The 144179-nt window shown below is 41.1% G+C and overlaps 3 protein-coding genes across 3 annotated transcripts; 1 reads left to right on the top strand and 2 right to left on the bottom strand.

The window, feature by feature from the left end:
* Positions 1–58562: 58562 nt before the first annotated feature.
* Positions 58563–71352, bottom strand: nmi (N-myc (and STAT) interactor). Its single transcript, XM_063005881.1, has 9 exons — positions 71235–71352; positions 71020–71085; positions 66376–66534; positions 65362–65478; positions 64347–64515; positions 63250–63356; positions 62386–62572; positions 60143–60246; positions 58563–59934 (listed from the first exon to the last, which is right to left on the bottom strand). The coding sequence occupies exons 1-9, from the start codon at positions 71265–71267 to the stop codon at positions 59731–59733; spliced, it is 1146 nt and encodes a 381-aa protein (XP_062861951.1). The 5' UTR covers positions 71268–71352; the 3' UTR covers positions 58563–59730.
* A 2161-nt stretch (positions 71353–73513) lies between these two features.
* parp14rs3 (poly(ADP-ribose) polymerase family member 14-related sequence 3) lies at positions 73514–117602 on the top strand. Its single transcript, XM_063005793.1, has 28 exons — positions 73514–73691; positions 78653–78846; positions 79124–79175; positions 80236–80322; positions 80516–80689; positions 81936–82172; positions 85249–85491; positions 90006–92047; positions 95856–95952; positions 96057–96161; positions 98097–98158; position 99424; positions 99741–99917; positions 100013–100179; positions 100281–100332; positions 103516–103620; positions 103805–103867; positions 104379–104555; positions 104637–104809; positions 105468–105564; positions 105699–105818; positions 109424–109486; positions 110821–110997; positions 111088–111270; positions 112658–113272; positions 115516–115670; positions 116998–117172; positions 117257–117602. The coding sequence occupies exons 1-28, from the start codon at positions 73520–73522 to the stop codon at positions 117553–117555; spliced, it is 6264 nt and encodes a 2087-aa protein (XP_062861863.1). The 5' UTR covers positions 73514–73519; the 3' UTR covers positions 117556–117602.
* Positions 117603–121554: 3952 nt separating this feature from the next.
* On the bottom strand, positions 121555–139809 carry ubxn4 (UBX domain protein 4). Its single transcript, XM_063005625.1, has 13 exons — positions 139653–139809; positions 137324–137426; positions 137125–137153; positions 136767–136885; positions 133900–134071; positions 133579–133711; positions 133386–133440; positions 133123–133287; positions 131154–131281; positions 128343–128445; positions 124465–124596; positions 124152–124366; positions 121555–122217 (listed from the first exon to the last, which is right to left on the bottom strand). Exons 1-13 carry the CDS (start codon positions 139732–139734, stop codon positions 122079–122081), a joined length of 1575 nt encoding a protein of 524 aa, XP_062861695.1. The 5' UTR covers positions 139735–139809; the 3' UTR covers positions 121555–122078.
* Between the last annotated feature and the right edge of the window lie 4370 nt (positions 139810–144179).

The raw sequence follows: 144179 nt of genomic DNA, 5'->3' as shown, positions 1-144179 counted from the left end.
TTGCATATTCTCCCTGAGTCTGTGTTGGTTTACACCGGGTACTCAGGTTTCCTCCCCGGTCATGCAGTCAGGTTAATTGGAGATACAAAAATTGCCCTAGGTGTGAATGTGTGTGTGTTTGTCTTGTAATGGACTGGCAACCTGGACAAGGCATCTCCTACCTTCTCCTACCTGGTGAATTGTACCCATTGTGTCTCTGAGTAGGATAAGGCGGTGGTAATACAGCCAATTAATAACTGAATAAATGTTTCCTGAAATCAATTTTAAAAGCTCTAATTGAATTCAACCCATAGAATGTACAAAGGCTAAAATATAAAACAATGAATAGCTCCGTTTATCTGATCCCAGGCATGATAAAAAAAAGATTTTGATCCATTTTTTTGAGAACCAATCTGTGGTTTCAAGTGCAGTAAGAATTTTCTCACAAGCTTTTGGAGTAAAAATGAGTGATATAGAATTAAGCCTGTGAATTTCTAGATGATTATAATAGCCATGAAACCGTTTAAACACTGATTGTAAAGACATGGCAGAGCCAGATGGGTGGGTGTAGAAATGGCTTATTTACTCAGTAACACCTGGGAACACAGGAACACAATTGGTCATGATTTCCTTCAGCCACCTGCTCCCAACACTGAGAATTTAGCAGCTGAGAAGGAGGTAGTTGTTGCACTACAATGGAACATATCAGGATAAGGAAGAATGTGCTTTTTTCACTTTATTACATACATATACTGGCATTCTTTCTGACTGGCTGGCAGGTTCTGTAACAGAACAGCAGGCTCAAAAACTGAACCAGACAGTTCTTAGTCAGTTTGTAGAATGGAACATAACCAACTTGTGGTACATTTACATTTTTACATTACATTTTCAGCATTTAGCAGATGCCTTTATCCAAAGCGACTTACAGTACATTTACAGTATGCAATCTGAGCAATTGAGGGTTAAGGGCCTTGCTCAAGGGCCCAACAGCAGCAACCAGGCAGTGGTGAGGCTTGAACCATCAACCTTTTGATTACTAGTCCAGTACCCAAACCACTAGGCTATGGCTTGCCCTAGAACCACTACATAAATTTATAAAACAGTGATGATAATTATTGCTTTAATATGATTTTCTATAAATCAAATGTTTTTAACACTTCTACATTTTACTATACATTTTATTTCTGTAGCTGAATAAAAAGTGTACGGAGGCACATATGGGCTACAGTCAGTACTGTAGTGAACAAAAATGTTATAATTGCTGCTCAGGTGGCGCAGTAGTGCCATCTGGCTGGGCTGGGCAGCCACATGAACAACGATTGGCTGTTGTTCAAGGATGGGATGAGCCAGACCAGGGTTCCTCATAGCTGGCTGATTGATGGTGCCTGGTCAGAGTTGGGGAATAATGCTGATCAGGGTGTGTCTCTCCATACACAAGGCTGATCCGCATATGAACTCGCCTCGTGCAGGTGTTAAAGAGGCAGTCGGTACTGCTCACGTGTCGGAGGGTGTGTGTGTCAGTTGCAAAGCTCCTCAGTCAGCAGTGGAGGGTTGTATTGGTAGAGGTGAAACGCAACGCAACCAGGGTAATCGAATATGACTAGATTAGGGGAGAAAATCGGGAAAAAAAGAGAAAAAAATTATAATTAATATTTGTCCTTCACTTTTCTAAAGTAGGATTGTTGGAACCTGTACCCATTCAGCCAAATAAACATTTGTTAGGGGTTTTCGGTCTATTGGTTCCGGATGCTGTAAAGTTGCTTTGAGACAATGCCTATTGTAAAAAACGCTATACAAATAAATTTGACTTGACTTGTTAGGTCAGGCATTGATCTCGGATGAAAAGGTCTGGTTTCCAATCAATGTTTCAATCCAGTTGGGGAGCTCTGTGCAGGCCATGGTTTAAAACTCATAAGATCATGCCTTTAAAGACTATGTGTACAGAGGCACAGTCATGCTAGAACTGAAACTGAAAAGGGGATTTTCCAAAAGTTAAATATATTTAATATATATTTTTAAAGCTGAACTCAAAAACAGGAAAGTGTAGATCTGTCAGTCAGTCAGCAGTTTTTAAATAATCTAATTCCCAGTCTGTTGCCTGCAGTGTAAATTTAGCACAGTGAAAATTGCTAAACTAGATCCCCTTAACCTAAAAACACTGAACACCACCTGTGTTTGTCTGAAGGTCACAGCTGTTCATGGGCCACAAAAAAACAAGGATAAAAACCTTGCTTGACGACAGCCTGGCAACACAGGAAATAATTAAATACTTGTGTGTGCTGGAGAAACTGGCTACAAATAATAGTACAATTATGTATCTTAGAGAGGCTAGTCTAGTTGGAATCAGATCTCCTACACCCTTGAATGCCAAAGGTTCATCAAAATCTCATTGCAAGACTGTGAGCTACAGTGTGATTGCATTTCTCTATGATTAGATTTCTGACTTGTTGTGAATGCCCATTTGAGTTCACTGTAATTTTTTTCTTCTTACCTTGCCCTTATTGTATCCTAAGATGCTAGCTATTGAGCAAGGAAGTCTGCCATGTTTATATTTGTGAATTTTACCCATCGTGACCCTGAGTAGTATAAGGAAATCATTTTAAAAGCTGTAATTGAATCCAACCATTAGAATGTACAAAGGCCCAGAACTGACATTTTAAACTCGTCGGTTCGAAACTCGTCGGTTTGACAGGCTGGCTGCTGCAATGATTGGCTGTTGTTCATACAGGGTGGGGAGCCGGAGCTGGGACCTCATAACTGATGCAGTTATTACCTCTGCTGGCTGGTTGATGGCGCCTGCACAGAGTCGAGGAATAATACATTGATCAGGGTGTGTCTCTCCGTACACAAAGCTGATCCGCATATGAACTCGCCTCGTGCAGACGTGTCGGAGTCCTGTCAATCATGAGTGGACATCAGCATCGGTAGAGAAGAAGAGTAATGCAGTCGGGTAAAGAGCTCTTATGGCCTTTTGCTTCTCCAGCATGACTGTACCCATGTACACAGGAAGGATAAACTCTAGTGGCTTGCAAAAACCTGACCTCAACCAAACTGAAACCTTGATTATGAGCGAGGACTTCTCATCCAACATCAGTGCCTGAGCTTTTAATTGAATGGGCACAAAATCTCCCAGATGCACTTTAAAATCTTGTAGAGAGGCATCCCCAAAAGTGGAGGCTATCATCCATAAGCAGAAACACCTAAAGGTAATAGGTCCATGCGGGATATTCCGCTAGCACACCAGAGCTGAGATTCTGAACTCCTCGGTTTGAATCTCGGCTCTGCCTGCAGCCGACGATAATTGGCCACCGTGTCTGCTGGGTGAGGTGACGGGCTAAGTGGGTGGGGTCTTCAAACACTGTGTAAAAACCCTGATTAGCAGATGAAGGCACCTGTGCAGAAAGCAAGAGTGAAAAGAAGGGGTCTGCTAGGACTTCGCAGGTGGTGCAGCGAGATATTCTGCCATCGGTCGGGTGGGCGCCATCTAGCGGGCACAATTGGCAGTGCCTGCAGCAGACAATAATTGGCCACCGTGTCTGTTGGGTGGGATGACCGGACTATGTGGGTGGGGTCTTCAAACACTGTGTAAAGACCCTGATTAGCAGATAGAGGCACCTGTGCAGAAAGCATGGGCAAAAAGAAGGGGTCTGCTAGGACTTCGTTCAGGTGGTGCAGCGGGATATTCCGCTAGCACACCGGCACCGAGATTCTAAACACATCTGTCCAATCTCGGCTCTGCCACCGGTCGGCTGGGCGCCATCTAACGAGCATAATTGGCAGTGTCTGCTGGGTGGGATGACCGGACTATGTGGGAGGGGTCTTCAAAAACTGTGTAAGGACCCTCGTTAGCAGACAAAGGCACCTGTGCAGAAAGCATGGGCGAAAAGAAGGGGGCCGCTAGGGTTGTGCACGGGTCACAAGGAGGCGTGAGCAGCAATATACCCTCCTTGAATGCAATCAGGGATCCCCAGCAGTGGAAGACAAATTGACTATGCTACATTGGGAGAAAATGGGAGAAAATGCATAAGTAGTAGCCATATAGTGCATCTTTTTTGGACTGATGTCCATTCCACACAATTGTAGATACAACTTACACTGTCTTGTTTTTTTTTCCTCTATTGCACTATATGGGAGCTATAAATAGAAACACTCCTACTACTACAGAGAAGTAAAAATGAATAATAAATGATAATATTTGAGTAAATGAGATTATACCATGGTTTCAGCACCAGCCTGCAAGCTTGAGAGAATCCTTTATAATATGCCGAGTACATGAGGAGAAAAGTTCTAAGTTAACCAGTTACTTGTCATGTGTCATACTGTTAAAAACCCTGCTGACAGATCTGGCACCATCACTAAGGACAACCCACATTTTGTCCCCCCTCCTAAAAATGTGTCAGGGACAAAATTGTGTCCGTGTAATTACTAGCAATCACTAGCAAACACCCCATTTCCAGAAGGCCAAACACAGTGTCATACTATTTTTCTCAGTCCATCTGGTGCCAGAGGTTCTGGATGAGCTGTGATTTTCACCTCCTCCTCCAGCTAGCTGTATGATAATCACATGCATTCTGATGCGGCTTGTTGGCGCAGGGCTACAATTACCCCCTGCCTCTACACTGCACTTAGCGCTGACAGCTCCAGCACAGCAAATGGTGGCTGCAGCCACAGCGACGCGTTACATATACCGAAGCGTTAAGTCAAAATAATGGAAGCGTTTACTGGGTTGTTGTATCTGGACGTCATGCATGAGTCTTGTTTTGTGAAGGTGAATTATGTGAGAATAAACAATGGGTTTTTATAGCTTTTTTCTTGTGGTACTCCATGGTACCGTCTTCATTCATAATAGAATGCAAAGCCAAACTCATAATACTGATGTTTCACACCAAAAATGGTGAAATAATGTAAACAAGAGCATGGACTAGACAAGATCATACTAAACCAAATCAAAATAACATGACCTAGGAACCAAAATCATGACAGTCAAAGCCAAACCAACATGAAGAAAACCAAAAGCATAACCAGACCAGACCAGATTAACATGAGCTAGGAACCAAAATAGTATCCAATGACTGATCCACAGCTGCTTTCTTAAATCCTCTGAGCATTATACCTAAACAAGGTGCAGCTGTGGATAATTGGTAGTAAACCAATCATGATAAGGGGGCGTTGACGACGCTTGAAAAACACCACATGCTCTTGGAGAGAGGGGCGTGGAACATATACAAACTCCAGGAGCATAGAGACTTGATTCGTGACAGTCAGGCAGTAGGAGCTAGGAACGAATCCCTATCTCATTTTTCAGACAAAGCCAATTGTGTATGTTAAGCAGGCAGACAGTCCTTGCTGAAATTGAAAGTCAAGAATCTGGTCTTGTTGGTCATGGGCTAGCATTTTTATTCTATTCTTGGCATTTAATACAAAGTCAGATGTTTGTGGTTTAGCCAAACCCAAGCAATTTTGCTTTATGGTAACAGTTTGTAGCAATGGTATGATGTTCTTTGTGCAGCAGCAGTAAAGAGGTAATACCCCATTCTGTCTTTCCTTCTATAGAGTCTATAGTCTGTTGTGTGTCAGACTAAGACAGTAGCACCACTAAGACTTATTGGTTGTAGTGATAGTAGACCTATGTGGATTGCATTATCATGGGCTAGTGGTAACACAAGACAGACGGCATTGGAGAAAGCTGACCCATCTGTGCAGCCAACCATCAAAATGCGATGGCTGCATAGTGACGTGACATATACAAGAATGCTTCCTCCGGCAGCTAAATGTCAGTTATTGTGGTTGGAGTATAGGTGATAGTAGGAATAGATGTAGGTTCAGTGTATTTACATTTCGTTTACTATTTTGCTTTCAAAATATATTGTTTGGCTAAATATTATTACACGTACCATACACTGTTGTTGGACATAATGACCTGGTCTCTAGGCAGGAGTTAAATCTATTTAAGTTATGCAAAGTCTGTCACATCCTGAGGAGAATGAGCCACTATTAAAACAGCACCAAATGAAGAAGGTGGGCTCACCTGGGCCTCCACTTTAATTGGCTTTTTAAATAAACCATGGGGAAATTTTGCATCTGGAGAGATGCTGTCTCCGAGGGAGACCGTCACCATCCCAAAATTATCTATTGTGAGAAGAGCCACAGATGCTACACTTGAGTATAATCACCTGCTAATGCAAAAAAGCTATTTGTTTCTAATAAACTACTTTTTGCACTATCGTCACTTTAAACCCGAGAACTTTGTGCAGATATTAATTCTCAGCTTTAAAAAAAACCTTCAAGATTTAATAGGTAATGACTTTCTTTCCTGCCATCATGATGAATGAACTAATAAATGCAAATGAACAGACAGAACAAAGTGGCATGGCTCTTCAGATACTGCAGATATCTTCTCTCATTTCCTTTAGCTAAGTTTCTCATTAAAGCAATTAAGAGTAATGACAGTTACTGTAGTGACAGTGTCAGGTCTTTACATGATGAAGTAGTTAAATGTCAACATATTGCTTGATTATTATGATCTATGCAGGAGCTTGTAATAATGCGAACAGCAATACAGTCTCATTTGGAGCCATAATGGAGTCACAGCAGTGCAACACCAGTGAAAGTACTAAACTCTTAACAAAACAAGATTGCAAACATCATGATCTCTTATTTGGATCTTGAGTAAATGCTCCAATTATATTCAAGTCACATGCTGTCAGGAGTGAATTTGGCTACGCAGCCAGCAGGGATTGTCTGTTCCGCACAGAGTTGGAAGTCAAATAAATGTTTTTTTTCTGTTCAGTGCTTGGATTGAGTTGTCGAACAGTTCACACATAGCGATCAAGAGCCGATTTCCTTGCCTCCGAGCTTCCACATCTAGCGGTGACCTCTCGGCGAGCAAAAATCAAGTAAAAAATCATGTAGTGTGAACTAGGCACTCCAAACGCTCCAAAATGGTTTCTGTACCCTCAGGATTAACTGTGCCTTTATTGATGTGCAAATACCAATGCCATTGGCACTAACAGTTAGAATACTCTGTCTCCTCTTGGGCTGTGAGATCATGATGTTTAACATTATTACTTCCAAAAACAATTTGAAAGGTTGATATATATATATAGTTTTATATTTAACACAATATTAAGTGATTATGCAAAATATACACAGATCAGGCATAACATTAAAACCACCTCCTTGTTTCTACACTCACTGTCCATTTTATCAGCTCCACTTACCATATAGAAGCACTTTGTAGTCTCTGCATGCTTTGTTAGCCTCCTTTTCACCCTGTTCTTCAATGGTAAGGACCCCCACTTATTTAGGTGGTGGATCATTCCCAGCACTGCAGTGACACTGACATGATGGTGGTGTGTTAGTGTGTGTTGTGCTGGTATGAGTGGATCAGACACAGCAGCGCTGCTGGAGTTTTTAAAATACCGTGTCCACTCACTGTCGACTCTATTAGACACTCCTACATAGTTGGTCCACTTTGTAGATGTAAAGTCAGAGACGATCGCTCATCTATTGCTGCTGTTTGAGTTGGTCATCTTCTAGACCTTAATCAGTGGTCACAGGACGCTGCCCACGGGGCGCTGTTGGCTGGATATTTTTGGTTGGTGGACTATTCTCAGTCCAGCAGTGACAGTGAGGTGTTTAAAAACTCCAGCAGCGCTGCTGTGTCTTATCCACTCATACCAGCACAACACACACTAACACACAGCAGTGCTGAGAATGATCCACCACCCAAATAATACCTGCTCTGTAGTGGTTCTGTGGGGGTCCTGACCATTGAAGAACAGGGTGAAAGCAGGTTAAAAAGGTATGTAGAGAAATAGATGGACTACAGTCATTAATTAAACTTTAAAGTGCTTCTATATGGTAAGTGGAGCTGATAAAATGGACAGTGAGTCCATTGAGTGAGTGACACAGTGAGTCCAGTGAGTCAAACAAGGAGGTGGTTTTAATGTTATGGCTGATCAGTGTATATAAACATACTTGTTAATAAGTGTAAAACATGCAATTATGAGATGTGTATTGTACCTTGGATAGACAGATTCACCATGTAACCTACTAGGTTTTTATACCACTGAACAAACTGCAGTTAGAACCAACAAATAACTGATCACATTTAGACAAGACTTTACATTACATTCACTAACAAGTTTCCTTTAAATTAGTTTGATGCTCCCGGCAATGGGAAATGAATCATTAATCATGCTGTCATGTCATAATTAAACCTCAAGTCTCCCAGAGGGACCTCCCACATGTGAAATAACACATGACCTAAACTCCAGCTCAGATCCTGCTCTCCACACTCCAGCTGGTGATTGATAGACTGAGGTATATTGCTAATGGCCCACAAAGCACAACAAAAGTGTGTTAAACCGAATTCCGCACCGACACACTCCAGCACGCTTAGTCCCAACGAAATGGATCTGTGATGAATTTAGCTGAGAGGATGGTAATCCTTTCTAGGTGTCTAGACAACCAGCCCGCAAAAATATCTTCATCACAAAGAACAGAAGAGAACTGAACAATTTGAGAAATTTGAAATTACCATATGTGTGGTTCTTTTTCCAGTTCAAGCATCTTGCAGTGTATTAACCTAGTAGAAATGCATCCTTATTCATGAATGTTGCTTCATTACCTTTCATAATATTCAGACAAAGATGAAGCTTTAAATAAAGGTGAAAATTTTCTCAAATTATTACAAAAAAGCAGACAGGATGAACCTGAGATATTTCATTCCAACACATTCCAAAAAAAGTTGGGACACTAAAGCATTTACCACTTTGTAGCGTTGCCATTCATTTTCACCACACTTAAAACACGTTTTGGTACTGAGGATACCAAGTGATTTAGTGTTTCAGCTTTTATTTTGTCCCATTCTTCCTGCAAACACGTCTTAAGATGTGCAACAGTACGGGGTCATCAGTGTCGTATTTTTTATTTCAAAATTCTCCACTCATTCTCTGCAGACAGGCCAGTCCAGTACCTGTACCCTCTTCTTCCACAGCCATGCCTTTGTAATGTGTGCAGCATGTGGTTTTGCATTGTCTTGTTGAAAAATTCATTAATGTACCTTTCTGCATTAATGTTGCCATCACAGAAGTGTAAATGACCATTGTCAAGGGCACTGACACAGCCCCATACCATGACAGACCCTGGCTTTTAGACTTGTTGCTGATAACAGTCTGGATGGTCCTTTTCGTCTTTGGTCAGTAGCATACGGCGTCCATTTTTTCCTAAAAAGACCTGGAATGCTGATTCATCTGACCACTATACACGTTTCCACTGTGTGATGGTCAATCCTTGATGCCTTTGAGCCCAGAGAAGTCGACACCGCTTCTGGACATGGGTAACATAAGGCTTCTTTTTTGCACAGTAAAGTTTTAAGTGGCATTTGTGCATGTAACTCTGTATTGTAGTGCTTGACAAAGGTTTGCCAAAGTAATCCCTCACCCATGTGGTTTTTATGCACTGAAATTCATTCCACTTCCTTGAATGGTTTAATGATATTATGCACTGTAGAGGGAGAAATATGCAAATCCCTTCCAATCTTTCTTTGAGGTTCATTGTTTTTAAAAATTTCAGTCATTTTCTCACACATTTGTTGACAAACTGGAGATCATCTGATCATCTTTGCTCATCAAACACTCAGCCTTTCCTGGATGCTTCTTTTGTACCAAACCATGATTACAATCACCTGCTGACATCACCTGTTTGGAATCACATCATTATTTACTTTTTCCACCTCATTACAAGCACTAAATTTCCCCCGTTCCAACTTTATTTGGAATGTGTTACAGGCCTGAAATGCAGGAATGGATGTTTATTAACAAATGAAATGAAGTTGAGCAGACAAAACATGAAATATCTCGGGTTTAAACTGTCTGCAATCAAATAAAAGTCAAATTAATTGTAAGGAACACTGCATTTTTATTTTATTTGCATTTTCCATACTGTCCCAACTTTTTCTGATCTGGGGTTGTAGTATGCAGTGGCTTTTAAATTACAAAAAGGACATACTGCTCTAGTCAGTAAACATAAAATGTATTTCCAAATGGTGTTTGAATAAACTTAAAAGTATTTCTGACAGATTTCAGTCTACCTTTGCTTTGATACTGTTCACCTCTATTTTCCACGCAGCTTGCTTGTTTGTCCAACCTCCACCATCATAAATAAGCTAATGTCATTAATAAGCTACAGTCAGCAGGTATTTTAAATCATACAGTACCCTTGTCATAAATGTACTAGTGCCAGACGAAATTAATAATACCAGCAAATTGCTTGCAACAAAAGCCATTAGGGTTAAATTCCCTCTGACCTTTAGAAAGGAAGTTGTCCTTGAGGGCAGGTGTGATTTAACATGTGCATGGTTTGCCTGACTTGAGACATCATTCATTGTATATGATTTAAAATAAATCATAACTGGCTTACAAACACCCCTTAACATGAAATAAATGGTGCTTGACTTGAAGTTAAGCATATTGTACACTGCGGACGTCGGACCTGAAGTTGAGTGATGAATGCAATATGGCACAATTGGTGCCTGCCAGAATAATAAATCATATTTGACGAGAACCAAGGCAGTTTAGCTTAAGGTCTGGAAATGCACAAAACTCTAAATAGCTGAGCATGATCCAAGCTTATTATCAAGTACAAGGACGTAATGAATTAATGAACCTGCATTATGCTGTCAGGAAAATCTTCTGCACTTTTGATGAAAAATTTGATGCGTTCCTAAGTGCATCTTTGAGCCTGTGACCCAGAAATGGATCAAAATCACTCAGATTTAAATATGTCCTATCTCTAAATGCGCTCTGAGGAATAATGGAACAAAGAGGTAGGAGGCTTCTAAAGTGAGAATACGTTATTGTACTACATGCAGAAGTCATTTACATCCTAATGTATAGTGTAGACTAGGGTGTAATAAATTCTACGCTCCACTCTGACATATAGAGCAATTCGCAAGTGATGTTGGGGCCATACTTAGTGTTTTTGAATATTTTTACATTTTATGTAATACAACCCCGATTCAGAAAACGTTGGGACAGCATGGAAAATGCAAATAATAATAAAAAAAACACACAGTTTCTTACATTTACTTTGACTTTTATTTGATTGCAGACAGGATGAACCTGATATATTTCATGTTTTGTCTTGTCAACTTCATTTCATTTATTAATAAACATCCATTCCTGCATTTCAGGCCTGCAACACATTCCAAAAAAAGTTGGGACAGTAAAGCATTTACCACTTTCTAATGTTGCCATTCCTTTTCACCATACTTAAAAGACCGAGGATACCAAGTGATTTAATGTTTCAGGTTTTATTTTGTCCCATTCTTCCTGACCACAACACACATTTCCACTGTGTAATGGTCCATCCCAGATGCCTCCGAACCCAGAGAAGTTGACGCCACTTCTGGACATGGTTAAAATAATAATACTTCTTTTTTAAAGTTTTTTAGTTTTTAGTGGCATTTGTGCATGTAACTCTGTATTGTAGTGCTTGACAAAAGTTTGCCAAAGTAATCCCTCATCCATGTGGTTATATCAGCTATTGTTGAGTGATGGTTCTTGATGCAGTGCCGTCTGAGGGATCGAAGATCACAGGTGTTCAGCTTAAGCTTGCGCCCTTGGCCTTTACACACTGAAGTTCCTCCCGATTCCTTGAATTGTTTAATGATATTATGCACTGTAGAAGGAGAAATATGCAAATCCCTTCCAATCTTTCTTTGAGGTACAGTGTTTTTAAACATTTCAAAAATTTTCTCACACATTTGTTGACAAACTGTAATCATGGTTTGGTACAAAAGCAGCATCCAGGAAAGGCTGAGTCTGAGTCATGATGACCAGAGGATCTCCAATCACCTGTTTGGAATCACATCATTATTTAGTTTTTACACCTCATTACTAGTTTTGAATTGCCACTGTCCCAACTTTATTTGGAATGTGTTGCAGGCCTGAAATGCAGGAATGGAGGTATATTAACAAATGAAATGAAGTTGAGCAGATAAAACATGAAATATCTTAGGTTCAAACTGTCTGCAATTAAATAAAAGTCAAAGTAAATATAAGGAACACTGCATTTTTATTTTATTTGCATTTTCCATTCTGTCCCAACTTTTTCTGATTTGGGGTTGTATTTATTTATGTTAATTTAACAATTAGCATCTTTTAATCAATGCCAGTGATGCAACACTGGTAAAAACCTAAGAATGTCTCATGTAAAAAATATGTTTAGCCATGATTCCCTAATCTTTATTTCCTTTCGCACTCCCTTTTATGAACGAGAAAGCATGTGTTTGGTTTGGTAAGAGCCAAAACAGAAACAGAAAGGGTTTTGTTTTTTCTACATTTCCTGCTTTCCTAGGGTAGAAAAACCACTTCTAATTTTGTCAAAATTTCATACCACTGGTTTTTGCCAACTTTGACACATGTTGTTTTAATTATAATGAAACAAACACAGCATTCCAGCTTTAGAAGATAGCTACACAGGAAAAGGAATGAAGGATTAATAATGGATTTGTCTGCATTGGCAGACGCAGCATTGGATCACGGATTTCAGCGAGTCACAGAGTCTTGTTACGAAATCCACATTTACATGGAAAACAGGATGTTGTGTTATCAGTTTTTTTTTACCAGAAGACCTTGGCCTACTACAACCCCAAATCAGAAAAAGTTGAGACAATATGGAAAATGTACTTTGACTTTTATTTGATTGCAGACAGTTTGAACCTGAGATATTTCATGTTTTGTCTGGTCAACTTCATTTCATTTATTAATAAACATCCATTCATGCATTTCAGGCCTGCAGCACATTGCAAAAAAAAAGTTGGGACGGGAGCAATTTAAGGCTAATAATGAGGTGAAAAAACTAAATAATTATGTGATTTCAAACAGGTGATTGTAATCATGGTTTGGTACAAAAGCAGCATCCAGGAAAGGCTGAGTCTTTGATGAGCAAAGATGACAAGAGGATCTCCAGTTCATCAACAAATGTGTGAAAAAATGATTAAAATGTTTAAAAACAATGTACCTCAAAGAAAGATTGGAAGGGATTTGCATATTTCTCCCTCTACAGTGCGTAATATCATCAAACCATTTAACACTCAACCACTCAACAATAGCTGATATAACCACATGGGCAAGGAATTACTTTGGCAAACCTTTGTCAAGAACTACAATACAGAGTTACATGCACAAATGCCACTTAAGGCTTCTGTTTAGCACAGTAAAGTTTTATGTTTACTATGTCCAGAAGCGGCGTCGACTTCTCTGGGCTCAAAGGCATCTAGGATGGACCATCACACAGTGGAAATGTGTATTGTGGTCAGATAAATCAGCATTCCAGGTCTTTTTTGGAAAAAATGGAAGACGTGTGCTCCGGAACAAAGACAAAAAGGACCATCCAGACTGTTATCAGGAACAAGTCCAAAAGCCAGGGTCTGTCATGGTACACGGCTGTGTCAGTGCCCTTGGCAAAGGTCATTTACTCATCTGTGATGGCAGCATTAATGCAGAAAAGTACACTGAGATCTTAGAGCAACATGTGCTGCCTTCAAGACGTCATCTTTTCCAGGGACGTCCATGCATTTTTCAACAAGACGATGCAAAACCACATGCTGCACACATTACAAAGACATGACTGTGGAAGAAGAGGGTACGAGTACTGGACTGGCCTGCCTGCAGTTCTGACCTGTCCCCAATAGAGAATGTGTGGAGAATTTGAAAATGGAAAATGTGACAGCGACAACCCCGTACTGCTGCACATCTTAAGACGTGTTTGCAGGAAGAATGAGACAAAATAAAAGCTGAAAACACTAAATCACTTGGTCTCCTCGGTGCCAAAACGTCTTTGCTACCACATGTCATTACATAACTAATGCGCTCTAAATGATTCACTGCTCACACTCCACCCTACATACTTTTACTCATATAGTCCATATTCTGCAACGCACTGCATACGTTTATTTTATTTCTGCAAGCTGGAGTAAAATTGGTTCTACTCTGCTGGTCCTGTGGGGCCCCTGCTAGCAAAACAGGGGTGCACTCATCTGCATGAAGTCAATTTGCAGCAAGCTGTTGTGCAGATGCATACACTTAGCTCGTTATGTTAGTTTTTACAATAATCCTGGAATGCTTTGATCCAGGAGTTATTAGCTGGGTGGTGAACACTGACATTTAGTGATGGAACTGTAACCAGAATGCTTGGATGGCAGAACAAGAATTTCCTCCTGTGACCTTTTGCAAATAAACGAGGAATCTTCGACTCGGGCGCATTCGCTGTTTATTAATCCTGGTTGTGCTATGCAGATGGATCATGTCTGCAAATATCTGTTAATGCCATCAGCTGTCTGGATTTCCCAGAGGTCTAAAATCCCTATTCCACACATTGGATTTGGTACATGTAGGTTTGGGTAAATATTTGACTGAACATGTGGTTAATCCAAAGCTGCTTTTGGTTAGCAGTTATGAATAAATAAAAAATCAAACAAACAATTCTTTCATTTCTAAAAGCAAAATTCCCCCAGTGCTACACCAGAAGGAAAGATAACCACACATATGGACATTTTGGGTTGAGTGGGTTGGATTGGTAATGTCATGTAATTGGTGGCACCATGGCAATGTGTATAAATTAGGGGGTTAAATATTTGACAAGTACAGTGTATCACAAAAGTGAGTACACCCCTCACATTTCTGCAGATATTTAAGTATATCTTTTCATGGGACAACACTGACAAAATGACACTTTGACACAACGAAAAGTAGTCTGTGTGCAGCTTATATAACAGTGTAAATTTATTCTTCCCTCAAAATAACTCAATATACAGCCATTAATGTCTAAACCACCGGCAACAAAAGTGAGTACACCCCTTAGTGAAAGTTCCTGAAGTGTCAATATTTTGTGTGGCCACCATTATTTCCCAGAACTGCCTTAACTCTCCTGGGCATGGAGTTTACCAGAGCTTCACAGGTTGCCACTGGAATGCTTTTCCACTCCTCCATGACGACATCACGGAGCTGGCGGATATTCGAGACTTTGCACTCCTCCACCTTCCGCTTGAGGATGCCCCAAAGATGTTCTATTGGGTTTAGGTCTGGAGACATGCTTGGCCAGTCCATCACCTTTACCCTCAGCCTCTTCAATAAAGCAGTGGTCGTCTTAGAGGTGTGTTTGGGGTCATTATCATGCTGGAACACTGCCCTGCGACCCAGTTTCCGGAGGGAGGGGATCATGCTCTGCTTCAGTATTTCACAGTACATATTGGAGTTCATGTGTCCCTCAATGAAATGTAACTCCCCAACACCTGCTGCACTCATGCAGCCCCAGACCATGGCATTCCCACCACCATGCTTGACTGTAGGCATGACACACGTATCTTTGTACTCCTCACCTGATTGCCGCCACACATGCTTGAGACCATCTAAACCAAACAAATTAATCTTGGTCTCATCAAACCATAGGACATGGTTCCAGTAATCCATGTCCTTTGTTGACATGTCTTCAGCAAACTGTTTGGGGGCTTTCTTGTGTAGAGACTTCAGAAGAGGCTTCCTTCTGGGGTGACAGCCATGCAGACCAATTTGATGTAGTGTGCGGCATATGGTCTGAGCACTGACAGGCTGACCCCCCACCTTTTCAATCTCTGCAGCAATGCTGACAGCACTCCTGCGCCTATCTTTCAAAGACAGCAGTTGGATGTGACGCTGAGCACGTGCACTCAGCTTCTTTGGATGACCAACGCGAGGTCTGTTCTGAGTAGACCCTGCTCTTTTAAAACGCTGGATGATCTTGGCCACTGTGCTGCAGCTCAGTTTCAGGGTGTTGGCAATCTTCTTGTAGCCTTGGCCATCTTCATGTAGCGCAACAATTTCGTCTTTTAAGATCCTCAGAGAGTTCTTTGCCATGAGGTGCCATGTTGGAACTTTCAGTGACCAGTATGAGAGAGTGTGAGAGCTGTACTACTAAATTGAACACACCTGCTCCCTATGCACACCTGAGACCTAGTAACACTAACAAATCACATGACATTTTGGAGGGAAAATGACAAGCAGTGCTCAATTTGGACATTTAGGGGTGTAGTCTCTTAGGGGTGTACTCACTTTTGTTGCCGGTGGTTTAGACATTAATGGCTGTATATTGAGTTATTTTGAGGGAAGAATAAATTTACACTGTTATATAAGCTGCACACAGACTACTTTTCGTTGTGTCAAAGTGTCATTTTGTCAGTGTTGTCCCATGAAAAGATATACTTAAATATCTGCAGAAATGTGAGGGGTGTACTCACTTTTGTGATACACTGTACATAATAACCATGCAACTAAGTTATTAAACCTAAATAAATAAACAGCTGCATTTTAACAAGACAACTAACAAATGCATTTATGGTCAGATAATCTTTCTACTCAGCGTTTAGCCCTAAACAATAATAATAACAAGTCAGTAGAGATATTTCGACAGAATGTGGTGCTATCATGGCATTGACGATAGATAGATAGATAGATAGATAGATAGATAGATAGATAGATAGATAGATAGATAGATAGATAGATAGATAGATAGATAGATAGATAGATAGATAGATAGATAGATAGATAGATAGATAGATAGATAGATAGATAGATAGATAGATAGATAGATAGATAGATAGATAGATAGATAGATAGATAGATAGATAGATAGACACTCACTGTCCATTTTATCAGCTCCACTTACCATATAGAAGCACTTTGTAGTTCTACAATTACTGACTGTAGTCCATCTGTTTCTCTGCATACTTTGGTAGCCCCCCTTCAATCCCCACAGGGCCACCACAGAGCAGGTATTATTTAGGTGGTGGATCATTCTCAGCACTGCAGTGACACTGACATGGTGGTGGTGTGTTAGTGTGTGTTGTGCTGGTATGAGTGGATCAAACACAGCAGCGCTGATGGAGTTTTTAAATACCGTGTCCACTTACTGTCCACTCTATTAGACACTCCTACCTAGTTGGTCCACCTTGTAGATGTAAAGTCAGAGACGAACTCTCATCTATTGCTGCTGTTTGAGTTGGTCATCTTCTAGACCTTCATCAGTGGTCACAGGACACTGCCCATGGGGCGCTGTTGGCTGGATGATTTTGGTTGGTGGACTGTTCTCAGTCCAGCAGTGACAGTGAGGTGTTTAAAAACTCCAGCAGTTCTGCTGTGTCTGATCCACTCCATGTCAGTGTCACTGCAGTGCTGAGACTGATTCACCACCCAAATAATACCTGCTCTGTGTTGGTCCTGTGGGGGTCCTGACCATTGAAGAACAGGGTGAAAGGCGGCTAACAATGAATGCAGAGAAACACATGGACTACATTCAGTAATTGTAGAACTACAAAGGACCTCTATATGGTAAGTGGAGCTGAAAAAATTGACAGGTTTTAATGTTATGGCTGATCAGTGTATATATACTGTACATATGCACATGCATGTGCATACAAGTACGTACACACATGGCTACGTTAGGACCCTCAGTCTTTAGCTACAGCCAGCCGTCCCTTCCTAGTGGAGGTGTAGAGTCTAATGGCTCGGGGTACGAAGGACCTTTTAAACCTGTCCGTGGAGCAGCTCTGTGACAGCAGCCTGTCACTGAACATGCTCCTCTGTTTAATGATAACTGTATGTAGTGGGTGACTGAACTGGAACCACTGGTAACAGTGGCAGAAAGTAGGACGCTGTGTCTCTCTATTCCACTCTATTCCATCATGGACAATGTCAATGCTGACCACTGCACCAGCTCGCCTAAATAACCTTAGTATGCATATTTGGAAATGTTTACACTGTTTCAGGGAATCAGGGAAAGACTTTTTAACAAGGCAGACATGTAGTCCATTAATCTGTAGCTGTTGTGATGCTTTGTTGTGTGAAATGCAAAAACTCCCTGTGCAGCAGTAACAGCATCTTCTGTGTTACCTGGCCTTTACCTGACAAGCTCTCTCATTCAGCTGCAGTTGTGTGTTTTGCTGAACTGCAGTGGCGGCTGCTGGTCTTTCAAACAGGGGAAGCTCATTGTCGGCTTGCATCATAAAATTTGTCAATTTATTTATATATAAATTGTGCCCTCTGTTCCTTTTCAAGAAAATGGCCTGAAATGGGATGCAGTTTGTCTTTCGACTTTACTCGCAAAATCCGCGATGGGACTGAAGCTCCCAGTGATAGCTGTCAATCAAAACGGGATTCAGCCTTTCGACTGATCCTCCAATCATCTTGCAGAAGCTCAGCGTCCAGACCCGCCCACAGCTCCATTCACCCCCAGAGACGCTCAGCGTCCGGGGGCGGGACAAAATCATGGCATTTATCCAATGACCGACGAGTTTCGAAGCAATGAAAAAAAAAACTCCCATGCAGCCCCATAGAAGTGAAGAGACGCTCAGCTTCTGCGGGCAAATGCATTGACGCTCCGGGAATGTATGAGAAGTTCGAGTCAGTCGATTTGTGATAAGTAGCTGATTCTGAACGAACTCGTCTTCGAGATGAACGTGTTCTAACGCATTTGTCAATGAAATGTTAACACAACTGTACATATTTGACCATTTAATTTTTGACATTTTAGGGGAAGCTGAGCTTCCCTTGCAGTCTTAGAGAAATCGCCACTGCTGAACTGGCACATTTATTTAGCTTTGTAGGTCATGCATTCTGCTTCCCAAGGACCCCGACCAAGACAAAAACACGAATTTGTTCTGTAATTCATTTGTAAATTTCATTTGCGCTTGAGAAGTGTGAGAAGTCAGGATCTATAGAGAAGCAAAAACACACAAAGAATAGTGCACATGGACTACAAAAGGGATTTAGAAATACCAACCAGATGCATTTTTTGGGTCCAAACTGGGAAAAAGAGGACGTATGGTCACCCTACGCAACGCACAACCAACTTCAAGTTTGTTTGTTTGTTTTATTAGGATTTTAACATCATGTTTTACACACTTTGGTTACATTCATGACAGGAACGGTAGTTCATTACACAAGGTTTATCAGTTCACAAGGTTATATCGAACACAGTCATGGACAATTTAGTATCTCCAGTTCATCTGTGTGAGGAAACCAACATATGCAAACTCCACACAGAAAGAACCCTGGACCTTCTTGCTGTGAGGCAACAGTGCTACCCACTTAGCCACCTGCCGTCCCCAACTTCAATGTTTGGATCCCTTTGCTTTGTGTACATGACATATGTCCCTGAAAGTGTCCTTAAATCTTTCACTTAGCACCTTATTTCAATCTTTAATTAAATGGACAGTTTCCCCCCTCTCCACCAAACAGTCATCAGCTTTTATAAAGGTCCGGATATTAATTGCTGGCTGCCTTTCTGGAAAATATTCTCCTAGCCTCTGGAGTCACTGACACATGAACAGTTTGCAGAGAACAAGTAGAGTGGATGAGAGAAATGCCAAAACATAAAAAACCTTGATGAAAACATTGAAACATTTGTTCTCTACTGAAGGGTCTCCAAGAGCTTGACTGTACGCCCAAACCAATGCTAAAGTGGTTATGGAGAAATATAATTAAACCACTGCCAATGATCTGATGTGGTGAATGGCTATGATTTTTCCCATCATAAAATCCAAACCAGTCAGGATGGTCACAAAAGCAAGCCAGACATCCAGGGTCCAGTTACCAGAATATGTTGCAATAAGGTCTGTGTGCAAAGTTACAGACTCACAAGTCTCCCTAAAGCTGTAAACAGATAAGGCCTGTCTGGAGGAGTCTAACTGATTAGCAGGGAAATGATGACCTTTTAATCCTGTTTTTTCTGGCTTTGCAAGAGAGCAGTTCCCAAAAAAAAAATCAGTGATAAAAAGGTAACATAAATTTGTAATCCAGCCTGGGTTCAAAGCCAGTTATGACTCTGATATATGAGAATTATCCTGTTTGCATAGTATATGATCTAACTTGTATTTATGTAAAAGTACAGTAGCAATATTGTTTTAAATAATTAACAAAAATAGCATATAAAATTGTTACCCCTAATATTATGTAGCACAGACTTTAAATACTAGGGATGTAACGATACACTCTACCCACAATGTGATGCGATGCACGATACTGGGTTCACAATACGATTTTTTAAGCAAAATTAAAGACAAATGACGTTTCCTTTCATTATTTCTCTTTAAAAAAGAAATTAAATTAAACTGTATTTCTGCTGATCTTTTATTTATCTAAATAATGAATGCCCTTTTATTTCTGAGTGAGGTACAAACTATGCAAAACAATGCTGCATAAATCCCACATTAAATAAATAAATGAATCATACAAATAAAGAAAGTATTCTCACATAAATACATTTGACTGGAAAATTCCAAACCTGGCAACCCTGTAGTGACATCAACCAGGCGAGGTAAATAGCGGCAGTACATTCTGCAGTTTTTTTTTTTTTACCCCTTTTTCTCCCACTTTAGCACTTCCAATTTCAACCCATCAATCATCCTCTCACTAATACTGGTCCCTGCTCCTGATTTGGGAGGACTAGGCTGCTCCACGCCCCCTCCGACACGTGCACAACAATCAAACATCGTATCACCTACAGTTGACGAGCGCTGTGCATGGAGGGCTACACCCCCTACCACACTCCTTCCCCATCTACGTGCTGGCGCCATCATCCAGCCAGCAAAGGTCGTAATCGCACTAGTCTGAGAGAGAGTCCCCATCCGGCTTAGTCCCGCCCCTTATCTGAACAACAGGCCAATCGTTGTTCATGTAGCCACCCAGCCGGCAAGGCAGAGCCGAGATTCGATACGATGTATTCGAGATCTCTGGTGAACAGAAATTCTGCAGTTTAAAGTGAATATGGATTCATTACACATGTAAACCGATTTGAATCGTTACACATGTGAATCAATTTTTAACTGTGTTGTGGTGCATCATTACATCCATATTAAATACAGTAACAGTAATCAAGCTTTTGCACTGGGCGGCATAGTGGTTAAGTGGGTAGCACTGTCGCCTCACAGCAAGAAGGTCCTGGGTTCGATCCCCAGGTGGGGCGGTCCGGGTCCTTTCTGTGCGGAGTTTGCATGTTCTCCCCATGTCTGCGTGGGTTTCCTCCCACAGTCCAAAAACATGCAGCCAGGCTAATTGGAGACACTGAATTGTCCTATAGGTACCTATCCACTAGGATGCATAAACCAGTGCATTGTAGTGCCGGTCCCAAGCCCGGATAAATAGGCAGGGTTGTGTCAGGAAGGGCATCTGGTGTAAAAACTGTGCCAAATCAGTAATGCGGATCACGATCCGCCGGTGACCCCTAAAGGGAGCAGCCGAGGAAATAGAGATAGAATCAAGCTTTTGCACTCTGCTATTAGTTTGACCAATTTTTTGTATCGTTTGGAAATGCAGGATGGATGGACTGAGGCAGACACAAGCACAGATATGTTAAGTATATTTATTTACAATGTGCAACAACAAGACAACCACAAATCAAGACAGAGCAAAAACTGACAAGATTATAGACAAAAACAAAGGTAAACAGAGACTAAGCTAATGAGCTACAGCTAAAGGACACTGAACCAAAGCTCTAGTCTAAGACACTAAACAAGGACAAGGACATGGAAAGCTAACCCCTATGCTAAACTAATCTTTTTAATCAATACTTAATGCTAATCTAACACTAACCAAACAAGAAGAAGGACATGGACAGGAAACCAGAGCAAGAACAGGAGCACAGACAGACAAGAGTCAAGACAGGGGTCAAGAGCACACATGATAGCACAAACCAGAAACAGAATGACCAACAAGAACAAACGCACACAAGGGGTAATATATACACAGGGTAATCATGAAGACAAGAGGAACAGCTGCGGGTGATTAACACTAGGACGAATCAGACAAAGGAGGTGAAGACAAGGCGGGTGTGTATACAACACAAACATTAAGTCCATGTTCTCTAGGAGCTAAGCAAGGCTGGAATCATTAGACGTTTGACTGGAACAGAGACCAGAGACCTGTTCCAGCTTTCCTATGTTTGAGCATTTCTGTTTTCCAACTGCAAGTTCCAGCTCTTTCCACAAATATTCAATATAATTCAGATCAGGACTTCACAATGTTCCAGTGTTTTCCTCTCAACCATTTGTGGGTGTTTTTTGATCTGTATTTCTGGTCATTATACAGTTGCAAGACCCATAATCGTTGACAAAGACACATATTTCTGACCCAGGGCTCCTCTTCAAATTGCTTTGATGGTATTCTGACTTAAGTGTGCACTACACAGATACAATGCATCCAGGTTTGAAACAGCAAATCATCCCCAAAACATCATCAAGCTTCCTTAATGTTTTACAGTAGGGCATGACGTTCTTTTCTTTGAAAGTTCCTGTTAACCGACACTATAATTTTTAACATTTTAATTTTTTTGTGTGTGTATGTGTGTGTAATGCTGGCAAATCAATATAATAAACTACCCCTCCAGCATGAAGAGTGGTACTACTATGTGATTTACGCTTGTTCTGTAACTGTTGTGATACTTTGTGGTGTGAAATGCAAAAACTCCCTCTGCAGCAGTAACATTTACCTGAAGAAATCTCTCCTTTGTTTTGTGTTTTGCTGAACTGGCACCTTTATTTAACACTGACATGTACATATCAGCTACATGTCCAAACTGCCTTGATGGTATTCTGACTTAAGTGTGCACTACACAGATACAATGCATCCAGGTTTGAAACAGCAAGTCAACCCCAAAACATCACTGAGCTTCCTCCATTTTTCACAATAGGCATGGCGTTCTTTTCTTTGAAAGTTCCTGTTAACAGACACTATAATTTTTAAACATTTTTTTTGTGTGTGTGTAATGTAGGCAAAGCAATATAATACACTACCCCACCACCATGAAGAGTTCAATCTCTCTAGCACAAATCTGAGTGGTACTACTGAGTGGTTTTACGCCGTTTCAGAATCAAGGAAAGACTTTTTTAACAAGGCAGACCCAGAGTCTGAGGCAGCAAAGCATGCTGTTTCTCCATGTTTCTACATGTTCTTGTCTTTGAAAGCTACTGTTAACAGATGTCATCATTTTTAAATGTTTTATTGTGTGTGTGTGTGTAATGTTGGCAAAGCATACGATACACTACCCTACCACCATGAAGGTTTACATTTCTCCAGTACAAATCTGAGTGGTACTACCAGCCTGTTCAAAAGACAGTTGTGTTGTGTCTGATAGAGTTTCAAGCATAACTCTTTGGCTGATTTAAAGAAGCAATGCTGATTTAAAGAATGCTGGTCTGCTGCTTTCCTTGGCCAGTGTGGAGGTGGTGCAAGCGGCGCTTTATTAGGGAATTAAAAATTATTTCAGATCCCTAAAAATATTTAGTATAGTAAAAGTGAGTGTGACTAAAACACTTGAATTTGATAATTAAATTCAGAGCTGTCCGCATACTTTTAGTGCCATTTAGTGTAATACAGGTTTCCACCTAAATTAAATGGACTGAACTTTGAACCTTTTAAAAACACAGAACAGAATCAAGGTTACCAAAAGCAAGCAGCCAGTGTTTGGTACATTGATTGTAACTCATTTTTCTTAGTGTTTAATCTGCGGAAACCTTTATTTTGACTGAGTTTAACTTATGATATCCATGTCTTTGCTCCTTCTTTATCATGTATACCTCATGTTATGAGGAATGCAGTTGCCCGTGGGATTGTCTGGAGTCTGAGTTGAGTTTCTGTGTGGATTTATTATAGAGCTGTCCTGTGTAAACATGACTTGTGTCAGAGTTCAGCAAATTTTACTTTGCCCTATGTGCACACAATCTCTCTAGAGAGAAAATAGCTTTAGATCTTATTCACAGACACTAGGAAACTGCAGTTAATAAGGAAACTGTCCTTAATGGCACATACCTCTCAGACCTGAGGGAATGTCATTGTTCTCAATGTACCGCACAGACAGTGGATGCTGTTCTATTTTGGATTTTTCTTGATTTTCTTTGGTCAATTTTCAGTATTGCAATTCAGCTTTAGTTAGCACTCTATATATGTTTTACAACCCCAAATCAGAAAAAAAGTTGGGACAGTTTGGAAAATGCAAATAAAATAAAAATACAGTGTTCCTTACATTTACTTTGACTTTTATTGATTGCAGACAGTTTGAACCCAAAATATTTCATGTTTTATCTGCTCAACTTAATTTCATTTATTAATAAACATTCATTCCTGCATTTCAGGCCTGCAACACATTAAAAAAAAATTGGGTCAGGGGCAATTTAGGCTAGTAATGAGGTGAAAAAACTAAATAATGACGTGATGTCAACAGGTGATTGTAATCACGGTTTGGTACAAAAGCAGCATCCAGGAAAGGCTGACTCTCTGATGAGCAAAGATGATCAGAGGATCTCCAGTTTGTCAACAAATGTGTGAAAAAATGATTAAAATGTTTAATGTACCTCAAACAATGATTAAAAAAGATTTGCATATTTCTCTCTCTACAGTGCATAATATCATTAAACGATTCAAGGAATCAGGAGGAATTTCAGTGCGTAAAGCCCAAGGGTGCAAGCTTAAGCTGAATGCCTGTGATCTTCGATCCCTCAGACGGCACTGCATCAAGAATTGCCACTCAACAATAGCTGATATAACCACATGGGTGAGGGATTACTTTGGCAAACCTTTGTCAAGCTCTACAATACAGAGTTACACAGTTGCACAAATGCCACTTAAAACTTCACTGTGCAAAAAAGAAGCCTTATGTTAACCATGTCCAGAAGCGGTGTCGACTTCTCTGGGCATCCAGGATGGACCATCACACAATCAAATAAAAGTCAAAGTAAATGTAAGAAACTTTGTATTATTATTTGCATTATCCATGCTGTCCCAACTTTTCCTGACTTGGGGTTGTATAAGGCTCACACCCCCCCCCTCCCAATTTCTCTTCTGCATGCTTAAAACCCGCTGGCCTAAGGAGGCCCACAGCACGGATCACCCCACATCAGAACGCGTTCTCAATTGCGGCTACCTTAAGATAACAAGGTGGATAGCTTCAAGACATGGAGGAAAACATGGGGTGTGAAATGACTTGTTCCTCCGAGATGCCTCATTTCCAATTTCTGGAATATATTACTCTCTGCTGAATAGTAAATCTACTAAGGGAATTTCTTGCTCCTTGACCAGGCAAATGTTTACAAGTAAGTCATAAATCTCAAGCTTATGTCGACATGCCCAACTACCCAGTACATTCTCAACTGTTCTTTTTCCATCACCCAGAGAAAGAAACAACAAACACGTTGCATTAGGATTTATTATTCTGGGAAGATGTAAGTCAAACTTAACAAAAATATGCAAGAACATCAGCGTGAATGCCAGGATCACTGTCAGTAATAGATTTCTACACACTAATTTAATAAAAGGATAAAACAGTGCTACAGCAGGGAACTTTGCTGCCTCACAGCATCATGGTTCTGTAGACAGGCCTACAGTTACTGTATATAATGAATTTGGAATCTTCTCCCATTGCCTCTGTGTGTTCTTACCACCCAAAATCAACTGAACGTAGAACTGACTTGCTTTACATTGTTCATAAATGTGGGTGGGTAAATTAGTGGTACAATGTGATGTGCCTTGGAATAACTATTGCCCTGTTCAAAAACTGTTTTTTGCTTTGTGACATGTTTCAGGGTGGTCCACTGCAATAGTTTAGTCTTCTGTCCAGGGTTTATTAGTGCCTGGCACCCAGTGTTTCCAGGTGTTGCCAAACCCAATGCAGCCCTGACCAGAATACTGAGGATACACAGCAATTCAGAAATGTGTGAGGGAATTTTTTTATGTATTTATTTTGTCCAAACTCAAATCATGCAGCCTAAATATTATATAAGCAAAAATATAATCTGAAAATCCAGTTTAATGAAAATGTAACTAAAATGTAGTTAATTTGCTATTACGGCGACCAGACAGCTCGCCATCATAATAGGCGAGGGGAAAGGGGTTTCCCCTGCATGCACATTGGCCAGAATGCTGTCCGGCCACAGCTGAACCATTTTTAGGGGATTAAAAGTGGGTTTTGTGGTTAGGTTGACGTTTTGCTTACATGAACATAGTTATTTTGTTATAATGTGATTGTACTGTAGATGTATTTGGTGTTCATGTTTATGTAAGTTTGTAAAGTTATTGCTCATGTTGAGTGTGTTATGTTTAGTGACCCTACTGTGCTGTTGGCCTGTTAAAGCATAGTGGGAGTGGTCTGTGTATTGCAGATTGATCAGATTAAACAAAGAGTGCTGCCTCCCACGCCACAATCTACTCAATCCCTGCTTACATTCTGGTGACCTCTGCCTTATGCATCACACTCAGGTTGGCAGAGGAGGACCACAGACTAGCACATGCTTCCAACTGACCACTTTGTACACCTACCAAAGGCAGATTATTACAGAGCTTTACATGAATGGCACTTTTCCCCTTTTATTTGTCTGCCACTTGTGCTGCCACCTCATCCACAGTAGTAGCCACTGTTGCCGTGACCACAAGGCATTTCTGCGTCTAGCATTTTCCTCCCTCAGACATGACCAACTGGGGTTGTTGAGCAACCCTCCAGATTGGTAGATCAGCCAACACATGGGTCTTGGTGGTGGACTAACATATTAGACTGCTGTGCCATCCAACCACTTCAAATATAAAATTAGGATATTATACAATACTTTGTCATTTAGTTATTTATTTTAGACTAGTTATACTGAAGTTATACCGAAATCCTGTCACAGCAACAGAACATGTACTTATGAAACATTATGTCAATAAAAGTCTCATTCTGAGACCTTTAAATTTACAGGCCTGTAAATTTATAATGTTATTTAATATCAGTTCTCATGAAAAGTAGGCATCATGTGATGAAGTAATTCAAGTAATTCATAATAAAACGATATAACTAAATCCAAAGTCTGATAATATCAAATTTTCTTCACTAAAGCACAGCAGGTTAAAAAGGAACCTTTCTTCTCCGTCTGGAAGAGAAATTTCCCCTTAAAACTTAGCGTCTGCAGTTTCTCAGACTTAGCCCCCACTCTCTCCTAGGCCAAATGCCAGCCAAGGTGGCTGGGAAGGTAGCCACAGACCACCAAGGAGAACAGAGCATTTTTACAGAAGAAGGCAAAGGAAATGTGGACCGAGCTCCTCGTGCATTTTTCGCCTGACGCCCAGAAGCAGTCGATTTGATTGTTTACAGCTTGAGCCTCATGCTGCATAAAACGTTGAGATCATAGCATTCTTCGTGGGCTGTGTTTTAATCCACTTTAGAACAGGGTTTAGTTTATCTGGAAACATCTAAAAGATGCCAAAGCATTAGAGCCTTTTCCAAAGGCATGTTTATTTAGTCAGTTCTTCAAAGTGATGTAACCTATTGCTATTAAACTCTTATGAATGTGACATTGCCAAAATAGAATGTAAACTTCATGACCAAAAGTATGTGAACACCTAAGCTTGTTGGACATCCCATTTCAAATCCATGGCCAGTTGCTCCTTTTTGTGGCTATAAGGAAAATTTGTGTAGAGATTTGTGCACATTCAGGCCCGGGCTCCCAGTCAACATTCCAATTCATCCCAAAGGTGTTCAGTGGGTTTGATGTCAGAGGTCTGTCCTGTTCAGTGCTGTTGTATGACACCAAGCTCGTCAAACCATGTCTTAATGGACCTTGCTGAAACAGGAAAAAACCTTCCCCAAACTGTTGCCACTATTGCATTTGGCAATGGGTGTGAATGAAACACCTGAACTTAATAATTACTAAAAAAAAAATACGAGTGATTTCCACGTACTTTAGGACATATAGGGTGTGTTCGAAAACCTAGGGAGCTTGCCTTGCTGTCTTACTGTCTACATAGGCAGCTGGGCGGCACGGTGGCTAAGTGGGTTTACTCCGGGATCTCCGGTTTCCTCCCAAAGTCCAAAAACATGCAAGTGAGGTGAATTGGAGATACAAAATTGTCCATGACTGTGTTCGATATAACCTTGTGAACTGATGAAACTTGTGTGAAGATAAACTACCGTTCCTGTCATGAATGTAAGTGTAAAACATGACGTTACAATCCTAATAAACAAACAAAAAACAAACATAGGCAGCTGCCTAAGTAGAGAGGATTCTAATAAGTCATCGACTTATAAGTCGGGTTATTCAAACGCACTGCTTAGACAGTGATAACATCTGGTTTCGCTTACTAAGCTAACACAGTTAGCATCATGCCATTCAAACCAATGGGATGAGATGGCACAACACGCTAGCATGTCAAATAACATCTTCCTCCATGTACCAAAAATGGTTAAACTGTCCCTGACAAGCCCGAACTTGCAAATAAATATGATGATTTATTTACATTTAAAAATAAGTCCGTTCTTTGCTTTGCATTGTCCTCCATATTTGTTATTTTTTTGTGAGAAAAGTCATGCCGCACTGAATGCTGGGATTGCCTACACCACTAAGGAAGCATCGGATGCTCCCTCGTTCTCTACTCAAAATACTGTTGAGATTTTAAGATACCTTATTAGGGAGGATATTAAGGCATCTAGGAATTCGAACAGCCTACTTCTCGGGAGCGCTCATAGGATGACATAAGTCTATGTAGACAGCTCTCTAGGTTTTCGAACACACCCATAGTCCATAATGAAAAATTATTATTATGTAATAATGTGCATCTTCATGGATAAAATTTGTGCATTTTCACCACTTATGATACATTGTTTCAAAAAGTGCAGTCTGTTAAAACTTCAATATGACATTTACTGCATAAAGGAGGTCAAAAGTAAAGACCTAATCCGACTAATTATGCGGAAAATGATCTTTGGTGGTCCCAATGACTTTCTATTGACTGTATTTATTGGCATTATAAGGGAAACAGTTCTGATAAAATAATGGAGATGGTCATGAGAATAAAGTCCATCGTTTTGTTGCAAATCAATGAAAGTGTAATCTGTACCTGAAGTACATATACAATGCCATAATAAAACATGTAACTTTGTTCTTGTGTTACTGTGACCATTTAGAATACCTTTATTTGTCATATATACATATACAGATGTACAGTACAACAACATTCTTCCTTCGCTAATCCCACCTTGTTTGGAGGCTGGGGTCAGAGAACAGGGGCAGCCATCGTACAACGTCCCTGGAGCAGTGAGGGTTAAGGGCCTTGCACAAGGGCCCTACAATGACTGCATGGCAGAGCCCAAAGCCCTACCCACTAGGCTACCACTGTCCCTGTGCATCAAGACATTATTTGATAAGTGGTCTGTACAGAATCCTCACTACAACCTCTCTGGGCTGAACTGGAATGTCGATCGTGAGTGAGTGAATGGCATACATTTCAGGGCATTGTTAGTTCAGCGGTTAAGATACTGGACTATTGATTGGAATGTCACTGGGTCAAGACCTACCACAGGCAGGTTGTCACAACTGGGCCCTTAACTTTCAAGTACTTGCATTGTATTCTGCCACAATTATCAGTCACTTTAGATTACATTGTTTAAATGTTACTCCCTCAAAGACACTTCAAAGTTTTGTAGATGGCTTCCCAGTTTAACTGAGTCTAAAATGTATTTGAGAGCATGGTCTAGATAAATCCTTCACCCCGCTGCCCCCCTAATCTTCTGCCTGCACCATTTAAAGCCTTATTGATTCTTCAATAATGACACTTTCGTTTATCTCAAAGCCAGACTCAATCACGACAATGACCTCAACCACGACCCAGTCCATAATGGAAATCCGGCACCCATGATGGATGGATATTTTTTTTTCTTGTCATGCAACCAGTCTCTAATCTTACTTGGCTCTGTTTTTCCATCCAGTGATTAGTGTCACCTGAGGCAACACGTCAGACGCCGAATCAGAAGGCTGATCTCACCAAACTAAACAAGAGACCATTATGGTTATTAATTCGCCCCCCTACCCACCGCATGGTGCTGCAGCACTTGGATTTTATCAACCTGGTCACCCTGCAAGCCCTCAGTCCAGCTTGTATTAAAGACGACACATTGGTTTTACACAGTCATTTCAGTTAACTACACTATGAAGCCAAAAGTACGTGGACATCCCATCTTATTATTGAGTTTAGGTGCTTCAGACACATCCATTGCTAACAGGTGTAGTGGTCTGCATCGAGTGGACTGCACAGAGCCCTGACATCAACCCTATTGAACACCCTTGGGATGAATTGAAATGCTAATTGCAAGCCTGGCCTTCTCATCTAACATCAGTTCAAGACCTGCTGTTTTGAATTGGTATGCCATTCCAGGTGTTTCCTAGTTGATTTGATAAATGTAATGGAATGAAAGTACTTTCTAGGTTTTTAGGGACAATTTTACCTCACCCAAATGTATGAATATTCCTTGAATACGCCTGTCAGCATTGGGGAGTCGGTTGGTGAGTAAACATGACAAACATAACAATTCTGAGAAATCATTTGACCATGAAAATGGTTTTACACTAATGCTCCTACAATCCATTTACCACTAAATCAGCAGCTTTACTATTCTCCTACTCACCTGGCCCTAACAGCTCTAGCTAATGAAGCCCGAAGCTGGAGATTTGGCATTGATAGACCATCATGCTGTTGGGCAGTTAAACTATACTTGTACAGCACACCACCTTCATTACTTTCCTCGTTCCACAGCCATCACTCCCCCACACCAGAGTTGTGTGCTTAAAGGGATTACATTTTGTTTTTCCCCCTCCAGAAACCCACCTCATCTCCAGCCAGACAATATCATGTCTGGTCCAAGAATATATTTAGAGAATGCAAACAACAAAAATCCTAGAATGCAATGCGCTTTTCTAGCAAGACACTATGTAATGCTTTATGTTTTGTAGGGAAAAGACATCTTGGTTTGGACTCTGCATCAGACAATGGAACATCGATGAAGTTTTTCTATTTTTTAAGCTGGGTATGTAGGGATGACCAGTATCAGTATCTGTTTTATGCCAAGTTCACACCACATGACTTTGACTGCATTTCTTGTAATCATGAGTCTTTTAAGTCGTTGTGGTTTTCACAGTACACGACTGATCGGCGATAGGGGGTCACACACTACCAGTGACGTAACTAGGAGCTTATGGGCCCCAGTGCAAAAATATATATATTGTCAAGCCAAACAGGAAATATATAGCAAGCACTGATATACAGTATATGGAATAAAACTCGATATATATGGAATGAAAACTAATATATATGGAATGAAAATGATATATATGGAATAAAAAAGATATATATGTAATGAAATGAAAACTGATATATATATATATATAATTAAACTCGATATATATGTAATGAAAACTGATATACTGTATATGTAATGAAAGTCGATATATATAAAATGAAAGTCGATATATATGGAATGCAAACTGATACATATATATATATATATATATATATATATATATATATACAGTATATATATATATATATATATATACATACAGTATATACTGGTGCTGGTCATAAAATTAGAATATCATGAAAAAGTTGATTTATTTTAGTAATTCCATTCAAAAAGTGAAACTTGTATATTATATTCATTCATTATACACAGACTAATATGTTTCAAATGTTTATTTCTTTTAATGTTGATGATTATAACTGACAACTAATGAAAACCCCAAATTCAGTATCTCAGAAAAATAGAATTTTGTGACAAGGTACAATATTGAAGACACCTGGTGCCACACTCTAATCAGCTAATTAACTCAAAACACCTGCAAAGGCCTTTAAATGGTCTCTCAGTCTAGTTCTGTAGGCTACACAATCATGGGGAAGACTGCTGACTTGACAGTTGTCCAAAAGACGACCATTGACACCTTGCACAAGGAGGGCAAGACACATTGCTAAAGAGGCTGGCTGTTCACAGAGCTCTGTGTCCAAGCACATTAATAGAGAGGCGAAGGGAAGGAAAAGATGTGGTAGAAAAAAGTGTACAAGCAATAGGGATAACCGCACCCTGGAGAGGATTGTGAAACAAAACCCATTCAAAAATGTGGGGGAGATTCACAAAGAGTGAACTGCAGCTGGAGTCAGTGCTTCAAGAACCACCACGCACAGACGTATGCAAGACATGGGTTTCAGCTGTCGCATTCCTTGTGTCAAGCCACTCTTGAACAAGAGACAGCGTCAGAAGCGTCTCGCCTGGGCTAAAGACAAAAAGGACTGCTGAGTGGTCCAAAGTTATGTTCTCTGATGAAAGTAAATTTTGCATCACCTTTGGAAATCAAGGTCCCAGAGTCTGGAGGAAGAAAGGAGAGGCACAGAATCCACGTTGCTTGAGGTCCAGTGTAAAGTTTCCACAGTCAGTGATGGTTTGGAGTGCCATGTCATCTGCTGGTGTTGGTCCACTGTGTTTTCTGAGGTCCAAGGTCAATGCAGCTGTCTACCAGGAAGTTTTAGAGCACTTCATGCTTCCTGCTGCTGACCAACTTTATGGAGATGCAGATTTCATTTTCCAACAGGACTTGGCACCTGCACACAGTGCCAAAGCTACCAGTACCTGGTTTAAGGACCATGGTATCCCTGTTCTTAATTGGCCAGCAAACTCGCCTGACCTTAACCCCATAGAAAATCTATGGGGTATTGTGAAGAGGAAGATGCGATACGCCAGACCCAACAATTCAGAAGAGCTGAAGGCCACTATCAGAGCAACCTGGGCTCTCATAACACCTGAGCAGTGCCACAGACTGATGGACTCCATGCCACGCCGCATTGCTGCAGTAATCCAGGCAAAAGGAGCCCCAACTAAGTATTGAGTGCTGTACATGCTCATACTTTTCATGTTCATACTTTTCAGTTGGCCAACATTTCTAAAAATCCCTTTTTTTGTATTGGTCTTAAGTAATATTCTAATTTTCTGAGATACTGAATTTGGGGTTTTCATTAGTTGTCAGTTATAATCATCAACATTAAAAGAAATAAACATTTGAAATATATCAGTCTGTGTGTAATGAATGAATATAATATACAAGTTTCACTTTTTGAATGGAATTACTGAAATAAATCAACTTTTTCATGATATTAAAATTTTATGACCAGCACCAGTATATATACAGTGTATCACAAAAGTGAGTACACCCCTCACATTTCTGCAGATATTTAAGTATATCTTTTCATGGGACAACACTGACAAAATGACACTTTGACACAATGAAAAGTAGTCTGTGTGCAGCTTATATAACAGTGTAAATTTATTCTTCCCTCAAAATAACTCAATATACAGCCATTAATGTCAAAACCACCGGCAACAAAAGTGAGTACACCCCTTAGTGAAAGTTCCTGAAGTGTCAATATTTTGTGTGGCCACCATTATTTCCCAGAACTGCCTTAACTCTCCTGGGCATGGAGTTTACCAGAGCTTCACAGGTTGCCACTGGAATGCTTTTCCACTCCTCCATGACGACATCACGGAGCTGGCGGATATTCGAGACTTTGCGCTCCTCCACCTTCCGCTTGAGGATGCCCCAAAGATGTTCTATTGGGTTTAGGTCTGGAGACATGCTTGGCCAGTCCATCACCTTTACCCTCAGCCTCTTCAATAAAGCAGTGGTCATCTTAGAGGCGTGTTTGGGGTCATTATCATGCTGGAACACTGCCCTGCGACCCAGTTTCCGGAGGGAGGGGATCATGCTCTGCTTCAGTATTTCACAGTACATATTGGAGTTCATGTGTCCCTCAATGAAATGTAACTCCCCAACACCTGCTGCACTCACGCAGCCCCAGACCATGGCATTCCCACCACCATGCTTGACTGTAGGCATGACACACTTATCTTTGTACACCTCACCTGATTGCCGCCACACATGCTTGAGACCGTCTGAACCAAACAAATTGATCTTGGTCTCATCAGACCATAGGACATGGTTCCAGTAATCCATGTCCTTTGTTGACATGTCTTCAGCAAACTGTTTGCGGGCTTTCTTGTGTAGAGACTTCAGAAGAGGCTTCCTTCTGGGGTGACAGCCATGCAGACCAATTTGATGTAGTGTGCGGCGTATGGTCTGAGCACTGACAGGCTGACCCCCCACCTTTTCAATCTCTGCAGCAATGCTGACAGCACTCCTACGCCTATCTTTCAAAGACAGCAGTTGGATGTGACGCTGAGCACGTGCACTCAGCTTCTTTGGACGACCAACGCGAGGTCTGTTCTGAGTGGACCCTGCTCTTTTAAAACGCTGGATGATCTTGGCCACTGTGCTGCAGCTCAGTTTCAGGGTGTTGGCAATCTTCTTGTAGCCTTGGCCATCTTCATGTAGCGCAACAATTCTTCTTTTAAGATCCTCAGAGAGTTCTTTGCCATGAGGTGCCATGTTGGAACTTTTAGTGACCAGTATGAGAGAGTGTGAGAGCTGTACTACTAAATTGAACACACCTACTCCCTATGCACACCTGAGACCTAGTAACACTAACAAATCACATGACATTTTGGAGGGAAAATGACAAGCAGTGCTCAATTTGGACATTTAGGGGTGTAGTCTCTTAGGGGTGTACTCACTTTTGTTGCCGATGGTTTAGACATTAATGGCTGTATATTGAGTTATTTTGAGGGAAGAATAAATTTACACTGTTATATAAGCTGCACACAGACTACTTTTCATTGTGTCAAAGTGTCATTTTGTCAGTGTTGTCCCATGAAAAGATATACTTAAATATCTGCAGAAATGTGAGGGGTGTACTCACTTTTGTGATACACTGTATATATACTGTATATACAGTGTATCACGAAAGTGAGTACACCCCTCACATTTCTGCAAATATTTCATTATATCTTTTCATGGGACAACACTATAGACATGAAACTTGGATATAACTTAGAGTAGTCAGTGTACAGCTTGTATAGCAGTGTAGATTTACTGTCTTCTGAAAATAACTCAACACACAGCCATTAATGTCTAAATAGCTGGCAACATAAGTGAGTACACCCCACAGTGAACATGTCCAAATTGTGCCCAAATGTGTCGTTGTCCCTCCCTGGTGTCATGTGTCAAGGTCCCAGGTGTAAATGGGGAGCAGGGCTGTTAAATTTGGTGTTTTGGGTACAATTCTCTCATACTGGCCACTGGATATTCAACATGGCACCTCTTGGCAAAGAACTCTCTGAGGATGTGAGAAATAGAATTGTTGCTCCCCACAAAGATGGCCTGGGCTATAAGAAGATTGCTAACACCCTGAAACTGAGCTACAGCATGGTGGCCAAGGTCATACTGCGGTTTTCCAGGACAGGTTCCACTCGGAACAGGCTTCGCCAGGGTCGACCAAAGAAGTTGAGTCCACGTGTTCGGCGTCATATCCAGAGGTTGGCTTTTAAAAATAGACACATGAGTGCTGCCAGCATTGCTGCAGAGGTTGAAGACGTGGGAGGTCAGCCTGTCAGTGCTCAGACCATACGCCGCACACTGCATCAACTCGGTCTGCATGGTCGTCATCCCAGAAGGAAGCTGACGCACAAGAAAGCCCGCAAACAGTTCGCTGAAGACAAGCAGTCCAAGAACATGGATTACTGGAATGTCCTGTGGTCTGACGAGACCAAGATAAACTTGTTTGGCTCAGATGGTGTCCAGCATGTGTGGCGGCGCCCTGGTGAGAAGTACCAAGACAACTGTATCTTGCCTACAGTCAAGCATGGTGGTGGTAGCATCATGGTCTTGGGCTGCATGAGTGTTGCTGGCACTGGGGAGCTGCAGTTCATTGAGGGAAACATGAATTCCAACATATACTGTGACATTCTGAAACAGAGCATGATCCCCTCCCTTCGAAAACTGGGCCTCATGGCAGTTTTCCAACAGGATAACGACCCCAAACACAACCTCCAAGATGACAACTGCCTTGCTGAGGAAGCTGAAGGTAAAGGTGATGGACTAAACCCAATTGAGCACCTGTGGCGCATCCTCAAGTGGAAGGTGGAGGAGTTCAAGGTGTCTAACATCCACCAGCTCTGTGATGTCATCATGGAGGAGTGGAAGAGGATTCCAGTAGCAACCTGTGCAGCTCTGGTGAATTCCATGCCCAGGAGGGTTAAGGCAGTGATAATAATGGTGGTCACACAAAATATTGACACTTTGGGCACAATTTGGACATGTTCACTGTGGGGTGTACTCACTTATGTTGCCAGCTATTTAGACATTAATGGCTGTGTGTTGAGTTATTTTCAGAAGACAGTAAATCTACACTGCTATACAAGCTGTACACTGACTACTCTAAGTTATATCCAAGTTTCATGTCTATAGTGTTGTCCCATGAAAAGATATAATGAAATATTTGCAGAAATGTGAGGGGTGTACTCACTTTTGTGATACACTGTATATATATATACAGTGTATCACAAAAGTGAGTACACCCCTCACATTTCTGCAGATATTTAAGTATATCTTTTCATGGGACAACACTGGCAAAATGACACTTTGACACAATGAAAAGTAGTCTGTGTGCAGCTTATATAACAGTGTAAATTTATTCTTCCCTCAAAATAACTCAATATACAGCCATTAATGTCTAAACCACCGGCAACAAAAGTGAGTACACCCCTAAGAGACTACACCCCTAAATGTCCAAATTGAGCACTGCTTGTCATTTTCCCTCCAAAATGTCATGTGATTTGTTAGTGTTACTAGGTCTCAGGTGTGCATAGGGAGCAGGTGTGTTCAATTTAGTAGTACAGCTCTCACACTCTCTCATACTGGTCACTGAAAGTTCCAACATGGCACCTCATGGCAAAGAACTCTCTGAGGATCTTAAAAGACGAATTGTTGCGCTACATGAAGATGGCCAAGGCTACAAGAAGATTGCCAACACCCTGAAACTGAGCTGCAGCACAGTGGCCAAGATCATCCAGCGTTTTAAAAGAGCAGGGTCCACTCAGAACAGACCTCGCGTTGGTCGTCCAAAGAAGCTGAGTGCACGTGCTCAGCGTCACATCCAACTGCTGTCTTTGAAAGATAGGCGCAGGAGTGCTGTCAGCATTGCTGCAGAGATTGAAAAGGTGGGGGGTCAGCCTGTCAGTGCTCAGACCATACGCCGCACACTACATCAAATTGGTCTGCATGGCTGTCACCCCAGAAGGAAGCCTCTTCTAAAGTCTCTACACAAGAAAGCCCGCAAACAGTTTGCTGAAGACATGTCAACAAAGGACATGGATTACTGGAACCATGTCCTATGGTCTGATGAGACCAAGATTAATTTGTTTGGTTCAGATGGTCTCAAGCATGTGTGGCGGCAATCAGGTGAGGAGTACAAAGATAAGTGTGTCATGCCTACAGTCAAGCATGGTGGTGGGAATGCCATGGTCTGGGGCTGCGTGAGTGCAGCAGGTGTTGGGGAGTTACATTTCATTGAGGGACACACGAACTCCAATATGTACTGTGAAATACTGAAGCAGAGCATGTTCCCTTCCCTCCGGAAACTGGGTCGCAGGGCAGTGTTCCAGCATGATAATGAGCCCAAACACACCTCTAAGACGACCACTGCTGTATTGAAGAGGCTGAGGGTAAAGGTGATGGACTGGCCAAGCATGTCTCCAGACCTAAACCCAATAGAACATCTTTGGGGCATCCTCAAGCGGAAGGTGGAGGAGCGCAAAGTCTCGAATATCCGCCAGCTCCGTGATGTCGTCATGGAGGAGTGGAAAAGCATTCCAGTGGCAACCTGTGAAGCTCTGGTAAACTCCATGCCCAGGAGAGTTGAGGCAGTTCTGGGAAATAATGGTGGCCACACAAAATATTGACACTTCAGGAACTTTCACTAAGGGGTGCACTCACTTTTGTTGCCGGTGGTTTAGACATTAATGGCTATATATTGAGTTATTTTGAGGGAAGAATAAATTTACACTGTTATATAAGCTGCACACAGACTACTTTTCATTGTGTCAAAGTGTCATTTTGTCAGTGTTGTCCCATGAAAAGATATACTTAAATATCTGCAGAAATGTGAGGGGTGTACTCACTTTTGTGATACACTGTAAGTGTGTCATGCCTACAGTCAAGCATGGTGGTGGGAATGCCATGGTCTGGGGCTGCATGAGTGCAGCAGGTGTTGGGGAGTTACATTTCATTGAGGGACACATGAACTCCAATATGTACTGTGAAATACTGAAGCAGAGCATGATCCCCTCCCTCCGGAAACTGGGTCGCAGGGCAGTGTTCCAGCATGATAATGACCCCAAACACACCTCTAAGACAACCACTGCTTTATTGAAGAGGCTGAGGGTAAAGGTGATGGACTGGCCAAGCATGTATCCAGACCTAAACCCAATAGAACATCTTTGGGGCATCCTCAAGCGGAAGGTGGAGGAGCGCAAAGTCTCGAATATCCGCCAGCTCCGTGATGTCGTCATGGAGGAGTGGAAAAGCATTCCAGTGGCAACCTGTGAAGCTCTGGTAAACTCCATGCCCAGGAGAGTTAAGGCAGTTCTGGGAAATAATGGTGGCCACACAAAATATTGACACTTCAGGAACTTTCACTAAGGGGTGTACTCACTTTTGTTGCCGGTGGTTTAGACATTAATGGCTGTATATTGAGTTATTTTGAGGGAAGAATAAATTTACACTGTTATATAAGCTGCACACAGACTACTTTTCCTTGCGTCAAAGTGTCATTTTGTCAGTGTTGTCCCATGAAAAGATATACTTAAATATCTGCAGAAATGTGAGGGGTGTACTCACTTTTGTGATACACTGTATATATGAAATGAAACTCGATATAAATGGAATGAAACTAGGGGGTCACACATTTTTCATTCCATATACAGTGGGGCCAAAAAGTATTTAGTTAGCCACTGATTGTGCAGGTTCTCCTACTTAGAAAGATGAGAGAGGTCTGTAATTTTCATCATAGGTACACTTCAACTATGAGAGACAAAATGAGAAAAAAAAATTCAGGAAATCACATTGTAGGATTTTTAAAGAATTTATTTGTAAATTATGGTGGAAAATAAGTATTTGGTCAATAACAAAAGTTCAACTCAATACTTAAAAACATAACCTTTGTTGGCAATGACAGAGGTCAAACGTTTCCTCTAAGTCTTCACCAGGTTTGCACACACTGTAGCTGGTATTTTGGCCCATTCCTCCATGCAGATCTCCTCTAGAGCAGTGATGTTTTGGGGCTGTCGCTGGGCAACACGGATTCCACAAATTTTCTATGGGGTTGAGGTCTGGAGATTGGCTAGGCCACTCCAGGACCTTGAAATGCTTTTTACGGAGCCACTCCTTCGTTGCACGAGCGGTGCGTTTGGGATCATTGTCATGCTGGAAGACCCAGCCACGTTCCATCTTAAATGCTCTCACTGATGGAAGGAGGTTTTGGCTTAAAATCTCACGATACATGGCCCCGTTCATTCTTCCCTTAACACGGATCAGTCGTCCTGTCCCCTTTGCAGAAAAACAGCCCAAAAGTATGATGTTTCCACCCCCATGCTTCACAGTAGGTATGGTGTTCTTGGGTTCTTCTTCTTCCTCCAAACACGACGAGTTGAGTTTTTACCAAAAAGTTCCATTTTGGTTTCATCTGACCACATGATATTCTCCCAATCCTCTTCTGGATCATCCATATGCTCTCTGGCAAACTTCAGACGGGCCTGGACATGTACTGGCTTAAGCAGGGGGACACACCTGGCATTGCAGGATTTGAGTCCCTCTCGGCGTAGTGTGTTACTGATGGTAGCCTTTGTTACTTTGGTCCCAGCTCTCTGCAGGTCATTCATCAGGTCCCTCCGTGTAGTTCTGGGATTTTTGCTCACCGTTCTCATGATCATTTTGACCCCACGGGATGAGATCTTGACCCCAAGGGAGATTATCAATGGTCTTGTATGTCTTCCATTTTCTTACAATTGCTCCCACAGTTGATTTATTCACACCAACCTGCTTGCCTATTGTAGATTCACTCTTCCCAGCATGGTGCAGGTCTACAATTTTCTTCCTGGTGTCCTTCGACAGCTCTTTGGTCTTGGCCATGGTTGAGTTTGGAGTCTGACTGTTTGAGGCTGTGGACAGGTGTCTTTTATACAGATAACAAGGTCAAACAGGTGCCATTAATACAGGTAACGAGTGGAGGACAGAAGAACTTCTTAAAGAAGAAGTTACAGGTCTGTGAGAGCAAGAAATCTTGCTTGTTTGTTATTGACCAAATACTTATTTTCCACCATAATTTACAAATAAATTCTTTAAAAATCCTACAATGTGATTTCTTGGATTTTTTTTTTCTCATTTTGTCTCTCATAGTTAAAGTGTACCTATCATGAAAATTACAGACCTCTCTCATCTTTCTAAGTAGGAGAACCTGCACAATCAGTGGTTGACTAAATACTTTTTGACCCCACTGTATATAATTTTCATTCCAAATATATTGTTTTTTATTCCATATATATCATTTATTCCATATATATCATTTTCATTTTCATATATATATTGTATATATACGTATATATATACTGTATATATATATGTATATATATATATATATATATATATATATATACACAGTATATACAGGGGTTGGACAAAATAACTGAAACACCTGTCATTTTAGTGTGGGAGGTTTCATGGCTAAATTGGACCAGTCTGGTGGCTAATCTTCATTAATTGCACATCGCACCAGTAAGAGCAGAGTGTGAAGGTTCAATTAGCAGGGTAAGAGCACAGTTTTGCTCAAAATATTGCAATGCACACAACATTATGGGTGACATACCAGAGTTCAAAAGAGGACAAATTGTTGGTGCACGTCTTGCTGGCGCATCTGTGACCAAGACAGCAAGTCTTTGTGATCTATCAAGAGCCACGGTATCCAGGGTAATGTCAGCATACCACCAAGAAGGACAAACCACATCCAACAGGATTAACTGTGGACGCAATAGGAAGCTGTCTGAAAAGGATGTTCGGGTGCTAACCCGGATTGTATCCAAAAAACATAAAACCACGGCTGCCCAAATCACGACAGAATTAAATGTGCACCTCAACTCTCCTGTTTCCACCAGAACTGTCCGTCGGGAGCTCCACAGGGTCAATATACACGGCCGGGCTGCTATAGCCAAACCTTTGGTCACTCTTGCCAATGCCAAACGTCGGTTTCAATGGTGCAAGGAGCGCAAATCTTGGGCTGTGGACAATGTGAAACATGTATTGTTCTCTGATGAGTCCACCTTTACTGTTTTCCCCACATCTGGGAGAGTTACGGTGTGGAGAAGCCCCAAAGAAGCGTACCACCCAGACTGTTGCATGCCCAGAGTGAAGCATGGGGGTGGATCAGTGATGGTTTGGGCTGCCATATCATGGCATTCCCTTGGCCCAATACTTGTGCTAGATGGGCGCGTCACTGCCAAGGACTACCGAACCATTCTGGAGGACCATGTGCATCCAATGGCGGTGCCGTGTATCAGGATGACAATGCACCAATACACACAGCAAGACTGGTGAAAGATTGGTTTGATGAACATGAAAGTGAAGTTGAACATCTCCCATGGCCTGCACAGTCACCAGATCTAAATATTATTGAGCCACTTTGGGGTGTTTTGGAGAAGCGAGTCAGGAAACGTTTTCCTCCACCAGCATCACGTAGTGACCTGGCCACTATCCTGCAAGAAGAATGGCTTAAAATCCCTCTGACCACTGTGCAGGACTTGTATATGTCATTTCCAAGACGAATTGACGCTGTATTGGCCGCAAAAGGAGGCCCTACACCATACTAATAAATTATTGTGGTCTAAAACCAGGTCTTTCAGTTATTTTGTCCAACCCCTGTATATATATATATATATATATATATATACATATATATATATATATATATATATATATATAGGTAGTAACGTTAAGCAGGTTACACAGATTCCCATAATCCCTTGCTGTGCACTCACTGTATATTTTAATTACATGTATTCTGATATTTCATTGTCTTTTAGTTATTTTAATATTTTAATTAACGAAAATATTGTCGTGTTTTTACTTTCGTTATCGCTGCACTTTACCGCTAGCATTAGCTACCTCTTGCTACTGCAGAGGATCGATTTACCTAGCTGCTGCGAGTGCTGCTCATCCGGCAGGGATGCTACGGGTCTTTTGCTGTGTGCCGTGGTGGAGGTGTGGGAATAAAGGCACACGACAGGGTAGAGTTCACTTTAACTGTTTAGTCATGACTTCAATGAGCGTTACAACACTGTAGACTGCCTAGCTCCAGGACCTGAACTACTTATTGGGTTCAATGCTGAGGAGTCTCATATTCAAAACTAACTGGCTGAATGTCACTCACATATCGCCGCTTCAATATTGTAATATAATAATAATGACCTGGCGAGTGCAGCCAATGGGGTTGATTTCATATCGTGGAGGGCTATTATGGTTTGGCGTGGAAGTCACAAATACTGTAAAGTTTGTATTGCAATGTATTCTGATAGAAACTATAGTATGCCCCTGTTCCACATATTTACAACTGATCGCAAAACCTTTTACACTACATGATTGTGAGTCACCGACAGGTCCAGATATATAACATGCTAGATTTTTTTCTTGAGTCTGAGCAGCGAATGAGCAGCGAGTGCTCGGCGAGCCGCTCAGATCGAGTTGTTGAACAGTTCACACGAGTTGTTTCCGAGCTGCAACATCTAGCGGGGACCAGTCTGCGAGTGAAAATCAGGGCAAAAATTGTGGTGTGAACTAGGCATAAGTAACACAGATGTATGGTTTAAATAAACAAATGCAATCTTTCCAGTTGTTCCTTTTACATACAAAACAGCCAATGCCTGGTGGCCCCATTAATGCCAAGGGTCAGGGCAAAGTCTTCAAGTAAACAAAAGTAATGGCATGGTTAGGCTCACATCAACTGTAAAGGAATGGTGTCAAAGCCAGCATGTGGATTGCATTATGGCACAGAGAGGAAATGTGGAGTGTGCATATGTGTGTTGAGGGTGTGTTGTGGGACTTCACTCAGGAAGCTGGAAGAGAGTTATACCCCACGTGCTAACGATTACCCCGGGCTTTATGATAACGCTCTCAAAACAAAGCCAAAAAGGCTCAACAATCAGGCAGAACGTATTTACACATCTTGGCTCACGTGTATTTCTTTGAGACCTGGTGAACTTTAATGGCACACAAAGCAAACTCTGCTTTTTCCATTCAAGGAAGGCCCCTTCCTGTTCAAGCAAGACTGTATCCCTGTGCACAAACTAAGTTCATAAAAAATATTTGGCAAGTGTAATGTGACAGAGCCCCAGCGGCCTTCACAAAACTCTGACCTCAGCCTCTCTGAACACCTTAAGGGTAAACTGGAACGCCAGCAGGAAGTTAGGTCTTCTTGTACAATATTAGTGTCTGATGTTATTTTTGCAAAGACACACTCTTCTGGAAAGTGTTCCCAGCAAAGTAAAGGCTGTTGTGGCCATCAAATACCCCTTTTCCACCAACGTGGAACGGTTCCGGTTCACGAACCTGATTTTGAACCGGTTCCACGTGTTTCCATCGAAAAAGAGAGCTTCCAGACAGCGAACTTGCATTCTAATCTGGCACTTGGTTTTTCAGCACAAACCGTGGCATCACCTGTGGGCGTGTCTAAGTGTGGAGTTTTGGGGTGCTTTCACATGAGAAGCTGTAAAACCGCTGCTGTGTTTTCTATGGAGCTTGAAGCTGCACTTCCACTTAAAGTTCACCTGATTGAATTTTGAGCCAGTTTGTCGCTGACATTTTCAAAGCGCCTCAAATGAGATGAACTGTGTGATATGACTTGGTAAAAGTGACCCAGAAAGTACGAAAAGCGCTTAACGCAGACCTGGGCATTGTACAGCAACACTGAGTCATCCCCAATCGGCCCGCATGATTAAAAATCAGACGGAAATAAAAATCATACATGCAATACAACAGGACTGATTTTGACGGGACCTTTATGTCTTTAAATTTCCGTAAGTTTCAATTTATGTGTGTGCGAGTGTATCCAGCTTCACCGTAATGTGTCGGCGAACAGAACCGAGTGTGATTGACGGTGGAGTTTTTAACAAGACGTGAACTTCTGAAGTCAGGTGTAAAGCTGTTTAACGATCACAATTTAGGCTTTAAAATCGCTGTTACGCTACTAAACAGAGAAATACAAGAACATGAACAATGCGGAGCGTCACACCAAGGACTTTTTTATAAAGTTTAACACATCCAGGACTGGAGCAGTCAGGACCAGCTTTGTGATTTTAAAAAGATTATCCAACAATAACAAAGAACTGAAAAACAGCAAATGAGATAATTAGACTCCAAACTAAATAGTGTAAAGTTTAAAAACCTGCACATTTTGTTCACATTAGTTTTTTTTGCATTTGTTTAAATAGTAAAATAATGTTGATGTTTTTACTCTGCCTACTTCTAATTTTGTGATTGTAACATCTAAACATTAACAGATTATCAGAACTGTACAATTTACTGCTTTTAATAGAGAGATAAAATTAATATTGAGCAGAATTAAGTTCACCTTATTGGTCCGGCCCGCCACAACAGTCCCAGTTTCTTATGTGGAAAATTTAATTGCCCACCCCTGGCTTAACGTGAAAAATGAAGCATGACATGGCTTGTTGTACTAAAACAATGACCCGAGGAATTTGGGCAGTACAGAGCACTTATAACTAGTAATAACGGAGAGAAGTTTAGTGTTCCTATGTCGTACTTTTAGTACATTCAGACACGTTACGCTTTATTTTTTACGTTACGCTTTTTTCGACTTTCCCGAGAAGCGGATTCTCAGCACCCCGAGCTGCAGAACCACCACACGTGAACTAAATACAGCTAAACACAGATACATGGATTGTAATTTAGAGTGGGTTTAGATGGCTATTTCACACAAATGAATGTTCTTGACGTGGAACTTTAGTGATGTTTCACCGCACCGCTCAAGCCAGGCTCAACGCACCGCTCAATGGCGACAAACATGAGGTCGCCTTCTACGTTTTCTTATCACCAATAGTTGAGTGATGCTTTTTGCATAACAATGAATATCTGTAACAACAGCACAAATGCTCGCAGGTAATCTGCATGCTCCACCATCATGTTACTACTCTTTACTTTCATTGTGTAAAGCCCACTGTTGATGACGCAGGCTTGGTTCTCAAAAACTGGTGGAAACGTGGGCCAGTTCTCTAAAAAACACCAAGGTTTGAAGAAACCCGTTCAAGAACCAGAGTTCTTTTGGTGGAAAAGGGATACTTTATTCTCTTATTCTCTATGATTTTGGTAATGTCCAGCAAAGCTCTTGGTCAGATGCTTAGATAATTTTGACCATAATTACTATAATATACTCATTACTAGCAGTTCTCCCTCTAACATATGCCCTCTTGATTGACAGCCAGCCTAAGGGTAGCTAAGAGCCCCCTACTAAAAAAAAAAAAAAAAAATGCTCTACATGTAGCTTGTTTTGGGTTGTTCTTACTTCTGAAAAAGCATCAGCCAACTTTCTAAACAGTATGATAATTACAATCTGAGCTTCAGAATATATAGCATTTTAATGGCCTTTTCTTCAGAACTTTCTTCTAACAAGCTAATTGTAACAGAGCTCCACACATATGGCGCCAACCGTATTTTTTCATCCATTAATCCTGATCAAGTTCGAAAGATTTCTCCTGGCAAGGGCCACATTTGTCTGGCCCAGGGAGTGAAGTCACTGTTATTCCAAAATCAACTGGAGAGCGCTCTGAGGCCTCCAGCTTGGAACTAATAGGATGGCGCAGTCACATGCAATAACACTCCAACAACCCGTTCTTAATGAGCGCCCTTCCCAGTGACGGAGCTCTCTCCCAGGAGTTATAAAAGTCTGAAGCAGGGTGTGAGCCAGGTCTCTCTTTTAGTTTTTCATGAGGAGTCTCGTTTCATGTGAACTGTAATCAAAGGGATTTTTTCACTGGCTCCTTGAGAAACCACAGTGTGACGGATATCTACAGGGTGCTGGAGAGAGTCTGGAACCGGAGAATGATGTGTTCATCTTTAGATACAATTACAGAAAAACACTGTTTCCCAGCTGGATTCGAGCACAGCTTCTCAAACTAGCCTGACAACATAGTTATGGACATCATTTGAATGCACATGTAGAAATATACTACGTTTAACATTGGGATGTAGGGTGGGTCGCCTGCAGAGTATACTAAAGGCAGAGAGTATGTGAACACCCATTCTATTTATTGGGTTAGATGTTTTAGACATAACCATTGATTGGAAGTGTAAATAATTTATATGCTCTCAGCTTTGTTGCAACAGTTTGTGGAAGATCAATTTCTATTTCAGGATGACTGCGACCTGTGAACAAACAGGTCCATAAAAACATGGTTTTACTCAAAGTACTCAAACGCAAAGTCCTGACATAAAGCCTACTCAACAAGCTAGTTAGGTACCTTACATTTTATACCACTAAATCTGTACCTGTAAATGTTTGGTTAAAGTAAATCAGCTACCTCTTTAACAACAGACATGTAGAATTAATGAACAACCTAAGCATGCTTACAGTAAAGGGCTTTTAATACAACCCCAAATCAGAAAAAGTTGGGACAGCATGGAAAATGCAAATAAAATAAAAATGCAGTGTTCCTTACATTTACTTTGACTTTTATTTGATTGCAGACAGGACGATCCTGAGATATTTCAACAGGTGATGTCAACAGGTAATTGTAATCCAGCATCCAAGAAAGGTTGAGTCTTTGATGAGCAAAGATGATCAGAGGATCTCCAGTTTATCAACAAATACATGAGAAAATGATTGAAATGTTTAAAAACAATGTACCTCAAAGAAATATTGGAAGGGATTTGCATATTTCTCCCTCTACAATGCATAATATCATTAAACCATTCAAGGAATCACGTGGAATTTCAGTGCAAAAAGGCCAAAGGTGCAAGCTCAAGCTGAATGCCTGTGATCTTCCATCCCTCAGACGGCACTGCATCAAGAACTGCCACTCAACAATAGCTGATATAACCACATGGGTGAGGGATTACTTTGGCAAACCTTGGTCAAGCACTACAATACAGAGTTACATGCACAAATGCCACTTAAAACTTTACTGTGTAAAAAAGAAGTCTTATGTTAACCAAGTTCAGAAGCTTTGTCTACTTCTCTGGGCTTGGAGGCACCTAGGATGGACCATCACACAGTGAAAATGTGTATTGTGGTCAGATGAATCAGCATTCCAGGACACCGTGTCTTCCGGACCAAAGACGAAAAGGACCATCTAGACTTATCAGCAACAAGTCCAAAAGCCAGGGTCTGTCATGGTATGGGGCTGTGTCAGTGCCCTTGGCAAAGGTCATTTATACTTATGTACTGGAAGCATTAATGCAGAAAAGTACACTGAGATCTTAGAGCAACATATGCTGCCTTCAAGACGTCATCTTTTCCAGGGACGTCCATGCATTTTTCAACAAGACAATGCAAAACCACATGCTGCACACATTACAAAGGCATAACTGCAGAAGAAGAGGGTACAGGTACTGGACTGGCCTGCCTGCAGTCCTGATCTGTCCCCAATAGAGAATGTGTGGAGAATTTTGAAATAAAAAATGCGACAACGACGACCCCGTACTGTTGCACATCTTAAGACGTGTTTGCAGGAAGAATGAGACAAAATAAAAGCTGAAACACTAAATCACTTGGTATCCTCGGTGCCAAAACGTCTTTTAAGTGTGGTGAAAAGGAATGGCAACATTACAAAGTGGTAAATGCTTTACTGTGCCAACTTTTTTTGGAATGTGTGGCAGGCCTGTCTCAGGTTCATCCTGTCTGTGTTTTTTTTTTGTTTTTTTTATTTGCATTTTCCATGGCGTCCCAACTTTTTCTGATTTGGGGTTGTAAATAAAGCTAAATTATTCATGCATGTTATTTACACAATACACAAGGGTCCAGAATGCACAAATGATGCTACTGTATCTTTTTGGTGAAGCTAAATTACTGATGTACTGAGGCGCTGGTATGGAGCCTATGTGGCCTATATGATTAACAGAACCATGATCATAATGCTTCCTTTTTAATGGTACTATAGCTAAACCAATACTAGGCTAGTACCTACAATGGTAACGTTTACATCAGCATTACTAAATGACTTTGTTAGCAAGAGTGAAATGTACTTGTGGTTGCAGCAAGCCAAACAATGTCATAAATCTGCATAATGCAGCATAATGTTGTAAAGTGGGAGGTTTTGCATAATGGTGCGTTATTAGAATGTGGTTTTGCATAATGTGTGCAAAACGAGTTTAAAAAGAGGAAGCTTTTGAAGTAAATTAATTCTCAGCAGACTAAGTTTACCCGACATGTGATGAGGAATGTGAATTCTTCAGGCATGTGCTTCATAATGATGATGACTTGCCCAACCAATGAGGTACCATGAGGTTTATTTTAATGATGGAAAAGCTTTATAGCAGATTCTTATCAGTGTTAGACTTTTTACCTTCTACATACTTACGCTATAATAGTGCATTTGCACTGCAGCAAAGCTAAGCGTGTTTTTTTTCACCTTATCTCACATTCAGTTTCTATAGAGACACTCTGCAAAAGATTATGGAGGCAAGAATGTCAATGAGCATTCAAAAAAGAGAGAAAATGATTAACAGTCAAATTGGCTACCTTCTCAAAACCCACTCAAAATTTTCATAAATAAGATTTTAATTAGTAATATTAATTATATGTTGTGACTCTTTCCAGCTTATTTTTTTTAATATAAACAGTTTCATTTTGTAAACAGAATACATCATCATATCCTCCAGCCCTCTAAGTAGTTCAGAAAACCATTGTTACTTAACACAGTCAACCGCTGCATCAAGAAATGCAACCCACAATACAATACAAAATATGATTAAAAAAAACTTACATCACCCATGGGAGAAGGGGAAGGGGTTGCTGGAGCCTATCCTAGCTTTTCAATGGGCACAAGGCACACAGTAACACCCTGGATGGGGCACCAGTCCATCGCAGGGCAGACACACATACACACACTCATTCACCTATAGGGCAATTCAGTGTCTTCAATTAACCTGACTGCATGTTTTTGGACTGTGGGAGGAAACCGGAGCTACCAAAGGAAACCCACGCAGACATGGGGAGAACATGCAAACTCCACACAGAAAGGACCCGGACCGCCCCGCCTGGGGATCTAACCCAGGACCTTCTTGCTGTGAGGCGACAGTGCTACCTACTTAGCCACCGTGCCGCCCCAACTTACATCAATTCTATACACAAAACACCGTCAGGTTATCTGGATCTGAGCTCATCACAGATCTGGACCAAAGGACAATGGAAACATGTGCTGTGATCAGATGAGTCCACATATTAGCTTGTTTTGGTATGGTTCTCCATACCAAAGATAAAAAGGACAATTTAGACTGATATCAGCAAAAGGTGCAAACGCCAACATGGGTGACCTGCATATGTGTAAATGTACCAGTCTCACAGAGATGTAAATTGAGATTTTACAAAGATGCCATCAAGGCAACTCAGCTATTCAGACCATCTAGAAATGTTCGATTCACCTCCTGGGTGCTAGTACAAAAAAAAGGGTGAATCAGGTCAAGCCAGGCTAATGGCCTGAGAGATAAGTAGGTGAAGGTAAGTGTAATAGTTGTTTTCAAATAGGTGGAAGCTGGTCAATATTTGAAGTTGTAGGTCAGCATTATTGGTTTTAATCAGATCAGATGAATCATAAACAAGTGACGTAGCAGTTCACACTTTACCTGCAGTCACTGTCTTAAAGGAGACTGTGCTTGAGTGGATTATGTTTTTGTACACCCACCTGCTGAAAAGATGCAAATGGTGGAGTTTCCACTCTAAAGAGCCCCTAGTTCTATGTGAATAGATACCATAAGGCTAATATTGTTTTTCTATAGCATTTAACTGAATTTGCCTCCTTCAAACTCATAAATTATTTAGTCTCAGGCAGTAATCTTATTGAAATGCCTGTGAAGAAGTTAAATAATTAATGAATTGATTCTTCCTTTCAGTCGCTTCGATTATTTTTTCCACTGGCTGTATTTGATTAACCATTTTCACATTTAAAAAGGAAATGCTTATGTTAAGTGCCGTATCTTATTCTGCCGGGACACTGGCAACCACCCATTACAATTTGTTTTATTTAGCAATGCTTGATGTAAGCTACAGAATCAGCCCAGCCAATCTCATGATTTGTATCCTATTTTAAATCTATAGAGGATTTTGAAATTGCAAGTCCACCATAGAAAGCCTTGTAATAAGCTTTGTATACTAGTGTAAGTTATGGTATTCTGTAATATTTTAATAGCTTATTTTGTAAATACAAAGTGGTGCGATATCACTGCAGCTGGGAGAGATTCTTACCCACAGTCAAGCTTTGATTGGTTAGATTTACATTATTCATATTAAAAAATAAAGATCAATATACACTGGCTGACTTATTAACTAAAATACTAATATGGAAGGTTGTCCTCCCCCCCGACACAGTCAACTGTCACTGTTTAGTGCTATGTGTGTGATATAACCACATGGGCAAGGGAATAGTTTGGCAAACCTTTGTCAAGCACTACAATACAGAGTAACATGCACAAATGCAACTTAGAACTTAACTGTGCAAAAAGAAGCCTTATGTTAACCATGTCTAAAAGTGGCATCAAGTTCTCTGGGCTCAGAGTCATCTGGGATGGGCCATCACACAGTAGAAAAATGTATTCTGGTCAGACAAATCAGTATTTCAGATCTTTTTTGGAAGAAAAAGACGTGTGCTCTAGACTAAAGACATCCAGACTGTTATTAGCAACAGGACAAAAAGCCTGACTTCTTCAAGCATTAATGCATAAAGGTACATTGACATTTTAGAGCAACATATTCTGCCTTCGGGACAACATATTGTCCAGGGACGTCCATGCATTTTTCAACAAGACGATGCAAAACCACATGCTGTACACATTACAAAGGCATGGCTGCAGAAGAAGAGGGTACTGGTACTGGACTGGCCTGCCTGCAGTTCTGACCTGTCCCCAATAGAGAATGAGTGAAAATATTTGAAACAAAAAAATGGCACAATGACATCCCTGTACTGTTTCACATCTTAAGACGTGTTTGCAGGAAGAAATGTGACAACATAACACCTGAAACACTAACACTTAGTATCCTTGGTGCCTTTCTAGTTAAATGTCTTTTTTGTGTGTAGGTAATGCAGTAATGGATGTATATTAACAAATTAAATGAAGTTGACCAGACAAAACATTATCTTGGGTTTATACTGTCTGTAGTAAAATGAAAAGTCAATCTAAATGTAAGAAACACTTTCTATTTGCATTTTTTGTATTTGGGATTGACTCCCAGCCTCTTGATGTAAACCCTCTTGTAAATAGTAATGGTGTAGCAATGCTAGTGCCTAACACTGATCAATATCTGCAGTATATTTAAAATAAAAAAGATAACTAAGATTGTATTACATTTTTAAATGGTGTCTCCAAGGTTGCAAGGTTTGGCAGGTATAGTGTACCCACCCAGCAAGACATTTTTTTCTAAATTAGCATCAATGAAAGGAACTGTGTCAAGCATTAGTTTTGTCTTCTTGTGACGATTTGTTTTGAAAGTATTATACACAAAAACCAAAACCATTTATTTGTTCTCTAACAATGGTACATAAGGTAGTGCTCAGATCCAGGACACATTTAATCCTAAACTCTGGGTTAGCTTTGTATTTGTACTGTTTGGTTATCTCTCATCACCCAGGTGCACTGTCAGATCTAAAATGCCAAAATGCCATAAGGTGTAAAGACAAGTAGGATGTTATTGTGTGTGTGATACCCTATGGTCATCACACACACACATAGTCTAGGATGTCTTCTGTTTTTTGCCCAGTTTTCCCAGAATAGGCCCTAATTTCAGAAGTAAATGAATGATGCAGTTAGCGTTTCTAGTGTAATGAGTTAAATGCCATTTAGGACTCAGACTCAGGCTGGTAATTCAAATGATGTTCCGTGGTAGTAAAGCTCCTGAATATGGCATCATTCATGACTCATATTGCGGGTGGATAAATGTGTCAGTGTGCAAATATCATGTAAATTCATTCAAGCTAATTTAGTTCCAGTTCTTACTACAGTTCACAGATAGTTACAGCTAACCACTGCCATCTAGTGCCAAAATAATATGTTTAAATTAATGTTCTAAATCTTAATACAAACAATAAAAAATAAATAGGTTTTTTTTGTGGAATAAAATGTGTATTTTAGTTAACTGTATGTGTGTGTGTTTGTTAAAAATATATTCTATTTAATACTGCAGCTTAATAAGTGATTTTTGCAGTTAATTAAAAAAAACTATATTTTTAAACTATTTGTTTATTATAAAAAAAAAAAAAAAAACATATACAGTAGACCCTTGACTTACAAATTTAATTGGTTCCGAAGGGCTGTTCTCAAGTCAAAATGTTTTCCCATAAGAAATCATGTAAATACAATGAATCCGTGCCAGACCTAAACCAACCTAACCCTTACCTAACCTTTCTAAAGTCTTAAATGGTCTTTGTTATAAATACAAGTATATTTTCCCTTAAATCTTAAATTATAGAATAGACATTACTGTAATAAACAATAATGAACAATACACAGTAGTACTGTACATAAAAACACACATCACATTTCAGTACAGTACGTGTGCTGTACCATACACCATAACACATTTCCTTTTTTTTTTTTTTTTTATAAAATGTATCTACCAGAAACAATAACTCTTACATTTCTCTATTATTTCCTTCTTTATTTCAGTAGTGTTGTATTTTGTAGGTGTAATTGCACGAAAGAAAGAATACTTTACTCAGCGATTTCCTTCTTCTCTCTCACTCACTGTCCCCTCTGTCTGATACACAGTGACATCTACTGGCAGGAGTAATTATACAACACAACAAATAGTGATTTTTTTTTTTTCATTTTCTTTACAAAATATAAAGAAAACACCAGAAAAACATTGTCCGCTGTCCGCTCACTGTATGTATTTATGTATGTATGTATGTATATATACAGTGTATCACAAAAGTGAGTACACCCCTCACATTTCTGCAGATATTTAAGTATATCTTTTCATGGGACAACACTGACAAAATGACACTTTGACACAATGAAAAGTACTCTGTGTGCAGCTTATATAACAGTGTAAATTTATTCTTCCCTCAAAATAACTCAATATACAGCCATTAATGTCTAAACCACCGGCAACAAAAGTGAGTACACCCCTAAGAGACTACACCCCTAAATGTCCAAATTGAGCACTGCTTGTCATTTTCCTTCCAAAATGTCATGTGATTTGTTAGTGTTACTAGGTCTCAGGTGTGCGTAGGGAGCAGGTGTGTTCAATTTAGTAGTACAGCTCTCACACTCTCTCATACTGGTCACTGAAAGTTCCAACATGGCACCTCATGGCAAAGAACTCTCTGAGGATCTTAAAAGACGAATTGTTGCGCTACATGAAGATGGCCAAGGCTACAAGAAGATTGCCAACACCCTGAAACTGAGCTGCAGCACAGTGGCCAAGATCATCCAGCGTTTTAAAAGAGCAGGGTCCACTCAGAACAGACCTCGCATTATTCGTCCAAAGAAGCTGAGTGCACGTGCTCAGCGTCACATCCAACTGCTGTCTTTGAAAGATAGGCGCAGGAGTGCTGTCAGCATTGCTGCAGAGATTGAAAAGGTGGGGGGTCAGCCTGTCAGTGCTCAGACCATACGCCGCACACTACATCAAATTGGTCTGCATGGCTGTCACCCCAGAAGGAAGCCTCTTCTGAAGTCTCTACACAAGAAAGCCCGCACACAGTTTGCTGAAGACATGTCAACAAAGGACATGAATTACTGGAACCATGTCCTATGGTCTGATGAGACCAAGATTAATTTGTTTGGTTCAGATGGTCTCAAGCATGTGTGGCGGCAATCAGGTGAGGAGTACAAAGATAAGTGTGTCATGCCTACAGTCAAGCATGGTGGTGGGAATGCCATGGTCTGGGACTGCATGAGTGCAGCAGGTGTTGGGGAGTTACATTTCATTGAGGGACACATGAACTCCAATATGTACTGTGAAATACTGAAGCAGAGCATGATCCCCTCCCTCCGGAAACTGGGTCGCAGGGCAGTGTTCCAGCATGATAATGACCCCAAACACACCTCTAAGACAACCACTGCTTTATTGAAGAGGCTGAGCGTAAAGGTGATGGACTGGCCAAGCATGTCTCCAGACCTAAACCCAAAAGAACATCTTTGGGGCATCCTCAAGCGGAAGGTGGAGGAGCGCAAAGTCTCGAATATCCGCCAGCTCCGTGATGTCGTCATGGAGGAGTGGAAAAGCATTCCAGTGGCAACCTGTGAAGCTCTGGTAAACTCCATGCCCAGGAGAGTTAAGGCAGTTCTGGGAAATAATGGTGGCCACACAAAATATTGACACTTCAGGAACTTTCACTAAGGGGTGTACTCACTTTTGTTGCCGGTGGTTTAGACATTAATGGCTGTATATTGAGTTATTTTGAGGGAAGAATAAATTTACACTGTTATATAAGCTGCACACAGACTACTTTTCATTGTGTCAAAGTGTCATTTTGTCAGTGTTGTCCCATGAAAAGATATACTTAAATATCTGCAGAAATGTGAGGGGTGTACTCACTTTTGTGATACACTGTATATATGTGCAATTAATGAAGATTGGCCACCAGACTGGTCCAATTTAGCCATGAAACCTCCCACACTAAAATGACAGGTGTTTCAGTTATTTTGTCCAACCCCTGTATATATATACAGTGTATCACAAAAGTGAGTACACCCCTCACATTTCTGCAGATATTTAAGTATATCTTTTCATGGGACAACACTGACAAAATGACACTTTGACACAATGAAAAGTAGTCTGTGTGCAGCTTATATAACAGTGTAAATTTATTCTTCCCTCAAAATAACTCAATATACAGCCATTAATGTCTAAACCACCGGCAACAAAAGTGAGTACACCCCTAAGAGACTACACCCCTAAATGTCCAAATTGAGCACTGCTTGTCATTTTCCCTCCAAAATGTCATGTGATTTGTTAGTGTTACTAGGTCTCGGGTGTGCATAGGGAGCAGGTGTGTTCAATTTAGTAGTACAGCTCTCACACTCTCTCATACTGGTTACTGAAAGTTCCAACATGGCACCTCATGACAAAGAACTCTCTGAGGATCTTAAAAGACGAATTGTTGCGCTACATGAAGATGGCCAAGGCTACAAGAAGATTGCCAACACCCTGAAACTGAGCTGCAGCACAGTGGCCAAGATCATCCAGCGTTTTAAAAGAGCAGGGTCCACTCAGAACAGACCTCGCGTTGGTCGTCCAAAGAAGCTGAGTGCACGTGCTCAGCGTCACATCCAGCTGCTGTCTTTGAAAGACAGGCGCAGGAGTGCTGTCAGCATTGCTGCAGAGATTGAAAAGGTGGGGGGTCAGCCTGTCAGTGCTCAGACCATACGCCGCACACTACATCAAATTGGTCTGCATGGCTGTCACCCCAGAAGGAAGCCTCTTCTGAAGTCTCTACACAAGAAAGCTCGCAAACAGTTTGCTGAAGACATGTCAACAAAGGACATGGATTACTGGAACCATGTCCTATGGTCTGATGAGACCAAGATTAATTTGTTTGGTTCAGATGGTCTCAAGCATGTGTGGCGGCAATCAGGTGAGGAGTACAAAGATAAGTGTGTCATGCCTACAGTCAAGCATGGTGGTGGGAATGCCATGGTCTGGGGCTGCATGAGTGCAGCAGGTGTTGGGGAGTTACATTTCATTGAGGGACACATGAACTCCAATATGTACTGTGAAATACTGAGAAGAGCATGATCCCCTCCCTCCGGAAACTGGGTCGCAGGGCAGTGTTCCAGCATGATAATGACCCCAAACACACCTCTAAGACGACCACTGCTTTATTGAAGAGGCTGAGGGTAAAGGTGATGGACTGGCCAAGCATGTTTCCAGACCTAAACCCAATAGAACATCTTTGGGGCATCCTCAAGCGGAAGGTGGAGGAACGCAAAGTCTCGAATATCCGCCGGCTCCGTGATGTCGTCATGGAGGAGTGGAAAAGCATTCCAGTGGCAACCTGTGAAGCTCTGGTAAACTCCATGCCCAGGAGAGTTAAGGCAGTTCTGGGAAATAATGGTGGCCACACAAAATATTGACACTTCAGGAACTTTCACTAAGGGGTGTACTCACTTTTGTTGCCGGTGGTTTAGACATTAATGGCTGTATATTGAGTTATTTTGAGAGAAGAATAAATTTACACTGTTATATAAGCTGCACACAGACTACTTTTCATTGTGTCAAAGTGTCATTTTGTCAGTGTTGTCCCATGAAAAGATATACTTAAATATCTGCAAAAATGTGAGAGGTGTACTCACTTTTGTGATACACTGTATATATACCTGTATATATATACACATATACAGAGAGAGAGAGAGAGAGAGAGAGAGAGAGAGAGAGAGAGAGACGGTTGGAGTGAACTTGTTCATGACGTCACATGTTTCGTGAATACAGCAGACATCCCAAGTCTCCCAGAAGTTCCGGTAGTCTCCCGCATATACATAGCGGCTCCCTGATGCCCGCAAGTCAGATAAAATCTCCCGGAATCTAGAACGAGCGGCCAAGAGCGTACACACACACACACACAAACGTGCACGCAGGCGGCACAGACTTTTTTTTCCCCGTTCGCGTATTAAATCCGTTATCTGTTATATAATCTAGCGCACTGTGTAGGGAACATAAATCAATTGTCTAATATACTGTCTAGTGCACTATGTAGGGAACATAAATCCGTTATCTGATATACAATTTAGTGCACTATGTAGGGAACATAATTATGTAATACACTATCTAGTGCACTATGTAAGGAACACAAATCATCATCTAGTTATACTTTCTAGTGCACTATGTAGTGAACATGAATGCGTTATCTAATACACTATCTAGTGCACTATGTAGGGAACATAAATCCGTGATCTGATATACAATCTAGTGCACTGTGTAGGGAACATAAACCAAGTGTCTAAATCACTATCTAGTGCACTACGTAGGGAACATAAATTCATATCTAAAATACTATCTAGTGCACTATGTAGGGAAAATAAATCCGTTAACTAATACACTACCTAAAGCATTATGTAAGAAACATAAGTCTATTATCTAGCACACTATCTAGTGCACTAAGTAAGGAACATAAATTCTTTTCTAATATACAATCTAGTGCACTGTGTAGGGAACATAAATATATTATCTTTCAAACTATCTAGTGCACTATGTAGTACACATTAATGTGTTTGTGACGCGAACAGTTAGCTTAGTAGCTCAGTTAGCAGCTCCTATAAGTTCTGTTATCACCCATATCCTTTGGTGTGTGCGAGAGGTTTTTTAGCTTTTGGGGGGTTTTTTTGGGCTTGGGGGATCAGGGTCGAGGTCCAGGGGTACCTCACTGAAATTAGTTTTTGCAACTTGGGATGTCTGAATACAGTATGTAACTTAAATTGGGGGGGGGGGGGGGGGGGGGGTATAAACACTGGTTCACATTAAAACTCAATAAAGGAACACAAAACTTAAAATGAGAGGTAAATCTCCTCTCTTATTGTTTTATATAATAAGCGAGTCCTTCCTGCTCTCTTTGTTGTATTGTAGTACTTATTTTTCTTTTATCTAATTTGATTATTTATTTGATTTATTTTCTTTTTACTTTCCCTACTAATGAGATTACCTCGGGCAGTGCCCTACAGTCGCCCCGCTATGCGGCTTGACGTTACCGGCTTTCCCTAGCGAGTCGGATTGGAACACCGCCGAGCTAAACGTCACTGCTGACGTATCGCAGTGCACAGAGATCAGACCCGAAAACTGGACCGCTGTTTTACTCTCTCTTCTCTCTCTCGGATGGCGCTTCCGAGGAGAGAAATGTCGCCCCAGAGAATAAACCTATCTTTCCCTAACAGAGGAGATTACCTCGGGCAGTGCCCTACCGTCGCCCCGCTATGCGGCTTGACGTTACCGGCTTTCCCTGACAGAATAAACAAGGTGCGACGGTAAATCCCGCTCTCTCTTCTGTTTAAATACAGGTCAGGGCGGGAGTTCTCCGTCCTCGTTAATGATCCGCAGCTGAACCCTATTGCGTCTGATACGCGCTGGTCTGACTGGGATTTGGAGTTCCCGCAGTCCGCGCACGCATGCCGCGACGGCGCCCTCTGCCGGCAATCTAGTAGTGATGGGTCGTTCACGAACGATCCGATTCTATTGAACGGCTCTTTATAATGAACGAAAAGAACCGAGTCGCGCCTCTGGGAGCCGTTATACAGTAGACCTTTGACTTACGAATTTGATTGGTTCTGAAGGGCTGTTCTTAAGTCAAAATGTTTGTTAGTTAAACCTATTTTTCCCATAAGAAATAATGTAAATAGAATTAATCTGTCCCAAACCACCCCCTTACCTAACCTTTCTAATGTCTTAAAAGGTCTTTTTTGTTATAAATACAACTATATTTTCCCTTAAATCTTAAATTATAGAATGAACATTATTGTAATAAACAATAATAAACAACAATACACAGTAGTACTGTACTGTACATAAACACACATCACTTTTCAGTACAGTACGTGTGCTGTACCATACACCATAATACATTGTATCTACCAGAAACAACAATAACTCTCATATTTCTCTATTATTTTCTTCTTTATTTCAATAATGTTGTATTTTGTAGGTGTAATTGCACAAAAGTATAACTTCCTTCTTCTCTCACTGTCCCCTCTGTCTGATACACAGTGACAGCTACTGGCAGGAGTAATTATACAACAACAAATAGCATTAGATTGTTTTATTTTCTCACCACTACACTTTCTCTGCAAATTCTTTGGGGCCATTTTAACATAGAATTTTACAAAATATAAAGAAAACACCTAAAAAACACTGTCCGCTGTCCGAATGTTCACTCTATATATACAGTATATATATATATATAGAGAGAGAGAGAGAGAGAGACGCTCGGAGTCAACTTGTTCGTGACGTCACATGTTTTGCGAATCAGTTCGTAATCCGAAATTTGTTTGTACGTTAAGTTGAAAAAGATTGTTCGTAACCCGAAATCTTCGTATGGTAAACCGTTCGTAACTCTAACCGGTCTACTGTATCGGGGTACCCAGTAGCGCCTCCCGCTGCCTGAAAAAAAAGAACGAAGAGCCATTTTTTTGAACGGCTCTTTAAAACAAACAGAGCCAAAAGATCCGTCTCTCTTCAAAGAGCCATAATTCCCATCTGGTGTACAGCTGGAACCCTTACAATTACCTTGTTTAAAAGCTTAACACAGTAATGTTAAAGCTGGATCAATCACATTTACAACATTGTTTTGAACACTTGGAAAGCAGAATCACCACCTGTTGAATTACAAAGCTTTTTATTTAATTTTAGCTAATCCTTGATTAATGAATGGTTTTTGCATAGAATAAAACATGCTTATTGTGCTTATATTTTTGGTTCATCATTAAACAGTGTTCATCTCATTACAATCATTTCATTACAGTAGCTACTCAGCCCTGAGTACTATTTTCATAATACTACTACTGTAGACTATTTTAGCACAAGTGGTAAAGGAACGCAGAGAGCATAGGGTGTTCACCACTTGTCAGTGTAAGGAAGCGGCCGAAGACTTCACACGTCAAAGGAGACGTCTGCATCCACATAGATCTTTCATTGACATAAAGGCAATTAAGAGGACAGGCACTTTATCTAAAATCAGTTTTGCAAAGAGCCCTGATTGCTTTAAGAAAGAACCTGATTGTTATTAAGGCATTAATTAAAAAGAAGAGGTTAAATTCAGCATTTGCAGAGAATTTGCTTATTGGGCTTCCATTTGAGCACAGTCCTCACAGAAGAAAGCTCTCAGATCCCTTTTTGACAGATATTTAATGCTCTCCACTTCTCCTCCATAGTTGCTAGGCTTCTGGAAGTGGATCTCCAAATGATCCTGCATATCTTCTTCATCCGATACTTCCGGAATGTCCTTCAGCAGCAAGGTACGCTTCGGGACTCCTGAAAATGACTATAACAAAAAAAAAAAAAAAGCAGAATCAGAGACATGGACTGATTGAGTCAGGTGTGGTGATAGTGTAGAAGGGGCCAAAATGTACAGTTCCTGACCAGGTATCATTAAATAAGATTCATGTTCACATCTCAGGATTACTGAGTATGTTGTGTTGGTCAATATTGACAGGATTGGACAAAACAAGACACTATCAGAGGTCTGTTACCTGAAACTTCTTCAGCTGGTATTCAAACAGTGGTTCCACACTGACCACAATCTCTTTACCAACATCTACGTAGAACTTTCCTTTTAGAGTCAAATTCTCTGCAACTGGAAGTAAATGAGAAAAATATATCTTAGTCAAAATGCATTTTAGATACTAAAGATAAAAGTAAAAAAATGCTCAAGCTGTCACCACTCGAGGAGGAAGCACCGATCAGCCATAACATTAAAACCATCTCCTTGTTTCTACACTTACTGTCCATTTTATCAGCTCCACTTTCCATATAGGAGCACTTTGTAGCTCTACAATTACTGACTGTAGTCCATCTGTTTCTCTGCATGCTTTGTTAGCCCCCTTTCATCCTGTTCTTCAATGGTCAGGACTCTCCCAGGATTACTACAGAGCAGGTATTATTTAAGTGGTGGATCATTCTCAGCACTGCAGTGACACTGACATGGTGGTGTGTTAGTATGAGTGGATCAGACAAAGCAACAATGATTTACACTCAAGTCTAATCATTAAGAGATGTACAGGGTGTCCCAAAATGAACTGACATTTGAAATTTGCCGCCATTTTTTCGCGGCAAAACCACAGTAAGAGATTTTTAAATTGCTGTCATTAGTAAACGTTGAGGTAAAATCATGAAAAGGTACACAATTGAACAACGCATAGAAATTCACTTTAAAAATGTAAATTGGCCACCAAGATCATGTGACTTGACGCCGTTAGACTTCTTTCTTTGGGGTTATCTTAAGGATAAAGTGTACACCAGCAAACCACAATCCATTGAGGACCTCAAAGAAGAAATTTGACACAACATTGCTGAAATTTCTCAGCAATTATGTCAACGTGTCATGGAAAATTTCATCAAAAGAGTGAACATGTGCTGCCACGGTCGAGGCGGTCATTTGTCAGATGTAATAAAAATGTATGTAAATAAAAAATGTGTTTTATTAAAAAATTAAAATGTCAGTTAATTTTGGGACACCCTGTAGTAGGGCGAACGTAAATAAAGAAATGGTTTCTGTGATTGACCTTTAGAACCTAATTAGGGGCGGACCAGTCTTGTGAGGTCAGCCTCTATCTCTTAATGATATTTTGATTCCAGGGAAAGTCCCTGGAACACTTGGCTGTTAATGGCACTGAAACTGAGTGTAGCTACGCCCACACCAAAGTGCCAAAGTCTAGCCCTTAGACTTTTCCTCCTGATAAACCCAACCCAGCTTTCTGTAGTCAAGAGAAGTAGAATCTATTACACAACATCCATGCAAATGTCAGCAAATAAGAGAAACCCATTGCTCACTTTCACAAACTGTCCACATATTTATTCAGTCTAGCTCAGTTTAACTAAAAGTTCTTACCCTGGTAAACGTAATACTTATTTATAAAGCATATAATGTGTTTTCTGCAAACAAAACACAGAGCTATAGCATTAATGAAGTCTTATAAGGCGACCTTTTGGCCATAATATCTTAAGATGCTTGTTCTTGGTCGAACTATTTTTTACACTGTTCTTACTTTAAGCTCCACCTATGCGATGCATGACTGGGTTACAATATTTCAACATAGTTTGTTTATGCACTTATGAGCACTTATGTTCCCACCGTACTTTAAGCCAAAATATCCCAACAGATTCTTTAGACTTGCCCAAGTCTGGTCCTATAACACTAGGAATGGACGAATCAGTAACCCTGGGACCTTGGTCAGATAGATACATCTGGGTTATCTGAATTCACTCACTCACTCACTCACACCGCTTATCCAATCAGGGTCGCGGGGAGGGGGAGGACTGGAACCTATCCCAGCTTTTCAATGGGCACAAGGCACACAGTAACACCCTGGACGGGGTGCCAGTCCATCACAGGGCAGATACACACACATACACACACCCATTCACTTACGCAATTCAGTGTCTCCAATTAACCTGACTGCATGTTTTTGGACTGTGGGAAGAAACCTACACGGACACAGGGAGAACATGCAAACTCCGCACAGAAAGGACCCGGACCGTCCCACCTGGGGATTGAACCCAGGACCTCCTTGCTGTGAGGCGACAGTGCTACCCACTTAGCCACCATGCCGCACTATCTGAATTCATTATTCATAATTATGAAATTGGCCTCCATTCGTTCGGCAAGACTGTTCAACAGATTTTGAAGTGTACCTGTGGGAATTTGTGCCAATGGCATCAAAAAATGAATATTAGGATTGCAAGCTCAATAAGAAGGTTTGTAATGGAAACAGACCTCCAGTATTAACGAAGGTAATGTAGCCTGTTTCTGTCTTCGGGTCATACTCCAGTTTCTCCACCTCCCCTCCACCACGACTCGGCTTCGAGAAGCTCAGCTCCAGCCTGTCCCTCATTCGTTCCACTGGCAGAATAGGAGGAGCATTTGAGAACTTGATGGTCCTCTTTGACACCTTAATATGCACCTGTGGACAAAAAGATGTGATCAGGGTCAACTCTGGTCAAATCTTAAAAAACTACAAGCCGCTCAGGTGGCGCAGCGGTTAAAACACACACGCTGCAACCGGAGCTGGATCTCGAGTACGTCGTATCGAATCCAGCTCTGCCTTACCAGCAGAGGCTGAGCGGCTATATGAACAACGATTGGCCTGTTGTACAGATGGGCGGGACTAAGGTCGAAAGTGGGTCTCTCTCTGTCAGAATGGTGCGGTTACGACCTCTGCTGGCTGATTAGAGGCGCCTACACGGAGATGAGGAAGGAGTGCTCTTAGGGTGTGTCTCTCCGCACGCAACGCTAGGTGGCGCAACACTCGCCAATGTGAGGGTGGCAAGACGTATGCGGCTTGCTGCTCACGTGTCGGAGGGGATGTGGGTTAGCTTCGATCTCCTCGGTCAGGGCAGGGATCGGCATAGACACAGCCAATGACAAAACACAATTAAGAAATGGTTTGAGACACAGACAATGACTGAGACACAGCCAATGACAAAACACCATTAAGAAATGGTTGTAGGAAACCATTTTTGAACTTTAAATATGAACAGATGACCACTAGTTTGATGACAATAAGGTGCTTTTTTCTAAGTTGTGGTAAGAAAGATGAGAAGATATTAGAATATAATCAAACCAAATGATTTACTGCACCTCAAACTTCACAGAAGGCTGGAGAGCTAGGGGGCATGGCTTCACTTCAACCCGGTTTGTGTCGCAGGTCACAGTGCACTTTGACAGCTTGAGAATCTGATCCGTCACTGGAATAAAGAAGGTGCAAATATTTTTGGTTAAATGGGTACAAACTATATCATGAAAAGTATGTAGAAACATGTTTTGATTATTTAGTTTTTATGTTTCAGCCACACCAATAAAACAAGTCTTAAATAAGTTTAATATACACCGATCAAGCATAACATTATGACCACCTTCCTAATATTGTGTTGGTCCCTCTTTTGCTGCCAAAACAGCCCTGTAACTGTGATGCACTGTGTATTCTGACACCTTTCTATCAGAACCAGCATTAACTTCTTCAGCAATATGAGCTACAGTAGCTCGTCTGTTGGATCGGACCATACGGCCAGCCTTCGCTCCCCACGTGCATCAATAAGCCTTGGCCGCCCATGACCCTGTCGCCGGTTTACCACTGTTCCTTCCTTGGACCACTTTTGATAGATACTGACCACTGCAGACCGGGAACACCCCACAAGAGCTGCATCACTATCAACTTTAAAGATAAAATATTCACTTGCTGCCTAATATATCCCACCCACTAACAGGTGTTTGTTTGTTTGTTTGTTTATTTGGATTTTTTACTTTTTGGTTACATTCAGGACAGGTAGTTAACTCCACACAGAAAGGACCCAGACCGCCCCAGCTGGAGATCGAACCCAGGACCTTCTCATTAACAGGTGCCGTGATGAATTTATTCACTTCACCTGTCAGTGGTCATAATGTTATGCCTGGTTGGTGTATAATGCACATTATATGGTATGTAGTTTCTATTTCAGTTGAGTTTATTACATTAAGAATGACATCACTGAAAAAAGCAAATCCTCAAAATGTACTGATTGCAGCACTAAGAGTTTTAGCCTATCCAACCGGCCAAATAACATAGAAGTGTTGAAGTGTCCAGATACTTTTTAGAAAATCCATGAATCAAATGCATTAGTCTAACTGCCTGTTTAAATAGATACTTGTTGAAAACGTACACAAATTATTTATTGTGGAAAGACTGTATCAAACTGTACCTTTCTCTTCCTCAAAGGTGATGAGAGCTTGGCCACCTTTTAACAGGATCGATGGCCTCTGTCTAATGGCGAACACGGCACTGATGTCTTCATTGTTGTCCTCAGAAGATTCCTCTTCTTTTTCTACATGAGTAAACTTCATTTTCTTTTCAGGGATCTGGGCATTGATCTAAGAATGTATGGTAAAGCTGTTTAATATTTTATGTTAACAATGAGTGTTGTTTAAACACTCACACTTAATACCATACAGCATATGTGTCAAACTCAAGGCCCGCGGGCCAAATCCGACAGCTTAAAAGACGTATGATTGTTTTAAAATACAACGTAAAATCGTATATAAACTGCATCTCCCACAATGCATGCCGATTTTGTGACCCACAAAGTGACCGCATCCTGCCACTAGATGGCAGTGTTTATACATCAGCGTTTAACTGAGGCGGTTTTCCAACAAGTGATGTTGAGAAATATTTACAAATAATCCCAAAATGTACAAGAAGAGATAACTGAAGCAGAAGGAGGTAATTTAATGAAAGATGGGAAAGTGAAAACAAGTTTGTGCTTCAAGAAGAAAAACCGGTACGTCTCTTGTCTTATGAGGCCGTGTCTGTGGTAAAGGAGTACAATATTTACTTTAATTTCCTTCAGGATCAATAAAATTTCTATCTATCGATCTATCTATCTATCTATCTATCTATCTATCTATCTATCTATCTATCTATCTATCTATCTGTCTATCTATCTATCTGTCTATCTGTCTATCTATCTATCTATCTAAATGTAGATATACATTATAAATATACAGTGTAAATTTGCCATTTTGACAGCAAACACAGAATTTAGCCTCGAAGAAAAACAAAAAATTGTCCAAGATTTAAAAGGCAGACTGCAATCACAGCAGGATACGTTACAATCGGCCCTTTGAGGGCCACCATAATGCAGACGTGGCCCTCGGTGAAAATGAGTTTGACACCCCTGCCATACAGTGTATCCAGCATATGGATTGTAGAACCAGTACCTTGAATCTTTGTTGCAAAGTGTCTGTTTCATCCTGCTTGGACTTGAGCTCCTCTTTATATCGCTGCAGTTTTTTCACCAGATCCTCGTTAGCTTTTTTAAGGCTAATTATTTCTTTCTGTTACAAAATAAATAAGTCAAACATAATACAATTAATAAGTGAGGTAATAGAAGGCATAAACAGCAAGTATACGAAGACATATTTTATCCTAAACAACATCCTGTCATTCCTCTGGGTTTTTTTTTTTACTTCATAAATGTCTTTTTATTCTCCATTTTTGAAACATGTTATATCATTATTGTTGTTGTTTGCCTGACTTGGTATCCTTTGAAAGTCAGGTTTGGAACTAATGCATATAAAGATATTAATCAGTATGTATGATGTATAAACATATAACCGCGCCTACCAACCTAGAAATTTATACAACAACATGTTATACAACAACTATGTGTTAAAAGTTACTATGTTACTGTGTTTGAAAAGTTGATCTTTATAAAACTTTGCAACTGGTCAGGATCCTGATCATCATTGTGTAATGGTTTATATTATTGCTTTCAAAGAATGGACTTTGATTATTACAGTGGGCAGCACTGTCGCCTCACAGCAAGAAGGTCCTGGGTTCGATCCCCAGGCGGGGCGGTCCGGGTCCTTTCTGTGCGGAGTTTGCATGTTCTCACCGTGTCTGCGTGGGTTTCCTCTGGGAGCTCCGGTTTCCTCCCACAGTACAAAAACATGCAGTCAAGGTTAATTGGAGACACTGAATTGCCCTATAGGTGAATGGGTGTGTGTGTGTGTGTGTGTGTATGTATGTCTGCCCTGCGATAGACTAGCACACCGTCCAGGGTATTACTGTGTGAGAGAGTGAGTGAGTATTTCTTCCTAACTTTTGAGACAAAAATACATATTACAATGGATCTTTGTTATAATTAATAAGCAACACTTTGAAAACAAAAGGTGTTAAAAATAATTAAAGGCTGCATAAATACATGCAAATATTAAGGATAGTAAACATACTTGTAGATCTTGCATTTGTTTGCCATGGCCGACTACAATTTGCTCTTCAGCTTGCAGAAGATCTGCTGTCTCCTGCTGAGCTTTTTTCTTCATCCCATCAGTCTCCATTTTCTCCAAGAATAACCTGGATTTTTCTGTGTCCGCAGCCTCCATCAATTTCTAGAAAATTAAGTATTATAAAATGCAAAAAATACACATTGTTTATTTGAAGCAACATTTGCTGCCCTCAAGACAACATCTATTCCAGGGACATCCATGCATTTTTCATATAACAATGCAAAACTACATGATGCACACTTGATACATATGCATGGCTATGAAAGAGAGGTACAGAGGGTACAGGTACTGACCTGCCCCCTATAGAGAATGAGAAATATTAAGTCAGAGTAAATGTAAGAACCACTATTATTTATTTGCATTTTCCATACCACCTTAAGTTGGGGTTGTAAAGCACAGTACTAATCTAACTGCAAAGTAGCCTGTCATACTAATCACAAACCACATCGAGTTCCATACCTGTTAGACAAAGATAGGAATATGGGGGCGCAGATTTACCAAAACTGGACAGTAAAAGGTTAGAAAATCAGTGCCTGGTGTCATATGTGTTTGATCTCTGTTTTGCACTGTGTTAACAGTGCAGGCTAATAGTAGTGGGGTAATAGTGTGGGGAATAGCACACGTAGATGAATAGAATATAGATAGATAGATAGATGGATAGATGGATAGATGGATAGATAGATAGATAGATAGATAGATAGATAGATAGATAGATAGATAGATAGATAGATAGATAGATAGATAGATAGATAGATAATACAGTAAACCCTTGAGTTATGAACGGTTTACCATATGAACATTTTGGGTTACGAACAATCTTTTTCAAGTTAATGTACGAACAAATTTTGGATTACGAACCGAAATTCGCGAAACATGTGACGTCTCTCTCTATATATACAGTGTATCACAAAAGTGAGTACACCCCTCACATTTCTGCAGATATTTAAGTATATCTTTTCATGGGACAACACTGACAAAATGACACTTTGACACAATGAAAAGTAGTCTGTGTGCAGCTTATATAACAGTGTAAATTTATTCTTCCCTCAAAATAACTCAAAATACAGCCATTAATGTCTAAACCACTGGCAACAAAAGTGAGTACACCCCTAAGAGACTACACCCCTAAATGTCCAAATTGAGCACGGCTTGTCATTTTCCCTCCAAAATGTCATGTGACTCGTTAGTGTTACTAGGTCTCAGGTGTGCATAGGGAGCAGGTGTGTTCAATTTAGTAGTACAGCTCTCACACTCTCTCATACTGGTCACTGAAAGTTCCAACATGGCACCTCATGGCAAAGAACTCTCTGAGGATCTTAAAAGACAAATTGTTGCGCTACATGAAGATGGCCAAGGCTACAAGAAGATTGCCAACACCCTGAAACTGAGCTGCAGCACAGTGGCCAAGATCATCCAGCGTTTTAAAAGAGCAGGGTCCACTCAGAACAGACCTCGCGTTGGTCGTCCAAAGAAGCTGAGTGCACGTGCTCAGCGTCACATCCAACTGCTGTCTTTGAAAGATAGGCGCAGGAGTGCTGTCAGCATTGCTGCAGAGATTGAAAAGGTGGGGGGTCAGCCTGTCAGTGCTCAGACCATACGCCGCACACTACATCAAATTGGTCTGCATGGCCGTCACCCCAGAAGGAAGCCTCTTCTGAAGTCTCTACACAAGAAAGCCCGCAAACAGTTTGCTGAAGACATGTCAACAAAGGACATGGATTACTGGAACCATGTCCTATGGTCTGATGAGACCAAGATTAATTTGTTTGGTTCAGATGGTCTCAAGCATGTGTGGCGGCAATCAGGTGAGGAGTACAAAGATAAGTGTGTCATGCCTACAGTCAAGCATGGTGGTGGGAATGCCATGGTCTGGGGCTGCATGAGTGCAGCAGGTGTTGGGGAGTTACATTTCATTGAGGGACACATGAACTCCAATATGTACTGTGAAATACTGAAGCAGAGCATGATCCCCTCCCTCCGGAAACTGGGTCGCAGGGCAGTGTTCCAGCATGATAATGACCCCAAACACACCTCTAAGACGACCACTGCTTTATTGAAGAGGCTGAGGGTAAAGGTGATGGACTGGCCAAGCATGTCTCCAGACCTAAACCCAATAGAACATCTTTGGGGCATCCTCAAGCGGAAGGTGGAGGAGCGCAAAGTCTCGAATATCCGCCAGCTCCGTGATGACGTCATGGAGGAGTGGAAAAGCATTCCAGTGGCAACCTGTGAAGCTCTGGTAAACTCCATGCCCAGGAGAGTTAAGGCAGTTCTGGGAAATAATGGTGGCCACACAAAATATTGACACTTCAGGAACTTTCACTAAGGGGTGTACTCACTTTTGTTGCTGGTGGTTTAGACATTAATGGCTGTATATTAAGTTATTTTGAGGGAAGAATAAATTTACACTGTTATATAAGCTGCACACAGACTACTTTTCATTGTGTCAAAGTGTCATTTTGTCAGTGTTGTCCCATGAAAAGATATACTTAAATATCTGCAGAAATGTGAGAGGTGTACTCACTTTTGTGATACACTGTATATATACAGTAAGCGAACATTCGGACAGCGGACGGTGTTTTTTCAATGTTTTCTTTATATTTCATAAAATTCTATATTAAAATGGCCGAAAAGAAGCTGCAGAGAAAACGTTGTTGTGTTGTATAATTACTCCTGCCAGTAGGTGTCACTGTGTATCAGACAGAGGGGACAGTTAGTGAGAGAGAAGAAGGAAGTGCGCTGAGTAAAGTATTTCTTTTTTCGTGCAATTGCACCTACAAAATACAACACTAATAATAGAGAAATATAAGAGTTATTATTGTTTCTGGTAGATACATTTTATAAAAAAAAGAAGGAAATGTATTATGGTGTATAGTACAGAACACGTATTGTACTGAAATGTGATGTGTGTTTATGTACAGTACAGTACTACTGTGTATTGTTGTTTATTATTGTTTATTACAGGAATGTATATTCTATTATTTCAAGATTTAAGGGAAAATATACTTGTATTTATAACAATAAAGACCATTTAAGACATTAGAAGGGTTAGGTAAGGGGGTGGTTTGGGAGGTCTGGCACGGATTAATTCTATTTACGTTATTTCTTATGGGAAAAACAGGTTTAACTGCCAAACATTTTGACTTAAGGACAGCCCTTCAGAACCAATTAAATTCGTAAGTCAAGGGTCTACTGTATACTAAACTGCTGTAAAGTGTTCATTGCAGTATATATTAACAGATGTGTAGTATAGTCTTTATAAACAGAGTGCTAGATCTGAGACACATTATGCTGTGTCTCTATATTGCTGCTGACCATGCAGACATGGAAATGACTTTACCGTGTACTTTACCGGCCTCTCTAGGCATTAGATCTGACAAAAAAAACAACTTTGGTATGTGGTAGAACAACAAGATTTGCTGTGTGAATAGCAATTGATTAATATATGGCAATAACATGATGCAGTCTTGTCAACATGGACCACAACCTTAGAGAAATGTTTCCAACTCTTGGTGGACTTTGTTCTACAAAGAACTGAGGCTTGAAAGTAGATGGGTTCTATACCCATTTTGTTCCCAAAGAAGTGACAGCTGGTAATTTGTCCAATGTGAGGATGTTATGGCTTTTATAACAGTGAAACTATGCTCCTAAAGACACAAATATGGTAGATAGGGCAGTTGTAGCCTAATGGTTAAGGTACTGGACTAGTAATCCAAAGGTCGCTGGTTCAAGCCCCACCACTGCCAGGTTGCCACTGTTGGGCCCTTGAGCAAGGCCCTTAACCCTCAATTGCTTAGACAATATACTGTAGCGTCAGTGGGAGGAGCCGTGGTATCCAGGCTTACCGTCAGCGTGTATCCCAGTGTGGGAGACTGGGTGGCTGCGGTGAGAGCTGGATAGGTAGCTTATATGTTTGTCTGTTGTATGGATGTATGTGTGAATGAATGAGTGTACGTCCTAAACCACTGAGAGAACTGCCAAGGGCAGCTCACTCGAGGTCCCGACGCTCGTCTTCCTGCTCGCCGGCGCCACATTGGTGTCAGAAGTGGGATTGCGATGTCTGGGTGGCTTTGGTAGTTCGGTGGGCCAATATGCCCGATCTGTCTGAGTGCGCTGGCCCCGGGGTTGTTGCGAGGGCATGGAAAGCCAGGTGCAGCAGGGGTGTTGAAACAGCGGCTCGGCAGTGTAATGGGGTGAGGTCCGGACATGGAGCCACCCAGTGGTCGCTGGTGAGTAGGTCACCGGGACGGTTGACCTTTAGGGAGGGGGCTATGTAGCGTCAGTGGGAGGAGCCGTGGTATCCAGGCTTACCGTCAGCGTGTATCCCAGTGTGGGAGACTGGGTGGCTGCGGTGAGAGCTGGATAGGTAGCTTATATGTTTGTCTGTTGTATGGATGTATGTGTGAATGAATGAGTGTACGTCCTAAACCACTGAGAGAACTGCCAAGGGCAGCTCACTCGAGGTCCCGACGCTCGTCTTCCTGCTCGCCGGCGCCACAATACTGTCACAGTACTGTAAGTCGCTTTGAATAAAAGCGTCTGATAAATGCCGAAAATGTAAATGTAAATATACTATGGTAAACTTACTCTCAATTTCTCCAACTCATTCTTTGCGTCGGTCAGCTCCTGTTCTGCTAGTGTGTCTGTTTCAAGCTTGGACCATGTAATAAAAAAGACAGCCATTTAAAAATGGTTATATTTTTATAGACTGGTTCTATTTTGGTTATAGACTTTGTTTCGAGACAAACATCCGCCAATAAAGTGGAGAATAATCGAGAACATTTAAGCAGCTGTAAACTCACCTCTCCGTTCGTCTGCCCTTTTAAATCAGACATACTTAAAACCAAACCTATACTCGCTGCTTCCCAGAAACAAGTAAATAAACTAAAATATTTTTAAGCTAATTGTAGCTTTACGCCCTGACAGGACTGCGTAGATACAACAATGCTTTCGATATCGAAAGTTTGTTCGGTGTTTTCCGAGAATCACACACCAGTTGTGTTTCGTTTGCGAACGAGTCAGCTCTTCGAGTCGGCTCTTTTAAATGAATGTTGGGAGCCGACTCGTGGTTAAGAATCAAACAGGTCCCTTCTGTTTTCGCAACAGGAATGAAATAAACAGAACCTAGGCTGAACCAACACCTAGTACTGATGTCAAGTAACCTGTTCTATTAGTTTCTACAACAACAATTACACATAATAATAATAATAAAAATATTTGAACATTTTATTTTATATACTACCTTTTAATTATAATTATTATTATATTTTATTATAATAATTATTACAATTATTTGTATAATTACTATTACCAATTATAATATTTATATAATTATCGTTATTATTTCATACATTACAAACATTTTGTAAATAAAAAATTTAATACATTTTATCGTAACTTTATTTCCTTGACTGCTCCCGTTACATTTACATTTACATTTTCGGCATTTAGCAGACGCTGTTATCCAAAGCGACTTACAGTACTGTGACAGTATACAATCTAAGCAATTGAGGGTTAAGAGTCTTGCTCAAGGGCCCAACAGTGGCAACCTGGCAGTGGTGGGGCTTGAACCGGCAAACTTCTGATTACTGGTCCAGTACCTTAACCACTAGGCTACAACTGCCCTAGTTAGGGGTAGCCGGCAGATCGTGATCATTGGTTTGTCACAGTTTTTACGCCGGATGCCCTTCTTGACACAACCCTCCCTATTTATCCGGGCTTGGGACCGGCACTACAATGCACTGGTTTATGCATCCAAGCGGCAAGGTACCTTTAGGACAATTCAGTGTCTCCAATTATCCCGGCTGCTTGTTTTTGGACTGTGGAGGAAACCCACACAAACATGGTAAGAACATGCAAACTCCGCACAGAAAGGACCCATACCGCCCTACCGGGGGATTGAACCCAGGACCTTTTTTTAATTTATATATTTTTTTCCCTCTTTTTTCCCCAATTTTTATCCCCCAGTCTAGTCGTGTCCAATTACCCTGATTGCGTCCTCAATACTGATTCGACCCTTCACTGCTGACTGAGGACGCCTCTGAACTGACATGCACCCCCTCCGGTACGCACAGTCAGTACAGACTGCATTTTTCACCTGCACAAGTCGAGTTCATACACTTGACGGGCACTGTGTATGGAGGGACACACCCCCATCAGCATTATTCCTCAGCCCTGTGCAGGCGCCATCAGTCAGCCAGCAGGGGCCGCAGTCGCACCAGTTATGAGGACCTATGATCCGACTTTTTTTTTTTTTTACCCTCTAATCCTGAACAACAGCCAATCATTGTTCATGCACCCGCCCAGCCCAGTCAGAAAGGCAAAGCTGAGATTCGATACAATGTATTCTTGCTGTGAGGCGACAGTGCTACCCACTTAGCCACCGTGCTGCCCAAATACATTTTAGCGTAACAAATGCAATTTAAGTCTAAACACCTTGAGTCAAGTTCTTGTAGGCAGTTGTAGCCTTGTGAGTAAGGTACTGGAGTAGTAATAGAAAGGTCGCTGGTTCAAGCCCCACCACTGCCAGGTTGCCACTGTTGGGCCCTTGAGCAAGGCCCTTAACCCTCAATTGCTTAGACTGTATACTGTCACAGTACTGTAAGTCGCTTTGGATAAAAGCGTCAAATGTCAGAATGTCAATGTCAAGTTGAAAATGGTATTTGAAATCTTCCACGTTAGTTCAATTAATTAAAAGTTGGTTCTTATTTATTTGTAGTGATTTATTATTCATTTTATTTTATTGTTATTTAAACCTAACTTAGATCCAGATTTTGATTATAAAATGCGAAGTTTAAAGTCAGCTTTATAACGTACTGCACTTTTTTTCTCTTCATGTGACAGGAATAATAAAGATTATTGTAAACAGTATTATTGTAAACGCCAGTGAGCCGAAAGAACCGACTCTTTCTAGTGAGCTGAGCTGACTGAATTGATTCATTTAAAGAGTTGAAAAGCTCCTTACAGTAAATGAAAGTGAAAGTAACCGTCAGGAAACCCTGTATCATTTAACTCTGATTCACTGGCACAGTGATGACACGTCTCATAGATCATTTCTAGTTTAATTTTAGCAAAAAAAAAGTACGTCATGGACGAGAAAACGTTGATTTTGGAGGGTCTACCAGTGGAGTTAGACATGGTGAGGTCCAAACTTGAGTTGTATTTCAAAAACAGAAGAAAATCAGGAGGAGAGGTCCTGCAGATCCGAGAACATCCTGAAGACAAGCAAAAAGCCCTTCTTGTCTACACCAATGAAAATGGTAAATCTAGTTTTTTTTTTGTTCTATGTACTTGTATGTTCTATGTATATATAATGTATATATACAGTATATACAGGGGGGAAAATAAGTATTTGATCCCCTGCTGATTTTGTAAGTTTACCCCCTTACAAAGACTTGAACAGTCTATAATTTTTATGGAAGGTTTATTTTAACAGAGAGAGACAGAACATCAACAAAAAATCCAGAAAAAAAAATTAAATAAAAGTTATAAATTAATTTGTATTTAATTAAGGGAAATAAGTATTTGATCCCCTACCAACCAGCAAGAATTCTGACCCCCACAGACCGGTTATGTGCACAAAAGGCACACAAATTAGTCCTGTCCCTGTATAAAAGACACCTGTAACAGAATCAGTTTCTTCCATTCAAATCTCTCGACCACCATGGGCAAGACCAAAGAGCTATCAAAGGACGTCAGGGACAAGATTGTAGACCTGCACAAGGCTGGAATGGGCTACAAGACCATCAGCAAGAAGCTTGGTGAGAAAGAGACCACTGTTGGCACGATAATTCGAAAATGGAAGAAATACAAGATCACAGTCAATCGCCCTCACTCTGGAGCTCCATGCAAGATCTCACCTGGTGGGGTAAGAAAGATTCTGAGAAAGGTGAGGTCAGCCCAGAATTACACGGGAGGAGCTTGCCTTCCATAAAAATTATAGACTGTTCAAGTCTTTGTAAGGGGGTAAACTTACAAAATCAGCAGGGGATCAAATACTTATTTTCCTCACTATATATATATATATACTGTATATATATATATATATATATATATATATATATATATATATATATATATATATATATATATATATATATATACTTTCAAGCCTTTATTTGTTTAATTTTTATCAATTAATTTTATAAATTATTTATTATTATGAATTATTTATTATTATGAATTATTTATTTATTATGAATTATTTATTATTATTATAATTGTTAATTATTTGTTATTGTTAATAATTATTAATTATTATAATTTAGAGATAAAAAACAATATTAACAGTCTGAAGTGTTGTATGGAATACTACAACTGGAATGGAATAATAATCATCATCATAATATAATTTTTATTGTCTGTAATACTTTCTATTATTAATTGGTATTTCACAGGCTATTAAAAATACTTGACTATTCAAGTTTGTTACGATATTTAATGCTTATAATTTTTTTTATCAGTTAATATTGGTTATTTTGGTCGCTCAGGTGGTGCAGCGGTAAAGTACGCTAGCACACCAGAGTTGGGGTCTCGGAAACATCGTATCGATTCTCAGCTCTGCCTTTCCGACTAGGCTGGGCGGCTGCATGAACAACTATTGGCTGTTGTTCAGGGTTAGTGGGTAAGAAAGTCAGATCATAGGTCCTCATAACTGGTGCGATTGCGGCCGCTGCTGGCTGACTGATGGCGCCTGCACAGTGTAACGATACAGACTGAGAATAGACGCTCGCAGATTTTAATCAAATAAACTTTAATATATAAGGGCAAACCAAAAACCGTAGTCAAAACACAAACGCGGGTCAAAACCAAATGATAAACAAACCGAAACATCAAACCGAAAACGCAGACATCAGAGGGCACATTATAGGAACAGCAACGCCAGCAACCTCATCTACCCCCAACTGTTGCAACAGTCTCAAACAGTGGTGGTAGGTGGGGTCTGGAACTGTCAATCAGCTGTCCAGAAAGCTGACTTTATCTCAGCTTTTGCACTTTCTCACAGCCTTGACTTCCTGGCACTGACTGAGACATGGATCACCACCGAGAACTCAGCAACACCAGCAGCCTTATCCTCTGCCTACACCTTCTCTCATACACCGAGAGGATCTGGTAGGGGTGGAGGTACAGGTTTGCTCCTGACCAGGAAATGGCAATTCACTACTGTGAATGTTTCTCACCTTAACATTTCATCTTTTGAATTTCATGCTATTACTGTTACTTTTCCGATTACTCTTCATATCATTGTCATTTACAGACCACCTGGCTCATTGGGAGACTTCATAGAAGAGCTGGATGTTCTTCTGAGTTTCTTCCCTTCAGATGGAACTCCTCTGACTCTTCTTGGTGACTTTAATCTCCCTACACTTCAGTCCTCATGTCTTCTTCCTCTTCTTTCATCTTTCGACCTCCTCTTTAATCACAGCCCTCCGACACACAAAGGAGGCAATCTTCTGGACCTTGTCTTCAGTCGTCCAACTTCTGTTCTGGACCTCACTGTCACCCCACTCCACCTCTCTGACCATCACTTTGTGTCCTTCTCTCTCTGTCTCCCAACTCTTCCTACCTCCAACCACACTTTCACCCTTACAACACACCCCAATCTTCACTCTTTATCTTCCTCCCTGTTGATCTCCACCATCCTAACTTCACTACCTAACCCTGACATTCTTGCTACCCTTCCACTCAACTCTGTAACTAATACTCTACTCTCTTCTCTTTCAACATCCCTCGATCAGCTCTGTCCTCCTACCCTCAAACGAGGTAAACCTTCTCACCCTGCTCCTTGGCTTTCAGATGCACTGCGCAGCAACAGAAGAGAATTAAGGGCAGCTGAGAGAAAGTGGAGGAAATCTAAGCTCAGTGTTGATCTCCACTCCTACCACGATCTGCTGTCCAGGTTCTCATCTGACGTGACTGCTGCAAAAACATCTTTTTACAAAGCCAAGCTTGAACAATCTTCTGCTGACCCACGTAAGCTTCATGCTATCTTTTCCTCTCTTCTAAACCCTCCTCCTCCTCCCCCTTCTGCCTCTCTCACTGCTACTGACTTTTCAACATTCTTTCAGGACAAGATCGACAAAATCAATCAATCCTTCTCTCCGACTGACCCACTTTCAACTGACCCTCAACCCACCAACACACTCACCAGCTTCACCCCACTCACCATGGATGAGGTTACACAGCTCCTCTCATCCAGCAATCCCACTACATGCACACTTGACCCTATACCATCCACCATCCTCAAAGACATCTCACAGGACCTAATCCCCTTCATCACACCCATCATCAACAACTCCCTGACATCAGGTGTTGTCCCTACTGCTTTTAAGAAGGCTCAGGTCATTCCCCTTCTTAAGAAACCTACACTAGACACTACAGACATTAACAACTACAGACCTGTCTCACTCCTCTCTTTTCTATCAAAGATTCTTGAACGTGCTGTCTATAACCAACTATCTGCCTTTCTTACTCAGTGAATCACAGCATTCTCCTGACCACTCTCTCCAACCTTGGAGTAACAGGTTCAGCATGGCAATGGATGGCCTCCTACCTAGAAGGGCGCTCCTACCAAGTGACATGGAGGGGATCCATATCTCCCCCATGCACTCTCTCAACCGGTGTTCCTCAGGGCTCTGTACTCGGCCCACTTCTTTTCTCTATCTACACCCGCTCTCTGGGCAAGGTCATAGCCTCCCATGGCTTCTCCTACCACTCCTATGCAGATGACACTCAGCTCGTTCTGTCATTTCCTCCTTCAGACACGCAAGTCTCAGCTCGCATCTCAGCATGTCTGCGAGATATCTCACAATGGATGTCGGCTCATCATCTAAAACTTAATCCCAGCAAGACAGAGATGTTGCTCATTCCTGGAGATCAGTCTCCAACCCAGGACCTAGTCATTTCTCTGGATGACTCCCAGATCAGACCATCTGATAAGGTAAGAAACCTTGGTGTTGTTCTTGATAACTAGCTGACATTCTCTCCTTATATAGCCAACATGACAAGAGCGTGTCGGTTCCTCCTGTACAACATCAGGAAGATTCGTCCATTTCTCTCCAGGGAAGCTACTCAGATTCTGGTGCAATCACTTGTAATCTCACGGTTGGACTACTGCAACTCCCTTCTGGCTGGAGCTCCCATGTCCACGATTAAACCCTTACAGCTCATTCAAAATGCAGCTGCCCGTCTGGTTTTTAACCAACCCAAACACTGCCACATCACCCCACTGCTGCGTTCTCTTCACTGGCTTCCTGTAGCTGCACGCATTCAGTTTAAAACACTGACGCTCGCCTACAAAGCCAAAAAAGGACCAGCCTTAAGCTACCTTTGGGGTCTAATCAAACCCCGCTCTGTACCACGCAACCTCCGAGCCTCTAGTCTCGCTCGACTTGAGCCTCCATCCAGGACTAAAGGAAGACTAGCATCAAGGCTCTTTTCTGTTCTAGCGCCCAAATGGTGGAACGAACTTCCTCTGTCTGTCCGAACATCTGAGTCTCTTGCTGTCTTTAAAAAACGATTAAAAACCCACCTTTTTACTAAACACTTAGGCTGACTTGTACTTATTTACTAACACTTTATTCCAATGTTTTCCATTTCAAAAAAAAAAAAAAAGCCACTTTAGTTCTAACAGGTTTTAGCAGATTTGTGTTCTTCGACTGTTGTTTACCTAAACTTGAGAAATGAAATGTTCACTATAGAAGCACTTCTGTAAGTCGCTCTGGATAAGAGCGTCTGCTAAATGCTGAAAATGAAAATGTAAATGTAAATGGAAAACCGGAAAACAGAAAAATGATCAAAATACCAAAGCCAAATACACGATAACGACGATAAAGTACAAAAGGGATAAGCCACAATCGAAGTCAAACAAGTAAAAAACAGGTCAATACACAATGTAATCAAACAAAAAAACTGCTCGGTACGCTACTGTAAAACAGGGGCAATACTTTGCGATAAGTTTGCTAAACAGGTGGGTATTTATACCGGAAGTACACTAAAACACAGGTGAATCTGATCACGCAATTCCACTTGGATTGGCTGGTGTAGTCACGTGACTAGCTGGTGTATTCTGGGAATTGGAGTCCGTTACAAGGGTTGAGGAAATTAAAAAAATATAAATATATTGGTTATTTTGTCATTATTTTTTTATTACATAGACATTGTTTTGGTATTTGTTTATTTGTGAACTGGTTAAATAGTTTTCCGCTCTCTGAATCCACAGATTTTAAAACCATTCTTAAAAAAGGAACCCACCAAATTGATTTCAAACCTCAAGGAATCGTTGACCTGACAGTAAAACTCCCAGAAGTTTCACAGAAGTCACAGAAGAAGGAAAAAAATAAACCTCGTCTGTTATTTAAACCAAGCCTAAAACCACTGAAATACGTTCAAGCAGCACAACCCACTGTTGCACAGGTGATATTTTGTATTATCTCTCATTTTTTACTGACAGCCCAACAAATATACAGTTTGTGTCTTTTTTGCAACAGGAAAGAAATATATATATACACTTTCTGTTAGACTGTTTTTCTTGTAAGGTTATATTACCCTACAGTAAAACCATTTACAGTATCTACTGATAAACAAGACGAATAAGGAAGTGTTTCAGTATGTTAACTTTTAACATACGATTCATCAATCAAATAAAAAAATTATTTGCCTTTTTTGTTTGTTTTACATTACTGTATGCAAGGGGCTTGGATCAAACCCTGAGGTGAAGGAGCTTGGATCAAACCCCGAGGAAGGTACTGTAACACTGGTTTAATGGTAATGAATATACAGTGTTTTGAGAATCTGTCATGTTTGACACACTGAATTATTTCAAAATGACACATATGTGCATATACACCGACTAGGCATAACATTATGACCACTGACAGGTGAAGTGAATAACACTGATTATCTCTTCATCACGGCACCTGTTAGTGGGTGGGATATATTAGGCAGCAAGTGAACATTTTATCCTGAAAGTTGATGTGTTAGAAGCTGGAAAATGGGCAAGCGTAAGGATTTGAGCAAGTTTGACGAGGGCCAAATAGTAAGGGCCAAGGCTCATTGATGCACGTGGGGAGAGAAGGCTGGCCCGTGTGGTCCGATCCAACAGACGAGCTACTGTAGCTCACATTGCTGAAGAAGTTAATGCTGGTTCTGATAGAAAGGTGTCAGAATACACAGTGCATCACAGTTGCGGGGCTGTTTTGGCAGCAAAAGGGGGGCCAACACAATATTAGGAAGGTGGACATAATGTTATGCCTGATAGGTATATGTAGCAAAGCTAAGTAAAGTTACAGTCAAAAGACTATTGGTTATTTGAGGAAAAACTAATTTACACCTATATCAATGTTGCTTCCTTTACAACCTTAACTTCTAAGTGGGTAGCACTGTCGCTTCACAGCAAGAAGGTCCTGGGTTCGATACCCAGGTCGGGCGGTCCGGTCCTTTCTGTGTGGAGTTTGCTCCCAGTGTCCGCATGGGTTTAGTCCGGGTGCTACGGTTTTCTCACACAGTCCAAAGACGTGCAAGTGGGGTAAATTGGAGATACTAAATTGCCCATGACTGTTTGTTTATTAGGATTTTAACGTCATGTTTTATACACTTTGGTTACATTCATGACAGGAACGATAGTTACTTGTTACACAAGGTTAATCAGTTCACACAAGGTTATATCGAACACAAACAAACAAACCTTCCATTACATGCCACATTGGCTAAGACCCAGGTTAACAACGACTATCTCTAGTACTTTTGGTCATCAAGGTTGAGGTTAGAGTTGAACATTGAATGTGGGCATTATGTCTGGTACAGGGAGAGAGCTAGCTGATATGATGGAGAGGAGAACAGCTGACATACTTCGTGTACAAGAGAACGGGAATAAGGCTAAGAACATTAACGGTGAGTTTAAACTATTCGCTTATGGTGTTTACAGGAGGAGAAATAGGCTAATTATCTTTAATGATTTACTGTGACAAACAGAATCAATCTGAAAAAGTATTCTTTCTTTCTCAACACACTGTAAACGTTTAAATAATGCCAAATTGTAAAAAAGTCAATGTGTTATTGCCAAAATATTATGTCTGTCTCCCAGGAAATAAAGATAACGCAAATGAAGAAAGCGAGATTATAAGGGACCTGATTGTCAGCACCATGGAGGAAATTGATAAAGAAACTCTCACGATGTACTTTGAGCAATTTACAGACCAAGCTGAAATGATAAAACATGGAAAGAACAGCTGGATTCTCAAAGTAGTCAACCAGTCAGGTATGGTCATGGACTGAGTCGTCCAGATTTTTCTGCTATTGCTTTAAATGAATACATGAAAGCACCAAAACACTACATTTGAGATTTATTGGGTTTGTGACTGAATAATTGAACATACTTTCTATACACTGATCAGCCATAACATTAAACCACCTCTTTGTTTCTACACTCACTGTCCATTTTATCAGCTCCACTTACCATAAAAAAGCACTTTGTAGTTCTACAATTACTGACTGTAGTCCATCTGCTTCTCTACATACTTTTTTTTAGCCTGCTTTCACCCTGTTTCTTTATGGTTAGAACCCCCACAGGACCACCACAGAGCAGGTATTATTTGGGTCGTTATTTCAGCAGTGACACTGACATGGTGGTGGTGTGTTAGTGTGTGTTGTGCTGGTATGAGTGGATCAGACACAGCAGCACTGCTGGAGTTTTTAAATACCGTGTCCACTCACTGTCCACTCTATTAGACACTCCTACTTAGTTGGTCCACCTTGTAGATGTAAAGTCAGAGACGATTTCTCATCTATTGCTGCTGTTTGAGTCGGTCATCTTCTAGACCTTCATCAGTGGTCACAGGACGCTGCTCACGGGATGCTGTTGGCTGGATGTTTTTGGTTGGTGGACTATTCTCGGTCGAGCAGTGACAGTGAGGTGTATAAAAACTCCAGCAGCGCTGCTGTGTCTGATCCACTGATACCAGCACAACACACACTAACACACCACCACCATGTCAGTGTCACTGCAGTGCTGAGAATGATCCACCACCTAAATAATACCTGCTCTGTAGTGGTCCTGGGAGAGTCCTGACCATTGAAGAACAGCATGAAAGGGGGGTAACAAAGCACGCAGAGAAACAGATGGACTACAGTCAGTAATTGTCAAACTACAAAGTGCTTCTATATGGTAAGTGGAGCTAATAAAAAGGACAGTGAGTGTAGAAACAAGGAGGTGGTTTTAATGTTATGGCTAATCAGCGTGAAAAAAAAGTTTCATACGTTTGTTTGGACGATCAGATATGATCAAGTAACCACCAAGTCTACCATTCATTAAAAAAAAAAAACCACATTTGGCAAAGTATGTAACAATTTTTCAGTCACAGAAAAACAGCAGGTGCAGAAATCATTTATATCCCAGAACTGTTTGTTCCTTGCAAATGTATGTTAACCTTGGACCTTAAGTATATGCTATAATGACATTATGAACAGAATAATTGTTACTAAAAAAAGGTGATGTGGATTCTAAGATGTATCGAAGATTCTGGCCCAAAAAGAGCATGATTTTGGTGTGTGTGTGGAGGTCTACAAAGAAGCAAGTGGATCAGAGAACTGGGACCCCCGTCGCTTCATCCTAACTGGGTTTAAAGATACATGCAGTTGCAAGGTCATCACCGTATTTATTGGGAGCTGCAGTCAAAAAGCAGAGAACACCTGGGAGATTGTAGACGATGAGAGAATCGTGGTAACCTTCAAAGAAGATATTGGTGAGTTCAAGAGGTGTTTGTGGGTGTTATTTGTATAGTGCTTTTTCAATAGACATTGTCTCAGAGCAACTTCACAGAAATCAGGACCACCACACCCCTTCCATGCTGAACACGCTGAGGGCAACTTGGTAAGAAATACATTATATTGCCAAAAGTATTCACTCACCCATACAAATCATTGAATTCAGGTGTTCCAATCACGTCCATGGCCACAGGTGTATAAAACCAAGCACCTAGGCATGCAGACTGCTTCTACAAACATTAGTGAAAGAATGGGTCGCTCTCAGGAGCTCAGTGAATTCCAGCATGGTACCGTGATAGGATGCCACCTGTGCAACAAGTCCAGTCGTGAAATTTCCTTGCTACCAAATATTCCACAGTCGACTGTCAGTGGTGTTATAACAAAGTGGAAGTGATTGGGAACGACAGCAACTCAGCCACGAAGTGGGAGGCCATGTAAAATGACAGTGCAGGGTCAGCGGATGCTGAGGCGCATAGTGCTCAGAGGTCGCCAACTTTCTGCAGAGTCAATCGCTACAGACCTCCAAACTTCATGTGACCTTCAGATTAGCTCAAGAACAGTATGTAGAGCTTCATGGAATGGGTTTCCATGGCCGAGCAGCTGCATCCAAGCCTTACATCACCAAGCGCAAATCAAAGCTTCGGATGAGGTGGTGTAAAGCACACCACCACTGGACTCTAGAGCAGTGGAGACGTGTTCTCTGGAGTGACGAATCATGCTTCTCCGTCTGGCAATCTGATAAACCAGTCTGGGTTTGGCGGTTGCCAGGAGAACGGTACTTGTCTGACTGCATTGTGCCAAGTGTAAAGTTTGGTGGAGGGGGGATAATGGTGTGGGGTTGTTTTTCAGGAGTTGGGCTCGGCCCCTTAGTTCCAGTGAAAGGAACTCTTAATGCTTCAGCATATCAAGAGATTTTGGACAATTTCATGCTCCCAACTTTGTGGGAACAGTTTGGGGATGGCCCCTTCCTGTTCCAACATGACTGCTCACCAGTGCACAAAGCAAGGTCCAAAAAGACATGGATGAGTGAGTTTGGTGTGGAAGAACTTGACTGGCCTGACCTCAACCCGATAGAACACCTTTGAGATGAATTAGAGTGGAGACTGTGAGCCAGGCCTTCTCATTCAACATCAGCGTCTGACCTCACAAATGCGCTTCTTGAAGAATGGTCAAAAATTCCCATAAACACACTCCTAAACCTTGTGGAAAGCCTTCCCAGAGGAGTTGAAGCTGTTATAGCTGCAAAGGGTGGCCGACATCATATTAAACCCTATGGATTAAGAATGGGATCTCACTCAAGTTCATATGTGTGTGAAGGCAGACGAGCGACTACTTTTGGCAATATAATGTAACTCCCCAAATACTCCTCAAGGGAACCTTGAAAGGAGCCAGATGCAACAGGGACCAGTTCTCCTTATAAATAATTTGAATCTGTGTGTCTGTTGGATTATTTTGTGTAATTTAGTACCCTTAATGTTGGTGGGTCATTATTATTTTTAAAGACTTCTTTAAATCTAGTCAAATCTGCCCTCACTGATAACTTTATTAAGTACACCTATTATATCTGATCTTGTGAACCATACTGGACATTATTATACAGTAGACCCTTGACTTACGAATTTAATTGGTTCCGAAGGGCTGTTCTTAAGTCAAAATGTTCGTTAGTTAGTTAGTTAGACCTCCCAAACCACCCCCTTACCTAACCTTTCTAATGTCTTAAATAGTCTTTTTTGTTATGAATACAAGTACTGTATATTTTCCCTTAAATCTTAAATTATAGAATAGACATTCCTGTAATAAACAATAATAAACAATATTAAATTTTACAAAATATAAAGAAAACACTTGAAAAACACCGTCCGCTGTCCGAATGTTTGCTCACTGTATATATAGAAAGAGAGACGGTTGGAGTCAACTTGTTCATGAAGTCACGAGTTTCGTGAATTTCTGTTCGTAATCTGAAATTTGTTTGTACGTTAAGTTGAAAAAGATCGTTCATAACCCGAAATGTTTGTATAGTAAACGATTCGTAACTCAAGGGTCTACTGTACGTAGAAAAGCCCCTCCATTTGTAGTTGGAACAACCTCCACACTTATTGGAGGTCTATTTAACAATATTATAGTACATGTTTTTAAGAATTGGTGCCCACTTGGGCAAAAGATCATTTGTAAAGTCTAGCACTGATAGTGTTTAAGAAGGTGCAACTTATACTGATCAGCCATAACATTAAAACCACCTCCTTGTTTCTACACTCACTGTCCATTTTATCAGCTCCACTTACCATATAGGAGCACTTTGTAGTTCTACAATTACTGACTGTAGTCCATTTATTTCTCTACATACTTTTTTAGCCTGCTTTCACTCTGTTCTTCAATGGTCAGGACCCCCAGAGGACCAACTCAGAGCAGGTATTATTTAGGTGGTGGATCATTCTCAGCACTGCAGTGACAATGACATGGTGGTGGTGTGTTAGTGTGTGTTGTGCTGGTATGAGTGAATCAGACACAGTCCACTCACTGTCCACTCTATTAGGCACTACTAAGTCAGAGATGATTCCTCATCTATTGCTGCTGTTTGAGTTGGTCATCTTTTAGACCTTCATCAGCGGTCACAGGATGCTGCCCACAGGGCGCTGTTGGCTGGAAAAATTTTGGTTGGTGGGCTATTCTCAGTCCAGCAGTGACAGTGAGGTGTTTAAAAACTCCAGCAGTATTGCTGTGTCTGATCCACTCATACCAGCACAACACACACTAACACACCACCACCATGTCAGTGTCACTGCAGTGCTGGGAATGATCCACCACCCAAATAATACCTGCTCTGTAGTGGTCCTGTGGGGGTCCTGGCCATTGAAGAACAGCATGAAAGGGGGCTAACAAAGCATGCAGAGAAACAGATGGACTACAGTCAGTACTTGTAGAACTACAAAGTGCTTTTATATGGTAAGTGGAGCTGATAAAATGGACAGTGAGTGTAGAAACAAGGAGGTGGTTTTAATGTTATGGTTGATTGGTGTTTTGCCATTTACATAGTTTTTATCATTATGTTTCTAGATGTAAAGGCTTTCCTGAACAAGTGTGCTGCCAAGTCAAACAATCTAAGGGACATGGAGATTGGAGTCTCTCGTTTAGAGCTCACAGATTCCGTTCTGGTTCAGGGGGATATGAGCCAAATTAATAAAGATATGCTCACCCTCTACTTCAGCAACAAGAATAAGAGTGGTGGAGGTGAGATCACCTCCCTAAACTGGGTCACTAAGCCAAAGAGTGTGGTCATATCCTTTCAAGACTGTCAAGGTAAGTTCATAACATTTAGATGTCATAGTCAATTAAACATTGCAAATCTCATAGGCCACAGCGTTAAATCAAGACATTCACTAACTATCTTTTGTTTCTACTCTGGTTAGCACTAACCGTAAAATATTACCAGGCATCAGAATTACTAGGTGAACAATACATACCAATAAAAAATGTAAATGATACCACTGGCCTGGTTGGGCCAGAATTGGCAATGTCTAAGGGAGAAAAGGTTGGATAGACAATCAAATTCATGCTTCTGGCTGAGGCTAGCATACGTTTTGGCTAGCATGGGTGTCGACAGGTCACAAGTGCAATGAGAAATCAGAACTGACTCGCACAGGTGGCACAGCGGTATAGTCCACTAGCACACCAGCTTTAAGATTGTGAGCTCCCGAGTTCGAATATCGACTCTGCTACCGGTCGGCTGGGCGCCCTCTAGCAGGCACAATTGGAGGTATGGGAGGATAATAAGGGATTGGTGGACTGCACACACATCGTAGGGAGTGTGTGTCAGGCGAAAAAACACCCTCCTTGGACTCCATCGGGGTCCCTAGCAGTGGATTGGCTATGCTAAATAGTTTTGCACTTATTTTTTTGTGACAGGAAAACCTTACTTAATAAAAAATTAAAACAGTAGATGAAGACTTTATAATAAATTATTATTTTTATTATTAATAAAACCAGTTTTTGGCCGCTTATGCGGCGCAGTGGTAAAAACACACGCTGGAACACCATAGCTGGCATCTCGAATACATCGTATGGAGTCTCAGCTCTGCCCTTCCGGCTGGGCTGAGCGGCCACATGAACAACGATTGACCTGTTGTTCAGATAGGGGTGGGATATTAAGCCGGTTAGGGACTCTTTCATAACTGCACAGAGACGGGAAAATAGTGCTGTCAGGGTATGTCTCTCCGTACACAGTGCTGACAAAATGCATACGGCTGCTGCCGACGTGTCAGAAGGGGGCGAGGGTTAGCTTTGTTCTTCTCAATCAGAGCGGGGATCGGCATTGGTGGAGAGGATGCATGACGCAATCAGGCAAATGGACCCGCTAAAAGGGAGAAAAAGGGGAGAAAATGCATAAAAACAATATACATATATATATATACAGTGTATATTTATATATATACAGTGTATCACAAAAGTGAGTACACCCCTCACATTTCTGCTGATATTTAAGTATATCTTTTCATGGGACAACACTGACAAAATGACACTTTGGCACAATGAAAAGTAGTCTGTGTGCAGCTTATATAACAGTGTAAATTTATTCTTCCCTCAAAATAACTCAATATACAGCCATTAATGTCTTAACCACCGGCAACAAAAGTGAGTACACCCCTAAGAGACTACACCCCTAAATGTCCAAATTGAGCACTGCTTGTCATTTTCCCTCCAAAATGTCATGTGACTCGTTAGTGTTACTAGGTCTCAGGTGTGCATAGGGAGCAGGTGTGTTCAATTTAGTAGTACAACTCTCACACTCTCTCATACTGGTCACTGAAAGTTCCAACATGGCACCTCATGGCAAAGAACTCTCTGAGGATCTTAAAAGACGAATTGTTGCGCTACATGAAGATGGCCAAGGCTACAAGAAGATTGCCAACACCCTGAAACTGAGCTGCAGCACAGTGGCCAAGATCATCCAGCGTTTTAAAAGAGCAGGGTCCACTCAGAACAGAACTCGCGTTGGTCGTCCAAAGAAGCTGAGTGCACGTGCTCAGCGTCACATCCAACTGCTGTCTTTGAAAGATAGGCGCAGGAGTGCTGTCAGCATTGCTGCAGAGATTGAAAAGGTGGGGGGTCAGCCTGTCAGTGCTCAGACCATACGCCGCACACTACATCAAATTGGTCTGCATGGCTGTCACCCCAGAAGGAAGCCTCTTCTGAAGTCTCTACACAAGAAAGCCCGCAAACAGTTTGCTGAAGACATGTCAACAAAGGACATGGATTACTGGAACCATGTCCTATGGTCTGATGAGACCAAGATTAATTTGTTTGGTTCAGATGGTCTCAAGCATGTGTGGCGGCAATCAGGTGAGGAGTACAAAGATAAGTGTGTCATGCCTACAGTCAAGCATGGTGGTGGGAATGCCATGGTCTGGGGCTGCATGAGTGCAGCAGGTGTTGGGGAGTTACATTTCATTGAGGGACACATGAACTCCAATATGTACTGTGAAATACTGAAGCAGAGCATGATCCCCTCCCTCCGGAAACTGGGTCGCAGGGCAGTGTTCCAGCATGATAATGACCCCAAACACACCTCTAAGACAACCACTGCTTTATTGAAAAGGCTGAGGGTAAAGGTGATGGCCTGGCCAAGCATGTCTCCAGACCTACACCCAATAGAACATCTTTGGGGCATCCTCAAGCGGAAGGTGGAGGAGCGCAAAGTCTCGAATATCCGCCAGCTCCGTGATGTCGTCATGGAGGAGTGGAAAAGCATTCCAGTGGCAACCTGTGAAGCTCTGGTAAACTCCATGCCCAGGAGAGTTAAGGCAGTTCTGGGAAATAATGGTGGCCACACAAAATATTGACACTTCAGGAACTTTCACTAAGGGGTGTACTCACTTTTGTTGCCGGTGGTTTAGACATTAATGGCTGTATATTGAGTTATTTTAAGGGAAGAATAAATTTACACTGTTATATAAGCTGCACACAGACTACTTTTCATTGTGTCAAAGTGTCATTTTGTCAGTGTTGTCCCATGAAAAGATATACTTAAATATCTGCAGAAATGTGAGGGGTGTACTCACTTTTGTGATACACTGTATATATATATACAGTGTATCACAAAAGTGAGTACACCCCTCACATTTCTGCAAATATTTCATTATATCTTTTCATGGGACAACACTATAGACATGAAACTTGGATATAACTTAGAGTAGTCAGTGTACAGCTTGTATAGCAGTGTAGATTTACTGTCTTCTGAAAATATCTCAACACACAGCCATTAATGTCTAAATAGCTGGCAACATAAGTGAGTACACCCCACAGTGAACATGTCCAAATTGTGCCCAAATGTGTCGTTGTCCCTCCCTGGTGTCATGTGTCAAGGTCCCAGGTGTAAATTGGGAGCAGAGCTGTTAAATTTGATGTTTTGGGTACAATTATAATATTAAAACTGGCCACTGGATATTCAACATGGCACCTCATGGCAAAGAACTCTCTGAGGATGTGAGAAATAGAATTGTTGCTCTCCACAAAGATGGCCTGGGCTATAAGAAGATTGCTAACACCCTGAAACTGAGCTACAGCATGGTGGCCAAGGTCATACAGCGGTTTTCCAGGACAGGTTCCACTCGGAACAGGCTTCGCCAGGGTCGACCAAAGAAGTTGAGTCCACGTGTTCGGCGTCATATCCAGAGGTTGGCTTTAAAAAATAGACACATGAGTGCTGCCAGCATTGCTGCAGAGGTTGAAGACGTGGGAGGTCAGCCTGTCAGTGCTCAGACCATATGCCGCACACTGCATCAACTCGGTCTGCATGGTCGTCATCCCAGAAGGAAGCTGACGCACAAGAAAGCCAGCAAACAGTTTGCTGAAAACAAGCAGTCCAAGAACATGGATTACTGGAATGCCCTGTGGTCTGACGAGACCAAGATAAACTTGTTTGGCTCAGATGGTGTCCAGCATGTGTGGCGGCGCCCTGGTGAGAAGTACCAAGACAACTGTATCTTGCCTACAGTCAAGCATGGTGGTGGTAGCATCATGGTCTTGGGCTGCATGAGTGTTGCAGGCACTGGGGAGCTGCAGTTCATTGAGGGAAACATGAATTCCAACATGTACTGTGACATTCTGAAACAGAGCATGATCCCCTCCCTTCGAAAACTGGGCCTCATGGCAGTTTTCCAACAGGATAACGACCCCAAACACAACCTCCAAGATGACAACTGCCTTGCTGAGGAAGCTGAAGGTAAAGGTGATGGACTAAACCCAATTGAGCACCTCTGGCGCATCCTCAAGTGGAAGGTGGAGGAGTTCAAGGTGTCTAACATCCACCAGCTCCGTGATGTCATCATGGAGGAGTGGAAGAGGATTCCAGTAGCAACCTGTGCAGCTCTGGTGAATTCCATGCCCAGGAGGGTTAAGGCAGTGCTGGATAATAATGGTGGTCACACAAAATATTGACACTTTGGGCACAATTTTGACATGTTCACTGTGGGGTGTACTCACTTATGTTGCCAGCCATTTAGACATTAATAGCTGTGTGTTGAGTTATTTTCAGAAGACAGTAAATCTACACTGCTATACAAGTTGTACACTGACTACTCTAAGTTATATCCAAGTTTTATTTCTATAGTGTTGTCCCATGAAAAGATATAATGAAATATTTGCAGAAATGTGAGGGGTGTACTCACTTTTGTGATACACTGTATAAACAAGTTTTCACCTCCTACTTGTTTATAAATCTTATCATACACTGATATTAAACCTTATAATTATTAGAATGTATTTAAATGCTAAATATTTTTATATTATTAGTAATTTTCTTCTTTTTTTAATAGATGCCCAAGAAGTGATAAAGAGGAATCATGTGCTTTGTAATAAACAGCTTAGCACTTTGCCCTTTTACTCAAGTCTAGGAAAGTCTCTGACAGGACAAAGACCTACTTTATCTGATACAACAAAGATCAGCATCCCTGTTGATAATGAAGTCCGCAGTTTCATCGAAAGAAACGAAAAGTGCAAAAAAGACTTTCAGCAGCAGCTCAAGAAGGTTCAGGCTAATGTCATTTATGACATTTCATCTACTAGTCAGATAATCTTGGAGATGTCATTGGACAAAGAGTCTTTAGCTGCAACACGATTGGGAACAACTTGGGAAAGTAAGGCCAAAACAGAAGCTCAAAGCTTTCTGAGACGGTACCATAAGGCCGAATTGGCGGTTAAGGTCGAAATTTGGAAAAGGATAGAACGTGATTGTCTTGAACTTGTAAGCCTTGGTGCTGAAATCTCCTACGTGGAAACCCAGTGCAAAATTGCAATAGTTGGTCTCCGAGAGGTCACCGATTCTGTCATGGACAAGATCAAGCACATTCTTAAAGATGCAAGTGCAAAATTGGAAGTCGAGAGGAACACTGCTGTTAAAGTAATTCAATTCAGCTCTGAACAAAAACTGGAGCTGGTTGAAACTTGTGTGCATCCCAAACTTGCCAATGTATTCGTTACAAAAGATAAAACCACCCTGACGCTTCACCTGAAAGGCTTGAAAGATAATGTAAGTGCTGCTGAGAGGGTCATTAAGCAAGCAAAGGAAAATGTTGTCTTTCAACGCTTGAACCCGTCAGCACATATGCTTCAGTTTCTGAAATCATTGCAGCTCAAGAAGTTTGAGCAGAACCACTTCTTTGCCAACCATACTCCAGCTCTCTTTTACAAGAGTAATGGACATTTTGGAATCCTTGCAGGAAAAGAAAACGTCCAAAAAGCTAAAGATATACTTACTAAGATCCTTAAAGAAGAAATCATCCCCCTTGCACCGAATGTAACCTCAGTGGATAACAATCAAAACTGGGTAAACTTTTTAAGTGCGCTCAAAGCTGATGTAGATTTAAGCTGTAATGCAAAGAATGTTCACATCATTCAGTCCGAAGCCCAGAAGCTTGTAATTTGTGGATTTGCACAGTTGGTGACATATCTTTCACAAAAAGTGAAAGATTATCTTCAGAACAAGACACCGGAAACCATTGACATCCATCTCAAATCTTTGCAAGAAGTAGAGTTTGTTGAGTCTTGTATGAGCTTTTCGGAGGTTCAAGAACTTCGTAATCTTGGCCTATCTATTCTTCTATGCAAATCTCTGAAATCTCCTTGTCTGAAGATAACAGCAGCAAAAGAAAAGATCCAGTCTGCAGCCACTGCTGTACGAAAACATATATCCAGTATCATCATGGAGAAGCAGACTTACTCTAAAGCAGGAGCATCCAAAGTCATACAAAAGCACATAGCTGACATTAACGCCAAAACAAAGGACTGGGGTTGCAAAGCCTTCATCATAAAGGAATACACTTATCAAATAAACAGTCAGATCAGTTTAACAGTCGCACAGGATGATTTGCTATCTCTTAAAGTCGATGCTCTTGTCTGTCCGATGGATAGCCAGTTGGCCTTCAATAACCCCATTGCTCAAAAGTTCCTTCAAGCTGGAGGTCCCATGAGTCAATCATTGTGCAGTGTGTTCAAGAAGGAAAAGCAAACATTACTCGCTGGTGAGGTGGCCTGCAGTGACTCGGGAAATCTTAATGCCAAGACCTTAATTTATGCCGGCTTGCCCCAGAGTGACCACTTTTTGCGCTCTCAGTACTTGAACCTGGCTGTTTTTAATAGCCTTCAAAAAGCAAATGCTGGCAATTATGTCTCTATTGCGATGCCAGCGATGGGCTGTAAATCCTTTGGATTCTCTATTAAAGAAAGTTGTATGGCAATCAGGGAAGCAGTGTTGAAATTCAGCAACGATCAAATGACCCAAAAGAATCTTAGGAACATATTTGTGGTGGATCCTGATGTAAATGTGGTGGAGACATTCAACAATCTACTTGCTGAACTGGTATGTTTATTTCACAGTGACTTTGGTAGTAATTAAACATTCAGTAATACTATTCCAATGTATCAGATTCAACATTTTAAATATATTGAAATTTACTCTATATACCAGAGATGTTCACAAGTCACAAAATACGAGTCTGAGTCAAGTCACGAGTCTTCAGGCTAGAGTCCGAGTTAAGTCATGAGTCAATACAATATACACACAACATATATTGGAAATGTAGCGTAGAAATAAACAAATAATATGTAAGTTCAGATAAAAAACAACAGATTAGCAACTGTATTTTGCCGTTTTACTTAGTGCCTTTACTTTCCTAGTCAAATTAATGTAATTTCCGTAACAAAAAGGTACCAGTTAAAAGCTTAAACTGATACGGTTTGTTTTCATTGCAAAACAAAAGCGCATGATAAATCAATGCACAGCGGCCAAAATCCAAAACCAAATACAAAATCATAACCACTGCTTACCTTAGCTTATGTTCTTCCAGATGCTATTAAATTTATAACTGTGTATTGTCCCATTAGGAATATAATCCATTATTTTGTAAATGTGTGCTTATAATTTTAAACCTCAAAAATCAAGAAAACTGAATAAAAGACGCAAACTGAATAAATGCAAATGACTAGTGATGTGACATTTGAAGCGAGGCTTCGGAGCCTGTGTCGAGCAAAAAGGGGCGTGTCAAATGAAGCCCCGGTTCGAGGCGTGTATTGTGACGTAAAAAATCACGTGACTGATGACAAACGAGGCCTCGGATTCAGTGGGACACGTCATCGTTTCATTTTGCGTGCCGCTACCGTAGCGGCACGCAACCGCATAAAGAGGGTTTGAACCGCAAGGCACTTTGTGGGTTTTGAGTTGGCGTTGTTTGGTGTGGTTGCGAGGCGATTGGAGTGTGCGTTACAGTTAGTTTGTAAAGTTTAGTAATAACATTATACTGTAGATTATATCAGTTATAATTATTATAGTAATATTATCAGTTATTAATATAATTATATCTAATATTTATATTATTAGGTTAGGGTTTAGTAGACTAGTTAGTTGAGTAGTTTAGTGTTTTATATATATATATATATATATATATATATATATATATATATACAGTGTATCACAAAAGTGAGTACACCCCTCACATTTCTGCAAATATTTTATTATATCTTTTCATGGGACAACACTATAGAAATAAAACTTGGATATAACTTAGAGTAGTCAGTGTACAACTTGTATAGCAGTGTAGATTTACTGTCTTCTGAAAATAACTCAACACACAGTCATTAATGTCTAAATAGCTGGCAACATAAGTGAGTACACCCCACAGTGAACATGTCCAAATTGTGCCCAAAGTGTCAATATTTTGTGTGACCACCATTATTATCCAGCACTGCCTTAACCCTCCTGGGCATGGAATTCACCAGAGCTGCACAGGTTGCTACTGGAATCCTCTTCCACTCCTCCATGATGACATCACGGAGCTGGTGGATGTTAGACACCTTGAACTCCTCCACCTTCCACTTGAGGATGCGCCACAGGTGCTCAATTGGGTTTAGTCCATCACCTTTACCTTCAGCTTCCTCAGCAAGGCAGTTGTCATCTTGGAGGTTGTGTTTGGGGTCGTTATCCTGTTGGAAAACTGCTATGAGGCCCAGTTTTCGAAGGGAGGGGATCATGCTCTGTTTCAGAATGTCACAGTACATGTTGGAATTCATGTTTCCCTCAATGAACTGCAGCTCCCCAGTGCCAGCAACACTCATGCAGCCCAAGACCATGATGCTACCACCACCATGCTTGACTGTAGGCAAGATACAGTTGTCTTGGTACTTCTCACCAGGGCGCCGCCACACATGCTGGACACCATCTGAGCCAAACAAGTTTATCTTGGTCTTATCAGACCACAGGGCATTCCAGTAATCCATGTTCTTGGACTGCTTGTCTTCAGCAAACTGTTTGCGGGCTTTCTTGTGCGTCAGCTTCCTTCTGGGATGACGACCGAGTTGATGCAGTGTGCGGCGTATGGTCTGAGCACTGACAGGCTGACCTCCCACGTCTTCAAGCTCTGCAGCAATGCTGGCAGCACTCATGTGTCTATTTTTTAAAGCCAGCCTCTGGATATGACGCCGAACACGTGGACTCAACTTCTTTGGTCGACCCTGGCGAAGCCTGTTCCGAGTGGAACCTGTCCTGGAAAACCGCTGTATGACCTTGGCCACCATGCTGTAGCTCAGTTTCAGGGTGTTAGCAATCTTCTTATAGCCCAGGCCATCTTTGTGGAGAGCAACAATTCTATTTCTCACATCCTCAGAGAGTTCTTTGCCATGAGGTGCCATGTTGAATATCCAGTGGCCAGTATGAGAGAATTGTACCCAAAACACCAAATTTAACAGCCCTGCTCCCCATTTACACCTGGGACCTTGACACATGACACCAGGGAGGGACAACGACACATTTGGGCACAATTTGGACATGTTCACTGTGGGGTGTACTCACTTATGTTGCCAGCCATTTAGACATTAATGGCTGTGTGTTGAGTTATTTTCAGAAGACAGTAAATCTACACTGCTATACAAGCTGTACACTGACTACTCTAAGTTATATCCAAGTTTTATTTCTATAGTGTTGTCCCATGAAAAGATATAATAAAATATTTGCAGAAATGTGAGGGGTGTACTCACTTTTGTGATACACTGTATATATATATATATATATATATATATATATAGTATTATATATCTTAATTACCTATATTATTATTAATATACATCTGTATTATCATTTATATACATCTATATTATCTACATACATCTATATTGATGCAACCATTGAAGTTGACAGATACTTATCTGAAGTAAACCTGCCCAGACAAGAATATCCACTCATGTACTGGAGCAAACATAAATATATATATCCACATTTATATAAGTTGGCACAAACGTTTTTATGCATTCCAGCCTCCTCAGTGCCATGTGAAAGGGTATTCTCTAAGGCTGGGGAGATTGTATCCAAAAAAAGGAATCGCCTAAACCCCAACACTGTTAAAAAGCTTATGTTTTTAAATAAAAATCAATAAGTTGAATTTGTCCCTTCTCCATACTTCTTTGTCGTAGTTTACTGTCCTTCACTCAAAGTTCAGTAAACACATCATTCATAAAGCACTCTTGCACTCCCAGTTTAATAAGCACATTTACATTCAGTGTCAGTGTCATCATTGTTGTATTTATTTTAAGTGTTTATCATCACTTAATACCTAATAATATTTCCTAGCAAACAACCTTTTATATTCATTGATACAGATTGGCAAAGATGGTTGATTTCCTATATAGACATTCAAAGATACTCTGGCTCAGATTACTGTAGATTGTCATATTTCTCTTTTAACAGCAGGTGTCACTAGTGAGAACAGTTCATGAGGCTTCGAGTAATGAACCTTTTGGCGAATCTTTGGACTGGAAAGCCCCATTGGTTCATGAGGCTTCATTTTGCCATCACTACAAATGACAGCATTTTTTACTAAAAATTTAAATCAGAAGGTCTGATTGGTTCAGAAAGCGGCCTTTCAACCATTAGCGCCAATTCTGTAGGAGCGTTCCATTCACCCTAGTCGTTCCTGTGAAGTGCACTACGTAGGGTATTCCACCATTTTAAGTGAGATTCCAATCCAAAGGTAACGAAAATGTTCAAATGAAGTGAACTTCAAACCGTGTAGGGAGTAGGGAGCGACGCTTCATCACTACGCCGGAAGCTGGCTGTAACATTAGCTTATGTATATCAGTGTTATAGCTCAAATACCTACTTTTTGTTCTTTATATAATAGGGGTTTTCCGATGTGCAAACATCTACCAGTTCCAAAGTCACTACCTTCCAGGAGCCATTACAAGGTCTTAATCCTAAGCAAGCATCAGGCACAGAAGGTACACTGTTGTTATATTGGTACTATACATACATTAACTAATCATCTTATAGCCTTTAATTAATTGCTGTTAATTATTTGTTTGTTCCCAATAATTATAAACAGTGATAGTTCATGGAGTGCTAGTGACTTTAAAACAAGGAGACATCTCTAAAGAGATGGTGGACGTGATTGTTAATTCCACCAACTGTACATTAGATCTGGGCACAGGTAAGTAATACAGTATTTTTTTAACAACATGTTGACTTTATAATCTTTTATGTATGTTATTGAACTGAAATTGGTTTCCGGGGCCTTATAGAACCTTTATACAGTTTTATATCTTTTGGCAGACACACACACACATTTCAGAAAGTATTGAATAATAACAAAAGACAAGACAACACACTACTACACAAACAATGCTAACCGCTAAGCTAAACACATGTGAACTAAGCTAAATGCAAATGCTAAATCTTATCTAAACATACATGAAACATAAACCTAAACAATCCTAAACCCTACACTAAGCTAACACAGAACATACACTATGACAGACAGAAACAAGAATAAACAAGGCATGAATAGTAACAAAAGACAGGAGCTAACAGGAACGAACGAACAAACCAAATCAAAGTCAAATTCAAAAGATATCACAGTGTAGCAAACTGAAAAACAAAGTCATGCACTGGGGAAAAACCAAAATAGTCTCCAAAGACTGAGAGGAAACTGCCTCCTTAAATGCCCTGAGCTCATCATCTCAGAAGAGGTGCAGCTGGGCACAATCAGCTGGGGACCAATCATGATGAGGGGCATCAGCTTGACATTTAAAACTTTCCTCTAACATGTGCTCCTGGAGAGGCAAGCATGGCAGGTGCACCTGAGTTACAGGAGCACATAGAAGCTGGAATCGTGACAGCTTAACAACATCTAAGAATAATAAAGACATGACTGAATTATTTTTGTTTTTAAATGCAGATACATTTTAAAATCCCAAAATTTAAATGATTTTCTCAATGTTTTGGTATCATTGCTTCTGTTTAATACATTTTTTTGTGTCTTAGTGCCAAGTAGTGAAGTAATTTTTTAGAGGCTATGGGAGCCCCCAGTTTCACAAACCCCACATAGAAAATCCAGATCCGCCCCACTTAGGAACACTTAGGAACAAGGAGAATTTTGTGTTTTGCTGACCTAACTGAACACTTTTGGGAGAAATTGAACATAATTTGCAAGTCAGGCCTTCTCATCTAACAGAAGCGCCTAAGCTCAGAAATAAAAATCATATATATATATACTATATATATATATATACTGATCGGCCATAATATTAAAACCACCTCCTTGTTTCTACACTCACTGTCCATTTTATCAGCTCCGCTTACCCTATAGAAGCACTTTGTATTTCTACAATTACTGATTGTAGTCCATCTATTTCTCTACATATGTTTTTTTAACCTGTTTTCACCCTGTTCTTCAATGCTCAGGACCCCCACAGTACCACCACAGAGCAGGTATTATTTAGGTGGTGGATCATTCTCAGCACTGCAGTGACACTGACATGGTGGTGGTGTGTTAGTGTGTGTTGTGCTGGTATGAGTGGATCAGACAGCAGCGCTGCTGGAGTTTTTAAATACCGTGTCCACTCACTGTCCACTCTATTAGACACTCCTACCTAGTTGGGCCACCTTGTAGATGTAAAGTCAGAGATGATTGCTCATATTTTTAAGTTTTTAGGCTCATTTTTTAGGTTGGTGGACTATTCTCAGTCCAGCAGTGACAGTGAGGTGTTTAAAAACTCCATCAGCATTGATATGTCTTATCCACTCATACCAGCACAATACACGCTAACACACCACCACCATGTCAGTGTAACTGCAGTGCTGAGAATGATCCACCACCCAAATAATACCTACTCTGTGGTGGTCCTGTGGGGGTCCTGACCATTAAAGAACAGCATGAAAAGGGGCTAACAAAGCATGCAGAGGAACAAATGGACTACAGTCAGTAACTGTAGAACTACAAAGTGCTTCTGTATGGTAAGTGGAGCTGATAAAATGGACAGTGAGTGTAGAAACAAGGAGGAGGTTTTAATGTTATGGCTGATCAGTGTATATATAATCATTATTTACTGATCGTGACTAATGTACAGTATGTGTGTTTCATCAGGTGTGTCTGGTGCAATTTTGAAAGCAGCTGGGAAACAAGTTGTGGATGAATGCAAACAGCACGTTAATCATGTCACATTTGGTTTGTACTAAAATATAATGCCTTGCACACACAGTGTCATGAAAAAATGAGTCAGCTATTGTCAGACTGCACATTTCAAATATTGTCCCAGTTGATAATTAGAAGTGTATTAAGTCAACACAGTCCAATGCAACACAATATTTCACAGACTTGTTAATAGTCAATGCTCGTATAAAAAATATACTGTCAGCTGTTTTATTGACTGTGAAGATAAACCAGTGGTAGGATCTAATGTTGGAAGGCTTTGTCTTAAAATATAAGGTTCTACTTTAGTCTCTAAATTACACCAGTCAGATAACATTTCTGCTGATTGGAACCAGCTTTCCAAAACACCTAAACTGGAAAGGAGGTTTAAGAACATTGACCAGAAGTCAGGGCAGTGATAGCTCAGTGGTTAAGGTACTGGACTAGTAATCAGACAGTTGCTGGTTCAAGCCCCACCACAGCCAAGTTGCCACTGTTGGGCCCTTAACCCTCAATTGCTTAAAATCATGTTCAGTCATAATTGTAAGTCGCTTTGGATAAACTTTGATCCTTAGTCAAGTGAATATCTGTTAAGAGGACTCAAAGTGGCCGCTCACAAAAACACACACTAGCGCACCAGAGCTGGGATTTCAAATACATCATATCGAATCTCAGCTCTGCCTTCCGGCTAGGCTGAGCGGCCACATGAACAGCGATTGGCCTGTTGTTCATATAGGGGTGGGGTATTAAGCCGGATAGGGACCCCTCATAACTGATGCACTACGACCTCTGCTGGCTGATTGATGGCGCCTTCACAGAGGAGGGGAAAGAGCATATATGCACTCGCCTTCTGTCGGTGACGAAATGCATACGACTGCTGCCCATGTGTCGGTGGGGGCGTGGGTTAGCTTTGTTCTTCACAAATCAGAACAGGGGTTGGCATTAGTGAAGAGGAAGCGTGACACAATCGGGCAATTGGACGCGCTAAAAGTCGGGAGAGAAAGGAGAGAAAATGCATAAACAAAAGAAGACTCAGGGCCGCTCAGGCGGTGCAGCAGTAAAAACACATGCTGGAACCAGAGCTGGGATTTCCAATATATCGTATTGAATCTCAGCTCTGCCATCCGACTGGGCTGAGCGGCCACATGAACAACGATTGGCCTGTTGTTCATATAGCAGTGGGGTATTAAGCTGGATAGGGACTCCTCGTAACTGACGCACTACGACCTCTGCTGGCAGATTGATGGTGCCTGCACAGAGGTGGGGAAAGAGTGCGGATCAGGGTGTGTCTCTCCGTACACAAGGCTGATTCGCATATATGCACTCGCCTAGTGTGGGTGACAAAATGAATATGGCTGCTGCCCATGTGTCGGAGGGGGCATGAGATAAATTTGGCTCCATGTTGTGCAAAATTTGCTTTCAAAGCTGCCTCAACAAGCACTAAACAAAGAAAATACATGCTAACATTTGTTTGTTTTTAAATTAGTGACATTTATTTTATATAAATCACAGCCTTTATGATTTTAAAGGGCTAAATGATTTTGGTGACTTTATACCCTCATATTACTGTATAACTATGATCATTAAACATGTTCCCAGGTTCTCAGAAATCAGATGGGGTGGTGTTGACGAGTGGTGGTAATCTTTTATGTAAGCATATCGCTCATATGGTTGGACCCAGCTGTGCTGCTGATATCAAAGCATCCATACGGAAGGTTTTGAACCTGTGTGAAAGTAAGAAGGCTGCTACAGTGGCCATCCCTGCAATTGGAACCGGTAATACCACAATCATGTATACTCATGTGTTTTATTAAGCGCAATACAACAAGAATATAATAACTGTAAAATGTCAATTTAAACGTTTTTTATAGGGAGAGGTTCTATCGGAGCAAATAAATCCATTGAGGCAATTGTTTCTGGAGTGGAAAAACATCTGAGTTATTTGCAATCATCCTCTCTTAAGAAGATCACTGTGGTGCCGTTTGAACAGACAGCTTTTGATGCATTCAGCAGTTTTTTCAAGGTGATAAACAACAGGGTTATTAATTATTTATTTGTATTATTTAGTGTTAATTAATTTGTATTTCGTTATTTCTGTGTACTAAATCATTGTTTTTTTTTCTGTCCCATTTTTTTCAGTCCTACTCTGAAACATCCCAGGCAGCTCAGCATTCCTTGCCTGCAAATCAAGGTTTTCAAATTAAAATACTCAATATGGCTAAATACAGTGTATCACAAAAGTGAGTACACCCCTCACATTTCTGCAAATATTTCATTATATCTTTTCATGGGACAACACTATAGACATGAAACTTGGATATAACTTAGAGTAGTCAGTGTACAGCTTGTATAGCAGTGTAGATTTACTGTCTTCTGAAAATAACTCAACACACAGCCATTAATGTCTAAATAGCTGGCAACATAAGTGAGTACACCCCACAGTGAACATGTCCAAATTGTGCCCAAAGTGTCAATATTTTGTGTGACCACCATTATTATCACTGCCTTAACCCTCCTGGGCATGGAATTCACCAGAGCTGCACAGGTTGCTACTGGAATCCTCTTCCACTCCTCCATGATGACATCACAGAGCTGGTGGATGTTAGACACCTTGAACTCCTCCACCTTCCACTTGAGGATGCGCCACAGGTGCTCAATTGGGTTTAGTCCATCACCTTTACCTTCAGCTTCCTCAGCAAGGCAGTTGTCATCTTGGAGGTTGTGTTTGGGGTCGTTATCCTGTTGGAAAACTGCCATGAGGCCCAGTTTTCGAAGGGAGGGGATCATGCTCTGTTTCAGAATGTCACAGTATATGTTGGAATTCATGTTTCCCTCAATGAACTGCAGCTCCCCAGTGCCAGCAACACTCATGCAGCCCAAGACCATGATGCTACCACCACCATGCTTGACTGTAGGCAAGATACAGTTGTCTTGGTACTTCTCACCAGGGCGCCGCCACACATGCTGGACACCATCTGAGCCAAACAAGTTTATCTTGGTCTCGTCAGACCACAGGACATTCCAGTAATCCATGTTCTTGGACTGCTTGTCTTCAGCAAACTGTTTGCGGGCTTTCTTGTGCGTCAGCTTCCTTCTGGGATGACGACCATGCAGACCGAGTTGATGCAGTGTGCGGCGTATGGTCTGAGCACTGACAGGCTGACCTCCCACGTCTTCAACCTCTGCAGCAATGCTGGCAGCACTCATGTGTCTATTTTTAAAAGCCAACCTCTGGATATGACGCCGAACACGTGGACTCAACTTCTTTGGTCGACCCTGGCGAAGCCTGTTCCGAGTGGAACCTGTCCTGGAAAACCGCAGTATGACCTTGGCCACCATGCTGTAGCTCAGTTTCAGGGTGTTAGCAATCTTCTTATAGCCCAGGCCATCTTTGTGGGGAGCAACAATTCTATTTCTCACATCCTCAGAGAGTTCTTTGCCAAGAGGTGCCATGTTGAATATCCAGTGGCCAGTATGAGAGAATTGTACCCAAAACACCAAATTTAACAGCCCTGCTCCCCATTTACACCTGGGACCTTGACACATGACACCAGGGAGGGACAACGACACATTTGGGCACAATTTGGACATGTTCACTGTGGGGTGTACTCACTTATGTTGCCAGCTATTTAGACATTAATGGCTGTGTGTTGAGTTATTTTCAGAAGACAGTAAATCTACACTGCTATACAAGCTGTACACTGACTACTCTAAGTTATATCCAAGTTTCATGTCTATAGTGTTGTCCCATGAAAAGATATAATGAAATATTTGCAGAAATGTGAGGGGTGTACTCACTTTCGTGATACACTGTATATGTGAGCATATCATCTAATTTTAGAGTTTGGGTGTTAGCAGCTGTATAAAATCACTCACTTTCTTACCTGCTTATCCAATTTAGGGTTGCATGATGCTGGAGCGTATTCCAGCTTTTCAATGGGTGCAAGGCCCACAGTAACACCTTGGTCCATCGCAGGGCAGACATAAATATTCATAAACATACGCACACCCATTCACCTATAGGGCAATTCAGTGTCTCCAATTAACCTGACTGCATGTTTTTTGACTGTGGGAGGAAACCGGAGCTCCCGGAGGAAACCCACGCAGACATGGGGAGAACATGCAAACTCTGCACAGAAAGGACCCGGACCACCCCGAGGTGACAGTGCTACCCACCAAGCCACCGTGCCGCCCTGTATGAAATCAGTTATTTATTAAAAATAAATTATTCTTTCATATTAATAGAAGCAGTTTAATCTTTGTAAAAACATGGATTGAGTTTGTAAAGAATCTCCACTGGCGAGCCAGGTCTTTATGTCTAATATTAGTGGCTGATCTCACAAATGTTTTTCTGACAGAATGGGCCCAAATTTCCATAGATTACTTACCAGGAGTAGACATTGTTGTAGTCACAAAGTCCAATAGGTTTATCATTAGGCAGCCACATAATTTTGGCCATTTAATGTACACTGATCAGCCATAACCTTAAAACCAGCCCCTTGTTTCTACACTCACTGTCCAGTTTTATCAGCTCCACTTACCATATAAAAACACTTTGTAGTTCTACAATTACTGACTGTTGTCCATCTGTTTCTCTGCATACTGTGTTAGCCCCCTTTTATGCTGTTCTTCAATGGTCAGGACCCCCAGGAGTAGGTATTATTCGGGTGGTGGATCATTCTCAGCACTGCAGTGACACTGATATGGTGGTGGTGTGTTAGTGTGTGTTGTTCTGATATGAGTGGATAAGACACAGCAGCGCTGATGGAGTTTTTAAACACCTCACTGTCACTGCTGGACTGAGAATAGTCCACCAATCTAAAATTTCCAGCCAACAGCAGCATCCTGTGACCACTGATGAAGGTGTAGAAGATGACCAACTCAAACAGCAGCAATAGATGAGCAATGGTCTCCGACTTTACATCTACAAGGTGGACCATCTAGGTAGTGTCTAATAGAGTGGACAGCGAGTGGACACGGTATTTAAAAACTCCAGCACTGCTGCTGTGTCTGATCCACATAGACCCAAGCCCACCACCTAAATAATACCTGCTCTGTTGTGGTCTTGTGGGGGTCCTGACCATTGAAGATCAGGGTGAAAGCAGGCTAAAAAATGCATACAGAGAAACAGATGGACTACAGTCAGTAATTGTAGGACTACAAAGTGCTTCTATATGGTAAGTGGAGCTGATTAAATGGACAGTGAGATTTGAAACGAGGTGGTTTTAATGTTATGGCTGATCGGTGTATGTAGTATTTCCATTTACATTCCTTGAAACATTACTTACAAAGCAGTTGAAGAATGATGATTAATTTAGATTATTAATTAGATTGTTTCCAGAGTTACATTTTGTATTTTTTTATTTCCCATTAGTCAAAATTGCTGGAGTGAGAATTGAGGTAAAGAAGGGAACTATCACCAACGAAACTGTCCGAGGCATCGTCAACACCACCAATGACCAAATGAACTTGACAGGAGGTGTGTACTTGTGTGTGGATACACTCTTGCACTATTAATCTTTCCCATGTTCTCTCAGTGTCTGCATTGGTTTTCATCCGTTGGTTGTGCAATTCTGTCCATGTTCTTTAATTAAAGATTTTATAGAGCCCTACTCATGGATGTATCCATTGTATATAATTTTGTTAAATCAACTTTCTTTCAGGAGTTTCAGGGGCCATTTTCAAAGCGGCTGGTCCCTCTGTTGCACAGGAGTGTCAATATCATGGTAAGTTCCCGATGCTTTGAGCAGTAATACAAAGGTCTATAATGTAAACATACACCGACCAGGCATAACATTATGAGCACTGACAGCTGAAGTGAATAACACTGATTGTCTCTTTATCACTGCACCTGTTAGTTGGTGGGATATATTAGGAAGCAAGTGAACATTTTATCCTCAAAGTTAATGTGTTATATCAGCTATTGTTAATAAATGAAATGAAGTTGTGCAGACAAAACATGAAATATCTCAGGTTCATCCTGTCTGCAATCAAATAAAAGTCAAAGTAAATGTAAGGAACTCTGCATTCTTATTTTATTTGCATTTTCCGTACTGTCCCAACTTTTTCTGATTTGGGGTTATAAATCAATGGGATGTCCCACAAGGTAGTCACATACTTTGGCTGTGTAGTGTACTTCTCTACAAATTGATTACAGTGTTGTTAAAGCAGCACATGTGGAAAATCAAAGCTAGAGATTTTATATGTGACAGGACATTTTGATTACTGCTTGTCTAGGCCCAATTCGGAGTGATACAGTGGCAGTAACCAGTGGTGGAAATCTGCAATGTGATTTTATCATTCACATGATGGGACCTCACACTTCTGCCGAGGCCAGGTTACGGGTGAAGAAAGCACTGGAGCAGTGTGAGGAAAAGCAGATCAGCACCATTTCCTTCCCAGCTGTTGGCACAGGTTAGAGATGAGTTGTAAATGATGTTTCTGAGTACTGTTTCACACTAGATAAATTACTCAGCCTGTGTCTTTTTCTCAAAGGTGGAGGTGGCCTTACGGGTGTGCAGTCTATTAATGCGATGCTACAAGGCTTTAAAGATCACCTAACACAACGCTGCTTCACTGCCATTAAACTCATCTATGTGGTCGTCAGCCAAGACGAGCTATTGAAAGAGGTTCTTCAGGGTCTAAAACAGTGGACCTCCGAGGCTCAGGTTAAAAGCAAATTCATGCACTTACTCACTTTCTTAACCGCTTATCCAATTAGGGGTGGGGTGCTGGAGCCTATCCCAGCTTTTCAGTGGGCGCAAGGCACACAGTAACACCCTGGACGGGGGGCGCCAGTCCATCCCAGGGCAGACACACATACACACAAACATTCACCTATAGGGCAATTCTGTATCTCCAATTAACCTGCCTGCATGTTTTTGGACTGTGGGAGGAAACCGGAGCACCAGGAGGAAACCCACGCAGACATGGGGAGAACATGCAAACTCCGCACAGAAAGGACCCGGACCACCCCACCTGGGGATCGAACCCAGAACCTTCTTGCTGTGAGGCGACAGTGCTACCCACTGAGCCACAGTGCCGCCCTAAAGTAGAACCTTAAGGGTAAAACATATGTCTGTAGATACAGAGGAAGTCACTCCTGTCTAGTCTTGTGGGATGCCAATTTGTAAAGTTTCTGGGTGACCCATTTAGCCTACAACCATCAGCAAGGGCACTGTGTTTATTAAAATCTTGCATAGGGTACCATGTAGTAGGACATCTGTGCTTACTAACCTCATTTACAGCCCACAATGCTTGATTCTGATACGCAAATGTAATTATTTTAAGATAAATATGTAATTTCTATTGAAACAATGTCTGTAGGAGGAAAAAGACTTAGAGGACGAGCGATTAAAAATCATCGAGGAAGATAAATGGTATTATGGCTCAGGTGAAGAAGGAAAAGAAGATGACTGTAGTGGTAAGACTGTTTTAATAAATCTATTGAAGATTTTTTCACTGTCAATTAAATTTCTTTGACAGTGATTGACAGTGAAAAAACAGATGATTTTTTCACTGTCAATTAAATTTCTTTTTCAATTTGTTTACATCCAGCAAACATCACAGATGTGTTAATCGGACCGGTGAATGTGAAAGTGCTCTGTGGTGACATTACAAAGGAGATGACAGAGGCCATAGTCAACAGCACTAATACCAGCCTTAATCTTAGCTCAGGTAACTCGTATGTTTATTTTTCAAGCCTATGTTGTATTATTTATACAGCCTCACTGTATAAATTCAAATAAAAGCTTTTTTTACTGGTATAAAAATATATTTTTGTAAATATATGCCTGCAACACATTGCAAAAAAGTTGGAAAATTGTTTGTGAAACAATTGAAAACACCTGTTTTGGGCCGCTCATGTGGCACAGCAGTAAAATACACTAGCACACCAGAGCTGGGTTTTCGAATACATCATATCCAATCTCAGCTCTGCCATCCGGCTGGGCTGGGAGGCTACATGAACAACGTTTGGCTGTTGTTCATCCAGGTAGGGAGCTGGATAGGGACCTCATAACTGATGCAATTACGACCTCTGCTGGCTGAAAAGATGCAGTTGGGTACTGCTCGCGTGTCAGAGGGGGCGTGTGTCGGTTCGCTCTCCTCAATCAGGGGTGGGGGTCAGCACCAGTAGAGAGGGAGCATAACGCAATCAGGTAAAAATTGGACGTGCTAAAAATGGGGAGAAAATAGGGAGAAACATGCATAAAAAAAAATGAAAGGCTTAATTTGTTGTTTATGAGCAAGGATGAGTCAATGAGTAATTTCGCCAGTTAGTAAATAGTCGGTGGCAAAGTGGAATTGGGGTTAAAATGACTAAAAGTGTTAACTGCAAACCTGGCCTTCTCCTCATAAAAGCTCCTTTGGCTGTGTATACACACACACACACACCAAAATATTATGAAAAGATTGCCCAAAACAATAGACTAATGGGGCTAAATGGGGCCATAAAGTGCATGTATCTATAGACTATAGAATCTCTTGCATAACTGTCTAGGCATGTCCAAAGTTTTATACGTCCCACGTCTTCAAACGGCATTATCTGTGGCCCGCCAGCACAGTCAAACAAAAATAAGAAATCATACAAATTCAACATGCAATTCCTCTTTTTACCAGATGGTGGCTGCCACACTGTGTAAGTATGCATTCACATGAGAAGCGGCAAAACCGCGAATGAGACACACGCTAAACACCAGAGCTGGGATCTCGAATACATCGTATTGAATCTCGGGTCTGCCTCATGAACAACGATTGGCCTGTTGTTCAGATAGGGGTGGGATATTAAAGCCAGATAGGGACTCTCTCATAACTAATGCAATTACGACCTCTGCTGGCTGATTGATGGTGCCTGCACAGAGACGGGAAAAGAGTGCTGTCAGGGTGCGTCTCTCTGTACATTTACATTTTCAGCATTTAGCAGACGCTTTTATCCAAAGTGACTTACACAATGAGCAATTGAGGATTAAGGGCCTTGCTTAGGGACCCAACAGTGGCAACTTGGTGGTGGCGGGGCTTGAACCGAGAACCTTCTGCTTACTAGTCCAGTACCTTAACCACCGAGCTATCACTGTATCACTGTACACAGTGCTGATCCGCATTGCACTCGTCAAAGTGTAGGTGACAAAAACAAAAAGCAAATGAGACAACACAGGCTGTACAAACAACGATTAACTGGAACAAAATTTTACGTGACGTACTGTACTAAAACAACGACCTAACAATTTCAGTGGTAGAGAAAACTTATGACCAGTAATAATTTACTGGTAATAAAAGCTATGTATATAATATACAGTGTATCACAAAAGTGAGTACACCCCTCACATTTCTGCAGATATTTAAGTATATCTTTTCATGGGACAACACTGACAAAATGACACTTTGACACAATGAAAAGTAGTCTGTGTGCAGCTTATATAACAGTGTAAATTTATTCTTCCCTCAAAATAACTCAAAATACAGCCATTAATGTCTAAACCATCGGCAACAAAAGTGAGTACACCCCTAAGAGACTACACCCCTAAATGTCCAAATTGAGCACTGCTTGTCATTTTCCCTCCAAAATGTCATGTGATTTGTTAGTGTTACTAGGTCTCAGGTGTGCATAGGGAGCAGGTGTGTTCAATTTAGTAGTACAGCTCTCACACTCTCTGATACTGGTCACTGAAAGTTCCAACATGGCACCTCATGGCAAAGAACTCTCTGAGGATCTTAAAAGACGAATTGTTGCGCTACATGAAGATGGCCAAGGCTACAAGAAGATTGCCAACACCCTGAAACTGAGCTGCAGCACAGTGGCCAAGATCATCCAGCGTTTTAAAAGAGCAGGGTCCACTCAGAACAGACCTCGTGTTGGTCGTCCAAAGAAGCTGAGTGCACGTGCTCAGCGTTACATCCAGCTGCTGTCTTTGAAAGATAGGCGCAGGAGTGCTGTCAGCATTGCTGCAGAGATTGAAAAGGTGGGGGGTCAGCCTGTCAGTGCTCAGACCATACGCCGCACACTACATCAAATTGGTCTGCATGGCTGTCACCCCAGAAGGAAGCCTCTTCTGAAGTCTCTACACAAGAAAGCCCGCAAACAGTTTGCTGAAGACATGTCAACAAAGGACATGGATTACTGGAACCATGTCCTATGGTTTGATGAGACCAAGATTAATTTGTTTGGTTCAGATGGTCTCAAGCATGTGTGGCGGCAATCAGGTGAGGAGTACAAAGATAAGTGTGTCATGCCTACAGTCAAGCATGGTGGTGGGAATGCCATGGTCTGGAGCTGCATGAGTGCAGCAGGTGTTGGGGAGATACATTTCATTGAGGGACACATTAACTCCAATATGTACTGTGAAATACTGAAGCAGAGCATGATCCCCTCCCTCCGGAAACTGGTTCGCAGGGCAGTGTTCCAGCATGATAATGACCCCAAACACACCTCTAAGACGACCACTGCTTTATTGAAGAGGCTGAGGGTAAAGGTGATGGACTGGCCAAGCATGTCTCCAGACCTAAACCCAATAGAACATCTTTGGGGCATCCTCAAGCGGAAGGTAGAGGAACGCAAAGTCTCGAATATCCGCCAGCTCCGTGATGTCGTCATGGAGGAGTGGAAAAGCATTCCAGTGGCAACCTGTGAAGCTCTGGTAAACTCCATGCCAAGGAGAGTTAAGGCAGTTCTGGGAAATAATGGTGGCCACACAAAATATTGACACTTCAGGAACTTTCACTAAGGGGTGTACTCACTTTTGTTGCCGGTGGTTTAGACATTAATGGCTGTATATTGAGTTATTTTGAGGGAAGAATAAATTTACACTGTTATATAAGCTGCACACAGACTACTTTTCATTGTGTCAAAGTGTCATTTTGTCAGTGTTGTCCCATGAAAAGATATACTTAAATATCTGCAGAAATGTGAGGGGTGTACTCACTTTTGTGATACACTGTATGTATTTTTTTTGTATATGCACTTTAACTTTTAGTCTTTGAGTTTCTGTTAGAAATTTAGATATCTTGTTCTGTATGCTCTGATTTGTTCATCTGAATGCTTACATTTGGTTACTTTGTTATTTGCTGTGTGAAAATACAATTATTAAATAACAGTGTTATTTTATAATATTAAATAATAATTTCTATGCATATTTTATTGTTTAAAATAATGTCATCAGGGACTGTTGCCCCTAGGGCTCTTTAACATTATCAAATATAACCCTTCTTGAAAAAATTTTGGACACCACCGGTCTAAGCTAATGTAAATGTTTTGGGGTTGCTTTATTTATTTATTTTTTTTTCAGGTGTTTCAGCAGCCATTCTTGAAGCAGCCGGGCAGACTGTTGTGAAAGAGTGCAATAAACTGGGTAATTCCCATCTTTTAAATCCCTGTTTTAGTTTCACTTAATTCTGCTAGTCCCATGGCAAAAAGTATATAGACATACCAATTTAAATTAAACAACTTTAGTCTTGCATGACTGGGGACTCTACTGACATTTTAAAGAATTTTGTGAGATGGTTTGGATTAAGGGTGGTTGGGAATGACATCTTCCTTTATTTTACAAGTAAATCACAACACATCAAGGACATTCATACAATATTGATAGGGGTTGAAGGAGGCTGTGTCCTAAATCACATACCACTGTATTTGACAGACAGAGATGCTGCAGAATTAGAATCGTTGTCTTCACTGTCTTCACCCAGTTCATGAAGTTCAGTAAAGATTCTTGTGCTTTTTTACATGCTTTCATACGTCATGAACCTGTTCTGCGAGCTTTATTAGTCTAATACTTTGTGACTAAGCTATTGTTTCTTATGATGATACTTACTTTCTGTATCTATAAATAGTACAAGGCTGTACACCGCCCAAGCATAACGTTTTGACCACTGACAAGTGACGTGAATAACACTACACTGATTATCTCTTCATCACGGCACCTGTTAGTGGGTGGGATATATTAGGCAGCGAGTGAACATTTTATCCTCAAAGTTGGTGTGTTAGAAGCAGGAAAAATGGGAGAGCGTGAGGATTTGAGTGAGTTTGACAAGGGCCAAATTGTAATGGCTAGACGACTGGGTCAGAGCATCTCTGCAGAAAACTGCAGCTCTTGTGGGGTGTTCCCGGTCTGCAGTGCTCAGTATCTAACAAAGGTGGTCCAAGGAAGGAACAGTGGTCAAGGCTCATTGATGCCGTGTGGTCCGATCCAACAGACGAGCTACTGTAGCTCATATTGCTGAAGAAGTTAATGCTGGTTCTTGTGAAAGGTGTCAGAATACACAGTGCATCACAGTTGCAGGGCTGTTTTGGCAGCAAAATGGGGACCAACACAATATTAGAAAGGTGGTCATAATGTTAAATAAAATAAAAATACACCCTGTATTTACTGCAATTTCTACTGTCAACTGTCAACCCAATCTTAAAGGAAATATAGCAATGGGATGAGTATTGATCAGAATATACCAAAGCAGCATTTGTAGACAAAGCACAACTGTCTCTATGCATTTAGCCAACAATGGGAAGCTTTGAATATGTGTATGAAATGTATTCATGGTCATGAGATTGCAACAAATGCATGTAGGCATGTAGGTTTGTTTTAATCGTACCAGCATGAGGAGGTTAATGTAGCCATGGTTTGCTATAAGTGCTTGGAATATGTCATTGCTTGCCTAAACAACCTATTTTTTCCATCTCTGGATAAAGGCATCCAACCCGGTGATGGCGTGGTAATCACAGGAGCTGGGAAACTTCCAACTAAGAACATTGTCCACATGGTTGGGCAGACCAGTGAGATGGAAATCACCAGAGTAATGTATAAAGTCCTGAAAAAGTGTGAAGAAAACATGATTCGGTCTGTTTCATTTCCAGCTTTAGGAACTGGTAAGCACAACCATTCAGTACTACACCAATGTGAGTAAATGATTGTAAAGTACATATACATAAATAGAAGTGGCTTGTGTTTTCTTACAGGAGCTGGAAACCTGGCAGCAGCTCAAGTAGCGAACGCCATGCTCAACGCTGTGTCAAAATTTACTACTGACTCACCAAGGTTTTTGAAAAGTGTCCAAATTGTCATTTTTCAATCAAACATGTTGCCTGATTTTAGCAATGCGCTAAAGAATTTCAAGAAAGTCTCACCAAAACCCTTCTCAGGTAAGCTTTTGATTTGAAAACGTATTTATTAACATTTTACTCACATTGTTGGTAAATCAGTACTTGGAAATTTCAACGACAGGGAGTTTTAACAGCATTGTAAACATCTAATGTTTGAATCTGATTAGACTTTCATTTCCTGGTAGGAACCTGAGCTGCAACATTTTGAAATAGTTGAAGCTTTATTTAGAGCAGCCTGCCAAATGAAGTAGTTTAATTTAGAGCTGATCATCTACTTGTCTCTCAGCATTTTACATTAGCATAGTTATTACTTGTGATACATTAGTTAAATTATATATATATATACACCAATCAGCCATAACATTAAAACCACCTCCTTGTTTCTACACTCACTGTCCATTTTATCAGCTCCACTTACCATATAGGAGCACTTTGTAGTTCTACAATTACTGACTGTCATCCATCTGTTTCTCTACATACTTTTTTAGCCTGCTTTCACCCTGATCTTCAATGGTCAGGACCCCCACAGGACCACTACAGAGCAGGTATTATTTAGGTGGTGGATCATTCTCAGCACTGCAGTGACACTGACATGGTGTTGGTGTGTTAGTGTGTGTTGTGCTGGTATGAGTGGATCAGACACAGCAGCACTGCTGGTGTTTTTAAATACCGTGTCCACTCACTGTCCACTCTATTAGACACTCCTACCTAGTTGGTCCACTTTGTAGATGTAAAGTCAGAGACGATCGTTCATCTATTGCTGCTGTGTGAGTTGGTCATCCTTGAGATCTTCATCAGTGGTCACAGGACGCTGCCCACAGGGCGCTGTTGGCTGGTTATTTTTGGTTGGTTGACTATTATCAGTCCAGCAGTGACAGTGAGGTGTTTAAAAACTCCATCAGCGCTGCTGTGTCTGATCCACTCATACCAGCACAACACACACTAACACACCACCACCATGTCAGTGTCACTGCAGTGCTGAGAATGATCCACCACCCAAATAATACCTGCTCTGTGGTGGTCCTGTGGTGGTCCTGACCATTGAGGAACAGCATGAAAGGGGGCTTACAAAGCATGCAGAGAAACAGATGGACTACAGTCAGTAATTGTAGAACTACAAAGTGCTTCTATATGGTAAGTGAAGCTGATAAAATGGACAGTGAGTGTAGAAACAAGGAGGTGGTTTAATGTTATGGTTGATATCATGTTCCCTGTGTATTTTTTATTTATTCATATTTAATTTACTTTATTTTATAGTGTGGGTGTTTTTTTTTTTAAATAAAATTCCTAAAGTACATTTGTGCATTTACATTTGTTTTATTATTATTTGTTAATTTTATTTGAGCACATGTTACCATAAGGCTTGATTGGCAGTACTGCTTTACTTAAAAACATCTTTGCACTCTTTATTTTTTATTCCATACAGTGACCAATCAAACTTTCACCCCCAACATCAAACCAACAACGTGCCTTGCTACTGAGACAGCTGCAGTGACATTTCCGGTCACAACAGTAGCGATCTATGGAACCTCCTCTACTGACATTGCCAAAGTTAAAAAGTTCCTTGATGATCTAATTTCTGAAGAGTGTACCACTGAAGATGTCGTGTCCAGTCATCTGGCTAACCTTTCTGAAACTGAAAAGAAGGAGATCATGACGCTCAGTCTTAACAACCAAGTTCATGTTCGAGTGGCTTCCAAGGAGAAGTTAATAGTTTCAGGGAAAAAGGACGATGTCTTAGATGTCGTGAGAAAGATAGAGAAAATTGTCCGGGAGGCTCGGGACAGGGAGGTCCAGAAAGGTGAAGAGAAAAGACTGGGTGAGATATTGTGCTGGCAGATAGCTGAAGGAGAGACTTGGCAGTCACTGGGTCCCAGCATTAGCTACCAACTGGAGCTAGCTTTTCACAAGAAAGTGCAGAGCTTTACTTACCAGGACAAAGGAGAGACGTACACTGTAAACTTTAAGGAGATGAAATGCGTAAACACCAAGGGGAGGACCAGTACAGTCAAAAGAACCTTGTTTGGTGATGCGGACACAGGTAAACGTGAAAACATTACTGACCTCATCCTCAACCAATCATCTTAGGGATTAATTGGAACAGTGATTGTGAGTTATTGTGTGTTATGATAAGGTAGACTGATTCACTAAAACTTTTGTTAGTAAGCAAAAACACACACTAGCACACCAGAGCTGAGACAGAACGATTGGCTGTTGTTCAGGGTTAGGGGTAAAAAGTCAGATCATAGGTCCTCATAACTGGTGCAACTGCGGCCCCTTATGGCTGACTGATGATGCCTGCACAGGGCTGAGGAATAATGCTGATGGGGGTGTGGCCCTCCATACACAGTGCCCGTTGGTGTATGAACTCGACTCGTGCAGGTGAAAAAATGCAGTCTGTACTGACTGTACGTGCCGCAGGGGGTGTATATCGGTTGAGATGCGTCCTCAGTCAGCGATGAAGGGTCGAATCAGTATAGAGGATGCGACTAGATTAGGGGAAAAAAATTGGGGTAAAAACACACTAGCGCACCAGAGCTGGGCTCTTGAATACATCGTATCGAATTCTCAGCTCTGCCATCCAGGTGGGCTGAGTGGCCACATGAACAACAATTGGCCTGTTGTTCATATAGGGGTGGGATATTAAGCCGGATAGGGACTCCTCGTGACTGATGCAACTACGACCTCTGCTGGCTGATTGATGGCACCTGCACAGAGGCGGGGAAAAAGTGCGTTGATCAGGGCGTGTCTCTCTGTACACAAGGCTGATTTACATATATGCACTCGCCTACCCTAGTGAAAAAAAGTGTACTTAAATGTACTTAAAATATACTAAGATTTGTCTAAGTATACTATGAATAAACTAGCAAATATCTGTACTTATTTCAAACATGTTAAAAATATATTAATATCATACTTTGAGCAAGTAAACTTTTATCATACTTTTCAAAAGTTATCAAAAAGTATACTTTTAATAAATACATTAACCTGAAGTATACTACCTTATGGATTCCTTACAATTAGACATGTAAAGATGTTTGTTGTTAAAGTGAATGTTTTTACCTGTTTTAAAATCTGCTCAGTTTGAGTCAGTTTGATCTGTAATACTGAAGGTATGTTAAAAACTGTTTAGCTTTATTGTGAGTTCTAGTCATTTTAAAACACACTTAAATTGTAAATTTTAACTCGTTCATTCAAGTACACTGAATAAATATTTATGTAGTGAATTCTTTGCAAGTATAATCACAGCATCATGTGAAATCCATTAATTACAATGCAAAGTAAAAATACATAACAGTATTAAAAAGTACCTTAAAAAGTACTTTTTTTTCACTAGGGTCACAATAATGCTAAACATTTTATTTAACATACCTTCAGTATTACAGATCAAACTGACTCAAACTGAGCAATTTTAAAACATGTAAAAACATTCACTTCAACAACGAACATCTTTACATGTCTAAGCATAAGGTTGGATAAGGAATCCATAAGGTAGGTGTTACTACACCTGTGTTTATAGCGCTCCGGTGGCGCAGCAGTAAAACTCACTAACACATAAGAACTGACATGTCAAAATCTGAGGTCTGAACCTTGCGTCTGCTGAAAGTCTCAAAACCATATCAAAACATATAAAAATAACGACCCCCTACTGGTTGATGGTTACAATTCAGAGGTCAGTGCATGAGTGACGTGTTTTGCTATGAACTACAAAGAATCAGGTCTAGGAAATGGAAGTATATTTTTACTCTGAAATAAAAATATTTAAAGTCTGTTTTTAATATACGTATTTTTAATGTACTCCAAGTGCACTTGGAATACTGATTGTGCAGTTGTGAAGTGTGCTTTAATTTCACTTTAAGAGTATGTAAAACATTAGTTAGAGTTAAATGCAGTAGTATACTTAAGTTGAATTAAATATACTTAAAATAGTCTCAATTTAGTACAGTTTAGTACACGTAATACAATTCAAGTTGAGCTTTTGTATTATTTTGTACAACTAAATTATATTAAGTACAAAAATAGTTTTTCCATTTTAGCACTCTTTAAGTGTATTGATCATTAGTGTGACAATAATACACTTTAATGCACTTTAGCATATTAAAGATTGGTATACTTAAGTATACTTTTTTTTCACCAGGGTCGTGTAGAAAAATGCATACGGCTGCTGCCCACGTGTCGGAGGGGTGTGGGTTTGCTTCGTTCTAGTGGAGAGGAAGCGTGACGCAATCGGGCATATATTTAAAGATTCACTTTTTGACAGTGCTATTCATTTCTGGTTTTCAGCCATCATTCAGCCTCCAGCAACCTGGACCAAAATGGATGGGAAGGACCTGGAAATAGTTACACTGCCTCAAGACTCAGAAGAGTATAAGAGAATAAAGCAACAGTTTGAATGCAGCAGTAAATACCCTTCTGTATCTCCCGTCCAAGTTGTGCAGGTATATAAAAACTTGATCAATTTGTCATCACGCAGTAGCTCATCACTAAGGCTCTATCTAAATCACGGCTAAACAAAATCATGTCACGGATCGTGAAATATGCAATTTGCTGTGAAATACTGTATAAGGTGCTCCTAACATAACATTAAAACCACCTCCTTGTTTCTACACTCAATGTGCATTTTATCAGCTCCACTTACCATATAGAAGCACTTTGTAGTTCTACAATTACTGACTGTAGTCCATCTGTTTCTTTGCATGCCTTGTTAGCCCCCTTTCATGCTGTTCCTCAATGGTCAGGACTCTACAAGGACCACTACAGAGTAGCCATTATTTAGGTGGTGGATCATTCTCAGCTCTGCAGTGACACTGACATGGTGGTGGTATGAGTGGATCAGACACAGCAGCGCTGCTGGAGTTTTTAAATACCATGTCCACTCACTGTCCACTCTATTAGACACTTGTACCTAGTTGGTCCACCTTGTAGATGTAAAGTCAGAGACGATTGCTCATCTATTGCTGCTGTTTGAGTTGGTCATCTTTGAGATCTTCATCAGTGGTCACAGGACGCTGCCCACGGGGCGCTGTTAGCTGGATATTTTTGGTTGGTGGACTATTCTCAGTCCAGCAGTGACAGTGAGGTGTTTAAAAACTCCATCAGCACTGCTGTGTCTTATCCACTCATACCAGCACAACACACACTAACACACCACCACCATGTCAGTGTCACTGCAGTGCTGAGAATGATCCACCACCCAAATAACACCTACTCTGTAGTGGTCCTGGGAGAGTCCTGATCATTTAGGAACAGGGTGAAAGCAGGCTAACAAAGCATGCAGAGAAACAGATTAACTACAGTCAGTAATTGTAGAACTACAAAGTGCTTCTATATGGTAAGTGGAGCTGATAAAATGGATAATCGGTGTATGTGCTTACATATTGAGAGCATTTTGTCCTTTTGGGGATTTAATAATCAGTATAAAAGTGTGCTTCTCTACACACATAATCATCTCTTTGTAGTCTGTGCTGCACCTCAAAAGAACAAGCCAATTAAGTATTATGCTTCCCTATTATGCATAGTTTGTCTTTATGAACTCAGCAAACTCTAAAGACAAAATGTCCAAGATGTCGACGTCTAAAGCAACGTCCCAACCAATTCTGTGGATGCAGAGGGAGGGGTGTCAGAATCTGTAAAACAGGGTGAAATTAAGCACATTCCCCCGTGAATTTAATAGGGCCCTAATCATCACTAATTCTTAAACACTTAAACATCACGAGTTCTTAAACACTGTCAGTAATTATCAGTAATCAACTTATTTATTCCTAGATTCAGAGAATACAAAGTCAATCACAATGGCAAAAATACAGCGTGCAGAAGCAAGCAGTGGACAAGAAATACCCCAATCAGAATAACGAGCAGTTTCTCTATCACGGCACTACTAAAGCTATCTGTGAAAAGATCAATAAAAATGGATTCAATAGAAGCTTTTGTGGGAGGAACGGTAAGTCATAGGTTCTGATATGTTCTAAATCCTCAATACAACACTAATCTGTAGTACTAAATTTGACTCTGTTGTCTTTTTAAGCGGTTGTTCATGGCGATGGAACCTACTTTGCAAAAGAGTCTTGGTACTCCTGCCAGGATCAGTACTCGAACCCAGACAGGAACGGACTGAAGTACATTTACAGGGCCAGAGTTGTGACCGGGTTACCATGTCGGAGTCGAAGTGGAATGAAGGAACCAGATCCTTTGGATCCAAATGATCCCCAGGCTGGTTTGTATGACTGTGCTGTGGACAACCTGCATAATCCATTCATCTTTGTGGTGTTCTTTGATGCAGGGGCTTACCCTGACTATCTTATTACCTTCAAGAATGTATACTAGTTAACTAGTTTGACTTGTTTGGACTATTTGTAACACTTCCAGCAATAAACTGCCTTAATGTAACAACATGTGACTATGCATTTACCGAAAAGCCATAACTGATAAATACACTGATCAGCCATAACATTAAAATCACCTCCTTGTTTCTACACTCACTGTCCATTTTATCAGCTCCTCTTACCATATAGTTCTACAATTACTGACTGCAGTCCATCTGTTTCTCTACATACTTTTTGTTAGCCTACTTTCACCCTGTTCTATGGTCAGGGCCCCCACAGGGTAGGTATTATTTAGGTGGTGGATTATTCTCAGCACTGCAGTGACAATGACATGGTGGTGTGTTAGTGTGTGTTGTGCTGGTATGAGTAAATCAGTAGATGTAAAGTCAGAGACGATCGCTTATCTATTGCTGCTGTTTGAGTTGGTCATCTTCTAGACCTTCATCAGTGGTCAGAGCACGCTGCCCACGGGGTGCTGTTGACTGGATGTATTTTTGGTTGGTGGACTATTCTTAGTCCAGCAGTGACAGTGAGGTGTTTAAAAACTCCAGCAGTGCTGCTGTGTTATATCCACTCATACCAGCACAACACACACTAACACACCACCACCATGTCAGTGTCACTGCAGTACTGAGAATCATCCACCACCTAAATAATACCTACTCTGTGGTGGTCCTGTGGGGGTCCTGACCATTGAAGAACAGCATGAAAAAAGGCTAACAAAGCATGCAGAGAAACAGATGGACTACAGTCAGTAATTGTAGAACAACAAAGTGCTTCTATATGGTAAGTTGAGCTGATAAAATGGACGGTGAGTGTAGAAACACGGAGGTGGTTCTAATGTTATTGCCGATCGGTGTATATCTTACAGAAATTACATGGTAAGCAATAATGCCTTAAAGTAACAGCGATGTACTTATTACAGACTAAGCATAACATTATGACCACTGACAGGTGAAGTGAATAACACTGATTATCTCTTCATCACGGCACCTGTTAGTGGGTGGGATATACAGTATTAGGCAGCAAGTGAACATTTTATCCTCAAAGTTGATGTGTTAGAAGCAGGAAAAATGGGCAAGCGTAAGGATTTGAGTGAGTTTCACAAAAGCCAAATTGTGATGGCTAGACGACTGGGTCAGAGCATCTGTGGTCATAACGTTATGAGATGCAATGTGTAATTTTCTATGTGGAAACCTATATGATGTTTTATTGCTGCAATATTGTTTCACATTTTATTTGATTTTTTTTTTTTTTTTTTTTTTAATGAACCCTGGTTTACCTAGTTGGAAAAAGGGGGGAGGTTGTGATATCAGTAACCACTATCTGAGATGAGCCAGGGAGCATCTAAGAATGAGCCTGCAGTTCCTTAGATGTTCGTCTGGGATCATTTAAGACTTTTTGAATGTAGGCTGGCAACTAGGTAGATTTACCACTGTTACTTTTTTCCTATTTATAGATGATGATGATGAACTTTACTTTGGTTCACTGGATTTTCTTGGACAGGGCTTTGTAATTCTTTTTATTCAGCATTATATACTGTATTTTAATGACGTTTTTTCAAGTCCTCTCCTGGGTAATAGCAGTGTAGTTTGGTGCTTGTTTTTCTTTATATAATAAAAGGGTATTTTGTTTATACTCTGGCCAATTTATACTGAATTTTGTTCGAGAATTTGAAACAATAAAATGGAACTAATTTTCAAAAGCAGATATCGAATCTTTTTCTTACTTGTAAGGTAATTGCTCTTGTATTTATTTCCTGATACAGCCAGTTTGTTTCCATACTGACCAGCAGTTTTCACAAATTTACACTACAGACTGAACTTTACTGGTAGAATGGTGAGACAATCTCAGCAGCCCTAAATTAAAGGCTATGTCTAACTCCAGAGCCTACTAAGAGTGTATTGTTTCAATTCAAATTTGCATTATTTCAGCATACTTATAATGGCAAAGGTTTGTGAACACCTGAACACCTGACCTTGAACATGTTGGACAACCTTTCTCGGCATTGTAGCCCTGTAAACAAAGCAATCTGTAAAGACAAGGTATGATTGTTATGCTGTGGGTTGAACGTAACCCTATCACAAAGACAGTTGGTATAAACAAAAACTTTGATTTAGAGCCAGGCTCTCTTATCCAAGATCACTGCCGGACCTCACAAACGCTCTTTAAACTGAATTAACACTGCTAACTTATTAATGTACATACAAAACACATTAAACCATGAATAAATAGTTCAATATGGGTCCAAATGGATTTTTTGTTCTTTGTTGCAGCTCATATTTTAGAGTCACAGGGGAGAATTTTCTGTTTCCAAAAACAGGTGATAGTAATGAAATTGACTGGATGCTGACACTCTCTTCTTAACCGCTTATCCAATAAGGGTCACGGGGGGCTGCTGGAGCCTGTCCCAGCTTTTCAACGGGTGCAAGGCACACAGTAACACCCTGGATGAGGCACCAGTTCATAGCAGGGCAGACACACACACACACACACACACCCATTCACCTATAGGGCAATTCAGTGTCTCCAATTAACCTGACTGCATGTTTTTGGACTGTGGTTTTGGAGTAAACCGGAGCTCCTGGTGGAAACCCACACAGACATGGGAAGAACATGCAAACTTGCACAGAAAGGACCCGGACCGCCCCGCCTGGGGATCGAACCCAAGACCTTCTTGCTGTGAGGCGACAGTGCTACCCATCGAGCCACCTTGCTGATAGCTAATACAAAATGATATTTGTTGTAAACTGGGATTTAAAGCCCAATAACAATTACATTAGGGATTAAAATCTTGGATGTGCTTTTAAGCAATCATTGCTGTTAAATTATACTAATCACAAAAACTAATGTTTAGTTCACATTCACATTAAAATGTAAAACAAAAGCCTAAAAAAGTTTGTTTGCTGAATGCTGCAAAATCATTATCAGCAATTAGATCTTTGAGATCATCTAAAAATAAATAAATAAATAAAATAATAGCGAGAGAGCTTATAGTCTGGATTTAGCACCATCTGATTTCCACCTTTTTGTACCGATCAAAGAAGCTTTGAGGGGAAGAAGATTTATGTGATGTGAAAGCAGCAGTGCATCAGTGGCTACACGCTCAACCAAAAACATTTTTACTGATGGCATTAAAACGCTGGTATGACGCTGGGAAAAACGCATCAGAAGGTGATTATGTACAAAAGTGATGTCATTTGTTTTTAAAATTCTTAATAAATAGAGTTTAAAAAGGTGCTTTTTGAAGAACCCTCGTATTAAGTACAACTCTAAGTTATTAGTTAATTTGCCTTTATGTTTGGGCTTTGTCTCCTTGAGACATGAGATCAGATCATAATTGGGTCAGATTAACTTTACATTTTATCCAAAGCGACTTACAGTACTGTGACAGTATACAGTCTGAGCACTTGAGGGTCAAGTGCCTTGCTCAAGGGCCCAACCGCAATAAACTGGCAGTGGTGAGGCTTGAACCAGCGACCTTCAGATTACTAGTCCAGTATCTTTCCCCTCATTTTTTCCCCCCAATTTTGATCCCTCAGTCTAGTCGTGTCCAATTACCCTGAATGCGTCCTCTATACTGATTCGACCCTTCACCACTGACTGAGAACGCCTCTTAACTGACATACGCCCCCTCCGGTATGCACAGTCAGTACAGACTGCATTTTTCACCTGCACGAGTCGAGTTTATACACTTGACGGGTGCTGTGTACGGAGGGCCACACCCCCATCAGCATTATTCCTCAGCCCTGTGCAGGCGCCATCAGTCAGCCAGCAGGGGCCGCAGTCGCACCAGTTATGAGGACCTATGAACCGACTTTCTTACCCTCTAACCCTGAACAACAGCCAATCGTTGTTCTTGCAGCCGCCCAGCCTAGTCGGAAAGGCAGAGCTGAGATTCGATACGATACCCACCAGAGCGGCTACTACTCCAGTATCTTAACCACTAGGCTACAACTGTACGTTTGAAAAGAGAAAAGAATTGAGGAAAGTCGAGTGGTTCCATGAAAAATCTTTATTGTTAACGATAAATGGCAAGTGTTAAAGGGACTTCCAACTAACATAAACGTTCTACTGTGATTCAAGTTTCCATACAAACGCACTGGTTGCTCAGTCCCAGTGCACCTAAAGCCTGGTGCACCATAAAAGACATTCACAGTTGTACTGGAAACCTTTTATCAGAGAAGTTACAGTTGAATAAAAGCCAGCAGCATTCAAGCTTGTAAGCCTTTTATTTAGAATTAAGCAATGTGTTACTGCAAGACTTGAAAAGCTCTCAGGCAGAACTATCAAGCAATCTGCACACAGTGGATCTTTAATCACGCTCATGTTAGAGATTAGCTTGAATCGTATCTACCCATGCAAGAGAGAGCAAAAAGGGTCACCATTAGAGACAGAAAAAAGGGATGAATTAAAGTCAGGGTTCTAAATCGTTATAATTCATTAATAAGACACACTCAAAATGAAATCAGGTCTGAGCGAGAGACAATAAAGTTGATAGAGAGAGAGACTGGTATTATTGCACTACATTTGCTGGGTGGAGTTGCCGTTCCATGTGTTGTTGTCGTCTTCACTGTCCTCTTGGGTCCTCAGGCGGTAGATTTTCCCGTCTTTTTTGAAGTCTTCTGGTCGCTTCTCTAAGACCCGTTTACGAACCGTATCTCTGAAATTAAAAAGCAATCGTTCACATTAGCATTTTCATGCTAAACACAATGCATTCGTTTATTTTTCTTTTCTTCAAAGATTCAAAGAGTGTCATTAAATATAATAATTATAACTGTCATGGCCATGGCTGCTCAGGTGGCGCAGCGGTAAAACACACGCTAGAACACCAGAGCTGGGATTTCGAATACATCATATTGAGTCTCAGCTCTGCCTGCTGGCTGGGCTGAGTGGTCACATGAACAACGATTGGCCTGTTGTTCATATAGGGGTGGGATATTAAGCCGGATATGGACTCTCTCATGACTGATGCAACTACGACCTCTGCTGGCTGACTGATGGTGCCTGCACAGATACGAGGAAAGAGTGTGCTGATCAGGGTGCGTCTCTCAGTGCTGATCCGCATATGCACTCGTCAAGTGTAGGTGACAAGACGCATACGGCTGCTGTCCACGTGTCGGAGGGGGTGAGGGTTTGCTTCGTTCTCCTCAATCAAAGCCGGAGTCGGCATTAGTGAAGAGGAACCATGACGCAATCGGGCAATTGGACACGCTAAAGTCGGGAGAAAATGCATAAACTAAATATATAACTGACACCATATTGAATTATTACTCCATGTATAGCACTTTTCAACCAAAAGAACTCTGGTTCTCGAACCGGTTCCATTCGGGCTTCTTTGAACTCTGGTGCTTTATAAAGAATCAGTCCACGTTTCAACCAGTCTTTAGGAGCCAAGGATACGTCATCGATGGTGGGTGTTGCGCAATGGAAGTGAAGGGTGGTGACAAGGTGGCGGAGCGTGTAGATTACCTACGAGCATTTGTGCTGTTGTTCCAGATGTTTGTTTTTATGCAAAAAGCATCGATCAACTATTAATGATAACATATTAAGATATAAGGCGACTCCGTTCTTTATATTTGTCGCTATTGTTGCTTTCTCTAGTGCATTCACATACACCGACCAAGCATAACATTATGACCACTGACAGGTGACGTGAATAACATTGATTATCTTTTCATCACGGCACCTGCTAGTGGGTGGGATATTTTAGGCAGCAAGTGAACATTTTATCCTCAAAGTTGGTGTGTTAGAAGCAGGAAAATTGGGCAAGTGTAAGGATTTGAGTGAGTTTGACAAGCGCCAAATTGTGATGGCTAGACGACTGGGTCAGAGCATCTTCACTGCAGCTCTTGTGGGGTGTTCCTGGTCTGCAGTGGTCAGTATCTATCAAAAGTGGTCCAAGGAAGGAATAGTGGTAAACCGGCGACAGGGTCATGGACGGCCAAGGCTCATTGATGCACGTGGAGCGCGAAGGCTGGCCCGTGTGGTCCGATCCAACAGACGAGCTACCGTAGCTCAAATTGCTGAAGAAATTAATGCTGGTTCTGATAGAAAGGTGTCAGAATACACAGTGCATCACAGTTACAGTTTGTCATGCAGCTGGGGGACGCCGAGAAACACTGAGACTAAGCTTCTCCGGGAGAGTCGAAAACACTGTAAAAAGCGCAACGTGGCTTAATATACTAAAAGAACGACATACGAACAGTAAACTTCTCTCAGTTATTACTGGTTAAAAGAGCTCTGGTCGTTGTTTTAGTACAACAAGCCACGTTACTGTGTATTTTTCACATTAATTGGGTCGCTTTTACCACGTCATATCAAACAGCTCGTCTCACTGGAGGCGCTTTGAAAATGTCAGCGGGAAGCTAAGCGGCAGCTTCTCAAGTGAAAGCACCCTAACCTCTACAACTTCACACGCCCACAGATGACGTCACGGTTCGTGCTCAAAACCCTAGTACTCTAGGGTTCCACCATGCTGAACGGGTTCAAAATCAAGTTCTCAAACCGGAACAGAGCCTCTTCTGCATTGGTGGACTTCTAAAACAGGTCTGTAATTAGGAAAGGTCAGAATCCAATCATCTCGAAACCAAGTACCTTTTTGATTCTTCAGATGAGGAAGCACCATTATAGGAGTTTGGGTGCTGTGGCTGGCTACGAGAACCTGCTCCTGTTCCAGCAGAAGGGGTGCTGAAGAAGCCACTGAGAAACCTCCAGACTGCCAGTAGCGGGTACAGGATGGTGCTCAGCAAGCCCCAGAAGCCACCCGTGTCAGAGGACTGGACTACCGTGTTTGCTGGCCTTGATGATTGCTGTAGAAACAGTAATGAGCATTAAGGTATACCACAAGAATGAAATATGTATTCGAACACTTGTAAGGAACACTGACTGAAAAGTGGTTGTTGCTCACCGGTAGCAGGACGATTGAGGCACTGGGTGCAAGCTCTAGCTCCAGCAGAGTTTTCTCCAGATCTTCACCTGTGAACTCATGTCTGGGAAACATAGTCGCCAGAGAAAAGTTGCCGTACCTGTTGCCCACCTCCTGTGTGGATAACAAGTGCGTTACGTTAATATCAGTAAGTAGAGAAAATGTTTCTAAACCGGTAGCCATACTAATAATGTGCAAAACAGGACTGACCCAATTGGAGCTGAGAGTTTAATTTCTGATTTCTGGCCCTACATATCATTAAACTAGCTAACAAACCCATGCGGACATGCATTACAGGCATCTTTGCACCTTCAAAATCTCATATCTTTTGCAACCTATCGCTTTTGCTATTTACATTTACATTTACATATTCGGCATTTAGCAGACGCTTTTATCCAAAGCGACTTACAGTACTGTGACAGTATACAGTCTAAGCAATTGAGGGCTAAGGGCCTCGCTCAAGGGCCCAACAGTGGAAACCTGGCAGTGGTGAGGCTTGAACCGGCAACCTTCTAATTACTGGACCAGTATCTTAACCACTAGGCTACAACTGCCCTGCTATTATTTCAAAGTCATTGCGGTTGAATAGAACAGACATCTTGAAAACACATGCTAGCTTTGATGGATCTGACATGATTGACCATGTGACATCAAAGAAAGCACTGCTACTGGAGAGCCATTTTTCACTACTTGCTAACAGAGATGGGGACTTGAGTCTGTAACGCACGTAAGTAGCACAAACAGCAACTTCAGACTCGACTCGAACTCGTTTCAAATGACTCGGACTCACAATAAATGACTTGTGGACAACAAAAGTCAGCAACATTAGTTACGTGTGATATATATACAGTGTATCACAAAAGTGAGTACACCCCTCACATTTCTGCAGATATTTAAGTATATCTTTTCATGGGACAACACTGACAAAATGACACTTTGACACAATGAAAAGTAGTCTGTGTGCAGCTTATATAACAGTGTAAATTTATTCTTCCCTCAAAATAACTCAATATACAGCCATTAATGTCTAAACCACCGGCAACAAAAGTGAGTACACCCCTTAGTGAAAGTTCCTAAAGTGTCAATATTTTGTGTGGCCACCATTATTTCCCAGAACTGCCTTAACTCTCCTGGGCATGGAGTTTACCAGAGCTTCACAGGTTGCCACTGGAATGCTTTTCCACTCCTCCATGACGACATCCCGGAGCTGGCGGATATTCGAGACTTTGCGCTCCTCCACCTTCCACTTGAGGATGCCCCAAAGATGTTCTATTGGGTTTAGGTCTGGAGACATGCTTGGCCAGTCCATCACCTTTACCCTCAGCCTCTTCAATAAAGCAGTGGTCGTCTTAGAGGTGTGTTTGGGGTCATTATCATGCTGGAACACTGCCCTGCGACCCAGTTTCCGGAGGGAGGGGATCATGCTCTGCTCAGTATTTCACAGTACATATTGGAGTTCATGTGTCCCTCAATGAAATGTAACTCCCCAACACCTGCTGCACTCATGCAGCCCCAGACCATGGCATTCCCACCACCATGCTTGACTGTAGGCATGACACACTTATCTTTGTACTCCTCACCTGATTGCCGCCACACATGCTTGAGACCATCTGAACCAAACAAATTAATCTTGGTCTAATCAGACCATAGGACATGGTTCCAGTAATCCATGTACTTTGTTGACATGTCTTCAGCAAACTGTTTGCGGGCTTTCTTGTGTAGAGACTTCAGAAGAGGCTTCCTTCTGGGGTGACAGCCATGCAGACCAATTTGATGTAGTGTGCGGCGTATGGTCTGAGCACTGACAGGCTGACCCCCCACCTTTTCAATCTCTGCAGCAATGCTGACAGCACTCCTGCGCCTATCTTTCAAAGACAGCAGTTGGATGTGACGCTGAGCACGTGCACTCAGCTTCTTTGGACGACCAACGCGAGGTCTGTTCTGAGTGGACCCTGCTCTTTTAAAACGCTGGATGATCTTGGCCACTGTGCTGCAGCTCAGTTTCAGGGTGTTGGCAATCTTCTTGTAGCCTTGGCCATCTTCATGTAGCGCAACAATTCGTATTTTAAGATCCTCAGAGAGTTCTTTGCCATGAGGTGCCATGTTGGAACTTTCAGTGACCAGTATGAGAGAGTGTGAGAGCAGTACTACTAAATTGAACACACCTGCTCCCTATGCACACCTGAGACCTAGTAACACTAACAAATCACATGACATTTTGGAGGGAAAATGACAAGCAGTGCTCAATTTGGACATTTAGGGGTGTAGGCTCTTAGGGGTGTACTCACTTTTGTTGCCGGTGGTTTAGACATTAATGGCTGTATATTGAGTTATTTTGAGGGAAGAATAAATTTACACTGTTATATAAGCTGCACACAGACTACTTTTCATTGTGTCAAAGTGTCATTTTGTCAGTGTTGTCCCATGAAAAGATATACTTAAATATCTGCAGAAATGTGAGGGGTGTACTCACTTTTGTGATACACTGTATATGATCCGACATCATTCTGATCGTGTCATTTTCTGCTCTCTAATAACGCTCCGGCCATCTTAACCCGCAACACACACAATGAGTAAATGTTCCAGCCAGCTTCCGGCGTAGTGATAAAGCGTCGCTCCCTACTCCCTACTTTGAATATAAATCTCACTTAAAATTGTGGAATACCCTACGTAGTGCACTTCACAGTAACAGCTAATGTGAACGAAACGCTCCTACAGAATTGGTGCTAATGATTGAAAGAACCGCTTTCTGAACCAATCAGACCGTCTGATTGTAATTTTTAGTAAGAAATGCTGTTATTTGCATGTATTGCAGCGTCACAGATGATTGTCAATGAAACACTTAATTGGCTTTCTAACCAGTTTGTGTTTTACTTCACAACCAGGAAAAGTTTGGAGGTTTTTAATTATAAGCACATTGCAAAATAACAGATTTTATTCCTAATGGGACACACGGTTATAAATTTGATAGAATTTGGAAGAACATAAGCTAAGGTAAGCAGTATTATGGATTTTTTGCTGTGTTTTGGATTTAGGAAAGTAAAAATTTAAGTAAAATGGCAAAATACAGTCGCTAATCTGTTGTTTTTTATCTGAACTTACATATTATTTGTTTATTTCTACGCTACATTTCCAATATATGTTTTGTGTAGATTATATTGACTCGTGACTTGACTCGGACTCTAGCCTAAAGACTTGTGACTTGACTCGGACTCTAGCCTAATGACTCATGACTCGACTCGAACTCGTATTTTGTGACTTGTGAACATCTCTGCTTGCTAATAACCAAGGCCACATTTATTTGCATTTTTATTTATGCATTCCTTTCCTGATTTCAGTGTAGTCAATTAGTCTTCTGCTGCTGGGGATCCCGATCGCAAACGAGGAGGGTATATTCGCCTGCCTCATGCCCTCGCCGACTTCCCTTCTTATTCGCCCATATTTCGGTGGATTCACACAAAACCAGGTATCACGCACAGAGAGACACGAACCGATCTCCATACTCCTCCACTTCTGTACAGGCTCCTCGGGCTGCTAACCAGATCCTTGTACAGCATTTGAAGACCCCCACCCACTAATTAGTCTGGTCTTTACCACCCAGTAGACCTGTGGCCAATTTTGTCTGATGCACTTTCAGCCAACCTGTAGCAGAGTTGAGATTCGAATCGGGGAGTTCAGAATCCCAGCGCTGGTGCGCTAGCGGAATATCCCACTACACCATTTCTAGTCTTAGTAAAACCAAGCGCTCACTCCACAAACCGACTCATTGTTTTCATGTCTGTATTTGTGGTGTTTCTGCAGGATGATTTCTGGGCGTGGCATGGCAGACAAAGACAAAAAAACTACATGTAATAACCAACCTGAGCAGCAAACGTTCTTGCCTCCTGCAGCTTCGTCTCTGAAGGAAACTGATTGGTCAGGGATGAACCGTCAGGCAGGCGGAACTGTATCCTGGCAATCGCACTAAAAGAAAAGACAAATGGCACCCTCAATTCACAGCAAGGTACTGAAACCCAAGCTTATACACTGAAAAACTGGTACAGCTGTGGTACTTAATGCAGATTTCATCACATACATGACTGATGACTTGTACAATATACAGGCCGAATCAGGCAACAAGGAGTTGCAAAGTATTAAAGCTTAAAGTTACATACACTGATCAGCCATAACATTAAAACCAACTTTGTTTCTACACTCACTCTCCATTTTATCAGCTCCACTTACCATATAGAAGCACTTTGTAGTTCTACAATTACTGACTGTAGTCCATTTATTTCTCTACATACTTTTTTAACCTGCTTTCACCCTGTTCTTCAATAATCAGGACCCCCACAAGACCACTACAGAGCAGGTATTATTTAGGTGGTGGATAATTCTCAGCACTGCAGTGACACTGACATGGTGGTGGTGTGTTAGTGTGTGTTGTGCTGGTATGAGTGGATCACGCACAGCAGCTCTGCTGGAGTTTTTAAATACCGTGCCCACTCACTGTCCACTCTATTAGACACTCCTACCTAGTTGGTCCACCTTGTAGATGTAAAGTCAGAGACGATCGCTCATCTATCGCTGCTGTTTGTTGCTGAGTTGGTCATCTTCTAGACCTTCATCAGTGGTCACAGGACGCTACCCATGAAGTGCTGTTGGCTGGATATTTTTGGTTGGTGGACTATTCTCACACCACCACCATGTCAGTGTCACTGCAGGGCTGAGAATCATCCACCACCTAAATAATACCTGCTCTGTAGTGGTCCTATGGGGGTCCTGACTATTGAAAAAAGCAGGCTAAAAAAAGTATGTAGAGAAATAGATGGACTACAGTCAGTAATTGTAGAACTACAAAGTGCTCCTATATGGTAAGTGGAGCTGATAAAATGGACAGTGAGTGTAGAAACAAGGGGGTGATTTTAATGTTATGGCTGATCAGTGTAAATAAACGCTAGAATCAGGCAAGAATGCCTCAAATACCCAGGTTACCATCGGAGTATGTTTAAAACATAGTAGTACAGCCTGCTCTTTTATAGTACAGCATGCTCTTTGGCTGTTACAAATAAATACTGATACTTCAATATCATACTTAAGGTTATCATCATATCGTATCGCATATCGCCACTTCTATAAAGCATATCGAGATATGAGTTGTTTAGTCATATCGCCCCGCCCTAGCCCTAAAATGTTAAAACAATAAATTGAAATACCTTTAGTATTTGTAAGCCTGACCTAGGCACGACTCTTACTATTTTGCCACATGAGCTCAACAGCCGTCATTACAAAATAAATTGAGACACTTTCCGTAAGCCCTGCCCAGGCGTGGCTCTTACTATTCTGACTCACAAGCTTCCGATAATCCAGAGCAATAAAATCCACAAAACTAAATCACAGTGAATGTAAGCCTTACTATGACAGATCAGTGTTTGATAGTCATGAATCTAATTGAAATACATACATTAACAGCTACACTATATTGCCAAAAGCATTCACTCATCTGCCTTCACATGCATATGAACATGAGTGACGTCTCATTCTTAATCCGTAGGGTTTAATATGATGTCGGCCCACCCTTTGCAGCTATAACAGCTTCAACTCCTCTGGGAAGGCTTTCCACAAGGTTTAGGAGTGTTTATGGGAATTTTTGACCATTCTTCCAGAAACGCATTTGTGAGGTCAGACACTGATGTTGGACGAGAAGGCCTGGCTCACAGTCTCCGCTCTAATTCATCTCAAAGGTGTTGAGGTCAGGTCTTGTGCAGGCCAATCAAGTTCTTCCACACCAAACTCGCTCATCCATGTCTTTATGGAGCTTGCTTTGTGCCCTGGTGCACAGTCATGTTGGAACAGGAAGGGGCCATCCCCAAACTGTTCCCACAAAGTTGGGAGCATGAAATTGTCCAAAATCTCTTGGTATGCTGAAGCATTAAGAGTTCCTCTCACTGGAAGTAATAGCCCAACTCCTGAAAAACACACCATAATCCACCCCCTCCACCAAACTTTACACTGCACAATGCAGTCAGACAAGTACCGTTCTCCTGGCAACCGCCAAACCCTAGACTCGTCCATCGGATTGCCAGAGAACACGTCTCCACTGCTCTAGAGTCCAGTGGCGGCGTGCTTTACCACCGCATCCGACGCTTTGCATTGCGCTTGGTGATGTAAGGCTTGGATGCAGCTGCTCGGCTATGGAAACCCATTCCATGAAGCTCTACACACTGTTCTTGAGCTAATCTGAAGGCCACATGAAGTTTGGAGGTCTGTAGTGATTGACTGCAGAAAGTTGGCGACCTCTGCGCACTATGTGCCTCAGCATCCGCTGACCTCGTTCTGTCATTTTACGTGGTACCACTTGGTAGCTGAGTTGCTGTCGTTCCCAATCGCTTCCACTTTGTTATAATACCACTGACAGTCGACTGTGGAATATTTAGTAGTGAGGAAATTTCACTACTGGACTTGTTGCATAGGTGGCATCCTATCACAATACCACACTGGAATTCACTGAGCTTTTAAGAGCGACCCATTCTTTCACAAATGTTTGTAGAAGCAGTCTGCATGCCGAGGTGCTTGGTTTTATACACCTGTGTCCATGAAAGTGATTGGAACACCTGAATGAGTGAATACTTTTGGCAATATAGTGTATTACATAGTGTATTTCAGACAGTTTTTGGGTAGTAATACAGAACCTTTTCTCTTTCCGACTCGCCTCCTTCTTCATCTCCAGCTCAGCTTGTCTGGCTTGTAGAGCTGCTGCTTTGGCTGCTTCGGCCTCCTCCTGGTTTTTAGCGTAGCGAGCTGCCCGGTCAGCACGGTCCTGGAAAACAGGATCACGCTGTAACTCAATCTGTAGCATTTGTACACAGCACACAAGGGAACAAAACATTGTATTGTATAATAGGTGTCTGATTGGAGATCTGATGGTTAACAGAGCAAAACATACAATCCTTTCAAATGGACAGTGGTAGCTCAGCGGTTACGGCATTGGACTAGTAATCATGAGATTGTACCATCACCAAGTTGCCACTGTTGGGCCCCTAAGCAAGGCCCTTAACCATTAATTGCTTGTTTTGTATTCAGTGATAATTGTAGGTCGCTTTGGATAATAGCATCTGCGAAATGCTGCAAATGTAAATAAATTGATGACGGCACAAGAAAGGACCCTAATTACAATCCTAATATAGCAACAAGCTCAGAGACCAGTACTCAAGACCAGTATATATATATATATATAAAATCTATAAAGACATGAAGATAAGCTTGGTTTAAAGAAACTCCAGTGGCCTGCACAGAGCCCTGACCTTGACCCTACTGAACGGCTTTGGAATGAACTGAATCATCAGCTGAGGCTTTCTTGACCAACATCAGTGCCCAGACATATAAATGCCTATTTGACTGAACGGGCACAAATTCCCACAGACATACTTCAAGACTTTTGAGAAGACACCTCACAAGTACCATTTGTTTTTTAATACCATTTGTTATCTCCGTTCAACAAACTGTTGTGCTAATACTTGTGTACTTAAACCAGATATACACCGATCAGGCATAACATTATGACCACCTTACTAATATTGTGTTGGTTCCCCTTTTGTAGCCAAAACAGCCTTCGCTCCCACGTGCATCAATGAGCCATGACCCTGTCGCCGGTTTACCACTGTTCCTTCCTTGGACCACTTTTGATAGATACTGACCACTGCAGACCGGGAACACCCCACAAGAGCTGCAGTTTTGGAGACGCTCTGACCCAGTCGTCTAGCCATGACAATTTGGTCCTTGTCAAACTCGCTCAAATCCTTACGCTCGTCCATTTTTCCTGCTTCTAACACATCAACTTTGAGGATAAAATGTTCCCTTGCTGCCTAATATAGCCCACCCACTAACAGGTGCCGTGATGAAGAGATAATCAGTGTTATTCACTTCATCTGTCAGTGGTCATAATGTTATGCTTCTTCGGTGTATGTGAAATGAACATGATTCTTCAATCCACACCTTAATAATATAAATACCGCATTGGTCTTGTAGATATCGATCCTTCTATAACAGGGCTTTCCAAACTTTTTTTTAAGCGACCCACATTTTGTCCATGATTTTTAACACAACCCAGGCAACACAAACTATGCATCTTACTCTCTCATTTCTGCTCTGTACAATCTGGTCGCACTGTGGTTTACAAGATGTAACATAAAGCCTCCACAGGGGGGCATTTTTATTGGACAAGTTTATTTAATTGTAGTTATTATTCTCTGCAACCCATTTTTTGGCTCGGGACCCACCTAAGGGTCACAACCCAAAACCCTGGTCGATATTACTCCAGTTGGTTTAGCCAGATGTGTGGTGTGTGCATTATACTGTATTTATAAATCATGATTAGCATTGGTAACCAACAAATATGTCATTTTTCATTAATGCTGTTGGTGAGCTCTGCTTTGTTGCTGGTACTGGAGACTTGAATCCCAGGTTGGGCTCACAAATGCAAAAGGCAAATGACAGTATATGAACTCAGCAATTTGGTAAGAGAGGGGGTCATAAATCAGTGCAGGTCCCAAGCCTGGATAAATTAGATGGTGGCATTTGGAAAGGCATCTGGCATAAAAACTGTGCCAAATAAAATATGCAGGAGCTGCTCGGTGCAGTGGAAAGGCAGTAAGTTGAAACCTGTGCTATCTGCTGTTTGACCCTCTCTCTAGCCGCCTTCTCCTCGGCCTTCTCTCTGTTCCTTTCCTCCAGGATTCGCTTTGTTTTCTCATCCTCCTGCTTCCTTTTGAAGTCCAGCATGTCCTTGCCCTGTTTCCGCCGATCAATCTCGATCTTTATCTGGTTCTGTACATGGAAAAAAAAATCCCAGTCTAACAGACTTGCCTTTTATAAGTCTAATCTTAATCATTCAGCATTTACCACAGTTGTGAATAAATACTTGCCTCCTCTCCTCCTTTACGTTTCTGCTCTTGTCTTTCCTCCAGTTTCTTTGTTAATCTAAAACAAGGACGTGACACAGACTTAATCACAAAAGGCAAAAGACTTTTTATGTCACTGGACTGGCTGCCTACTTGTGGCCGCTGACATATAATTGCTCTCCTAGTAAAAAGAAAAAAAAAGCTACTGAATATGTACCTATCAACTTTGGCATCCAGGGACTCCTCTGCTTGTGATGCCTGTGATGCATCATCTGACGACAGGCTTCTGTCTTCAGCTGGAGTCACGTGACCTGAAGCACCTTCTTCCTCCACAGGCTTAGACAGGGATTCTTTAGAAAATACAATGATCAGTCCATTACAATCACTTAAACTTTGAATGATGAATCCCCATCCCACAGTTTATATGTAAATTGTTATTATTAATTATTAAAGTTAAATCAGACGAATAAAAGAACATAGTGAATTAGCGTGTACTGAGAAATGTATTTTAAAGACTGCTGAGTAACAGAAAAGTAACCTTTTGAGTTTGATTTCAAATCTTTAGATGTAGCAGCAGTGGACGGGGCACTGGAGGTGTTGGCTGTAGCTGTAGCGTTTACAGTATGGCTTGTAGAAGCAGACGAACTGCTTGTCTGTACCGATGTCTCTGCGTTGGGCTGAGACGTGCCACCTTCCTGCTGTGAGTGCATCTACACAGAAACGTGTAGCACTTTTCTTAAGCTTAAAAACGTTACATGAAATACACAGCACAGATGGATGAAACAAACATCATATACACTGATCAACCATAACATTAAAACCACCTCCTTGTTTCTACACTCACTGTCCATTTTATCAGCTCCACTTACCATATAGAAGCACTTTGTAGTTCTACAATTACTGACTGTAGTCCATCTCTTTCTCTGAATGCTTTGTTAGCCCCCTTTCATGCTGTACTTCAATGGTCTCTCCCAGGACCATCATTCTCAGCACTGCAGTGACACTGACATGGTGGTGGTGTGTTAGTGTGTGTTGTGCTGGTATGAGTGGATCAGACACAGCAGCGCTGCTGGAGTTTTTAAACACCTCACTGTCACTGCTGGACTGAAAATAGTCCACCAACCAAAAATATTCAGCAAACAGCGCCCCGTGGGCAGCGTCCTGTGACCACTGATGAAGGTCTAGAAGATGACCAACTCAAACAGCAGCAATAGATGAGTGATCGTATCAGACTTTACATCTACAAGGTGGACCAACTAGGTAGGAGAGTCTAATAGAGTGGACAGTGAGTGGACATGGTATTTAAAAACTCCAGCAGAGGTGTTGTGTGTGATCCACTCATACCAGCACAACACACACTAACACACCACCACCATGTCAGTGTCACTGCAGTGATGAGAATGATCCAACACCACAATAATAACTGCGCTGTGGTGGTCCTGTGGGGGTCCTAACCATTGAAGAACAGGGTGAAAGCAGGTTAAAAAAGTATGTAGAGAAATAAATGAACTACAGTCAGTAATTGTAGAACTACAAAGTGCTTCTATATGGTAAGTGGAGCTGATAAAATGGACAGTGAGTGTAGAAACAAGGAATTGGTTGTAATGCTATGGCTGATCGGTGTATATAAATATATATATATATATATATATACAGTGTATCACAAAAGTGAGTACACCCCTCACATTTCTGCAAATATTTCATTATATCTTTTCATGGGACAACACTATAGACATGAAACTTGGATATAACTTAGAGTAGTCAGTGTACAACTTGTATAGCAGTGTAGATTTACTGTCTTCTGAAAATAACTCAACACACAGCCATTAATGTCTAAATAGCTGGCAACATAAGTGAGTACACCCCACAGTGAACATGTCCAAATTGTGCCCAAATGTGTCGTTGTCCCTCCCTGGTGTCATGTGTCAAGGTCCCAGGTGTAAATGGGGAGCAGGGCTGTTAAATTTGGTGTTTTGGGTACAATTCTCTCATACTGGCCACTGGCTATTCAACATGGCACCTCATGGCAAAGAACTCTCTGAGGATGTGAGAAATAGAATTGTTGCTCTCCACAAAGATGGCCTGGGCTATAAGAAGATTGCTAACACCCTGAAACTGAGCTACAGCATGGTGGCCAAGGTCATACAGCGGTTTTCCAGGACAGGTTCCACTCGGAACAGGCTTCGCCAGGGTCGACCAAAGAAGTTGAGTCCACGTGTTCGGCGTCATATCCAGAGGTTGGCTTTAAAAAATAGACACATGAGTGCTGCCAGCATTGCTGCAGAGGTTGAAGACGTGGGAGGTCAGCCTGTCAGTGCTCAGACCATACGCCGCACACTACATCAACTCGGTCTGCATGGTCGTCATCCCAGAAGGAAGCTGACGCACAAGAAATCCCGCAAACAGTTTGCTGAAGACAAGCAGTCCAAGAACATGGATTACTGGAATGCCCTGTGGTCTGACGAGACCAAGATAAACTTGTTTGGCTCAGATGGTGTCCAGCATGTGTGGCGGCGCCCTGGTGAGAAGTACCAAGACAACTGTATCTTGCCTACAGTCAAGCATGGTGGTGGTAGCATCATGGTCTTGGGCTGCATGAGTGTTGCTGGCACTGGGGAGCTGCAGTTCATTGAGGGAAACATGAATTCCAACATGTACTGTGACATTCTGAAACAGAGCATGATCCCCTCCCTTCGAAAACTGGGCCTCATGGCAGTTTTCCAACAGGATAACGACCCCAAACACAACCTCCAAGATGACAACTGCCTTGCTGAGGAAGCTGAAGGTAAAGGTGATGGACTAAACCCAATTGAGCACCTGTGGCGCATCCTCAAGTGGAAGGTGGAGGAGTTCAAGGTGTCTAACATCCACCAGCTCCGTGATGTCGTCATGGAGGAGTGGAAGAGGATTCCAGTAGCAACCTGTGCAGCTCTGGTGAATTCCATGCCCAGGAGGGTTAAGGCAGTGCTGGATAATAATGGTGGTCACACAAAATATTGACACTTTGGGCACAATTTGGACATGTTCACTGTGGGGTGTACTCACTTATGTTGCCAGCCATTTAGACATTAATGGTTGTGTGTTGAGTTATTTTCAGAAGACAGTAAATCTACACTGCTATACAAGTTGTACACTGACTACTCTAAGTTATATCCAAGTTTCATGTCTATAGTGTTGTCCCATGAAAAGATATAATAAAATATTTGCAGAAATGTGAGGGGTGTACTCACTTTTGTGATACACTGTATATATTATATCAGAATTATATATATATATAATTCCTATATACAGTCTGTTTCCCAATGACTGTCATAATGCATACCAGATTCCTTTTACAAGTGATCTGTTGATTATCTGTTAGATTTAAATGGATAATTACTTCCTTGTTTGACCCATAATGCCTACCTGCTTGACTTTGCTTATCCTCTTTGTAAGTTCCTCTGCAGAAACACCGCCTGCAATGACCTCCAGGGGAATTCCATTCTCACCGATAAAGAAACTGGATGGAATACACACCACTGGATCTACAAGGATGTAATGTTAAGGTACAATACACAGTTTTAAATGAGTAAAGTAAAAGTAAATTACATTTAAATGTAAATTACTTTTACTTTCACTTCAGGGATTTAGTCTGTTAAGCATGTTGATATACTGAGTTCGCACAGATAAGAAATTTAAAATGCATGTTAACATAAAAACATAAATATAACATAAAAATCATGGTAAAACACACCCCTCCACCTTAAGAAGTTAGGAAGGATACAGATCTGTGAAAACTGAGCGCACGCCTCACTGCAACAGAGAATGAAATGTTTTTACACAGAGCAAGATTTTATCTAGTGATGGTGTACAGAACTTATGCAATACACAAATACTACTTTTCACTAGTGTATGACCTGACATTACATATACAGCGGTAACAATCCTCTAATGTACAATATTCTCTGTTCAGTCCTCCTGACCTCTTTGCGTCCACTTTTATGGCAACAAAGCAGTTGTTGGTGAGCTCAGCAACCTGCTCATCTTCCCAACTGGAGAGCATCTGTGTGGACTGCTCATCATCTCCTATTGGTAAAAAAGACCATATTTGTCAGTGTTAGAAAGTGTTATTTTGAACCATGTGTAGTGCCTTAGGAAAAAAAAAGATAGTATTTGGATTGCCCAGTTATGTTAGCAGCTGAATGTTTTTTATGTGATTAAATCAATGTACTGTTATCTTGATAAATCTAGGACACAAGACCAACTCAAAGGCACTAAACATACCTGTGAGTTCAAATCAGTCCCTACATACATCTTAAAAACCCTTTACTTACAAAGAATTCACCCACTTGTGAATACTTTTTAAAGGCAAAGCAGGTACACCTAGAGTTTACATACAATTAACATATATAATGGCAGCATTAGGATTTCAATCTTTTTTTGTAGGTTGATGACGATTTTCTGAAAACTGATCAAGTCAAAAATATACTTTGTCAACCAAAATGTATAATTTGGTATTTCAGAAAGTTCTACAATGTATTTTACATGTGTGACATAACCTACTAGAGCTCTGTTGACTGCAGCTGGTAACCTCTTTGTGCTCATTAAAAATGTATTTATAACACTGGTCTCACAGTTGTCAGTGTATGCTGAGAAAAAATGTGTTTGGATTATTTTGATATATTTTAAGGATATTGAGCACATTTGCATAATTATGTTTTTTTTCCATATATATACAGGGTGAGTCAAAATTATGTTAACACATGGCGGAAACCATTTATTCACAAAACATACCTCATATGTAAGATGATTTACAGGACAGTCTTAACCTGTTCACCATCATGTTCAACACACAAAAACCAGCGAGTAACAGTACCATTTAAAGCCCGGACAAACATTTTGCAGGGAATAGAGTTGTTGGCACAAACTGAACATACTTTGCATTACAGTTAACAATAATATTTTGGTGTTACGATAGTTAACCTTTATTGACAAAATGTTTATATATATATATTATGTGTGTGTGTGTGTGTGTGTGTGTGTGTGTTTGTTTATTAGGATTTTAACATCATGTTTTACACTTTGGTTACATTCATGACAGGAACAGTAGTTGCTCATTACACAAGATTCATCAGTTCACAAGGTTATATCAAACACAGTCATGGACAGTTTAGTGTCTCCAATTCACCTCACTTGGGGAGGAAACCAGAGCTCCCGGAGGAAACCCACGCGGACACGGGGAGAACATGCAAACTCCACACAGAAAGGACCCGAACTGCCCCACCTGGGGATCGAACCCAGGACTTTGTTGCTGTGAGGCGACAGTGCTACCCACTTAGCCACCGTGACGCCCTATTATTTATATATATATATATATATACTGTATATATATATATATATATATATATATATATATATATATATATATACTGTATATTATATATATATATATATATATATATATATATATATATATATATATATACTGTATATATATATATATATATATATATATATATATATATATATATATAAAATTTGCATAATTATGTTTTTCCCCATATATATATATATATATATATATATATATATATATATATATATATATATATATATACAGGGTGAGTCAAAATTATGTTAACATATATATATGATGCTCATATATATATGAGCATCATTAAGTGATGATCTTAGCATCATTAAGTGATGTCTGTATTGTCTAGCTAGTATCATATTTTATTAGTCACAAAAATTGTGTAAACAATGAAATAAAAATGTCATGTGTTTTAAGTAAAATACATTACACATATAAATAAAATAAATGATTACAATACACATGGAATGCATATAAGAATAATAAATAAAGCTACAACGTACTAAAAAGGAAATAAAAAATGTAAATGATATACACAAATACTGTGTGCAAAAATGAAAGCAGATTATGGCAGCATACAGTTTAATGGTGAACGTATGTATATATTTTGTTATTATTTCTGACCCCCTTAAAAGCACTCTTTAAGAATCATTAGTGTACAGTATAAACACATACGTTTAGCTCAGCTTTGCTTATTTTGTTTACAGTCTAACCGCATTAGCTTAGCATAGCTCAGCTCAGTCTGTGTACAGTACAGGCGCATTAGCTTAGCTTAGCTTAGCCTAGCTCAGCCTGTGTACAGTATAAGCGCATTAGCTTAGCTTAGCTTAGCTCAGTCTGTGTACAGTACAGGCGCATTAGCTTATCTTATCTAAACTGTACTCGAGGCCTTTCCCGTCACTGCTAGCTAGTGTTGCTATCGTCTAATCTCAGTTTACCTGTAATGACGACTACAAAAACAGAGTTCTGTAGTTTGGAGGCGGCAATAGCAGCAGGTATGTTTCCTTCAAACCAACGCATCTTGTCTGACTCAGCTGCTTTTAACGCTTTCTGTATGACAGCTGTCTGGTTACATGGAGACTGGTCTACTAGAAAGCTTCATAATCATGGAAGTTGCGGTCGTTTACTGGGGCACCATGGGATTTGTAGTTTTTAAGCTAAGCTAAACAGCTAAAATAGCTGTTAAGTCATGCTAGCCCTGATTACCAAGTCAATATTATTTAAACATAAGTGGACAGTTTGGGTTTTTCTCCCAACTTTGGTAAAAGACCATTGTCCCTTGTACTTTTTAATAAATTCTGGTAAACTAGCCATATTTATATGGACCCCAACTGTAGTCAAACATAATAATGGACAAATGATTAAAAGCTACACATTCTAATTATATTTTAGAGCTTTTTAATTTATGTTATTCTGAGTTACTGTATGTATATTAAACAGATTAAAGTAAATCACAATAAACCTTATGAAAAACTCAAATGTGTATGGGTTTTTGTTTTGTTTTTATATTAATAAATGTTAGCAAAAAATATGAATTGCATAATCAAACAACAATATTAACATTAGTACTCTGTTGTTTGTTTCTTTGTTTATTAGGATTTTAACGTCATGTTTTACACTTGGTTACATTCATGACAGGAAATGTAGTTACTCATTACACAAGGTTATACTGAACACAGTCGTGGACAGTTTAGTGTCTCCAATTCACCTCATTTGCATGTCTTTGGACTGTGGGAGGAAACCAGAGCACCCGGAGGAAACCCACGCAGACACAGTGAGAACATGCAAACTCCACACAGAAAGGACCCAGACCGCCCCCCACCTGTGGATCGAACCCAGGATCTTCTTGCTGTGAGGCAACAGTGTTAACTACTTAGTACTCTGTTGTAAAGCTGTTCTTGGCAGTAAGGAATTTAATATTTCTACTATAATTTGTAGTTGGTGTTTTGCTGCATTATGGTACAAATTGTGGGCAAAATTCTTCAATTCTCCAATGTTAATAAAATAAAAACTAACTGACGCTCTTATAATTTCAAAAACCTACCAATCCTTTAAAGGATACAGTGTATCACAAAAGTGAGTACACCCCTCACATTTCTGCAGATATTTAAGTATATCTTTTCATGGGACAACACTGACAAAATGACACTTTGACACAATGAAAAGTAGTCTGTGTGCAGCTTATATAACAGTGTAAATTTATTCTTCCCTCAAAATAACTCAATATACAGCCATTAATGTCTAAACCACCGGCAACAAAAGTGAGTACACCCCTTAGTGAAAGTTCCTGAAGTGTCAATATTTTGTGTGGCCACCATTATTTCCCAGAACTGCCCTTAACTCTCCTGGGCATGGAGTTTACCAGAGCTTCACAGGTTGCCACTGGAATGCTTTTCCACTCCTCCATGACGACATCACGGAGCTGGCGGATATTCGAGACTTTGCGCTCCTCCACCTTCCGCTTGAGGATGCCCCAAAGATGTTCTATTGGGTTTAGGTCTGGAGACATGCTTGGCCAGTCTATCACCTTTACCTTCAGCCTCTTCAATAAAGCAGTGGTCGTCTTAGAGGTGTGTTTGGGGTCATTATCATGCTGGAACACTGCCCTGCGACCCAGTTTCCGGAGGGAGGGGATCATGCTTTGCTTCAGTATTTCACAGTACATATTGGAGTTCATGTGTCCCTCAATGAAATGTAACTCCCCAACACCTGCTGCACTCATGCAGCCCCAGACCATGGCATTCCCACCACCATGCTTGACTGTAGGCATGACACACTTATCTTTGTACTCCTCACCTGATTGCCGCCACACATGCTTGAGACCATCTGAACCAAACAAATTAATCTTGGTCTCATCAGACCATAGGACATGGTTCCAGTAATCCATGTCCTTTGTTGACATGTCTTCAGCAAACTGTTTGCGGGCTTTCTTGTGTAGAGACTTCAGAAGAGGCTTCCTTCTGGGGTGACAGCCATGCAGACCAATTTGATGTAGTGTGCGGCGTATGGTCTGAGCACTGACAGGCTGACCCCCCACCTTTTCAATCTCTGCAGCAATGCTGACAGCACTCCTGCGCCTATCTTTCAAAGACAGCGGTTGGATGTGACGCTGAGCACGTGCACTCAGCTTCTTTGGACGACCAACGCGAGGTCTGTTCTGAGTGGACCCTGCTCTTTTAAAACGCTGGATGATCTTGGCCACTGTGCTGCAGCTCAGTTTCAGGGTGTTGGCAATCTTCTTGTAGCCTTGGCCATCTTCATGTAGCGCAACAATTCGTCTTTTAAGATCCTCAGAGAGTTCTTTGCCATGAGGTGCCATGTTGGAACTTTCAGTGACCAGTATGAGAGAGTGTGAGAGCTGTACTACTAAATTGAACACACCTGCTCCCTATGCACACCTGAGACCTAGTAACACTAACGAGTCACATGACATTTTGGAGGGAAAATGACAAGCAGTGCTCAATTTGGACATTTAGGGGTGTAGTCTCTTAGGGGTGTACTCACTTTTGTTGCCGGTGGTTTAGACATTAATGGCTGTATATTGAGTTATTTTGAGGGAAGAATAAATTTACACTGTTATATAAGCTGCACACAGACTACTTTTCATTGTGTCAAAGTGTCATTTTGTCAGTGTTGTCCCATGAAAAGATATACTTAAATATCTGCAGAAATGTGAGGGGTGTACTCACTTTTGTGATACACTGTATGTGTCAGGAGAATGGATAAGCCATGTATACTAATTTACCTTCCTTGTTTCTAGTCTTGAGTTATATTGGCTTTGTGGTATTAGTATCAGCACGTCTTTCTCCAAACATGACTTTCTGATCTATTGTCAAAGATTTATTTTACCCAAACCTTCTGATTTGTTTGATTTATTGTGTGAGAAATCTGCATTAAGATCTGCTTCTCCATAGTTCTTTTTTTCAGCCAAGGAGTTTTGCATGTAGAGTAGGATAATTGGAGGTGCAGTTTATTGTTCACTGTGGAACTGTTGTTCTTGCTGTTTTTAGGTCCTCCTGCAATTATTGATGTGTTAATCATGACAATTGTAGGGCGGCACGGTGGCTAAGTGGGTAGCACTGTCGCCTCACAGCAAGAAGGTCATGGGTTCGATCCCCAGGTGGGGCGGTCTGGGTCCTTTCTGTGCAGAGTTTGCATGTTCTCCCCGTGTCTGCGTGGCCTTCCTCCGGGTGCTCCGGTTTCCTCCCACAGTCCAAAAACATGCAGTCAGGTTAATTGGAGACACTGAATTGTTCTATAGGTACCTAGCCGCTAGATGCACAAACCAGTGCATTGTAGTGCCGGTCTCAACCCCAGATAAATAGGAAGGGTTGTGTCAGGAAGGGCATCCGGCGTAAAAACTGTGCCAAATCAATAATGCGGATCATGATCCGCCGCCGACCCCTAACGGGAAGAAGCCGAGGAAATTGAATCATGACAATTGTACTTGGAAGTTTAAGGTGTTTACTGAGACCTTTTGAAAGCTCCTTCACCATAAAGGCCACCCTTTATGTGAAATCTTCCCAATCATTTTTTTAAATTTGCACTACAACAATTTAGAAGTTGTATACTAGTAGTCATTATATTGACTACTGCCAGATACGACCGGGACACATTTGAGATGGATGGCAACGAACTGGAGGTTGTAAAGGACTACAACCTACTCGGAGCGTTGATCACTCAAGATGCTGAAACGACACCGGAAATCAGACGGAGAATAGGTATGGGGAAATCAACAATGAAGTCACTGGACAAGGTCTTCAAATCGAGGAACATTTCACAATTGACGAAAATACGCCTTGTACATAGTTTAGTCTTCTCTGTGGTAACATATGGATGTGAAACCTGGACGATGAAGAAACAAGACAGAAGAAGAATCAACGCCTTCGAAATGTGGTGTTGGAGAAGGATGTCATCAATACCTTGGACGGTCAGAAGAACAAACAAATCAATTTTGGAACAAATCAAGCCAGACATGTCACTCGAATCAAGGATCACTAAGCTACGACTTGCCTACTTTGGACACATTATGCGAAGAGAGCGATCACTGGAGAAGGACATCATGGTCGGAAGAATAGAAGGAACAAGGCGAAGAGGAAGACCAGCAACTCGATGGCTCGACACAATCACAGTAACGGCAGAGAAGACCCTGGTGAACCTATCTAGACTTGCACGGGATCGATATTCCTACAGATCGTTCATCCATCAAGTCGCCATGGATCGAGATCGAACTGAAGGCCAATACAAAAAAAAAATACTAGGGTGACCATATTTTGGTTTTTAAAAAAGAGGACGCCTGGTTTAGGAAAGGAAGGGGGGGTGTGGGTATTTCATGTCGTTGGTGACACCATGGCAATGTGTATGGGGTAGAGGTTTGAATAGTTGACAAATGAGTCAATAACCATCCAGCTGTGTTACTGAACTTTAATAAATGTACAGCTGCTCTTTAACAAGGGCCTTTATGG

The sequence above is a fragment of the Trichomycterus rosablanca genome, chromosome 12 (genome assembly GCF_030014385.1).
Source record: "Trichomycterus rosablanca isolate fTriRos1 chromosome 12, fTriRos1.hap1, whole genome shotgun sequence".
NCBI classification, from domain to species: Eukaryota; Metazoa; Chordata; class Actinopteri; order Siluriformes; family Trichomycteridae; genus Trichomycterus; species Trichomycterus rosablanca.
Note: the sequence above shows the minus strand (reverse complement) of the source record. Positions and strands in the feature narration are given on the sequence as shown.

Excerpts from the sequence above, each read along its gene's own strand:
- ubxn4 (XM_063005625.1), bottom strand. The coding sequence starts at position 139,734 with ATGCGTTGGTTTGAAGGAAACATACCTGCTGCTATTGCCGCCTCCAAA. Across the intron at positions 134,072-136,766 it reads GGATAAGCAAAGTCAAGCAG|ATGCACTCACAGCAGGAAGG; the intron begins GTAGGCATTATG and ends GTTTCTGTGTAG. Across the intron at positions 124,367-124,464 it reads CCTCAATCGTCCTGCTACCG|CAATCATCAAGGCCAGCAAA; the intron begins GTGAGCAACAAC and ends CTGTTTCTACAG.
- parp14rs3 (XM_063005793.1), top strand. The coding sequence starts at position 73,520 with ATGGACGAGAAAACGTTGATTTTGGAGGGTCTACCAGTGGAGTTAGAC. Across the intron at positions 73,692-78,652 it reads TGTCTACACCAATGAAAATG|ATTTTAAAACCATTCTTAAA; the intron begins GTAAATCTAGTT and ends CTGAATCCACAG. Across the intron at positions 103,868-104,378 it reads ACAGGAGTGTCAATATCATG|GCCCAATTCGGAGTGATACA; the intron begins GTAAGTTCCCGA and ends CTGCTTGTCTAG.
- nmi (XM_063005881.1), bottom strand. The coding sequence starts at position 71,267 with ATGTCTGATTTAAAAGGGCAGACGAACGGAGAG. Across the intron at positions 62,573-63,249 it reads AGCCTTCTGTGAAGTTTGAG|GTGCATATTAAGGTGTCAAA; the intron begins GTGCAGTAAATC and ends TTTTGTCCACAG. Across the intron at positions 59,935-60,142 it reads ACCAGCTGAAGAAGTTTCAG|TCATTTTCAGGAGTCCCGAA; the intron begins GTAACAGACCTC and ends TTTTTGTTATAG.